The sequence below is a fragment of the Hemiscyllium ocellatum genome, chromosome 7 (genome assembly GCF_020745735.1).
Source record: "Hemiscyllium ocellatum isolate sHemOce1 chromosome 7, sHemOce1.pat.X.cur, whole genome shotgun sequence".
In the NCBI taxonomy this organism is placed as follows: domain Eukaryota; kingdom Metazoa; phylum Chordata; class Chondrichthyes; order Orectolobiformes; family Hemiscylliidae; genus Hemiscyllium; species Hemiscyllium ocellatum.
Window position 1 is genome coordinate 106465676 of NC_083407.1, and position 144179 is coordinate 106609854.

The window sequence follows — 144179 nt, forward strand, 5'->3', positions numbered from 1 at the left end:
GTGCCGGAATAATGTGGGTGATGATGCAGCAAGTTTAGAATTCTCACCTTGTGTTCAAATCCATGCATAGCTGTTTTAGGATGACATGGTGGCTCAGTGGTTAGCACTGGTGCCTCACGGGCCCAGGTTCAATTCCAGCCTCAGGTGATTATCTGTGTGCAGTTTGCACATTCTTCCTGTGTCAGCAGGGGTTTTCTGCTACAATCCAAAGATGAATTGGACATGCTAAATTCCTAGAGTGTTCAGGGATGTATAGGTTAGGAGTAAACGTAGAGTTTAGGGAATAGGTCTGGATGAGTTATCCTTTGGAGGGTCAGTGTGGACTTGTTGGGCCGAAGGGCCTGTTTTAAACTCTAGGGAATCTATGATTTTCCGTCTGTATTTTTGTAACTTGTTAAATCTCTGCACTCCTTCAATTCTGGCCTCTCCTGCATCTGCAATTTTTCATTGTATCATTATTTGTATTCATGCCTTCAACTAATGCACTGTCTTGATTAGGTATCTTAAACTTCTATGTGCTGTAAGGGGAGTGTAATTCTATGTAAAGCAAAAGTAGTGAGGCTAAATACATTACTCCAACACAGAATAGTTAGCCCAAGGCCCTAAGCTATGAAGTTTCCCCACTAAATCTCTTCTCTTCTTTTTCTCTGCTTTGAAGATACTTCTTGAAACCTACTTCTTTTACCAAGCTTTCTGTCACCTAGGAGAAAGTGAGGACTGCTGATGGCTGGAGATCGGAGTCAAGAGTGTGGTGCTGGAAAAGCACAGCCGGTCAGGCAGCATCTGAGGAGCAGGAGAATGTGTGTTTTGGGCATAAGCCCTTTATCAGAAATTTGCTGTCAATATCTCCTCTTAGTGTCAAGTTTTTTTCCACTAACATTTCTTGTTAAACACCTTGGGATGTTTTGACTTTGCAGTATGAATGTAAGTTGTTGATGTGTTTGTGTGAATGAGTTTGAGAAAGAAGCGTACATGTCCATGGTTCACATGTGCCAATTTTGAAAGGGAGGCAGAATCAAAAGGCTACTGAATGGGTTCTTGTGGCAAAGGTGGCAATTATAGAGGGTCCTCTACCATAGACAGTGTCTTCAAAGATCATAATGCTGGACCATGGTTTCCTGAACAAATCAACTCCCACAGCTCCAACTCATGTACACATATTCTCTTTCAGCCAGTTTACGTTAAATGAATGAAGTCAACTTCAAATGACTGAGACTTTGACCATCCACTTCACCCATTATATGAATAACCTGACTTTAGGGATCCAACAGCAGAGGTTTACAATTTTATTAGTCTATGGTACCTGTTGCTGGGTCTCCAGTTAAAACTTCTATCCTTTTCAGAATGGTACTGGAATGAAAGGTGAAAAGGCAGATTACACCACTAATAACATTAATCTTTAAACGTGGACATAAATGAAGCCTGTGTTCCAAAAAAAAGTAAAGGAATTCTATCTATCATTGCCATTAAAACTTCAGCGAGACAATCTGTCCATTATCTGTGGAATCGATGATCCAAGTGGCTTGCTTCCACACCGTACGCATTCTATGATTATCTCATTGCTGTTTGTGGCACCTTGCTGTGCACTAATTGAGTTCTACATTTTCTATGTTGCAACAAAGACAATCTTTCAAAAATAGTTCATTAGCTATAATGTGTTTTGCAATATCCCGAGGCCCTGAAAGATGCTATATAAATGTAATTTTTTCTCTTGAAGCGCATCCTTTCAGGGAGCATTTCACGCCATTTCTGGGGATGGTGGGGCAGCAAAAGAGTTCTGTCAGCCCCGTGGGCTTTTATATTTTCTTTGAAGTCACTTGCCTGAGTCTTGTTATTTTCCCAGTTACCTGTGTGTCAAGAAGCCATTGTAAATAAATTGATAAGTGTCTACATTTATTTATAGGCACTTAGGTCTTGGGAGTTGAGGTGTTGGTCTGAAAGCATTTTAAAAAGCTCAATTCTTGAGTTTATTAGGACCCAGTAGGAGCTGCCTTTTAAACTGACATTCCAACATCTCTCTGTGGAATTTTCATGCTCCACATCTTATCCTGTGAACACAGACAATGCCTGTGCTAGCTCAAAGATAAGGGCTAGGTGGGGGATAAACCTTAGCACTAATACTGTCAATGCTTAGCCCAGCTTGCCCCAGTTAGCACAATGTTTCAGAAGAATGCATCCCTCAAATGCATTGTTGACTCACAGCAAGCCATCTTATGTGTGCATAGGTACATTGCATTTCACTATCAATGAGATGCAGTTTTAAACATACTTTAATCCAGTAGTATCAGGTTCTGTGTGCAGTCATGGGGTTGAATGATAGCATGAATAAGATAAAAAACACAAGTTCATAATGGTAACATATGAGTAGGTCATCCTAGGTACGTTCCCTGGACGTAAAAAAGAGCAGCAGCCAGAAGCTCACTGTGAGGCTACTTCATCATTCAATACAATCATGACTGATCTCTCAGCACTTCTCTCTGAAATTGATCCCGGTATACCTTGATTCATTTATATTTCCAAAATATCTATCTATCTCTATCTTGAATATTATCAGAGACTCTGTGAAGAAATTTCTCTTAGCCTCAGTGCTAAACAACCCACGTCTAGAGTTTAGAAGAGTCAGAGGTGACTTAATTGAAACATATGAGATCCTGAGGGGACTTGACCAGGTGAATGTTCAAGGGATGTTTCCTCTTGTGGGAGAGTCTAGAACTAGGGGTCATAGTTTAAAATAAGGGCATGGGAAAGTAGGAATATTAATGGGGGGGGGGAGGCAGGGAGGAGTGGGGAATGCTCAGGGGAGCTTCATTCATTTCAGACACCTGAAGGTCCTGAAACATGCATGACTGTTTTTGTCATTTCTACTCGAGCGCTGGCTGGCTTGACACATCGGCCAATGTCTTCATGTGTAACAACGATGTAAGCCTGACATTGTGATGAAAACAATGGAGGTGTTTGCTGTGAGAAATTCATAACGTGACAATTAAAGTTACAGAGTCATAGAGATGTACAGCATGGAAACAGACCCTTCGGTCCAACCCGTCCATGCCGATCAGATATCCTAACCCAATCTAGATCCACCTGCCAGCGTCCGGCCCATATCCCTCCAAACCCTTCCTATTCATATACCCATCCAAATGCCTCTTAAATGTTGCAATTGTACCAGCCTCCACCACTTCCTCTGGCAGCTCATTCCATACACGTACCATCCTCTGTGTGAAAACGTTGCCCCTTAGGTCTCTTTTATATCTTTCCCCTCTCACCCAAAACCTATGCCCTCTAGTTCTGGACTCCCTGACCCCAGGGAAAAGACTTTGTCTATTTATCCTATCCATACCCCTCATAATTTTGTAAACTTCTATAAGGTCACCCCTCAGCCTCCGACGCTCCAGGGAAAACAGTCCCAGCCTGTTCAGCCTCTCTCTGTAGCTCAGATCCTCCAACCCTGGCAACATCCTTGTAAATCTTTTCTGAACCCTTTCCAGTTTCACAACATCTTTCCGATAGGAAGGAGACCAGAATTGCACGCAATATTCCAACAGTGGCCTAACCAATGTCCTGTACAGCCGCAACATGACTTCCCAACTCCTGTACTCAATACTCTGACCAATAAAAGAAAGCATACCAAATGCCTTCTTCACTATCCTATCTACCTGTGACTCCACTTTCAAGGAGCTATGAACCTGCACTCCAAAGTCCCTTTGTTCAGCAACACTCCCTAGGACCTTACCATTAAGTGTATAAGTGTATAAGATTTGCTTTCCCAAAATGCAGCACCTCGCATTTATCTGAATTAAACTCCATTTGCCACTTCTCAGCCCATTGGCCCATCTGGTCAAGATCCTGTAGTAATCTGAGGTATCCCTCTTTGCTGTCCACTACACCTCCAATTTTGGTGTCATCTGCGAACTTACTAACTGTACCTCTTATGGTCGCATCCAAATCATTTATGTAAATGACAAAAAGTAGAGGGCCCAGGACCGATCCTTGTGGTACACCACTGGTCACAGACCTCCAGTCTGAAAAACAACCCTCCACCACCACCCTCTATCTTCTACCTTTGAGCCAGTTCTGTATCCAAGTCCCTGTATTCCATGAGATCTAACCTTGCTAATCAGTCTCCCATGGGGAACCTTGTCGGATGCCTTACTGAAGTCCATATAGATCACATCTACTGCTCTGCTGTCATCAATCTTCTTTGTTACTTCTTCAAAAAACTCAATCAAGTTTGTGAGACATGATTTCCCATGCACAAAGCCATGCTGACTACCCGAATCAGTCCTTGCCTTTCCAAATACATGTACATCCTGTCCCTCAGGATTCCCTCCAACAACTTGCCCACCACCGAGGTCAGGCTCACCAGTCTATAGTTCCCTGGCTTATCTTTACTGCCCTTCTTAAACAATGGCACCACGTTTGCCAACTTCTAGTCTTCCGGCACCTCACCTGTGACTATCGATGATACAAATATCTCAGGCAAGAGGCCCAGCGATCACTTCTCTAGCTTCCCACAGAGTTCTCGGGTACACCTGATCAGGTCCTGGGGATTTATCCACCTTTAACCGTTTCAAGACATCCAGCACTTCCTCCTCTGTAATCTGGACATTTTGCAAGATGTCACCATCTATTTTCCTACAGTCTATATCTTCCATATCCTTTTCCACTGTAAATACTGATACAAAATATTCATTTAGTATCTCCCCCATTTTCTGTGGCTCCACACAAAGGCTGCTTTGCTGATCTTTGAGGGGTCCTATTCTCTCCCTAGTTACCTTTTTGTCCTTAATGTATTTGTAAAACCCCTTTGGATTCTCCTTAATTCTATTTGCCAAAGCTATCTCATGTCCCCGTTTTGCCCTCCTGATTTCCCTCTTAAGTATACTCCTACTTTCTTTATACTCTTCTAAGGATTCACACGACCTAGCCTGTCTATACCTGACATATGCTTCCTTCTTTTTCTTAACCAAACCCTCAATTTCTTTAGTCATTCAGCATTCCCTATACCTACCAGCCTTCCCTTTCACCCTGACAGGAATATACTTTCCCTGGATTCTTGTTACCTCATTTCTGAAGGCTTCCCATTTTCCAGCCGTCCCTTTACCTGCGAACATCTGCCTCCAATCAGCTTTTGAAAGTTCTTGCCTAATACCATCAATATTGGCCTTTCTCCAATTTAGAACTTTAACTTTTAGATCTGGTCTATCCTTTTCCATCAATATTTTAAAACAAATAGAATTATGGTCGCTGGTCCCAAAGTGCTCTCCCACTGACACCTCAGTCACTTGCCCTGCCTTATTACCCAAGAGTAGGTCAGGTTTTGCACTTTCTCTAGTAGGTACATCCACATACTGAATCAGAAAATTGTCTTGTACACACTTAACAAATTCCTCTCCATCTAAACCTTTGGCACTATGGGCAGTCCCAGTCAGTGTTTGGAAAGTTAAAATCCCCTACCATAACTACCCTATTATTCTTACAGATAGCTGAGATCTCCTTGCAAGTCTGTTTCTCAATTTCCCTCTGACTATTGGGAGGTCTATAATACAGTCCCAATAAGGTGATCATCCCTTTCTTATTTCTCAGTTCCACCCAAATAACTTCCCTGGATGTATATCCGGGAATATCCTCCCTCAGCACAGCTGTAATGCTATCCCTTATCAAAAATGCCACTCCCCTTCCTCTCTTGCCTTCCTTTCTATCCTTCCTGTAGCATTTGTATCCTGGAACATTAAGCTGCCAGTCCTATCCATCCCTGAGCCATGTTTCTGTAATTGCTATGATACCCCAGTCCCATGTTCCTAACCATGCCCTGAGTTCATCTGCCTTCCCTGTTAGGCCCCTTGCATTGAAATAAATGCAGTTTAATTTATTAGTCCTACCTTGTCCCTGCCTGCCCTGACTGTTTGACTCACTTATGTTCTCAGCTGTACCCGTCTCAGATCGATCTCTTTCCTCACCATCTCCCTGGATTCCACATACTCCCCCCCCCCCCCCCCCCCCACCTTACTAGTTTACATCCTCCCAAGCAGTTCTAGCAAATTTCCCTGATAGTATATTAGTACCCTTCCAATTTAGGTGCGATCCGTCCTTCTTGTACAGGTCATTTCTACCCCGAAAGAAATTCCAATGATCCAAAAATGTGAATCCTTCTCCCATACACCAGCTCTTCAGCCATGGATTCATCTGCTCTATCCTCCTATTCCTGCCCTCACTAGCTCGTAGCACTGGGAGTAATCCAGATATTACTACCCTTGAGGACCTCCTTTTTAAATTTCTGCCTAACTCTCTGTAATCTCCCTTCAGAGTCTCAACCTTTGTCATTGGTTCCAATGTGGACAATGACCTCCTGCTGGCCCCTCTCCCCCGTGAGAACATTCTGCTCACTCTCTGAGACATCCTTGATCCTGGCACCAGGGAAACAACACACCATTCTGCTTTTTCTCTGCTGGACACAGAGACGTCCGTCTGTACCTCTCACTCTCACTCTCACTCTCACTCTCAATCTCTCGGAAGCCGACGTACCCCTCGTTGCATTAGAGCCAGTCCCAATACCAGAAACTTAGCTGTTTGTGCTACGTTCCCCTGAGAATCCATCACCCCTTACATTTTCCAAAACAGCATACCTGTTTGAAATGGGTATATCCACAAAAGATTCCTGCACTAGCTGCCTACCTCTCTTACCCTTCCTGGAGTTAACTCATCTACGTGACTGTATTGGAGACATTCCTCCCTTTCTGCCATCCATCACATAGTGTTACTGTTGCAAATTCCTCAACGTTTCTATGTCTCTCCAACCAATCCACTCAATCTGATAAGATTCACATTCAACAGCATTTAAGGCAGATATAATCCGCAGTAACCCTTAAACTCTCTTTAAACTCCCACATCTGACAAGAAGCACATATCACTGCAAAGGCCATTTTTGCTCCTTTACAATCTACAGACCCAGAAAATAACACCGTCTTATTCCTCTGCAAACACTGCCCCAGGTTAAATTAATAGCTATGGCTCATATTTTAAGTTTAATCAAGAGACTTATCTCCAAAAACATATAATCAAGAAAGGATCCACTGTACCCACTACTGCAGCCTTTCTCTTGGACAGACTTAAAACAACTCTGTGCTGTGAACTTTGCCCAACAGTTCCTCCAAGATTAGTTATGAATTTCACTGTTAGTTAATTTTCCCAGATGCACTCTGATGTCCAGCAATACACAAATTCAAACAGCAAAGGCAGTAACTGTGCAGGTTCTTTCTCTCTCTCTCTCCTGCACTGTCCTCACCATGTGCTTCCTTTGTCTGCTCTTCTCCCTTTTAAGCTACTGTTGTTTTGACTTTTTATCCCAAAGTTCCAAAACAATGCAACAGCGAATAAAACAGTAATTGCTGCTCCTGGAATTCGAGGAAATCACCTCCAACACCTAAAATACCTCAAAAAAAGGAGCAGCTCTTAAAGCCAGAAATGTTTCCTGTCCTCCACCTTGGACAGCAGGCCAGCCGAAGATATAAGGAAAGCAGACCAGTGACGTGTATGGGTTCACCAGTTTCACCCGACTCTGGGAAGCCATGCGATGGAAAGTAACCATTGAAAACAAGAAATTTGGACTTAAGTAGCATTTCCCATATCTTCACCCAACCACATACCCATGTCACCGCTTCCGCCCCCACCACCAGAAAAAAAACCACTTCACAGAAAATGAAGTACTTTTTTTTGGAAGTGCAGTTGTGAGATTGTAATATCATATGGTGGTGTCATGTCAGACTCCACCAGCAGCTTCATGCCTGGCAGAGTTTTTTCCAGACTTCCCTGGCTCACAGTGATATGTTGATAAACAATGCTGGTAACTGTGACAGGATCCTCTGCTGTATAGAATTGCAGCGAGGGCGTGGCAAAGATGAGAATCTCCACTCAACTGCTCCTGATTTCTTATTGAACCACTGCATAAAATCGCTTTCTGAGTTGTGGAGCAGTGGTAGGGTCCCTGCTCTGGAGCAAGAGGCCTGGGTTCAAAATCCCACTGTGGTTCATATGTAGAATGAAATGCCATCAGGAAGTGATAGATGCGGGTACATTCGGCAAGGTTTAAAAGACGTCTGGATAGGTACATGAATTGAAGATGTTTCGAGGGATATGGGGCAAACATAGGCATCTGAGACTGTTTTAGTTTGGGAAATCTAGTCGGCATGGATGGATTGGACCAAAGGGTCTGTTTCAGTGCTGTATGATTCTATGACTTGCTCCAGAGGCATGCAATAGCATTTCTGAATGGGTTGGTTAGAAAATATGTATAACGCCTTCATCTCCCAGTCCCAAATCCTTCCCACGAAATTCCCCCACTTGCTCCAAATTGACAACACGTAATTGTATTTCACACTGTAAGTAACAGGGCTGTGTGCTTTGACTTGGAACAAATAAATATGTTCATTGATGCCATGGAATTATCAGGCTGGGGAATGGATGTGGAGGTGCTGGTGTTGGACTGGGGTGGGCAAAGTTAAAAAGCTTGTCTTTCAAATAAATCTGTTGGACTGTAACCTGGTGATGTGTGGTTTTTAAGTTTGAAAGGATGGAGGGGCCAGAATTCAACAGTAACTTTCAAAAGGGATACAGATAAACAGCACAAAATGCAGAGCAATGGGGAAATAGCAGGGATATTGAACTAGTCAGATGGACAGGTTTTCTTAAATAGCTAACACTGGCAGAAGGGACTGAATTTCCGTCTGCTGCAAAGTCTGAGTCTCTGAATGGCACCAGATGGACAAAGGGTCCTGAGAGAGTTCAATTAGTCACTGAAAGTCGATACCAAGCTAATGGGCCCTGGCCAATAGTCTTTCCCTAAGTGCTCTACCACCTTGTCTTACACACTAATGGCACTGACACCAAGTACGTTTGGATATTGTAAAGCGGAAACAAATTAAATTATTTTGAGGCAATTGTCATCGTGGCTATGATCGTACATTACATAATATTGACAATTGATACCAAGGTAATAAGTGGAAGCATATTCAGATTTTGATTTTGAATGGGATTAATTATGAGGTGTCTTCTGCTATGATTGTCCATTTTGACATGGTTCTTGGAATGAGAGACAAGATGGCACCACATGCCGTGACCGAAACAATGTGATAGATGACTGAATGTGATAAACTTCCTTCAGAGTACCTCATTGACAAGCAAGTGGAAGTCACCGCCCCTTGCCCAGCTTGTGAGAAACTGCACTCTAGCTCTCTTTCAGAAGGTGGAGAGGTGTGAGGGTGAGCTGGTTCTTATCTGATTATCCAGAGATAAGGTCAACAAAGGAGGCTTCTTGTTCTCTCTCAGTGGGCAGCATGTGATAACAGCGGGCTGAGGGTATATTGTGACATTGTCTCATCACACCAGATTAAAGCCAGGATGCCTTCCAAACAGATCGTTTACAAAGCTTCTTTTGTTAAGAGGCTTTCTCCTTCATTATGCCTTGAAATAAAGTTCCTGTTTCAATCTACTTTACTCCAAACCACACCCCCTAGATAAATACAGATTCGGGTTTACTCTTGGTTTAGCTCAATGCACCTACAATGTAACTGAAAGGAGACAAAATTAGATTACTTTACAGAGTGGAAACAGGCCCTTCGGCGCAACAAGTCCACACCGACCCACAACCCACCCAGACCCTTACCTAACACTATAGGCAAAGTAGCATGGCCAATTCACCTGAACCGCACATCTTTGGACTGTGGGAGGAAACCGGAACACCCGGAGGAAACCCACGCAGACACGGGGAGAACGTGCGAACTCCACACAGTCAGTCGCCTGAGACGGGAATTGAACCCAGGTCTCTGGCGCTGTGAGGCAACAGTGCTAACCACTGTGCCGCTGCACCGGTACTATTAGTAATAGTTTAATCTTGCTGTTCCATTGCACTTCAAGCAGTTTGTCAGAATAGCCGTGAGCACCATCTCCTATCTCTTCAGTAGCTTGTATACCCAAAGGCTACAAATGATCCTTTGACCTCTCACAATAAGCCTTTTCCCATCCTGTAAAAGCTCTATGACTCTCAAACATTGCAGAAGTTCTGCTTTCACACAAACTATCCCATCCTTCCCTAATTTTAGACATGTGTGGCTTCTGGGGGAGCAGTTCCAAACCCAGTTCTAGTCCCATATTGATTAGATTTCATATAATGTGGCCCTTCAGCCCAACACGACCCTCCAAAGAGTAACCCACCCAGACCCATTTCCCTCTGATTAATGCTCATAACACTATGGACAATTTAACATGACCAATTCACCTGGCCTGCATATCTGTGGACTGTGGGAGGAAACGTGCAAACTCCACACAGACAGTCACCCGAGGCTGGAATCGAACTCGGGTCCCTGGCACTGTGAGGCAGCAATGCTAACCACTGAGCCACCATGCTGTCCCAATCCTTTGAAGAAAGGATTAGCCAAATCACCACTGTGGACAGAGATATTTGTCCTAACATTGACCAATGAGAGCATGCATAAGATGGAAGGACCATACTCAAGCATTCCTTATAGCCAGTTCGCATTCACAAATATCTTCCATCCTCTAGAATTCATGGTTTCAATTTGTATCCATGAAATGTGCCAAATTATGTCTTTTTGGTTCTGTGTTCCACTAGGTCATTGCTGAGCTCCACTTATGGAGAAGGAATGTCCCATTTCTGATTACCTGGGTTTGCCAAAAGCAACACTCTCACCCCAACACAAGTAGACCTTTCCAAAGCAAGGCCCCAAGATCCCATCCAGAGAATTGTCACATCTAATAGTCCACTAGGTATTAGCTTAGTAGGAGTTACATGGGTGGAACTGAGTAATAAGAAAGGAATGATCACCCTATTGGGGTTATACTGTAGTTAGCGAGATATTGAGACACAATTATGTGATATCTCAGATATCTATAAGAGTAACAGAGTTGCAATAGTAGGGGATTTTAACTTTCCAAACACAGACTGGGACTATCATAGTGTTAAGGGCTTGGATCGAGAGAAACTTGTTAAGTGTGTTCAAGAATTTTTTCTTATTCAGTCTCTGCTAGTACCTACAAGACTTGACCTTCTCTTGGGAAATAAGGCAGGACAAGTGATTGAGATATCAATGGGGACCACTTTAGGGCCAGTGATCATATTTCGTTAGTTTTAAAATCATTTTGAAAAAGGATAGACATGATCTAAAAATTAAAGTTTTAAACTGGATCAAGACCAATTTTGAATGTATTTGGCAAGAGGTTTCAAGAGTTGATTGAGAGAGGCTATTCAAGGTGAAGGGATGATTGGAAAGTGGAAGGCCTTTAAAATGAGATAACGAGAGTTCAGAGACAGTATGTTCCTGGTAGTGCGAAGGGCAAGGCTGCTGGTGTAGGGAATGCTGGGTAACTAGAGATATTGAAGTTCTGGTCAAGAAAAAGAAGGAGGCATATATTGAGTATGAACAGCTGGGATTCAGTAAATCCCTGAAGGAATATAATGGCAGTAGGAATATACTTAAGAGGGAAATCAAGAGGGCAGAAAGGGGCAATGAGATATTTTGGAAAATAGAGTTAAGGAGAATCCAAAGAAATTCTACAAATACATTAAAGTAAAAAGAGTAACTAGGGAAAGAATAGGGTCCCTTAAAGATCAACAAGGCCATCTATATATGGAACCACGGGAAATGGGTTAGATCCAACCAAATATTTTACATCATTATTTATTGTGGTGAAGGATATGGAAGTTAGAGAAATAGTGATATTTTGAAAGTGACCATCTTACAGAGGAGAAGCTGCTGGATTTCTTAAAAAGCGTAAAGGTGGATAAATGCCTGGCCCCTGATCAGGTGTATCCCAGACTCTTATGGGAAGCTGGAGAAGAGATTACTGGGCCCCTTGCTGAGATATTTGTATCATTGCTAGCCAAAGATAAGGTGCTGGAAGACCGGAGGGTAGCTAATGTGAGGCCATTATTTAAGAAAGGTGATGAGGAAAAGCTAGAGAATTATAAACCAGTGAGCCTGACATTGGAGATGGGTAAGTTACTGGCGGGGATTCTGAGGGACAGGATTTACATTCATTTGGAAAGGCAAGGACTGATTAGGGAGAGTAAACATGGGAAGTGTCTCATTAACTTGACTGAGTTTTTGGAAGAAGTCACAAAGAAGGTAGGTGAAGGCAGAGCAGTTGATGTTGTCTATATGGACTTCAACAAGGCATTGGTAAGGTTCTGCATGGTCGGCTGGTTAGCAAGGTGAGATAACATGGAATCCAGGGTAGATAGCCAATTGGAAATAAAATTAGCTTGAACGTAGAAGACAGAGGATGGTGGTGGAGGGTTGTTTTTCAGACTGGAGGCCTGTGACCAATGGTGTGCCGTAAAGATCGATGCTGGGTCCACTGCTGGTTGTCATTTATATAAATTATTTGGATATGAATACAGGAGGTTAATAAGTTTGCAGATGACACCAATATTGGTACAGTGGACAGTGAAGAAGGTTATCTCAGAGTACAATGGGACCTTGATCAGATGGGCAAATGAGCCAAGGAGTGACAGATGGAGTTTAATTTAGGTAAGTGTGAGGTGCTGCATTTTGGAAAGGCAAATCAGAGCAGGATTTATACGCTTCATGATACACTTGAAGTGCAGTGACCAACAATGGGATCTTGGGTTGCAGGTGCATAGTTCCTTCAAAATGGAATTGCAGGTAGATAGAGTAGTGAAAAAGGTGCTTGGTACGCTGGCCTTCATCGGTCAGTACATTAAGTATAGAAATTGGGACATCATGTTGCGGCTGTATGGGACATTCATTAGGACACTTTTAGAATATTGCATTCAATTCTGGTCTCTCTCTGCTACAGGAAATATGTTGTAAAACTTGAAAGGGTTCAGAAAAGATTTACAAAGGTTTTGCTGGATTTGGAGGGTTTGAGCTATTGGGAGAGGCTGAATAGGCTGGGGCTATTTTCCATGGAGCGTAGGAGCTGAGGGATGACCTTATAAAGGTTCATGAAATCATGAGGTACATGGATAGGATAAATAGGCAAGGTCTTTTGTCCTGGGGTAGGGGAGTCCAAAACTAGAGGGCATAGGTTTAAGTCGAGAGGGGAAAGATTTATAAAGGATCTGAGATGCACCTTTTTCACACAGAGGTGTGGAACAAGCTGCCAGAGGAAGTGGTGGAGACTGGTACATTTCCAGTATTTAAACGGCATCTGGATGGGGCTATGAATAGGAAGGGTTTAGAGGGATATTGGACAAATGCTGGCAAATGAGACTAGATTGATTTAGGATATCTGGTCAGCAAAGCTGAGTTGGACCGAAGGATTTGCTTCCATGCTGCATAACTTTATGATTCTGTGAGTCTATGACTGTAAAGGCACCCAGAAATATCTAAAAATAAATCTGCATTTCAACAGTGAGTTGAGGACACGCTTGAAACATTGTAAGTTAAGATGTACGGCAGCAAATATGCACACACCAATTTCCCATGAACAGTAACATGATAATGATCAGATCGTGTTTTTTATAATGTTGATCACAGAATAAATATACATCAGGACACCTAAGATAAATGAACAACAATACACTCAATAATTTGTATTTGTGTAACACCTTTAATGTACAAAATTTGAAACTGAGCCACACAAGGAGATATTCAGCAGCTGGCCAAAGGTTGGCCAAAGGCACAAGTTTTAAAAGCTGTTTTACACAAGGAAATAAGATGCCAAGGTGGAGAGGAGATATAGGGAGGGAATTTCAAAGCTAAGGCACTCAACAGCTTCAAGCAATTAAAATCCAGGATGTGCAAGAGGCAAGAGAGGGGCTGTTGTACCTGCTCCAGAGGTGTGTCATAACATCTCCAAATAATGTGTCGCCAATAATAGTTAAAAATACAAAAAGCAGATAATAGTTTAAAAAATACAGAAAAAAAACCATGGGTTTGGTGATGGGAAAAAGACGGTTTGGTTTTGTGTGATAGATAGCACTTCCAGATTTCAAAAAAATACAAGAGCCCAAGAATTAGATATCTTGGAGACTTGTACAACTGGAGGAGATTCCAGTGGAAGGGAGGGGCCGAGGTTTTGAAACTAGTGGAGAGTTTTAAAACTGAGGACCTGCTCAACTATGAGCTGTTGTAGGACAGCAAACACTGAAATAGTAGATTAGCATGACTTGGAGCAAGTTAGATTACAGGTGGGTTACAAAAACATAAGTTAGTTAATGGAATAGCCAGGTCCAGAGATAAGCATGAGAGTTTCAGACACACGTGGGCTGACGAGTCAATCTCAGTATTTAATATGGGGTGATAACAATTACTTTAACAGCCAAAAGAAGCTGATGATTGGAAGAACTAGGTTTTGTTATATTACTCTTCCTTCAATATATTGGCTGGCATGAAAATGGTTTTAGCTACTTTATGATGTTTATAAATCAATTGGAGCAATGCCCTCTGACTGTTTTGAAAGATTAAGGGACTGAATTCCACTCATTGGAGCTTCTAATGGTTCTTCCATATCAACGGACATAACACCATTCTTATCCGAGTCAAGGAAGTAGTATATTTTGGTACATCACAATGCTATGGAGTACAATCAGATGCATATCAAATCTTTCATCCTATTGGAATATGGACTAATATAATCTTTGTGTCCAAATTAACTGATACATCTCAATAACAGTATTTACCAGAGATTTTCTGTTATGGAAGGTATTAGAAATGTACAGCTAGCTTCTGTACTGGAATAGAGAGAAAATATCAATCCTTTTAGTTCACATGTTGGTGGGTTTTAAGCGTTTTCTGGTTTATCCTACATGAGTGTGAATGGGGAATGGTAAATCGTCTTCTGTATAAAGTGACGAGGTAACGTATGCTTCTGAGTGTTAATTTACTCAACTGTTTATGAAAATTACTTGCTGAAATATAATACGGGCCTGAAATTCTCAAAAAGGAAAGCAGATGATTAGCTTTTAATGTGTGTATATAAATGGTGATTGGTTTAAATAATTGAACACAAAAGCAGCAAGATATTTCAGTTATACAGGGCACTGGCGAGACCACATCTGGATTACTGTATACAGTACAGGTCACCTTATTTATGAAAGGGTGTAAATATAGTGGAAGCAGTTCAAGGAAGGTTTATCTGATGACTATCTGAAATGTGTGGTTGCCTTGTGATTTTTTTTCTCCATTGGACTTAATTGAAACACATAAGGTTCTGAGGGATCCTGATCTGATACATGCAGGAGGATTTAAACTATTTAAATACAGAGATGAGGTGGAATTTTTTCACTCAGAGGGTCTTTGGAACACTCTTGTTGAAAAGGAGCTGGAAACAGAGTTCTTGATTTTTTTAAAGACGGAAGTGAATAGAATATTGTTAGGGGTGGGGGGGAATGGGTGAATGCTTATCAGAGGTAGCAGGAATGTGGATTTGAGGTTACAATCAGATTAGCCATGAATTTATTAGATAGTAAAGAAGGCTTAAGAGGCAAAAGGGCCTACTCATACTTCCTGTTTCTATGGTGAATGTTTCCAATGGTAAAGGATGACTAGGGTTCAGTACAGGAGCCGAGAGTGCGGTGCTGGGAAAGCACAGCCGGTCAGGCAGCATCGGAGGAGCAGGAGAATCTACGTTTCGGGTTCAGTACAAGAGCAACAAGTGCTTTTAAATTCCTTCAGACACACCCGCAGCACCACCAACATCACTCATATGTATTGCCTCTTGCAGGATACCCTATTAAAAGACATGATGAGGACTGACTGCCACACCTCTCATGGTCCTCACACAATGAATAGCCATATTGGATGTGATTTGGCACCTGGGCACTTTAGTGTCCCAGTTCCTGTCATTGACTGCAGGAGATTACATAGCAGTAGGAGGGGGTGAAAGATTTTAAAATGGAGTCCTAAAATTGGCAGAAACTGGAGAGTTAGATGTCTTGCAAGTTCTATTATGATCACCATTGATCCTTATCTGAACAAGCAGCCTTTGGACATTACAGAACCTGTGAAAAAGTGATCCCAGCACATCACTTTTTAAATTACAGTTAATCAGTGGCATTATATCCTACTGCTTAAATCACAGCATTATATCATGGGTATTTTGCAGTATATTGTTATATCTCAGGTATATCATGGCTTCGTTTGACAGCTTTATCATACTGTTATATCACTAACACATCAGAGCCATACCATGGTTTTATATTATCGATATATCAATATTATATCACAGGTGTGTCACAGAGTAATATTACAGGTATTTCACAATGTTACATTACATGTATAATTGCAATATTGTATTGCTGGCATATCAGTGCTATATCCCAGATGTATCACAATGGTATATCACATGTATACCATTCTGGTATATCATGGGTACATCATAACGCTGTGGAGCTCAATCAGGTTCATATCAACTGACAGAACAGGCTCGAGGGGCTGAATTGCCTACTCTAATTCTTGTTACAATGTTCTATCCCAGCTAGATCATGGTGCTATATCAGGGATCCACGTGTAATGAATTGAGCTGTCCTGTTGATTCCGGGATTGTCACAGTACAGCAGTCATTTGGTACCCGATTACACAGAACCAATGCCTTGAAATAGCCTGTGTGTTTTTTTGTATAAATTTCCCAACGTCGATTAAACCGCCCTTACAGTAGTCGCCGCTCCCTGGCCACGGTCGGTGTTTTACTAGGGGGTGGTGTGCCTCGGTTATGCCACACGGTAGATTCTGAACACCGGTGCCCGGAGTGAGTGCTGGTGTGAAAGGGCTGTTCTGGTGAATCTTCCCATTTGAGCTGGCCAAGGGATAGACGGAAAGCGGGAGCCCCCTGTGAAACAGCAGTGCCAGGACTGGTTACTGCACCCGCAGCCTGCCTGTGGGGCTGCATTGTCAGCGAGAACACGAAGCAGCGGCTGAGACAGGGCTGAGACCCTGCACACCCATTCCCGCGGTCTCACCAACCTGTCCCTCTCCCTTTCTCCCCATCGTCCCAAAATCCTGTTGCGCACTCCAGGTCACGGCTTGAAGATGGCAGCGAGGTATCTACCACCGTTAACGGCAGCTTTCACCCGGCTCTCTCCGAGAGAAAATAGTATCCACGTGAAAAAAAATGTACAGGAATGTTGCCAGGGTTTGAGCTATAAGGAGAGGCTGAATAGGCTGGCATGGTGTTCCCTGGAGTGTCGGAGGTTGGGGGGAGAGAGTACAGAGGTTCATAAACACAGGTATGACACCCACACTGAGAGGGAGACTGGGGAAAAAGTGTGCTTGATTTAGTCATTTAGTTCCCAACGTTCCCTGCTAACAGCAGCACGGCGAGGATTTCAGCTCCTGAAATGACTGGTGAATGGGTTGAAAAATAAAAGGGAGCATTTCCCAGTCGGAGTATCCCCGGGCGTGAGACACCCTTCTGAGGGGAAGAGAGAGACAGACACAGAGAGAAAGAGTTATTATCTCTGAACATGACAGAGCTGCACTGACAGTTCCCTCAGAGCGTACTGCCTGCCTGAGACGGTGAGATAACTTTATCATAATGCTGGAGGCTGGAGAGGGGTGGTCGCGGTGGGTAGGGGGGAGAGAGAGAGAGAGAGCGAGAGAGAATTGAACATAGTTGTAAACACATACACACACACACCCAAAAACAAGTGTCGCGCTAAACGTCAGCGTTTCTTGATGGTTTGGGAGCCAAATGTGTCACAAATAGGGGTAGAGTGAGGGTCGGTTTTGGTGTGTGTGCGTGCGAGAGAGATAAGGGAATGTGTTGTGGGTGATGTTTGAGCTGGTTTTAAACGCGGCTCTGGAGGGCGTGTGTGTGTGTAATGTGAGAGGCTCCGTTTTTAATGCTTTCGACATTCTCAAGCGAGCAGTACAGCCCCAGAGAGAGAGAGAAAGAGGAGACACACACACACACACGGGCAGGAGACGACGCGCGCTGCATCTGAACAAACACACCAGAGGTGTTCCAGAGAGAGAGAGAGAGAGATAACAGCTCCCTCGCTCAACTTTGTGTCAGTTTGAAGTTTTTTTTGGTGGAGATTTCATGCGGATGAAAGTGGGCATTTTGTTAACCTCCTTCGCGGACGGCTGTATCTTTTTTTCTGACGGGAACAGCAAGGCAGACAGTTGGTGTGACACCGTTGAGTTCAGAGAGTCCTGCCTCTGTCTCTCTCTGTTAGTGGGAGGGTTTTCCGTGTTATCTTGGACAGCGTTCTGGCGTGAATTTGAGACCATCCCAGAGAGGATGTAACAGAGAGAGAGAGAAACATTCAAAACCGGCTACCGGGGAGGAAGTGACACCATCCGAGGTTTAAAAAGGTCATTTTTTCCCCCCTCTGTTCTGTAATTGTTTTTTATCTGGTTAGGGAGAAACTGGCGTTTATGAAAACGAGAGAGGAGCCGGAGAACAGAGTGTGTGCTCTGAGAGACGCGGAGAGAGGAATATCTGCGTAATCGGAATAACGGGACATCAAGGGTGATCGGGAGTGGAATTTATAAAAACAACACATCTACCCCTCTCTCTCTCCCACACACACACAAGAAAACGGCTTCTCCGGGAAAGAGACAGGATTTGGCGAGGATTGATGTTGGACAGAATGGAATCGCCGACAGCCCTGTGGGTCATTTGGTGTTTTTTATTCACGCTTGGAGCTGGAGAAAACGGTAGGAAAAACGATTTCACACACTCACACACACACAAAACTTTCCTCAGCCGCGGCCTGACTCCCGGCTCATGGAGTGAATGTTTCATTAATTCTCAGTGCGTGCGGTGTGAACGCGGAGCCAAGCTACCCTCTGGTTTGTCACCGTTTGGGATAAATTCTAGCGCATGGAAACGACCGGATCGTTTTCTGTTCACCCCCTCCCCACCTCCTTCCCACCCGAGTGGCTGATGCAGAATTTGGCGGGTGTTTAAAAACACATCTGGTTTAAATAAAAAACCAGGGGTTTTGTGCGTGTGTTTCAGTGAACAACAGATTTGCAAAGTAAGTGGGGATTGAGACGGGCCGTTTCACCTGGGTTGTCTCAATTCCACCAAAGAGGTTCCAGAACGGGCTCCCCTATCCCAGGCCTGTAGGAGACAGGAGGATACAGGTCTCCCTGGGAGAGGGAGCAATTCAACCGGGCTGGATTTTACATTGGGATTGGGGGTTCCTAGCCTCTGCTCTCTCAACCTGGCACTGTCCCTGTGCTCGACATCTCTCTCCGTCTCCCCCACACACAAACACACCGAGGTACAATCGGTGAATTCCAGATGGAAGTTAAGGAAGCAGAGGTGACTCCCACCACCCCCAGTTCCCAAGCCGGCTTCCCCCCACCCCGGCGGTCCGGACACCAGTCTGGGAGGTGTTTGCCGGGGAGGAGATGTGTGGGGATGGCTGCCACCTGGATCCCTGGCTCTTGCAAAGGGTTTCCTGCAGACATTGCCCTGTACTGCTGCCTGAGCCCGGCCACAGTTCCAACCTACCCTCCTCGGGAGGTTAGCGGTGGGACACTGAGCCCCTGTTCCTGCCCAGGACTGAGCCCCTGTTCCTGCCCAGGCACTGAGCTCCTGTTCCTGCCCAGGACTGAGCTCCTGTTCCTGCCCAGGACTGAGCTCCTGTTCCTGCCCAGGCACTGCCCCCCTGTTCCTGCCCAGGACTGCCCTCCTGTTCCTGCCCAGGACTGAGGTCCTGTTCCTGCCCAGGCACTGAGCCCCTGTTCCTGCCCAGGCACTGCCCCCCTGTTCCTGCCCAGGACTGAGCTCCTGTTCCTGCCCAGGCACTGAGCTCCTGTTCCTGCCCAGGCACTGAGCCCCTGTTCCTGCCCAGGCACTGCCCTCCTGTTCCTGCCCAGGCACTGAGCTCCTGTTCCTGCCCAGGCACTGCCCTCCTGTTCCTGCCCAGGCACTGATTAGATTAGATTAGACTTACAGTGTGGAAACAGGCCCTTCGGCCCAACAAGTCCACACCGACCCGCCGAAGCGCAACCCACCCATACCCCTTACCTAACACTACGGGCAATTTAGCCTGGCCAATTCACCTGACCCGCACATCTTTGTGACTGTGGGAGGAAACCGGAGCACCCGGAGGAAACCCACGCAGACACGGGGAGAACGTGCAAACTCCACACAGTCAGTCGCCTGAGTCGGGAATTGAACCCGGGTCTACAGGCTCTGTGAGGCAGCAGTGCTAACCACTGTGCCACCGTGCCCCCCTGTTCCTGCCCAGGCACTGCCCTCCTGTTCCTGCCCAGGACTGAGCCCCTGTTCCTGCCCAGGCACTGAGCCCCCTGTTCCTGCCCAGGCACTGATCCCCTGTTCCTGCCCAGGCACTGAGCTCCTGTTCCTGCCCAGGACTGAGCCCCTGTTCCTGCCCAGGCACTGAGCTCCTGTTCCTGCCCAGGACTGAGCCCCTGTTCCTGCCCAGGCACTGAGCCCCTGTTCCTGCCCAGGCACTGAGCTCCTGTTCCTGCCCAGGCTCCGAGCGCCTTCTCCCGGCGCCTTCCAGCCCGCACTGCTCTCAATCCTGGTGCAGCAGCGCCCCTTCCGAGTCCCCCCCCTCGCAGTCCTGCTGCACCGGGTCAGAATAACCCCCTGGCCTGTTTAACCGGGTCAGAATAACCCCCTGACCCGTTTAACTGGGTCAGAATAACCCCCTGGCCCGTTTAACCGGGTCAGAATAACCCCCTGGCCCGTTTAACCAGGACAAAGTAAACAACCTCCCCTCCCCGATCCGCTTAACCGGGACAGAGTGTTCCCCCCACCCCCCACGACTGGGTTAATGCTGACAGAATATCTCCCACCCCCCAGCCTCGGTTAGCGGGGATAGAGTAACCCCTCCATCCCCGACCCAGTTAACCGAGTCAGAGTCACCCCCACCCACCCCGTTTCGGTTAACCGGGGCAGAGTCACTCCCTAACCCGGTTAACCGGGACAGAGTAACTTCCTGACCCGGTTAACCAGGGACAGTGTACCCCCGATTCGGGTTTAACCGGGACTCAGTACTCGCCTGCCCCGGTTAATCGATACGGAGTAACTCCGGGTTAAATCGGGACCGTGAGTAACCCCCGATCCGGGTTTAACTGAATCCGGGGTTTAATATCTTTGATCCGGGTTTGACCGACACAGCGAGTACCCCCCGGTCCTGGTTTAACCGGAGCCCGGCTCGGCTTGCTGTGTTTGGGAATGTCCAGGGACATCCGTGGTCTCGCTCCGGGTCAGTTTGCAGTCCCCAGACCAAGCTGAACTGGTGCCTGTGTGGGTGTGCGTGACTCCTTACCGGCGTGCCCGGTACAACGAGGAGCTCCCCGCATTGAGCGAGGACCAACCTGTCACTTTCACCCACGTTTAACAGCCCGCCCATACACACCACCCCGTGCCTGAGCCGCTCGGAGGAATTTAGGAATAATCCTCGGCATAACATCGTGGGCTAAAGGGCCTGTTCTGTGCTGTACTTTTCTATGTTCTCCCACCCTCTGCCGGTCACAGCTCAGAACCCACTCGGTGTGACCTGTTTCAGGCTGCCCCACCGCATATTCCAAGCCCACCTTGAAAAAAAAACTGAATTCAATTCTTTGCAGAGAAACAGTAAACCTGCCCGTCACATGCAGAGTGGTGGCTTAAAAACTCCACGCCGTTCACTTGTAGGAGAAAGGAAATCTGTTGCCTGAAACCCGTGTGGTCTGCTAGTGTAGACATTGTAATCTGAGGGCGGTGGGTTCTGCGTGTATAGAGCTTAAGGAAGAGAGAAAGGGGGTGGTTAAAACGGGGGACCTGGAAACACCGTGAACAAAAGGAGCGTTGCTGAGTCCCACTCCTTCCAATGCCCTTTCCAGTAACAAGTCACTGGAGCTGAAACACCAGGTTTCCCTGTCCTGCTTGTAGGGTCACACCTCTGTCACAGTGGCAGAGTAACTCATCACCCTCCCATGATCTGCCCTGACACCTTCTGGTCAGCATAGCACAGTGACTTTGTGTCATAGTCACGGGGAGATTGGGGCAAGAGCTGTGCAGGCATCAGTGCAGGGGGGAAGCACAATGAGCATTTGAGCTGTGTGTGTGTGTGTGTGTAGGCTATCTTTTTGAATTACCAAAAATTTATGCATAATCCGCAAGGTGTTTTCTGTCAATGTATCTGGAAGCAGATAGCCCCTTTCTCATTTGCGAGGTCGCTGTTAATGCTCCCAATCCTTAAAATGAACACAAGTTCATTTGTGAAGTGTTCCTTCTTAACCTAGATCAAGAGATTTATATCTAGTTCTTGGTGACACTGTCCAGCCTTATGCATTTCATGTTGCATTTACACTTAAACAGTTGCAGAGTTCTCTCTCAGTTTGGAGTTCCCTCTCAGTTATGGAGTTCTCTCTTACTTATAGAGTTCTCTCCTACTTACGGGGTTCTCTCTTAGCTATGGAGTTCTCTCTCATAGCTATGGAGTTCTCTCTCATTAGTTGTCTCCCAGTCATGTAGCAATTGATTCAATTCTGATTACCCATGAAACATTAGGTGATGTGTTTTCCCTTCCAACTCCTTTCTATTTTTCCCTCTTTTTTTCCCTTATGCTATCTGTCGAAAGTGATCTTATTCCACCCTGCAGTGTTGCAATCAAGATTCACCTCACACAATTTTTCCTCTCCAAGATTTCAGGTTCACACTTGGCATTACCAGGCCTAACTGCTGCTTCCTGACTCATTCCATTTTCACACTTTTCAAACTCAGCTTTGTCCTCCACCCAGGACTACAGTTAGGTATAGCAGTGTAAGGAGAGAAGACTTGAATTTATATAGCATGCATTACACCAATTAGCTACTTCTAAAGTGTAATTACTGATGTGATACAGGAAACATGACAACCAAAACTGGGCATACAACAAGCCCCATCATCAGTACTGTCAGATAGTTAATTTTTAAATGTGTAAGTTTTGTTCAGGACACCAGAGAAGACTCTTCTTTGAATAATGTCATGGTGTCCTTCACCAGAGCAGATGGGTCTCTGTTTAATGACACATCGAGAGAGGTGGCATTTTGGGTAGTGTGAAACTCCCTAACATTGAAGTGTTAGCCTGGATAGTCGGCTCAAGTCTTAGTTTAAACACACGTACCAACAGATTCAAGAATGGTTCTCCCCCACTGTTATTAGACTCCTGAATGGACCTCTCAAATTTTGTGTTTAATGTTGGTCTTGCTCTTTGTGCACCTTCTCTGTCGCCATAACATTGTATTCTTCACTCTGTTCTATTACCCTAATGCACTTTGTAAGGTATGGTCTGCCTGTACTGCACCCAAAACAAAACTTTTCACTGTACCTAGGTTCATGTGACAATAATAAATCAAATCACATCAAAAACTCTACAGTTGGGACTCAAAATAAAATCTTCCGTCACCAGGCTGTTCCTAGGCAAGTTGATATCTGGGACTTTTTTCACTGGAGTGTAGGAGGTTAAGGACCTTATAGAAGTTTATAAAATAAAGAGGGTACAGACAGAATTAATGGTAGTCATCTTTTCCCTATGAGTGGAATTTGAAGACAAAGGGGCATGCTTTTAAGGTGAGAGGAGAGAGATTTGAATAAGATACGAGAGGCAATTTTTTTAATCAAAGAGTGGTTTGCGTGTATAATGTATGCCCTGAGGAACTGCTGGATGTGGATATAATTACAGTGTTCCAAAAACATTTAGGTAACTATATAAATAGGAAAGGTTTGGAGGGATTTGGACCAGGAGCAGGCGGTGGGACTAGTTTAGGTTGGCATTATGCTGGTATGACTGGTTGGACTGAAGGGTCTGTTTCTGTACTGTATGACTCTATGAGGTTTGTTGCCACTGTAGTCAGTACAGGGCAGATCTCCGTGACCACTTCCTATGCTTTGGGTGTGGTGGCCTATTGATGGAACATCAGTGGTGGTTTTTTCTGCCCCGTGTACCCTGACTGTGAGTAAATGCAAGTTGTGAACCAAGGGATTTTTTTTTCTAATTCCACATGCATGATGGAATGTTCTCCTGCCTTTTTTGGGCTGTGTTTAGTTTCTGAAGGAAATGCTTAAAGCCATGCAGGGATATTTTGGTGTGGAGCGAGTCATTAACTGGGAACTCTGCCTAAGTGAGTGGATTCATGGCATGGAACCAGTGTCTCCCTGTCAAAATGAGACAGCCATTTCCCAACCAGTGTCAGCACCGAATTCCCTTGGATGTGTTACAGCTCAGGACATACCCAGATTATAGATTGTTCTGCCTGCCACAAGAACAATGAAGAAAGGCAGATTTGAATTCATATGTAACTTTCATTATATCAGGGCATCCTAAAGAGCTTTGGGTGGCGCAATGGTTAGCACTGCTGCCTCACAGTCCCAGGGACTTGGGTTCTATCCCAGCCTCAGGTGACTGCCTCTTTGGAGTTTGCACATTCTCCCTGTGACAGTGTGGGTTTCCTCCCAGTCCAAAGATGTATAGCTTAGGTGAATTGCCCATGCTAAATTGTCTAGGGATGTGTAGGTTAGTCATGGTAATGTGGAGTTACAGGGATTGGGTGGGTTGCTCTTCAGAGACCCGGTTCAGTGTCAATGGCCGAATGCCCTCTATCTGTTATGAGCATTACAATCTATGAAGTACATTGAACTGTGGTCATTGTAGGAAATGCAGCAACCGATTTGAATATTGCCACAAAATGCATTTTGATCATGGCCATAGAATCTGATTTCGTGTGCAGTTAGTTTTAGGATAATGTGAATCCATGTGTAAATGGTACATTCTCCTGCTGTTTGGTTGGAAGTGCTAAATATTTAATCTAGTGGCAACAAAAGATGAGTGATATGAAGCAAAGTCGGAATGTTGCTTGTTCTGGAAGGTGACAGTATTGTCAAATACATGCTGTCCCCTGTACCTCTGGGTGGTAGTGTTTGTGGGATTTGCCAAACTTTTGAGTTGTTATATCTTATAAGTCTTGCACACTGCAGACATGTTATGCAGTGATCAGTGTTGGGGCAGTGACTGTTTAGATGTTTTTAATCAACCTTTGGAGCAGGCAGACTTGAACAACTGCTGATCCAGCTCAAAGATAGGCAAACTATCAACTACACCACAAGATGGCACGGTGGCACAGTGGTTAGCACTGCTGTCTCACAGTGCCTGAGACCCGGGTTCAATTCCCACCTCAGGCGACTGACTGTGTGGAGTTTGCACGTTCTCCCCGTGTCTGCGTGGGTTTCCTCCAGGTGCTCCGGTTTCTTCCCACAGTCCAAAGATGTGCGGGTCAGGTGAATTGGCCATGCTAAATTGCCCGCAGTGTTAGGTAAGGGGTAAATGTAGGGGTAGGTGGGTTGCGCTTCGGCTGGTCGGTGTGGACTTATTGGGCCAAAGGGCCTGTTTCCACACTCTAAGTAATCTAATCAAGACCCCCAAGGTAAAGTTGGCATAGTCCGAGAGGACCATATGGCTACTTTCTCATTAGAGAGAGAGAGAGAGAGAGATAGAGAGAACTGATGACAGTTTAACACTGAGGGTCATCACGCCTCAGGCAAGGGGAGAGGTGAGGCAGCAGAGTCCTTCACGGTAACCTTAGCTGGTGCAGGAATTGAACCCACACTTTTGGTGTCTCTCTGCATTGCAAACCAGCTGAATGAGCTAACTGACCCCGGGGAGCCCAGTGTGTGAATAATCTGTCTTTTAGGTGTTTGCTGTAGGATTTGTGAGAAATTTGGTCAAAGGATGGTGTTATCAGCTTATATTTGGAATAATTAATTATACAAAGTAGGTTCAGCGTATTACAAAGCAAACTCTAGTCAGTTACATGTTAACTCTGCATTTGGAGCGAAGGTAAAAATAAGGACTGCAGATGCTGGAAATCAGATTCTAGATTAGAGTGGTGCTGGAAAAGCACAGCAGTTCAGGCAGCATCCGAGGAACAGGAAAATCAACGTTTCGGGCAAAAGCCCTTCATCAGGAATACAGGCAGAGTGCCTGCAGGGTGGAGAGATAAATGAGAGGAGGGTGGGGGTGGGGAGAAATTGGCATAGAGTACAATAGGTGAATGGGGATGGGGGTGGAGGTGATTGGTCAGGGAGGAGGTTGGGGGAAGGTAGCAAAAAGTACAATGGGTGAATGGGGGTGGAGATGAAGGTGATATGTCAGAGAAGGAGGGTGGTGTGGATAGGTGGAAAAGAAGATAGGCAGGTAGGACAAGTCATGGGGACAGGGCTGAGCTGGAAGTTTGGAACTGGGGTGAGGTGGGGGAAGGGGAAATGAGAAAACTGGTGAAGTCCACATTGATGCCCTGGGGTTGAAGTGTTCCGATGCGGAAGAGGAGTCGTTCTTTCTCCAGGCATTGGATGGTGAGGGAGCAGTGGTGAAGGAGGCCCAGGACTTCCATGTCCTCGGCTGAGTGGGAGGGGGAGTTGAAATGTTGGGTCACAGGCTGGTGTGGTTGATTGGTGCGAGTGTCCCAAAGATGTTCCCTAAAGTGCTCTGCTAGGAGGCGTCCAGTCTCCCCAATGTAGAGGAGACTGCATCGGGAGCAACGGATACAATAAATGATATTGGTGGATGTGCAGGTAAAACTTTGATGGATGTGGAAAGCTCCTTTGGGGTCTTAGATGGAGGTGAGGGAGGAGGTGTGGGCACAGGTTTTGCAATTCTTGATGTGGCGGGGGAAGGTGGGTTGTTGGGGGGCGTGGACCTGACCAGATAGTCACGGTCAGGTCCAGGGGGCGAACCCCATAATTAAGTTAATGCTTTTTCCTTTCAAGGAAATAAAATAATAGCCTGAATATAGGAACACCCCTAAGAAAAACAGATGAGGATTATATATGAGTAAATATGGTATGCATAGACATTGAAGGCTCCACTCTTAACTTCATATGACTCAGAAATCTGGTTAATAACAGATCCTGAGCACATGAGCTGTAATCAGGATGGTATAAACTATTTGATTTCAGTTGTAGCAATCCTTCCTCTTCCTTTCCAACTCCCCCCCACAGACAAACAGCTGTCTTCAGGGCCTGTGCCTGATGGTCATTTGATAGTGTGCGAGACGAGTGTGACCGCTGGACAGATCAGAATCAGTAAGTTGTTAAAAACTTCAGCCGACCTGTCTGCAGTTCTGCGGATCTTACTGTGGCCACAGGACTCTTTGCCAGAGCCACATCCTCAGATCTCCCCAGTGCCAGACAAACATCTCCTATTTCTGTTTCCACACAAGAAACCACCAAAGCACCCCCTCCCCCACCCTCTGCAGCAGCAAACTAACCCTCCAGTACCTGTCTAACCGCGTGTGGTTCAACATTTTATAGCCACTGAAAAGCAAGGTTGTGATTTCATTGGCCCCCCCACTGGGGAATTTCACTTGGTATTGTCACCGCAGTACTATGTAAGTGCTGCATTGCCTAACAGTTATTGTACTGCTTTTTAGTGAACTGCGAACCCATTGGCCCTGTCTGCCCTTGCAGGTGGTATGCATTGGGCGCGAGGTTGAAAAAGAGACAGAGATGTTTTCCCCTAGTGTCCTGTCCATGCTTATCATGCCAACCTACATTAGGCTAAATGTGTGGCACTTCCAACCAAACAGTGAGTGATTGCATCATTAGCACATGGATTCAAAACCCACTAAAACAGATTCACGATCAGAATGGAAAATGGAACATCGACTCACTATGTCACCGTCTGTGGGAGCTAACTGAGCTGAATCTGGCTGTCGTGCTTATGACATGACGACATTTCTGAAGCACTCTTTGTTGCCTGGAATGGACGGTGCTTGTGAGAGTGGGTGTCTCAATGCCAGCCTTTCATTCCAAAGGCAGAAGGTTCAAGTTGCCAACAGTGTTTAGCAGGGTTTTCTGCTGCTGGGGACATGCTGCCTGATGCTAATCCAATTCAGTGCCTTTTAAAGAAGGCTGGTGCACCTGCTGTCTCTCAAAGCACTGTGGAGGCTGGGGCTGAGGTGGGGGGGCCAATGAAATTCCGAGTCTATGATAGATCCATTTTTTTGTTGTGGGGTGGTGGGGGATAAGAGTTGGTGGAAACATTAATGGATGTGGAGTTAAGTTGGAAAATTGGAACTGAGATACCTACCAGCCAGGAAGTATCTAAGTGGAGAGAATGTTGAAGGGGGGGGGGGGGTGCTGAATGGCCTTAAGGCTCGAATTCAATTAGCTACTCATTTTAAAAGATGAAATGGCCAAGAGTTCTGAAGGTGATTGACAATCAGCGACAATAAGAGAAATGTTATCTTTTGATTACAAACAATGGTGGTCATGGAAACAGGGCCAGTGTGTTGTTTGGGAGAGGGGTCTATACCAGGCCAAGGTTACGTGGAGCTGAAAATGTGTTGCTGGAAAAGCGCAGCAGGTCAGGCAGCATCCAAGGAACAGGAGAATCCTGAAAAAGGGCTCATGCCCGAAATGTTGATTCGCCTGCTCCTTGGATGCTGCCTGACCTGCTGCGCTTTTCCAGCAACACATTTTCAGCTCTGATCTCCAGCATCTGCAGTCGTCACTTTCTCCAAGGTTTCGTGGAGTCAAGTTCAATCCCAGATGTGGCTCTGGAGTTAGCTTATCATGTTTTCTTTCACACTATACATCTTGGAAAGAGCTGATGGGTCTCCTGCCAGAGGAGCAGGCAGTTGTCCTGCTGAATGTGCGAGTTTTGTGTTCTTAGCCTGGAGTCACATCCATCCAATAAGAAGTCCTTTTGTCCCAATCCAAAATAAATCTGCATAAATCCCTCTTCAGTTACTGCTTCAATGCAATTGGTTCAAGGAGCCGGACTGTCTTTCTTCCCTCCTTGACCTAGAGATTTCCCCACCTCAATAGAGACCAACTGCCCTCTAACAGCTGGGCACACTGCCACTCTTTAGTGACTGAATGTTTGAGGGTGAGAAGCAAACTGCCCCTGCCCTCCTCTGTTCCCCACCCAGCTTCACAGAATGGAGGCCCATTGCAGCAGCTTCTCCATCCGAACTGAAAACAGCCAGAGCCAGAACCAGTCCCTCCATGGTCCTGCTCCATCTCTTCTCTGGTAAGATCCTCCAATCCCACGATCTTTTTGACGATGATGTAGCCCTTCAGTTCAGGCTGCAGGTGTGCCTCCTATTTGGTGGCCAGGCCTTCCACTATCTAGGCCCAAGGCTTTGGAATACCTTCCACAAATCTCTCTATATCTCCTCTTTGCCCACATTAAAGCTGCCTCTGAGAACCTATTGCTTCGACCAAACTTTTGGTCATAACCTGACATCTTCTCGCGTGGCTGGGCACCAAAATCTGCTTAACCACATTCCACCTGCAAGCACCTTGGCTTGTGTTCCTACAATAAGGGCAATACATAAACGCAGGCTTGTTGTTGCAACTCAACCTTCCATTTCAATGAGCAGCGACAGTTTCGCCAATACATTAGCTGCTCTATATGGCACTGACCTGTACATATCCTCAAGGTCCCAGCCAAAGCCACGGTTTGTAATGAGCTAGATTAGATTAGATTCCCTACTCATTTGGCCCAACAAGTCTACACTGACCCTCTGAAGAGTCACCCACCCAGACCCATTTTTCCATCCGACTAATGAACCTAACACTATGGGGCAATACAGCATGGCCAATTCACCTGACCTGCACATCTTTGGATTGTGGGAGGAAACCAGAACACCCAGAGGAAACCCACGCAGACATGGGAACTCCAAACAGACAGTCGCCCCGAGGCTGGAGTCAAACCCGGGTCCCTGGTGCTGTGAGGCAGCAGTGCTCACCACTGAGTCACCATACCGCCCCTTCGAAGGGGCAAATGGACGAACTTGGCACAGCAAGGCCCCACAAAACACAACTGCAGTTCAGACCATAGAGCAGTTTTATGATGTTGGTGGAAGGATGTTGTGGTCTGGGACGCTATGGGGTGAACTCACCCACTTTCTTTCAAAATATATGCCGTAGGGTCTTGGAGGGCAGATGAATGGCAGGAGAGGCTCAATGGGCCGAATAGTCTTAGGCTCCTGCTTCTGATGTTCCTAGCATCTCATTCAAATCACAGCGCCCGCACCAGTGAAGCACTCCCCCAGTATTGCACTGAAACACATCAGCCAGGATTATGTACTTAAAAACTCTGGAGGGGGATTTGAACACACAACCTGTTGACACAGGGCCAGCTCTCCTCAAGATGGGAAGCCCTGTTCAGGTTAAGATTCACGACATGTCTCTAGGGACCCTTCTGCACCGACAAACCCCAACGTCTCACGCTGGGGTTGTCTTAAAATACCTTGAGCATGTCCAGGGCGAGGGGCGCAGCGCGGGGAGAGGCGATTCGGCCCGCTCTGTCGTTACCTGCTCTGGGATAATGAAACGATCCGGTCAGTTCCACCGTCCCACCCTTCCCCATGACCCTTCTGAGTATAGCTAGCGATTCCTTTTCTCACTCTCTCTCACCTCCACTGGCTGCAGGGGGAAGACACAGAGCGAGGGAGAGTCTGAGGGAAGTGAGCAGGAGGGGGAGGGAGGGAATGAGCGGTAAGGCTGGGGGAAAGCAAGGCGAGCCGACGTTAGATGGAGCTGGGAGCTGCCTACACGCTGGTCAGCAGCCAAACAGGTCTCCGTTCCTGAAGAAAACGTGTAAAAAAAAACCACGCTTCTTTCCAGCAGCTGCTGTAGTCTGTCTGCAGCTTGTGCGATGTCACTTGAGACTCAAGTTCGAAGCCTTTGCTTACCACCTGCCCGCTTGGAAAAGCATCCTGTTCAGTCTCATCCGGGCTCCCCTGGTTGTGTGACAAAGACCCGCAGCCTACAGGGATCAAGTCAGTGCTGGGTTCAGGATAAACCCCTCCCAACATCCAGTGACCAACCGATGGGACGGCCGTTCGGTTTGAGGGGTGGTGTGAAAATTCCTGCAACAGTCCCATAAGTCACCAACACGTTGCCCTTCTCCACTCCCAAGATCATGTGTCCCTTTGTAAACATGTACAGCACAGAAGCTTCATGTCCATGCTGGTCAGATGTCCCAACCTAATCTAGTCCCATTTGCCAGTACTTGGCCCATAGCCCTCTCAGGTCAAGTTCAGAGTGGTGCTGGAAAAGCACAGCAGGTCAGGCAGCATCCAAGGAGCAGGAGAATCGACGTTTCGGGCATGATCCCTTGATCAGGAATACCATATCCCTCTAAACCCTTCCTAATCTCGTGATCCTACCATTGTCTCTGTTTGTTGCCTCTGTCAGGAGATTATCCAAGTTGTGAGGGAAGGGTGGGAGTTTATGGTGGGGGGAAAGGGGTGTGGGAAATGGTCAGGAGCTCAGGAGGAGCAGGTCAAACCGACCTCAATTCGCCTTCACGTCCCCCTTCCTTTTTGTGACTTTGCCCGTGTTACACAGTAGTCAGAGAATCGGAAGGAGACCATCCTGTCTCATCAGCCCTTGCCCTCGAACACCAAATTACCTCCCGACTCCTTTTACAGTCTTTATCTTCCTATTCTCTCTCTTCAGAACAACTACTGAATCCATTCCCGGCAGAGCGTTCCGGGTCATGTCAGCTTACTGTATAATTCTCTATCCTCATCTCTCCGTCATTAATTATGATTGACTTGGAGCGCATTGGCGCTCGGACCTGCACCTTCTTAAATTGTAATCTCTGTGTTTTCTTTTCAATAAATTCCTCTCCGAAATGTTTTTATTTCCGTGTTCCCAAAGCAACGTCCTCTTCCTGACTGTAATGAATCTAGCAGCACAGGGAATGAACTTGCTGCTCGAGTGAGCAGGGACAGAAAAATCGTTTAAAAAAGAGGTTACTCGGTCTCATTCAGTCCAAAAGGTCCCCCCCTCCCCACACACACACACACAACCTCCTCTCCTCCGCCCTTATTTAGTTTGAGTTCGTGCAGTTGAAGCCTTTGACCTGGATGTGAAGCCATCGTGCAATGGGAAAGTTTCTTAAAATCTTGAAATGAAGAGTAATTGCTCAAACTGTAGGCGATGAAAATTAAATCTCATTGTCGCCAACTGCAAACCTTTCCTCTAGCGCCTTCTGTCGCTGTAGATTACATTCGATTCCCTACAGTGTGGAAACAGGCCCTTCAGCCCAACAAGTCCACACCGACCCTCCGAAGAGTAACCCACCCAGGCCCATTCCCCTAACCTATATTTACCTCTGACTAATGCCCCTAACTCGTTGGGTAAGTTAGCATGGCCGAATCACCTGATTCTGCACATCTTTGGACTGTGGGAGGAAATCAGAGCACCCGGAGGAAACCCACGCAGACACAGGGAGAATGTGCAAACTCCATACAGTCACCCGAGGCTGGAATCGAACCTGGGTCCCTGGCGCTATGAGGCAGCAGTGCTAACCACTGAGCCACTGTGCTGCCCCCTGTAGCACTGATGTCACTCCCTTCGGCAACTTGGGATGCCAAGCTCTGGAAGTCCATGCCCTTTCCTACCACTTTGGTCATTCATGCTAACTTCTCCTCCTTTGACCCAGTCTCAATGGTTTCGCCAAGTTGTGCTCTGGGCGAGCAGAGTGGGACAACTTGCCTGTTAAAGGTGCTGCATGCATCCCCGCCCTTTTGAACAGGCCTCTCTTACCAGCCTCAGTAACCTCCCGCACAATGATCCTCTTCTTCAGCCCAGGCCTGTGCAGAACACCCCTCAGGAGCTATCCAAGATCACTTCATAGAACCGGGGCCTCCTAGCTCAGAGATGGGGTTGGGCACTGCCACTTTGTCGAATCTTCCATCCCGGTCATTAGCAACAATGGCCGGACTGAGCCAAGGGAAAGTTGTGCAAACCTTTTACTGTGAGTACCTGGGGGAGTGAAGAATATGTGTGGGACGGGGCCTAACACAGCCGGCATTAGAGAAACAATCTAACCTCCACATATTTAGCAAGGCTGAGGAGGTTGGAGAGGGGTGAAGGGCATGGGGTGGTGGGGTGCCTGTACAAGATATTGATTGCTCTGCTTAGATACGTTTTAGAATTCACCGACATGCAGAAACTCTGCCCAGAACCCGAAAAGCAAGTTTAATCGCGTGTTCAAAACGACGAGGAAAGAGCTGTTTACTGACACAAGGGTTAGAAGAACTGACAGAGAGCTGGGGACTAGTGAGGGGTTTTTTGTTTACACAATGCATTGTGGCGATCTGGAGCACATTGTCTTGAGAGGGTGGTGGAAGCAACTTCATTTCTAACAGTAACGAGACAAAAACTCAGAAAGGAGACATGTCCACGTCAAAGGAAAAGAAACAGGGCTGTTGGAAGATTTAGGGGTCGCAATTTCGGAGAACCTAGCCAGAGCGGATGGGCTGAATGGCCTCACTTTGCAGTGAAGGCTGTCCCTCCCTCTCCGGGGACACCTCTTGTTTTCTCCCTTCTACGTTGAGAAGTGAGAGAGATGGAGTGATCGCAGAGCCGCTCATGTCTGTGCTGTGCTTGAGCTCTGAGCGGTAACTCCGGTACCTGATGTACTTTTTGTGAAACAGCAGGGGCCCTTTGAGGAGATTCTAAACAGATGAGATTTCCAGACGTGGAAAACTGCACGGTCGCATGACACCAATGTGATGCCTCGGAGTATATTTTTTTTTTAAAAAATGACGATTGACGTTCTGATGAATCTTAAATTCAACCCAATGATTTTGTTTGCAATATGCATATATAAACCATCATAAATCATTCTTAATGTGGCGCCAGCATCCTTGCTGTCATTCAGCTTAAGAACGCAGTTCCGAGGAAGAACCTCTCTTTCCCTTTACTGAGCGTGTGAGTAGGCGAACAGGAATGGGGGGAAAAAAGGAAGATTTGCATTTAGATGGCGCCTTTCCCAACTTCAGGGGGTCTCAGAGATGATTTGCAGCCACTTTTTGTTCTGTAGTGGGGTTAATGGGGGCTGTGGAATGCTGCTTGCTCCTCCTGCCATTGGGAGCTGGGGGGGGAACAGTCTCTTCCCTCCTGGTCCAGGTCTGAGGACCAGGAATTATTTCCTAGTACAAGGATTCAGACCTGGGAAGCAAATGCAGATTCCAATAAATTCAATTCCCAAGGTTCAATTTAGATCGTGTTTTATGGAAACGCCGTAAGTTGAGCCCGAGGAGAAACCGGTTCCGGGCAGGAACAGTGTGAGGCTGCCCCGAGGAGGCAGGGTCTCTGTAAGCAACACGGGGCTTCAGTGAGCTGCTGGGTGTCTGAACTTCAGTCCATCCTGGCACGCAGCGACAGGCCAAGTAATCTCTCCATCAAGGCAGCTCAATGAGGACAGGAGGCCTTTCAGTGCTTAAAAGACGCTGTTTAGCACATAAATGTTTCCTGTCATCACTGGGATAGCCTTATCTCTGAGGCCGATGCAAAGATAGCTGATTTGCATTCAACTAAAATACACAAGAATTATCAGCATCGTAAATAAAATGCTATCACGTCGATGCTGGAGATTAGGGAAACAATGCGTTTTTCAGCACGGCCTTTCTTGTGATTTTTTTTTATTTTTGCTTTTATTAGAGGTTTCTTTTGTGTGTGAGATATGGGTGTTACACATTTCCATCCTTCACACACACTGCCAACATCCGACACAGACCCAGGTTAACGGCTGGAATAAAAACCAGAAACTGTAGAGCGCCTACACTGAGGAAACAGGCTATTCGGCCCATCGAGTCTACACTGACGCTCCAAAGAGTATCCCGCCCCTTCCCCTGTGTTTCCCATGGCTAATCCAACTAACTTGCACATCTGTGTGACTTGGAAGGAAACAGAGTACCCAGAGAAAGCCCACACAGATACTGGGAAAACACACAAATTGTCACCTGAGAGTAGAATCGAACCCCAGGTCGCGGGTGTTATGAGGCAGTAGTGCTAACCATGGAGCCCCTGTGTCACCCCAGGTGTCATTGTACCTGACACACCTTCAGGATGGAAACATGCGATGCTATTAGAGGGTAAAAGGTGCTTCAAATTGATCATGTTTAATTTTAAACAAACCATGCTAGCAATTCAGGATATGGATGTAAAACTGTACTTGCATTTTGACTTTTGATCTTTTAAATGTTAGAGTTGGTGGTCAGTGGGCAGGCTGTTGTTGTCATTCCTCTTGTCTGAGACACTCGGAGTGATATGCCACTGTAGATTTGACAGCAAGAATAGCACCCAATCATAACTAAGTTCTTCAACCCAGTGAAGCAGCTTAATGAGAGCATATGTGTGTGTCCATCTGTGTCTATGTGTTGATATCCACACACACATATATTTGTGCATGTATGTGGATCTCCATCAATATGTCTCTGTCTGTCCATGTGAGTATGTCTGTTTGGGGATGTGTACGGGTATCCGTGTGTGTCATCCTATGTTTATTGTGTGTTTCTTGTGTGTCTATGTCTGTGGTCTCTGTGAGTCATTGTCTTTTCTGTCTGTGTCTCTGTCTACGTCTTTGTATACATGTGATTGTCTGTCTGTGTCTCTGTCTTCCTGTATGTATGAACATCCATCTATCTGTGCCTGTGTCCCTGTTAAATCTGTGTGTATGAGTGTCTGTTGATGTCTGTGTATGCAGGGTGGGGGGGGGGGGGGGGGGGGGGGGGGTAGGATTGGAATTTCCAAGAAGTGAAGATCCAGCTTACTGCTGGGAACAAACCCACAAATCGGACCTGCATGAATAATGTCTTTTTTCTATTTAGTTTAAGCACTTTTGTTTATCACCTTCAAAAATAATTGAACTGGGACAAACACTAACCAGCAAAGGGAAGCAGAAAGGCCTGTTGGCTTTCTGATTGGTGGATACAGGAGATGGACATCTGGGATACCCTCAACAGGAATGTGGAAGTAGACAGCTGAAGGTGGTCATCCGTGGTTATGTGATCGAAAGTTCAGGAATAGGACCAACCAGACCGGGTAGCTCCACCGAGTGTACCCCTACATTGTTAAGGATGTCAGGAAGAGGAAGTGCAGACAGCAAAGAGTGAGAGGTGGTTCTGCAGAGGAGAAGCAACCCTCACAAATGTATAGAGTCGAGGGACAAAATACTATTGGGTGGTGGACAATGGGGTGTTGGAGAGGAGGGCAAGGACAGTAAAATTCTAGAGAACACTATGAGGATGACTCCCCTGATGCAGTCCTTCCGGTGGACATTTTCCCAAGAGTCAGAAAGCCCCTTGCGTATCTGAGACTGTCAGCTGGAATCACAGCATTGTTAGTGCACAGTAAGAGGCCACTTGGCCCATCATGTTCACACCGGCTGTTTTGAGTAATTTTCTCCTCATGCCAATCCCTTTGCCATTTCCCCATATCCCCGCGTATTATTTCTGTTTAAATAAAAATCCAATGCCCTCCTGAATGCCTCAGTTGAACCTGCTTCCACCACATGTCCAGGCAGGACGTTCCACACCCCATAGATGGATGTTCATACATACAGGAAGACAGAGACACGGACAGACAATCACATGTATGCAATGATGTAGACAGAGATCTGGGTGAAAATGTATTTTTCTCACAGCGTCTGCACACCACTTTAAATCTGTGCCCTCTCATTCTTTGTTACAGAATCATCGAGTCATACAGCGTGGAAACAGACCTTTCGGTCCAACCACTCCATGCCGACCACAATCCCAAACTAAACTGGTCTCATCAGCCCGTGCTTGGTCTAGTTCCCTCCAAACATTTCTTATTCATGGACTTATCCAAATATCTTTTAAATGTTGTAACTGTACCTGCATCCACCACTTCCTCTGGGAGTTCATTCCACACGTGAACCACTCTCTGTCTAAAAGAGATGTCCCTTATGTATTTTTAAAATCTTTCTCCTCTCACCTTAAAAAAATGACTCGTGGTTTTGAAATCCCTCACCCGAGGGGAAACACATCTGCCATTCACTTTATCAATGCTCTTCCTAATTTTATAAGCCTCTCAACCCTCCTTCAGTCCAGTGAAAAAACTCCCAGCCTATCCAGCCTTTCCATATGCCTCAAGCCCTGCATTCCTGGCAAATGTCTTCTGAACTCTCTCCAGCTTCTCCCTATCTACCCCATTCACAATTTGGAAAACTTCTGTCAAATCTAAATGCTGGATCAGGATGAGAACCCACATGCCCAGCACATTAGCCTGGGTGTCTGGGCTCCTAGTCCACTGGCATTACCACTGCATCACCATCTTCTCATTGGCACTGCCAAAAGGTGCCCTATTATTGATTTGCCCCTACCATCCTCCCTCAATCAGCCACTTCTCTTGCTGGCTCCTGACCGCCTCCTCCTGGTGATGTTGGGTATTCTTTGGTTGGGGGAGGGGATGTTGAGAAGCGGGGTGATGGGGGTTGGTGCTAGGCTGGTTTGGAAGGTGAGGTTCCACCTCCCCCAACCAGCTCCAAAAAATAAAATCCTGGCGTTCGACCTCCCTACAACCACTCCCAACTTAGGGGACAATCCCACCCCAGGAGACAGGATGGGTGTTAAAATCTGTGCGGAGGGTGTTAAAATCTGTGAGAGGCGTCTTTTTAAATAGGAAATGGCTGGGCCTGTTCGCCCAGGCTGCAGCCCAAGTTGGGATAACGTGTCTGGTCACCCTGGTGGTTCAATCACATGCCTGCTCACCCAACTGCCAATATTCCCTCAGTGACTAAATGTAACTGCTCAAGATAAATAAACACAACACTCATCGTATTTTTTTTCTTAATGCACTTACAATTTGTCTCCTGGGTTTCTTCGTCCTCCAGATTAATCTCTAGTTTGCAGTCTCCGGGGCATGTTGTCAGATAGACTGGAAAACATCCAAAGATCAGATGCCCGATCTAGGCCATGTTCAGCTTATAAATAGCCCCCCGTCTGAATATCATCCAGCATCCTTGCTGCTGCTAGCCTATGCAAGAACCACAACATTAAGTGGCTGGAGGATGAGGAACCGTGAGGACAATGAGTGACCATGCAATCTCTTCCTTCAGGAATCCTGCTCCTCAGTCCTACTTAAAAAAAAATTCAAGGTTGTTTCTTTAGTGCTTTTTGCACATTGGAACGTTGCAAATTGCTTTACCATCACTTGGATGCAGTTGCTGTTATAGGAAACACAGCAAACATTTGCACAACAAATCCCACTAAAAGCAATGTCATCGTGACCAGGTAATCTGGTGACTTTTGTTGAGGGATAAATATTAGCCAGGACACATACGCGGGAAAAGTGACCCCTCCTTATTCTACTATATTGCAATCTGTTACATCACCAGAAAGATGAAAGGGGATCTCAGTTGAAAGACAGCTGCTCTGACAGTGCGGCACTGCCTCCATACTGCACTGAGGAATGTCAGCCTGATTATAAACTCAGCACTCTGGAGTGAGATTTCAGCACATGACCTTTTGATTCAGAGGTGAACCACGGCTGACATACCAAGATTTAGCAATGGCTAGCACTGCTGCCTCACAGTGCCAGGGATCTGGGTTCGATTCCAGCCTCAGACAACTGTCTGTGGGGAGTTTGTAAATTCTCCCTGTGTCTGTATGGGTTTCCTCCCACAGTCCAAAGGTGTGCAGGTTGGGTGAATTGGCCAAGTTAAATTGCCTACAGTGTCCAGGGATGTGTGGGCTAGTTAGGGGGAATATAGGGGAATGGGTCTGGGTGGAATACTCATCAGAGGATCAGTATGGAGTTGTTGGGCCAAATGACCTGTTTCCACACTGTAGGGATTCTATAATTCTTCCCAGAGGACTGTACATCAATATAGTGCGACACACCGACACATTCCTCCCTAGCTGCCCAGATTACTTATAGTAACTTAACCAGCATTGTCCAGGATCACACACCATTATCTCTAATTCACCATGTATGCAGACAAACCAGTGACCACTAACTGAGCATGATTGACACAAAAGGACAGCTCTTAGTAATCGGCAGCTGCAACACCATGCATTCATATAGCACTTGCCATTTTTTTCAAAACATCCCAAGGATTCATAATAACAGCGCCATCAGACAAACTTAGACACAAAAAGAAACATTGCAGCCAGTAATCGAGAAATCTATTCAGTGAGTTTGGTCTCAAGAAGTGTCTGAAAGGAGGGGCAATAGGAAAAGTGGCTTGAGGAGAGGATTCCAGAGTTTAGGAAGTTGAAGGCTGTCAACATTGGTCCTAGAACCATAGAGTCATACAGCACTAAAACAGACCCTTCGGCCCAACACATCCATGTCGACCAGGTTTCCCAAACCAAACTAGTCTCATTTGCCTGCATTTGGCCTTTTTAGTCCTCTAAACCTTTATGGAAATGTGAAATGGTCGGGGTAGGGGGCCACTTTAGTGGAATAAGGAGTTCTCTGAGGGGTGAAAGCGAAGATAATAAAAAATGGTTAATGCCATCATGCTGTTGAGCTTGTCACACCACTGTCCCTCTGTCTGTAAACTTGGCACAATGTCTTGTAAGACCGCTGTTGCTAAGACAACGAGCCCTTTAAGGAACACAGGAGGGTGACCTTTATGCAGGCTGCAGGAGGACTGCTAATGAATAATGAGGTGTTAACATTGACACAGGCAGAGACCCTGACTGCAAGGATTAACGTTTGCAAAAGGTGAACAGGAGGCCCTGTTCAGTTTGGGTTGCATTTTAAAAGGAAAATCTGTCAGTTTCTGAGAGAAGTCTTAGTGGAATTATTCAGTCCTGGCTCCTTATCCCTTCTGAGGTGGTTTTCAAGAAGAAATATGTTTTTTCTGTGTTCTTTGTTTCCGGGAAAAAGGACCCCACTCCCCTTTCTCAGTTTGTAGACAAGCCGTAGATGTCAGATTCCCTGTCAGTGCTGATAGCCTGGTTCCAATGACAGTGTGTGTGTGTTAGTTTCCTGCATTAGCCACCTGTCCATTGTGAAATCAGGGCACGAAAAGGGGCCTCTTGGCCAATTGTAGCTCCTTGAACAAGCTTTGCCCATTTCGCTACCCTTATCTTCCACGTCTTGAAATTATTTCCCGATCAATGGTGCAATCAATTAGTCTGACCTGTACAACAGACCCACCATTACAAACGTCCAAACACCAGGCCAAGTGAAGTACTTTTAAAGGGCCATCATATTAAAAAAACCCCTTTGGGCGCAATGTAGAGATGGCAGTTACTGGAGAGAGGGGAATTATGAACACCCAATTCTCCAACTCAGAGGTGAGGAAACACGAAACACTGAGCTACCGCCTGGCTGCTGTTGTTGTTGGAGCAGGAAAGGCTTTCAACATTCCCACCCAGATGCTACACTCCCCAACAGTAATATCTCTCTCGCAACGCGCCATATGCAACAACAATGCTGCCAGCTTGCCTTGTCTTTAATGTCACACTGATCTGAGGTTGTTGTTGCTCACGGTAAATCATGGGGTGGTTAAATCCATGGGCCAACGTCAGTATTTCTAGAGTCTTGTTTTAAGGCAAGCATGTCCTCCCCTCCAACAGTTATTGTTCTTTCTATTTCAGGAGAAGCGCAATGTGGGGAACGTTTAAACGCAGGAGAGGCGGGTTACATCACCTCGCCCGGATACCCACAGGACTACATGGCACACCAGACGTGTGAATGGGTCATCTATGCACCTGAGAGCCACCAGAAGATCCTGCTGAACTTTAACCCGCATTTTGAGCTTGAAAAACATGACTGCAGGTAGGAGTACACAAACGTAACCATTGTAGAGAGTGTGCGTGTGTATGTGGGTATGTGTGATTCTATCACATCATGGCTGGTCTGCCCCAGACCTCGGCCCCCCATAGCTCTCAATCCCTCAATATTTCAAAAATCTATCTTATCTCCTCTTTCAGTTGTCTAGTCTCTATAACCCTCGGCTACAGAATTGCAACCATTCACTACACTCTGAAAGCAGAAAATTCCTTTGGATCTCGGGTTTCAGTGAGAGGCCCCTCATTCCGTCACTAGTCTGAGATTCTCACGCCAGTGGAAACATTTTCTCAACAGCTACCCTCCTCATAATCATCAATAAAATCATCCCTTGTTCTTCTAAACTGTAATGAGTAAAGGCCTAACCATTCTTGTTAAGTCGTCCCAGGAATCAGCTTGGTGAATCTCCATTGCAAATATGTCTTTTCTTAGATACAGGGATCAAGACTCCAGGTGCAGCCTTAACAACACTCTGCATCGTTTTAATGAAGCTTCCATATTTTAAAATGCCAAATGTCTAGCCAGAATTTCATTTGCCTTCTTAATTACTTGCTGCACCTGCATGCTAACCTTTCATGTCTCATGCATAAGAAAATCTAGACCCTTCTACACCATACTTTTTTTGGAGTCCTTTTCCAAACATTTATAAGAGTCATACAGCCAGAGAGTCGTAGAGTCATGCAGCACAGAAACAGGCCCTTCGCCCCAACTTGTCTGTGTTGACCAGGTTTCCTAAATTGAACCTGTCCCATTTGCCTGTGTTTGGCCCATATCCCTCTAGACCTTTCCTGTCCATGTACCATCCAAATGTCTTTTAAATATTGCAATTGTATCTACCTCCACTACCTCCTCTGGCAGCTCATTCCATACAGGTGTGAAAATGTTACCCCTCAGGTCCCTTTTGAATCTTTCCCCCCTCACCTTAAACCTACACCCTCTAGTCATTCATAATATGGTCAAGCAGAGTCAGTGGGGCTCCATAAAGAGAAAATCATACCTGACAAATTTACTAGAAGTTTTGAGGAGATAACAAGCAGGATAGGCAAAAGGGAAATAGTAGATGTAATACATTTGGATTTCAATAAGGTTCCACATATTTGGCTACTTAATAAGAAAGAGCCATTGGTATAGTCTTAGTATATTATCATGGATAGAGGATCAGCTAACTAATGGTAGACAGAGAGTTGGGAGAAAAGGGGCATTTTTCAGGATGGCAACCTGGAGTTCCACAGGGATCATTGCTGGGGCCACAGTTATTTACGAGATGTATTAATGATTTGGATAAGGGATGTGAATGTACCATTGCTAAGTTTGTGAGTGAGATAAAAATAGATGGGAAGCAAGCAGTGATGATGACAGAAAGAGTCTGCAGAGGGATATAGACAGGTGAGGAGTGCAGGCAAAATACCTTAAAGGTATATTCCCTTAAATGTATTGATCTCATTCACCTCCTGTTTCTCATTGCTCTGTAAGTAAACATCCTTTGGTATCTTGTTTTCGTGTGTCAGAAGTTACAGCTCAACAAAACCCAGGCGTGGTATCTTAGCCACATATTGGGCATATTTTTGCCTTAATGAGATATACTTCAAGATTTTGCAGTATATGCTTTCAGTCGAGTTTTCCTTCAACAAAATTCAAATTTCTCTCATCAGGTTGCCTTCACAGTAGCTTTAGTGTAGTCTGAAAGGGCTTCACAAGACTGATTCTGAAACAAAATTTGAGATTGAGTTATCTGAGGAGGTAACAGGGCAGATGATCAAGCAGTTTGGCCAAAGTCTTGAAAGAGTGTTGTGCAGATAGATAGAGAGAGGCGGAGAGGTTTAGGGATGGAATTCTGCAGCTTAACGGCCTGGTAGCTGAAGGCTCAGTTGCCAACCTGACAGCAATTAAAATCAGGAAAGCATAAGGAGCTAGAATCAGAGGAGTGCAGAAATCCCAGGGTTGCGGCTTTGGGTGGCCAGTGGAGATTACAGAGGTATACCTGGATGAGAACATGGAGGCATTTGAAAGCATCAGTGAAAGTGGCTATGGTTGAGTTGGTAACATACTGTAACCATGAGATCCTGCTTTCAAATCCCTCTCCAGAGTTGTAGAGTCAGACAACACAGTTACAGACGCTTTAGTCCAACCAGTTCACACTAACTACATTCCCAGATTCGTCCTATTTGCCAGTGTTTGGCCCACATCACTCTAAACCCTTCCTATTCATGGATCTGTGTAAATGTCTTTTAAAAGTTGTAACTGTACCTGCATCCACCACTTCCTCTGGCAGCTCATTCCCCACATACAAACCTCACAGATCAGTTTTGGGCCACGATTATTTATGATATGTACTAATGGCTTTGATGAAAGGGTCATCATTGTATTTTCAGCAAATTTGGGTACAAAGATAGGTGTAAAAGGAATAAGCTGAGAGAAGAAGTCGGCAGAGGGACACAAATAACTTATAGTTAGGGAGAAGAGATAGTGGCATTATCACTGGACTATTAATCCCGAGAATTGGGTTCAAATCCTGTCACGGGGGACTATAAATTCAGTAAAGGTTTCAGATTAAGATTCCAACACTTACCATGAAATCATTGTTGATTGTCAGGAAGAACCCATCTAGTTCATGCTTACCTGGTCTTTTTTATTTATTCATTTTGTGATATGTGGGTGTCGCTGGCCTACATGTGACTCCAGACCCAGAGCATGAATGTTTGATGCTCCAGTGTATTGATGACGGAGTGCTGCACTGTTGGAGGTGCCTACTTTACAATGAGATGTTAGACCGAGGCTCCATCTACCTGTTCAGGTGAATGTTAGCAAGCCCATGGCACTGAAGAGCAGGGACGTTATTCCTGGGCTCCTGACTAATATCTATCCCTCGAGGAGAAAGTGAGGTCTGCAGATGCTGGAGATCAGGCAGCATCCAAGGAACAGGAGATTCAACGTTTTGGGCTTAAGCCCTTCTTCAGATTCCTGTCGAATCTCCTGTTCCTTGGATGCTGCCTGACCTGCTGCGCTTTTCCAGCAACACATTTTCAGCTAATATCTATCCCTCAGCTGACATCACACAAAATAAAACTGATCTCCTGGTCATTCCCAAATTGTTCAGCACATCCATAACACTCTCACTTTAAACCTATGCCCACTAGTTTTGGACTCTCCCAACCCTGGGGAAAAGACCTTGTCTGTTTACCCTTTCCAAGCCCCTCATGATTTTATAAACCTCTGTAAGGTTACCACATAGCCACTGGTGAAACTCTCCAGTCCTGGCAGCATCCTTGTAAATCTTTGCTGCACCTTCTCAAAACATCCTTCCGAAGGAAGGGCGACCAGAATTACAGGCAGTATTGTCAAAGTGGCCTCACCAATTTTTGCTGGGTATGGTGACAAGTTTTTAAATCCCAGTTCTGCTGTGTAGTGAGATTTACACCAGGACACGGTCTACTTTTCAGTGTGGCTAATTCAGGCAAAGCTCTGTCATTCCTACCCCAACTCGCAACCCCGGCCCCATCCATACAATCTTTCTACACCAGCCGGAGAACTGGTGTTTGATGTGGAGGAGCCGGTGTTGGACTGGGGTGGATAAAGTTAGAAATCACCCAACACCGGTCCAACAGATACGTTTGGAAACACTAGATTTCAGAGCGCGGCTCCTTCGTCAAGTAGCTGGGGAGCAGTTCCATAAGACACAGAATTTACAGCAAAAAAGTACAGTTTCATGTTCAATATAGTTTGTTTGATATATTATTTCAGTTGCATTACAGTGTAATCTTTTGCTATAAATACTGTGTATTAAGGTCCTGCTCCACAGCTAACTGATGAGGGAGCAGTGCTACGAAAGCTTGTGCATACATAAACCTGTTGGACTATAACCTGGTGTATAATTTCTGAAGTGCAATGGCTGGATGGTGCTGTGATGATGGTGAAAGAAAGGTGCCAGATGAAATGGGTCTTGCTTGTTAAGGAGTGAGAAATGAGGCTAAGTTTGATCTTTGAAGTTCAGTGGGATTTTCGATACCTATCAGACAGCACAAGATCCTATGTTTTAGAATCATTTCATGGAAAGACAGCACCTCCGGCAGTGCAGCCCTCCCTTGGTTCTGCACTGGAAGTGACACCCAAAACTTTTGTGCTCACATCCTTTTAGCGTGCCTTGAGTCCACAATCCTACAGCTCAGGGGCAAGTGCTGCAACTGAACCAACACCAACAGTGCAGGTGACTGGGTTACGAGAAAAGCACACAATCGGTGTCAAAACTAGATGAGCAATGCGATCAGCCACGGTGACCATCCTCAATCCATCTCCACGCCGCTGACTTGAGAGTGGTGATCTGTCAAGAGAGGAAATCAGACGTAGCCTAGAGTAGTGCGTGCACTTATACCAACCTGTGCCCCAAAATAAGCAGTAGGTCAGTTCGGGATTGAAAGAAAGTAGATTGAAAGGAGAGAAATGCTATTGAGTTTGCTCATCACTTAGAACCAGCTGATGTGTATGACTAGGAGAAGCAGCACGGTGGCTCAGTGGTTAGCACTGCTGCCTCACAGCGCCAGGGACCAGGGTTTGATTCCAGCCTTGGGTGACTGTCTGTGTGGGGTTTGCACATTCTCACCATGTCTGCGTGGGTTTCCTCCCACAGTCCAAAGATGTGCAGGCTGGGTGGATTGGCCATGTGCAATGTAGGGTTACGGTGTAGGGGATGGGTCTGGGTATCTGCTGTTTGGAGGGTTGGTGTGGACTCGATAGGCCAAATGGCCTGTTTCACACTCTAGGGGTTCTATGAATCTAAGTATTTCTCTCTATGCTCAGATATGTTGTATCCACACAGGGTTAAAGCTTGATGTTAAGTCAAAATCCAAGTGACCAACAGTGAAGTCACTGTGTTGGTTTTGCTGCCCCCTGCTGGCAGGAGTAGAGAATTGCACCTCAGGTTCCCTATGGATCCCAGGGCCAGGGAACAACAGACTTCATTGCCCTGGCAATTGCCATCCTCAGTATGAAAGGAAGCAAATTGTGTTTTCACAGCATCTTTCACGACCCTTGGCTCGACAAGTACTTTTTTTGAAGTGCAGTCATTGTCTTCGTGTAGGAAACTACGGCAGTCAATTAGCAGCCAGTCCCCACAAACAACAATGTTGATAATGACTAGGTAATTGAAGTCACTGGGTGGCTTGGGGATAGTTATTGGCTGGAATGTTGGGGAGGACTCCCCTCCTCATCCTCAAAATAGTGCCATTGAATGTTTTAATGTGTGCTTCTGAGAGTAGTCGAGGCCTCTGAGGTCTCATAAAAAAGATAGCACCTCTGACAATGCAGCACCCCCTCAGTGTGAACTGATGCCCCATTTTGTAAATCTGTTTCCTTTACATTGCCCTATCCCTTATTACTGTTTAAAATGCCATAAAAGTATTGCTGTTTTTACGAACAGCCATCAGGGACACAGCCCCATATGTGAAGAAGCTTTACCTGGATTTGCTTTTTAAGAGGATTATCTTAATTCTACAGTTGCTTTCCCTTTTGCGGGAGACTCCTATGAGAGGAGCGAACAGTTCCCCTATCTGCCCTGTCAACTCTTATATACAGCTAAGAATTCGTTTGAAGTGCCCTCCTGCCTCTTAAGTAAACAGGCAGTGAACTGTTCACCCGTGTCGTATTCACTTAATGGTTTTTTTCCAAGAGAAGAGAGGCTGAAATGTTGCTTAATAGAAGTCTCAAATGGAAGGGTTCAATAGGCTGGATGTTGAGAAAGTGTTTCCATTTGTGGGGGAATCTAAAAATAAGGCCATAAATATGAGATAGTCTGGTTTCTCCCTGCTATAGGAAAGATGTTGTTAAACTTAAAAGGGTGCAGAAAAGATTTACAAGGATGTCACCAGAGTTGGAGGGTTTGAGCTATAGGGAGAGGCTGAATAGACTGGGGCTATTTTCTCTGGAGCGTGGGAGGCTGAGCCTTATAGAAGTTTATAAAATCATGGGGGTGCATGGATAGGGTGAATGGCCAAAGTCTTTTTTCCCAGTGTAAGGGAGTCCAAAACCAAAGGGTTGAGGTTTAAGGTGAGAGGAGAAAGATATAAAAGGGACCTAGGGGGCAACCTCTTCATGCAGAGGGTGGTGAATGTATGGAATGAGCTGCCAGACGAAGTGGTGGAGGCTGGTACAATTACAGCATTTAAAAGACCTCTGGATGGGAATGTGAAAAGGAAGGGTTTAAGGGATATGGGCCAAATGCTGGCAAATAGAACTGGATTAATTTAGGATATCTGGTCAACATGGATGAGCTGGACTAAAGGGTCTGTTCTCCTGCTTACATCACTATGCCTCTATAACTAATAAATCAATTGCAGAAAAAGCTTATTCATGTAGAGTTTATTTAAAATTGGAACTCATTGTCACACGGAGTAGTTGCTGTGGATAGTGTAGATGCTTTTAAAGGGAAACTAGCTAAATATTTTTTCTATTCTTCCATGGGGCACAGACATCTCTGACTTGGCCAGTTTTTTACAGCCCTTCCCACAATACCCTTGAGAACGTGGTGGTGAACCACTTTCTCGAACTGCTACACTCCTTGGGGTTTTAAGGTTTTGACTGACTGATAATGAAGCAAGGGTGCTGTAGTTTCAGGATAGTGAGTGGCTTGGAGGGAAAGATGCAGGTGATATTCCCATGTACCTGCTGCCCTCATCATAGAGGTTGCGGGTTTAGTAGGCACCATTGAAGGTGCCTTGATGAATTTCTGCAGTGAATCTTGTCGATGGTACAAACGGCAGCTACTGAGCATGGGTGCTGAAGGGAGGGAATATTGAAGGTGATAGATCAGTTACCAGTTAAGTGGGTGGCTTTGTTTCAGATTGTGTCAAGCTTCCTGACTATAGTTAGAACTGTTAGAACACATCCAGGCAAGAGGAGAGTATTCCATTACACTCCACCTTTTTCCCAGGGAGTACAAAACCTATGCCGTCGGGTTTTGTACTCCCCTACCCTGGGAAGAAGACCTTGGCTATTCGCCCTATCCTTGCCCTTCATGATGTCATAAACCTCTATAGGTGGCTCAGTGGTTAGCACTGCTGCCTCGCAGCACCATGGACCCAGGTTCAATTCCAGCCTTGGGTGACGGTCTATGTGGAGTTTGCACATTCTCCATGTGTCTGTGTGGGTTTCCTCCCACAATCCAGAAATGTTCAGGTTAGGTTAGTTGGGCATGCTAAATTACCCAGAATGTATTCAAGGATATCTAGGTTAGGTGCATTACTTGGGATAAATGTACAGTAGTCGGATAGGGGAATGGGTTTGGGTGGGTTACTCTTCGGAGAGTCAGTGTGAACTTGTTGGGCCAAATGGCCTGTTTCCACATTGTAGGGATTCTATGAGATGGTCAACCCTGAGCCTCCAACACTGCAGGGAAAACAGCCCCAGATTATTAAGCCTCTCCCTATAGCTCATACCCTCCAGCCCTGGCAACAACCTTGTAAATCTTTTCTGCAACCTTTCAAGTTCAGTACCTGGAGTTGCACCATTTTGAACATTGTGCAATCATCATCAAACATTCTCACTTTGGAGGTTACAAGGGATCTGCTCGTATAAAGAGATCTGCTCGTATGGTGGGATAAATTAATTTGGAAACAAGCTTATAAGAACATAAGAACTAGGAGCAGGAGTAGACAATTCAGCCTCTTGAGTCCGCCATTTAATATGATCTTAGTTGAAGTCATCTTGGTCTCGACTCTACTTTCCTGCCTGCTCACCATTACCCTTCAACCCATTACTGGTTAAACATCTGACTATCTTCTCCTTAAGTTTACTCAGTGTCCTGGGCATCCACCGCATTCTGAAGTAGCGAATTCCACAAATTCTCAACCCTTTGAGAGAAGTGATTTCTTCTCAACTCTGTTTTAAATCTGTTAAATCATGTACAGCGTAAACAGAAGACAGAAGTGCTTGTCTGTATATCCTGTTACTGTGCTGCAAATGCGATGACTTGAATCGATATTGGGTGACTAACCTTGTGGGGAACGCCCACGAGAGTGGGTGGAATATTCAAAGCAGACTGCAGCTTTGGGGCCTTGTGATTCAGGCTTCCTGTTCCTGAACGTATTTGAGGATGTTGTTAATTATATTCCGAGTTTATCCTGATCCGCCACTTCAGTCTTTAAGTATGACTGTTCAGAATCATCCAGAATGTGGAGATGGGAGGGTGGAATAGCTGGTGGGGTTCGATGACATCAATGGGTCTACTCTTTTGGAAAATAAGGGGATCTTAAGGGACAGCATAGTGGCTCAGTGGTTAACACTGCTGCCTCACAGCACCAGGGGACCAAGGTTTGATTCCACACCTCGGGTGACTGTCTGTGTGGAGTTTGCACATTCTGCCCTGTGGGTTTCCTCTAGATGCTGTGGGTTTCTTTCCACAGTTCAAAGGTGTGCAGGTTAGGTGGGTTGGCTGTGCTAAATTGTCCACAGTGTGCAGGCTAGGTGGATTACCCATGGAAAATACAGGGTTTCAGGGATGGGCTGAGTCGTATGCTCATTGGGGGGGTCAGTGTGGATTCAATGGGCTGAATGGCCTGCTTCCACACTATAGGGATTCTTTATTGAGTGAGAGGATAGTCAGCAACTCTGGTGGCATAACAGGGTTGGTGTGATATATCTGTTCTTAAAAGTAGATGTTGCCCACAAGAGTGGGTGGAATATTAAAAGCACACTGCAGCTTTGGGGCCTTGTGATTCAGGCTTCCTGTTCCTGAATGTGTTCGAGGATGTTGTTAATTATGTTCCGAGTTTATATTGTATTGTAATGCCTTTACTATAGATGTATGCCACGAGCCATTTAGAGAAACATTGGGTCAGGTTTAGGAGAGGAGCATTTTGCAGCCGTCACCCCTCAGAAGCGGAACACACGATTGCTGTTCAAGGGAAGGAAATCAGAGATGAGCAAGGGCTTAGAATTGCAGACAAGGAGCACTCTAGGGCTGTAGGGGATTATAGGGAGGAGAGAATCCAAGGCTGGGCAAGAAAGGGAGTAAGGCCTGACTCTGAAATAAAACACATTTACCAGGTAGCGCTGATAGGATACCCTGACAAGTGTTTGTGGGGAGGCGATGGCCTGGTGGCATTAACGTTGGACTGTTAATCTCAAGATCCAGTTAATGTTCTGAGGTCCTAGGTTCAAATCCTGTCATGGCAGATGATTGGAATTTGAGTTCCATAATTTTTTTAAAAATGTGGAATGAAGAGACGAATGCTGATTATCAGGAAAAACACGTATTGTTCGCTAGTGTCATTCAGGGAAGGAAATCTGTCATCCTTATCCAGTCTGATCTGTGTGTGAATCTAGACCCACAGCAGTATGACTGATTCGTAATAATTAGGGATGGGCAATAAATGCTGACTTCACCAACGATGCCTACATCTCCCTGAATGAATAAAGGAATCAGTTTATCAAACATGGGCTGTCGGTGTGCATCAGTGGAAAAGGAACATTAATATTACCCAGGTTTATCCTTATCCCCGTCCCTTTCACAAAGTTGCTGACTCCTAACTGGAGATTTGTTGCCATGGGAATTGCCGCCCAAGCATTCCCCATATGGGAGAAAGTAAGGTGAAACAAGTCTCGTGTCCCTATTGCCCCTTACGTGGTCTCAGGATGTCACAAAGCTCTTGACATCTCATGAAAGAATGTTGAAATGTAACCACTGTCATCAAATTGGAGAAGTGGTAGCCAATTTTTGTACAGGAAGTGCCTACAATCAACAATGTGACAGTGACCAGATGGTCGAATCCTTGTGATGCTGGTTGAGGGGTAAGTATTGGTGAGGACACTCAGAGAACTCTCCCATGCTTCTCGGGAAGAGCACCACTGGATCCTTTATGTCTATTTGATGGCTTTGTCCTGAACAGCTTCTGAACAGATTCAAAAACAACTTCTTCCCCACTGTTATCAGACTTATGAACAAATGTCTTGTCTATTAGAGTTGATCTTTCTCTGCACCTTCTCTGTAGCTGTTACACTCTACCCTGCGTTCTGTTCTATTGGCCTGGCATAATTATGTAAGGTGTAATTTTTCGGGTTAGCATGCAATACAATATCTTTCACTGTATCGCAGTACATATGACAATAGTAAGTCAAATCAAATAAACATTGCCTGTGCAGCAAGATATTTTCAGCCCGGATTCTCCGCTCCAGTCTCTGAAACAGGAGTTGAGCCTGCAACTTTCTGTTTCAGAAGTAAGGCCGTTACCCACTGTGCCACACCAGATACATGATCTGTGGCAACATTGCTAAGGTGCTCCACAATGGAGGCCGTTACTGTTGCCAGGCCCAAACTTGTCTTGCTCTGACAATCCACATGTGAACTTTTCAGGAGGGATCAGGGGTAGCTGTTGGAGGCTGAGAATTGGAAATAGTAACCAGAACAGGCCATTCAGCCTGTTCAAGCCCCCCCCCCCCCCCGCTATACAGTACCATCATGACTGATTGATCCATCACATTCCTGAAACTCAGGTAGCCAGAAATCTATCAATATCAATATTAAGAGCTAAGAGCAGCGAGAAGGGGACATGAAAAGTCCTTAGTTGGTAGGATTAGGGAAAACCCAAAGGCTTTCTATAGGTATGTCAGGAATAAAAGGATGACTAGGGTAGGTATCGGTCCAGTCAAGGATAGTAGTGGGAAGTTGTGCGTGGAGGTGGAGGAGATTGGAGAGACACTAAATCAATACTTTTTGTCAGTATTTACTCAGGAACAGGACACTATTGCTGATATGAATATTGAGTCACAAGTGATTAGAATGGATGGCCTTGAGGTATGTAGGGAAGAGGTCTGGGGAATACTGGAAAGGATGAAAATAGATAAGTCCCCTGGGCCTGATGGCATTTATCCTAGGATCATCTGGGAAGCTAGGGAGGAGATAGCAGAGCCATTGGCCTTGATTTTTATGTCGTCATTGTCTACGGGAATAGTGCCAGAAGACTGGAGGATAGAGAATGTGGTCCCCTTGTTCAAGAAGGGGAGTAAGGATAGCCCGAGTAACTATAGGCCAGTGAGTCTCACTTTTGTTGTGGACAAAGTCTTAGAGAGAATTGTAAGGGATAGGATTTATGAACATCTGGATAGGAATAATGTGATCAAGGATAGTCAGCATGGATTTGTGAAGGGCAGGTCATGCCTCACAAACCTTATTGAGTTCTTTGAGAAGGTGACTAAAGAGGTGGACGAGGGTAAAGCAGTAGATGTGGTGTATATGGATTTTAGCAAGGCGTTCGATAAGGTACCCCATGGTAGGCTAATGCAAGAACTACGGAGGTATGACATTGAGGGTGCATTAGAGGTTTGGATTAGGAATTGGCTGGCTGGAAGGAGACAGAGGGTAGTAGTTGATGGAATAGGTTCATCTTGGAGTGCAGTTACTAGCGGTGTTCCACAAGGGTCTGTTTTGGGACCATTGCTGTTTGTCATCTTTATAAATGATCTAGAGGAGGGGCTTGAAAGCTGGGTGAGCAAGTTTGCAGATGACACGAAAGTCGGTGGAGTTGTGGACAGCGAAGAAGGATGCGGCAGGTTACAGCGGGATATAGATAAGTTGCAGAGCTGGGCAGAAAGGTGGCAAATGGAGTTCAATGTAGCTAAGTGTGAAGTCATTCACTTTGGTAGGAGTAACAAGAAGATGGATTACTGGGCTAATGGTAGGCTACTTGGTAGTGTGGATGAGCAGAGGGATCTTGGTGTCCATGTACACAGATCTCTGAAAGTTGCCACCCAGGTAAATAGTGCTGTGAAGAAGGCATATGGTGTACTGGGCTTTATTGGTAGAGGAATTGAGTTCCAGAGTCCTGAGGTCATGTTGCAGTTGTATAAGACTCTGGTGCGGCCTCATCGGGAGTATTGTGTGCAGTTTTGGTCGCCATACTATAGGAAGGATGTGGAGGCCTTGGAACGGGTGCAGAAGAGGTTTACCAGGATGTTGCCTGGCATGGTAGGAAGATCGTATGAGGAAAGGCTGAGGCACTTGGGGCTGTTCTCATTGGAGAAAAGAAGGTTTAGGGGAGATTTGATAGAGGTGTACAAGATGATTAGGGGTTTAGATAGGGTAGACACTGAGAACCTTTTTCTGTTAATGGAGTCAGCTGTTACTAGGGGGCACAGCTTTAAATTAAGGGGTGGTAGGTATAGGACAGATGTTAGGGGTAGATTCTTTACTCAGCGGGTTGTGAGTTCATGGAATGCCCTGCCAGTAGCAGTGGTGAACTCTCCCTCTTTATGGTCATTTAAGCGGGCATTGGATAAGCATATGGAGGTTATTGGGCTAGTGTAGGTTAGGTAGACTTTGGTCGGCGCAACATCGAGGGCCGAAGGGCCTGTACTGCGCTGTATTTTTCTATGTTCTATCTACCACGAGGTTGAGATTCCAAAATTCCCTGGGTCGAGGATTGCAAGGATTGTCTGCCCCCCTGAGTTAAAAAAACATTCCCCTCATCCTGCTCCTAAGTGGCATCACCTTTGCTTTTAGATTGTGCCATCTGCACCAGGGAAACACCTTGCCTGTGTTTGCCCCTATCTAGCCTTCTAGATATTTTGTGATTTGCAGCGAGATCACCTCTCATTCTTTGAAACTGTCGAGAGTGCCATCCCAGTTTGTCCAATCTCTCTTCATAGGGCAGTCCCCTTGCCCATAAATAATTGGCTGGCTAAGCCATTTCAGGGACCTGTTAAGGGTCAACCGGACCAGGGAAGGGTGGCAGATTCTTTTTCCTAAAAGGGATCATACTAGTGTGGTTTCACAGTGATTGACAGTGGCTTTTTGTCACCATTAATTTTTAATTCCATTTATAGAGGTGGGCAGCACAGAAACAGAGGCTTCGGCCAAACTCATCCATGCCAACCAGATATCCTAATCTAATCTAATCCCATTTGCCAGCACTTGGCCCATATTCCTCTAAACCCTTCCTATTCATAAACCCATACAGATGTCTTTAAAATGTTGTAATTGTACTAGCCTCCACCACTTCCTCTGGCAGCTCATTCCATATGAGCACCACCCTCTGTGTGAAAAAGTTGCCCTGCAGGTCCCTTCTATATCTTTCCCCTCTCACCCTAAACCTATGCCCTCTAGTTCTGGACTCCCCCATCCCAAGGAAAAGACCTTGTCTATTTATCCTATCCATGCCCCTCACAATTTTAAACTTTTTATTAAGAAAAGTCGATTGAGTTTTTAAATTCTACCTACAGCCCAGTGAGCCTTGAACTTGCTTCCACTGAGCATTTGGGGCGGCACGGTGGCTCAGAGATTAGCACTGCTGCCACACAGCACCAGGATCCCAGGTTCAATTCCAGCCTCGGATGACTGTCTGTGTGGAGTTTGCACATTCTCACCATGTCTGCGTGGGTTTCCTCTGGGTACTCCGGTTTCCTCCCACAGCCCAAAGATGTGCAGATCAAGTGAATTGGCCATGGTAAATGCCCATAGAATTAGATGCATTAGTCAGAGGTAAATGGGTCTGGGTGGGTTACTCTTCGGAGGGTCGGTGTGGACTTGTTGGGCCGAAGGGCCTGTTTTCACACTGTAGGAAATCTAATCTTGGCCTCTTGATTGCAAGTGACATTACTAGTATAACCTTTGGCTTGCTATTTTTTCCAACTTGACTTAGTATGCCTTCCTTGACTTTTCTCAGGTATGACTACATTGAAATTCGTGATGGAGATGCGGAGAGCGCAGATCTGCTGGGTAAACACTGCGGGAACATCGCTCCGTCATCCATTATCTCCTCGGGTTCTTCACTTTACATCAAATTTGTGTCGGACTATGCGCACCAAGGAGCAGGATTCTCGCTACGTTATGAGATCTACAGGACAGGTTAGTCTTTCAGGTTACTCTGTCGAGTATGGAATAAAAGCGAGATTATCGTATATGAACATTCCTGTAAAGTTTTGCATTTGTTCTGCCTATACCTATGCCCAGAAGCACTCTATGACGGCTATCATTTTTAGGAAGAAAAATTCTAATGGTAAGAAGTGCAGTAGAGATCCCAAAGACAGTATAATTTTAGTTTGTACCATTCATTAATAGGATGTGGGTGCTGCTGGCTAGGCCCAGAATTTATTGCCCATCCCTAATTGCCCACAGGGCTGTTCAGAGCCAATCACATTGCTGTGGGTAATGAGGATAAGGAGAACAGGATTCCTTCCCTAACGGGCATGAGCGAAACACAATTTTGTTTTACCATATTTGATAGTAGTTACATGGTAACCAACAGGCTTGCTTCATTTCCAGCTTTTTTCTAAAAGAAACTTGAATTTAAATTTCACCATTAACCATAGTAGTTCTGGAACCCACATCCCCATCTCATTTAGCTTGGAGGTCTGGTTTTGTAGCCCAGTGTCAGATGCACACATACATGCTGTCATCCATTTAATAGCATGAATCACAAAGGCCTGGGTTCAGGATCCTATCCTGGATATAAAGTCAAGGTTGACGCTGCCGTGCAGTATTGAGAGAACTGGAGGTCTTTCGGGTGAGCTGTTAAACTGAGTCCACTGTGTTACTTTAGAAAAGAGGATGGTGGTTCTCCCCATGTCCTGAACAGTACCAAGCCATTAATTAACATCACAGTAAACTACTCGTTATCACATCACTCTTTGTGGGAGTTTGTTGTGCACATGTTGGTGACGTTACAGCAGTGACTAGACTACAAACGTACTTTATTGGCTGTGAAGTACTTTGAGGTGATCATGCAAAGCTTTATTTGAAGGCAAGACTTTCCAGCCTTTAAAATGGGGCAGGAAGAGCTTCCTCTGTGATGGTCATAGAGAAATGGCAAATGACGCAAATGACACTTGCATAAGCCTTAAAAAAAATGCTCACCACCAGGAACATGATGTCCTTTGTGGGGACTGTACCATCAGGTTGGCAGGTCTGATTTGGTACATTCCTGGCGATGTCACCACATGACTGCTACCTTTGAACCCCCATCAAACCCTGTTATTGGTCCAGCTTTTGAACAATCTGCCGCCCGCAGCCAATGGGAAAGGAAGCAGGCTTCTCATTACCCAATTGGAATGACCATGACTTTCCCTGTGCACCAACTGCCTCTCCCGAAGCAGCTGCACCATTTTCACATTAACAAATCATTATGTCAAGGTGGAATGAAGGAAAAGCAGATCTTTTGTGGCACATGACTTGCGTGCCGGGAGATTACTCTTCAGTTCTGTTGTGGACAATCCCAAAGGTTCTCAACCTGACTGTGGGAGACAGGAGTGAAGGGAGGTGGGGTGTGGTGGTTGTTGAAGACAGTTTTGGAACAGGGGGAGGAGAAGAATTGGGGCTTTTGGGGAGATAATCAGCCAAGTGGACCTTTGGAACACTCAGTTTATTTTTCTCTTGTTGAGAGAGGCAAAAACAAATTGAAGTGGCCTTGAGGTTTTACAGAGTTCTGGACTGTACTGGGTTGGTTTGTTTAATGTTTGATCAGAAGCCAAGAATTAAGCTGCTGTTTATTTAGCAATGGAGCTGAGATCTTATGAGGCGGATGATTCGTCAGCCATCCCACCTCATGTGTTTTCCTCTTGTAGCTTCTTGTGTTTACACTCTGCACACAGCCTGCTTCCAGGAGCCACAAATTACTGTCTGTTTTCTAAACGCTCTCCTGCACTATGTTCAGTGCTAAAAGACCCAAAAGAATGAAGCTTGAGAGTGAGGGAGAGATGGTGACTGGGAGATGGAAAAGCAGGTAGAGTGCGAAAAAAGCATTGGGAGGGGAGACAAAGAGACTGCAACAGGTATATATGGAGTCAAAGATGTGAGAAAGACTGAGTTAGTGCAATAGAGGCAGAAAGACAGACAGATTTACATTGAGGTATATGTCGGAAAAGGCAGTGGAGCAAGAGAGAGGTAGAGATGGATTTGGAGAGGCACTGAGACAGGCTGGGGAGAGATCAAACTCAATCCTGAGACGCCTTGAATGGTGTTTGCACATTTCAAGCATGATCCTTGTTTCAATTTATTTCAATTTATTATAAGGAATGATCATGCTCTATCTCTCAATCTTCTTTGCTTGTCACTTGAGGATGCTGCTACTAACTGGGGGGCTCATTATGACAGGCATGCTATGAGTCCAAAGGCCTTGGTAATGTTTTGGGGACCAGGCGAACACCATAGAGCATGAGCCTGCCATGGCAGATTGCACATTTTAAATTCAATAAATAAGTAGATTTAGGAATCTAATGATGACCATGAATCCTTTGTCGATTGAAGGAAAAATCCACCTGGTTCACTAATGTTCTTTAGGGAAGGAAACTGCCATCTTTACCTGGTCTGCATGTGACACTAGACCTATGACAATGTGGTTGACGCTGAGCAATTAGGGATGGACAATAAATGCTGACCTAGCCAGTGACACCCACATCCCGTGAATGATTTACACAAACAAACAGATATATACATAAAATCTCTGCAGTGTAGAAACTGGCCATTCACTCCCTCTAAAGAGCATCCTCCCCAATCACTGTAACTCGGCATTTCCATGGCTAATCCACCTAGCCTGCACTTCCCTGGACACTGTGGGGCAACTTAACATGGCCAATCCACCTCCCTGCACGCCTTTGGACTGTGGGTGGAAACCGAAGCACCCAGACACTGGGAGAATGTGCAAACTCCTCATAACCAGTTGTCTGAGGGTAGAATTGAACCTTGATCCCTGGTACTGTGAGCCAGCAGCGCTAACCACTGTCCCATTGTGCCACTATCTGCAAACAATGTAAATGTGCAACAAGTCAGAGCCAAGGCTTGACTCACATCAAATCCTGCTCATTCAGCCCCCTTGGGCTCGCTGAATAATATCCCAGTCTGGTATATGTCTCAAATTTAAGGCTCCAACAAAACTCCTTTATCTTTCTGTCATCTCCCCCGAGATCTCTGTGTTCCTCAAAATCTGGCACATAGAACATAAAACATTACATGCGCATTCTTAATTTCTAATGCTCTACCAGTGGTTGTCATGCCCATCCTAAACTCTTGAATTCCATCCCCATGACTTCTCGTTAGGGCTATACATTTCTCTCCACCTCTAAGACCTCCTTTAAGCTTAACCCTCCAAACAAGATTATTATCATCTGTTCCAATACCTCCTTTATGTAAGTCAGTATCAAATTGGCCTGAAAACACTCTTCTGAAGAGCTTTGTGCTATTTATTGTATTAAAGGTGCCACATAAATTCCTGACCTGGTCCTCATCCAGGACAAACACGCTTCCCATTAAGGGACAGTGGAAGTGAATCAGTAGCAGGAACGCTGACTGATTTTGTTTTGATGCCACTCCCTACCATCCTCCTACAAACCCCTGGATTCAGGGGAGGTGATGCTATGGTGGTGCTGTCACTGGACTAGTCATCCAGAAGACCAGGCGAACACCCTACAGCATGAGCCTGAATCACAGCAGGGCAAATGGTGAAGTTTGAACTCAATACAAAAAAAAATCTGGTCTTCAAAAGCTAGCCAAATGATAACCATGTAACCAGCATTTTAAAAACCTATTTGATTCGATCATGTCCTTTAGGGAAGGAAATCAGCCTCCTTATCTGGTCTGGCCTACATGTAAAATATCACTGTAGACTTTATCCACTTCAGTGACACAATGCTATTGCACAATAAATCAACCAGGGTAGCCATGCTTGTGGGCCTAGAAACCAAGCTAATAGTTGTTGAGAAAACTGTTAAATGTTCTTCATGCTCAGTGGCAATTCAACCTCATATGAGGAAGGGGACATTTACTAAAGCTGGTGGGAGAAGAGACGGGTACAGTGCCATCTGGCCTGGTTGCCTCATTGCCTTCCCTTCTTTGCAGGGTCTGACGATTGCTCCAAGAACTTTACCGCCCCCAGTGGCACGATTGAGTCTCCCAGTTTCCCGGACAAGTACCCACACAATCTGTACTGCACTTACATCATTCAGGCGCCCCCCAGGTCAGAGGTGATCCTCACCATGCTGACCTTCGACCTGGAATATGACCCCCTGCAGATAGCACCAACAGACTGCAGATACGACCGTCTCGACGTCTGGGATGGTCTTCCGGAAGGTAAGGATTGCCGTGGCGATTTGCAAAGTCAACCGGCCGTTTGGAGCTATTGTGTTCCTTATCCAAACTGTCTTTGGCATCTTCTCTGAAGTATTTCACTTTTAAGTCTTTGTGCTGGCAAGATTTGACCTAATAACCCCAGCGTTAATTTTTCAACTGAATGCTTTTCCAAGATTTAACTTGGAGATTGGATTGGACAGGCGTTTATGCCACTTGTCAAGGAAATGAAAATATACCTAGCTGTAAGGCATCCAGTGTCTTTGGAAGTGGATATGAAGATGTGATGCAGAGCGAGTGTGCCTACTGGTATCTTGGTACAGATGCTGTCTCTTTGTCCAGTGGGTTTCCCAGCAATGAAACATTGGAGCAACCAATCCCTCACAAAACTATTGTAGTGCAGAGGGGTTGGAGGGCAAGTTGTGGACCTTCTTATAGGTCTTGCTATGGATCTGTCCAAGGTGACCCATAGGTGAGAGGAGTAGACAACAAGAAATTTTGCTGCCGGTCTCTCTCCCAAAGTCTTCCATGCATTATGGTGGCTCAGGGACACATGAGACTTGCCCCGATGGACATATAGACCCTGCAGGGTATCACAGAAATCAAGGACTGTGCTATAACTTAATTTTATTTGGTTTTCTTGTGAGAAAGCTCTTTATTGGTTGTTGCCATTTAAAAAAAAGAACATACTGCTTTGTTTCTTTCGTGGATGGTACTGGGCAACCTTGTGTTTTCTCGCTGTTTTTTTTTCAGATAAAGGTAACAAACTTTTTGAGTGAGTTAAATGCGTGACACCCAGAGAGACCCAGTCAGTGCAGGGAATAACCAAGGAAACCAAACAGATAGTAGAAACATGGTTACTTTAACTCTTTGGCAAAAGGTATCCATGGAATAACTCAAGTTCAAGTCGAAACTCCAATGACAGATTAATGCCAAGATTGAATTCTCCGGGAGGATTCCACCTGTAATGTTCAGTTTAAGCTTCAGTATATCTTTGACGCATGTTACTTTTTAGTGAAAGTTTCAAAGTGGAGGGAAAATGTCTCACAGTAACAGCTCCAACTTCAAGCTCCTCTGTCTGTTTTCTCGTTGGTCCCCAGTGAGCCCACTGATTGGACGCTACTGTGGTTCCAAGATCCCAGCGGTGATCCGTTCTGATACTGGGATCATGTCGCTCACCTTCCACACAGATATGGCCGTGGCTAAAGATGGATTCTCTGCTGTGTACAACATTACAACGAAAGACACCGCAGACTGTAAGTAGCGAATCAGAAGCTGTTCGGGGAAGGGGTTAGCCCTTTGGGTTTTCAGGGTTGACCTTTCACCTTTAGGAATTAAATCAAATTCAGACAAAGTGAATGATCGGGACCCCTTTGCAAAATCGGCATCTTATAGGATTCCAATCAGGTCCAACCCAATGATGGTCCCATCAACCTAACCGGTCTAGAATGGGAACTTAGTTAATGCCTCAGTTAAGTCATCATATCCCTTAATACCTTAGTAAACAACAGCCACAGGTTGAGAACTGACAATTGATCTGGCATCAGCTGCCATTCTCTTCTCTTTGAAGAGAATTCCAAAGCTCTGCCATGCTTTTCAGTCTCATGAAGGGTAGCTCTAACCTTTACGCCTTGCCTCCTCATCCTGCTCTCTAAATCAGATGTTGTTGTATTCACCCTACTCAATTTGTTCTTCTTGAATGTCTTAAAAAGGTTAATCAAATTGCCCTTAAAGCATGTAAATTCCAGGGAATACAGCTATAATTGGTGTATTCTCGCCATGTAATTTTAACCCTTGGCATCTTGGTAACATTCTGATGTGGAATTGGCTAATGGAGCTGCACTCTGGTACACATGCATCCTTATCAATCCATCTCTTTCCTTCCATACAACTGTCAACTATCTGTAATTAATCAATAGCCCTTTTCTATTCTTTGGGAATTTTCAGCTGCCCAGTAAAGGCCAACTTCAACCACGCAACAGGTCAAAGGTTACACCATATTAACGTGTTCCCTTGTATTTCTAGCCTATCAGTGCAATAGTCCACTGGGAATGGAGTCTGGCCAGATAAGCAACATGCAGATCACTGCTTCATCCTCCTATACCTTCGGAAACTGGGATGCAACCCAAGGGCGGCTCAATTATCAAGTCAATGGTTGGACACCAAATGAGGACACTGTCAGGGAATGGATCCAGGTACGTCAAGAGTTTGAAACTAGGGTATGGGGAAAAAGCAGGAAAGTGGAGGCAGAGAATGATGCTCATTTGAAGAGGCAGTGCAGATGTGACAGTCCAAAACAGCCTTCCTCAGCAGCCCCTGTCAACCTCCTTGTGTTTCTCTCAAGCTAGAAGTTGAGAAGTTGTGCAGATCGTGAGATGTTCCTGTTCAGATATAGGGGCAGCAAATACTCTCCGCCATGTTCAGATCAGATATCGCCCGTGAGGGTTAGTGAGGCTGTGCCTCAGCAGCTTTTGGAGGTTTACTACTGGTGGTGCAATGCTGCCGTAGCTGTTCTGATGGAACCAAATGCAGAACTAGTCATTTCAGACCTCATCAAAATGGACAGAAACACAAAGATGGACTTAGACAGTCAAAGGTTCATAGCTTGTTATTTTGAGGCCAGATTCTCCATTTAAGTCTGTTGAACAATAACATAGCATTACCAGCACAGAAAAAGGCCATTCAGCCCATCGGTCCGTGATATTATTTTTGTGTCAGGTCTCCCTCCCCAGTTGATCCAACCCTCTCAATATATCTTTCACTTCCTTTCTCAGTGCTCCCTCAGCCCTAAACATTAATCGACCCTCTCAGCAATTCTCTCCTGAATTTCTGTGTGGCTGAAAGGGGAATATCTGGGATTGCGGAATGTTTGATCAATTACTTGGCTCCTGAATTAACATTGATCCACTTTCATTAGTCAGTGGTGCTCAGAGATGTTGGGCAGTGGCTCCTGAACTATCTGGCAATGGGTTAACAGCAGCTTTTAACCTGGTTTAGATGAATATGGCGTTGTATTGATTTTACTGTCACTGCAATCTCCATGGGCAAGCTGAGGCATTGAACCTGGTAGAGAGGATGGATCCCACTTTTCTCTGCTCTGTCTTTCGTCTCTAGAGTTGCCAATTCTGCAACTCTAATTGTCCTGAAGAGCATGGAATTTAACCATTTAGACACTGGCTCAAGTGAACGAGGAGAAACATGAGGAGCATTAAAATACTGTAATCAAAAATCTTTGAGCAGATAACAAAGAGTCGGGCTGTTATCAAATTGGCCTGTGAGGGTGGACTCCTGATTGATGAAGCCTCCTGGAATAATATCTAACTAGAACTGGAAACTCTACTCCTCCATAAGTCTCTAATGCCCTTGCCTATTGAGGACTACCTTGTCTTTGTGGCTGGGGGGAAATGCTGGAGGTTTACACTGAGCAACGATGCCCACTCTGCGGGCTAGCATGGGGCATGATGGGACAAATGGTCACCTTTTGCATCATAACCATTCTGTGATTCTGTGAAAACTGGTGGTCTCCCTAACCGTGTAGGCATGGGCAGCAGGTGTATGGAAACATCAGCAAACATCCACATCCTTCCACAGTCAGACATTATCCTGACCTGCAAATATATTGCGAAAAATGCTGAAACTCCCTCCCTGACTGCACTGTGTGTGTGGGCATGTGTATGTATATATGTGCATGTGTGTGTATGTGTATGTGTGTGTGTGTGTGTGTGTATGTGTGTGTGTCTGACCATCAAGGTGTGTGAATCCTGGGGAGATGCGTATGTATGTCGATATATGTGTGCATACCTGTATATATGTGTGTGTGTGTGTGTGCATGTGCACACACGATGCATATGTTTTTGTATGCATGTGTGCACATGTGTATCTGTGTGTGCATGTGTGTGTATTTGTGTGTACATACTCGGCACGTGTTTGCATATGTGGCATGTGTTTGTGTGAACGTGTGCACATTTGTGTGTGTACGTGTGTATTTGTGTGTGCATGTTTATTGTGTGTGTATATATACCTAAGCCATGTGGATGAGTCAAGCTCACCAGCTTAACAATTAGGGATGGGGACCTAACATCAATGACATCCATGTATCCAGAATGAGTTTTTAAAATGGTGAGAGGAAGTCACACCTTAATAATCAGGAGGTGATTCAAGGCAGCAATTGGTTACAGCTCTTGGGAAAGGCCAAATTGGCTGGTGTTCTGCTTTTCTAGTAAAGAGCAGGCAGAGGGGTGACGTGATAGAGGACTTTAAGATTCTGTAAAGGTTTGCTCTGGCAGAAAGTTCTAATGCAGGAAGAATTGAAAACCAAGGAGCATGTGTATAATACAGACCCAATAAATCCATCAAGAAATTGAGGAGAGAACTCTTCAGGCAGAGAGGATGAGTCTGTGTGAATGATCACAGAGAATACCATTGATGTGTTTGAGGAGAAACCAGTTCATTCATGTGGGAGAGAGGAAGGAATGGGAGATTATGGTGACAGGATGAGATGAAGTAAATAGGAAAAGGTTATTGTAGAACATATAAACTGCCACAGATCTGCATGTTTTAATACAGTACCCTGCAAACTGGAGGCAGACTGTTGAATTTAGTTGTGGTTTTACCCTGGTTACAGTTGCTGATTAATTATGACTGACATTGAGACCTGGATTATTAAGTCACTCTGCAGTTTTCTGAAGAGCTTGAGTCCTCAGGTTTTTGGGACCTGAGGTTTTTGGTTTATCTTGAAGGAATAACTTTAAGGTTTCAAAGCCGGTTGCCTTGTTTTATTGAGGGGTAGGTATATAAAAGGATTCAGCATGTAAGTGCAGCCATTGAAAATATCATCCTTCCCTCTCTGAATTTTGAGCACCAACCCAACCTGACAATGTCAATTACCTTTGAAGAACAAAGTGCCAAAATTAATTTGATTTGTCTGAAAATGTGTGTGGTTTCTTTTGGGGAGTGTAATGTCTCAACCTTCTCTTCTTGTTCCAGGTGGATCTCGGGATATTGAAAATTGTGACTGGCGTTGCCACCCAGGGGGCTATCTCTGTAGATACAGCCAAGACTTATTTTGTTAGCACCTACAAGCTGGAAGTGAGCTCCAATGGAGAAGACTGGATGGTCTATCGACAAGGGAAGAACCACAAGGTAATGGCAGACTGATTCATATTCAGCCGAACCGAACCTAGGCAGTTAAAAGAGGTCAGGATGCTGATCAGCCGTGATTTGATACATCCAATTCCAGCCTTGGGCAACTGTCTGTGTGGAGTTTGCACACTCTCCCCGTGTCTGCGTGTGTTTCCTCTGGGTGTTGCGGTTTCCCCTCACAGTCCGTAGATGTGTAGGTTAGTTGGATTGGCCATGGGAAATGCAGGGTTACAGGGATAGAGGTGGGTCTGCTTGGGATGCTGTTTGGAGGGTCAGAGTGGACTCAATGGGATGAATAGCCTGCTTCTGCACTGTGGGGATTCTACATTCTTCCCCCAAAATAGCTGTGAATGGTATGGAGCGTGTTAAAAGGTTATGCAGTTATGAAACTGGGACTGAGGTGGACAGCAATATTTAGAGATTCTCAGGATTCCCTATTCTGCTGTGAACATTGAACAAAATGGATCAAGATGGGCGCTATTATCAGCCAATACCAGGAAGAGTGATGTTGTTTCAAGTCAAGGTGGTTAGCAACTCAGAGGGAAGTTGATGGTGTTCCTATGTACCTGCTGCCCTTGTCCTTTTCAGTGGTGTTTGGAAGATTCTGACAACAGAGCTTTGATGAGTGGCTACAGTCTATCTTGTAGATACAGTTGCTACTGTGCATCAGTGGTGGAGTGGTTAATATGGTAGATGTGGTGCCAATCAAACAGGCTGCTTTGACTTGGATGGTGTTGAGTGTAGTGGGAGCTGCACTCATCTAGACAAGAGGGGGGAATGTTCCATCACACTCCTGACTTGTGTCTTGTCGATGGTGGGTAGACTTTGGGGAGTCAGGAGGGGAGTTACTTCCCAAAGAATTCCCAGACTCTGACTTCCTCTTGGAGCCACAGTATTTATATGGCAATTGCAGTTAAGTTACTAGTAAGCCCCCACAATGTCAAAGGATTCGACAATGCTATTAAATATCAAAGAGAGATGGTTAAGTTTTCCCTTGTTGGAGGTAATCATTGCCTAGCATGTTTGTGGTGTGAATGTCATTTGCCTGTTATCAGTCTTGTTCTATTATGAGTCGAGAGTGTGGTGCTGGAAAAAGCACAGCAGGTTAGGCAGCATCTGAGGAGCGGGAGAATTGACGTTTTGAGCATAAGGAATCAGTAGTAAGTTGCTGGTTGTGAAGGTTTTCCCTGATGAAGGGCTTATGCCTGAAACATTGATTCTCCTGCTCCTCGGATGCTGCCTGACCTGCTGTGCTTTTCCAGCACCACACTCTCGATTCTAATCTCCAGCATCTGCAGTCTGCGCTTTCTCCTAGTTCAATTATGACCAAATCAGTGAAAATACGTCATGGATCAAGAAATAACTTTATAAAATCAAACAGTAAGCAGAAGTGAGAAGTTTGCGAAAAGGCCTTCCTAACCATCTTTGAGTAAAATGCTGGTGACAGGACTTTCCCTTGGGTCTGAAGGATCCCAGATTATATTGCAAACATCAAAACCTAGCAGCAACGAAGGAATTAGAAACAAGAGCAGCTGATCTTTTGTCTAGACAAGGTGGATTTCCTTGTACAAATATAACTCAGTAAATAGTTTGAGGAATGTGAACCTTAGCACTTGCTTTGCTCTGTCTCACACATTCCCACTTAAGGCATTAATCCTGTCAACATGTCAGTCACTTGTTTAGTTCTCCCTACTACTTTCTGGGAGGCGCACGGCTCAGCTCAGTGTCACTGTGCTTGAGGGAATTCAGCAGTTGGTTGGGAGGTTGCGAGAGTCAATATTGATTGAGGTGGGCAGCGGAGCATGGGATGCCGATTGAAGTGGTGAGAGGGGATAGAGGGGGAGGGGTGGACGGTGCAAGGAAGTACCTTCCCCAGAACGTTGTTCACTGACAGTCTCTGATCAGGTAGTGGCAGCTGGGTGCTTAACGTCAGCGTTTGCTTCTTGCGGGTTCCTAAGGGAAGCCTGTGGTTATGCCATTGTCAGCTGGAGACACAACATTGTGACAAGTGAAGCTTCTGCAGGAGGGAAACAGCAACCTCCAGGTGACGGGAAAGGAGAGTTTCCGCGTTTATAGAGTCTTTCATGCCCTCGGTGTTGCTAAGCAATATTCAGCCAAATGAGTCTCTTTGTGATGTTGGGAAATATGGTGGCTAAGCTTGTGCTCCTGGAGACAGCAATGATCTGACAATCTGATCCATTGATGAAGGGGATACATTCACAAGAGCGTACCAGATAGGAGTAGCAACAGACCATCGGATGTTTGAAATTGCTCTGCTTTTCAAAGATATGGCTGATGATCCACCCTGCTGTCCTGTTCCATATCACTTGATTCCCATCATTTCCAAGAGTTTATTGCTCTCTGTCTTGAATATAATCAATGACTGAGCATTCCACAGCCTTCTGGGATAGAGAATTCTAAAGTTTCAAAAACTCTTTGTATGAAGCCATTTCTCCATTTCTCAAGTCAAACCCTTTAACTTGAGACTCCATTTACTTGGCTTCTCAATGAGGGGAAACAGACTCACAGTGCCCAGCCTCTCAAACTCCTGAAGAACTTCATACATTTGAATGCAGTCAGCTCTAATATTCTTTCCTAATTTCTGGGGGATATGGGACTGACCACTCTACTCAAGCTCTCTTCGTAGGATATTCCCCACATCCTAGGAATCCTTGTGAACCTTCATTGCATCCCTTCTAAGGCAATTGTTTCCTCTCTTGAGGAAAGAGACCCAAACTGGACACAGTACTCCAGGTGTAGTCACATTGGTTGATGTAAAAGCTCTTCACTCTTCTATTCCAATCCCTTTGTAAAAATGAAGGCGTGCATACCAATTGTTCCCCTTATTGTTCACTGTCCCTTTGTGTTAACTTACTGGATTCCTTAACAGGAAACCCTCTGAAGACCAACATTTCTAGACTCTCACCTTCCAAATAATATTCTACTCCTCTGTTTTCTCCTAATAGAGCCGATAATGTAGCACTTCCCCATGTTGTACTCCATTGGCCACATTCACTCAACCCCCTGTCTGTATTTCTCTGCAACCTCTTGGTGCCCTTATTATAGCTTCCATTCCCTCTAAATAGGTAGTGTTATTACACTTGATCCCCTCATCCAGGTAATTGATATCCCTGCTCCAGAGAGTTGAGATCAAGCTATTGAATGTTTTCAGGATGCAGTTGAGTATAGTTCTTAGGACTAAAGAGATCCAAGAGTGTGGAGAGAAAGCAGGAACAGAGTATTGAATGATCAGCCATGGATGTATTGAATGGCGAAGCAGGTGTCAAAGGGCTGAATGGCCTAGTCCTGCTCCTATTTTCCATGTTTCTATGTTTCCAGGGTGTAAGTAACTCAGATACCTGACTATAGTCTGCTAGCCTGAAACAGTCTACCCACCTTTCCTATCCATTAACAAAGCTTTGTTCCATGCTTTTTGATCCATGCTAACATATTACTTCTCCTGAGTGGGGGATAAAGGTTCCTGAATCTTCTGCAGGGTCTCCCATCAGCTTATCACTGCTCCAGCAATATGTAGCCACAGAAACTCCCTAGGACCCTAACAACCCAAGTGAGAACCAGTAATATCGATTGCTGGCACCTTATCATGAGTCGGGCCACATTGCATCCATAGATTTCCTGCATCCAGCTTGCTCAGAATCTTTCCGTGAACCTGTCCCTTTTACAAATCCGTGCTGACTCTGCCCAATTATATTGTGATTATCTCACTATTCCCTCACCATTGTCAGTAATACACAGCAGTGAGCTCCCTGCAGCTGTTAACTAAAGCGCTGGCTAGAATTGTCACGGCCGTTACATCCCAATATCAGCAATAAGGCAGATTTTTGATCATTGAAGCGAAGGAGAGTGAAAGAACAAGAGGATAGAAAGCTGAAGGTAAAGAAGGTGAATGAAAGAAGAAACTAAGGCCCTATCGTCCTTGTGGCAATAACTAGAGACATTCCTTCCTCAACCGTGACTCCCAAAGCTGATAGACTGCTCATTCATCTCATTGCTGTTTATGAGATGGCGCTGACACAGGGTAAGCATTTGGCTATCCAGAGACACTCAGTGCAATAGCCTTTGATGTGTTTCACATGCATTTAGGGGTTATTAAAACAGAAATGTTATCTTACTTACTCATCCGAAGCAATCCACAGGAGTTAATTTAATGTCTGGTTGGGAGAGATACGGGAATGTTGTTGAGTGAGGAGACTGCTGTACAAGTAGGAATGGAAAGCACTTTCTGCAGTAACCTAACTGGAAAGCAGCCAAATGTATTGGTGTCAATAGGAGAGGGCTTTTGAATTTGATGGATGCTCCCAGTTTGTCGGGTTTCTGTTCTGCTTTTCTCCATAAAGCAAAACCACTTGCTCCCCGCTCCCCTCTCTTCCCCCCCATGCTCATGTATTTGGTAATGCACATTTCTGATCAGTGAGATCCTATCACCCAGTTTATATTACTCAAGCTTTGTTAAGCCTTGCTGGCTGTGACTTACTCAAGTAACCATTACCTGTGTGTACGTCCTGACAGGGAGTGTTGCTAAAGTATTCCTCTGTGTGGGAGGAGGAATGCTGTGACCAAAACTGTCTCTGATATTGGTTTGGACTTAAAGCACGGAAACAGACCCTTTGCTCCAACCAGTCCACGCTGACCATAATCCCAAACTAAACAAGTCTCACCTGCCTGGACTTCACCCCTATCCCTCCAAACCTTTCCTATTCATGTACTTATCCAAATGTCTTTTAAATGTTGTAATTGAACGCACAGCCACCACTTTCTCAAAAGGTTCATTCCACATGCAAACCATCCTCTGTAGAAAACAAATTGCCTCTTATGTCTTTTTTTAAATCTCTCTCCTCTCACCTTAAAAAGTGTGCCGTTTAGTCTTGAAATCCCCCGCCCGAGGGAAAAGATTAGATTAGATTACTTACGGCGTGGAAACAGGCCCTTCGGCCCAACAAGTCCACACCGACCCGCCGAAGCGCACCCACCCAGACCCATTCCCCTACATTTACCCCTTCACCTCACACTACGGGCAATTTAGCATGGCCAATTCACCTAACCTGCACATTTTTGGACTGTTGGAGGAAACCGGAACAAACCCACACAGACACAGGGAGCATGTGCAAACTCCACACAGTCAGTCACCCGAGGTGGGAATTGAACCTGGGTCTCTGGCGCTGTGAGGCAGCAGTGCTAACCACTGTGCCACCCCTACCGTTAACTCTCTCCATACATCTCATTATTTTATAAACTTCTATCAGGTCACCTATCAACCTCCTAAGCTCCAGTGAAAACAGTCCTAGCATACCCAGCCTTTCTTTATAACTCAAACCATCCATACCCGGCAACATCCTGCTCAATCACTTCTGAACCCTCTCCAGCTTAATAATATTCTTCCCATAACTGGACAACCAGAACTGGACATAGTATTCCAGAAGAGGCCTCACCAATGTTCTATGCAATCTCAACATGACTTCCCAATTCCTATACTCAAAGGACTATCTTATGAAAGCAAATGTGCTAAATGCATTTTTAACCACCCTGTCCAAATGTGACACAAACTTCAAAGAATTATGTGATTGAACCCTCAGGTCCTTCTGTTCCACAATACTACCCAAGGCCCTCCCTTATTGTATAATTGTATAAGCCCTACCGTTGTTTGTTAACCAATATGCAATACCTTGCATTTATCCAGATTGAACTCCATCTGCCATTTTTCGGCCCATTGACCCATTTTATCAAGATTCCTTTGTAATCTTAGAAAAACTTGTTCACTGTCCAGTATGCCACCAATTTTCGTGTCGTCCACAAACTTACTAACCACACCTACTACACTCTCATCCAAATATTTATATAAATGACGAACAAAACAGGACTCAGAACCGATCTTGTGCTGTGTCTGGCAATAGCCACAGGGCAGCGACAAGAACTCTACAAGACTCTTGAAACCCAAACAGTAATATTGATCACTGCAACACCCACTCTAGATATCAGCTGACTCAACCCTGAGCCCTCTCTGCTCTGGATGACCCAGGAGTGGTGATGAAGGGGAAGTCGGGGTGTACGTGTGAGGCAGATGAAGGTGGAGGAAGGTGCGAGGAAAGCTGGACAAAGCAGGAAGGTCACCCCTTCTGTGACAGAATGAATCAATCAAAGTTAATTCCACTCTCTTCCACTTGCATCTGTTACTCTGCAGGGTGGGAGAGGAAGTGGCTCTAATTTCTAAATCGTCTTGAGGCTTGTTAATTCTTTATTTACACTGACTTGAGTATAAAATTCCAATGTGCTGCTGTATTTTAAAGGAGACGTTAAGATGTATTGGTAAGGCAATTTTTCATTCATTACAATTAAATTGAATGGAGAGAGCTGCAGTCCTTTCAGTAAATGGAAAAATATAGAATCATAAACGATTCTAAGTGAACTATCGAACCCTTAAATAAAAGGCAGGGAAATGGATTTTAGACCACAATCACATCAGCCTTCAAATAGTGAAGCAGGCTCGTGGTGTCAAATTGCCTATTCTTTCCCCTGTTTCTGATGACCTTAAGATCTTATGACCTCTAGCAACCAGATGGATGCACAGTTGCTGCTGGTTAGACAGAATGCTCCCAAAGATCTAGCTGGTGGTGGTGTTGGCAGGACCTGATGTGTCCTGACAGACAGTCTCATACCCCTTCCTGCAAGTTCAGCTGGTCTCTCAAGACTCTATGAACCCGGTGTAACAACAGTGGGTTGCCAACTCCAGATGGGTGTATTTCTGGAGGACTTTTCACTTGGCGTCTCCCACCTCAAAGTGGCCCCCAGCCCTTACCCCTCCACCCACCCAATGCTGCTGCGATTGGACTGTGCGCTCCAGTGCACCCTTGCCCTTAGCTAAATGGAAACATACATGGGAATGTAGAAAATAGGAAAAGAAGTGAACTATTGGGCCCATTGAAATGTTATGTCAATCAATATGGTCAGAGCTGATCCAAAAAAGGGGACAGGCATTGCGATGCTGATTGGACTGACATTCAAACGGGTGCCTTTTCCCTCAATCTTGAACATTTTGCTTACTATGACTTCAAGGTAATGGAAAGTATGTTTTGCAGTCCCTCTGATTTACCTGCTGGATTTTTCCACATGACAGCATCAGGGCCATTCATTTTCAACTCCTGGAAACTCCACGGTAATCCTGAAAGCATTGGCAAGTGCTATTCTTGCAAAATGGCTGTGGGTGTTTACTTACCTTTACCGCAATCCCCTCAAGAATCACTTGAGAGAGGGAGCACATCCAAAGTGTTTTGTAAATATCAATGTTTCCTGTTGTTAACGTCGGAATGTTTGGTTTGGGGCCTGGCATCTTCTCCAAGTCCCATACATTTCTCAGTCCACAGGGAAATATTGCTCAAAGAAATTAAGTAATATTTGGAAACAAACATTGTTATCCTCCATTTTGAAGGATACAGGACGTTTTGGAGCAGTATATACCATTTGTTTCTTTCCTTCTTGGAAAACCTTTGAAAGAAATCAGCTTATTATGATCAGTGGGCACAAACCAATTTAGACTGCACTAACTGGGATAAAATTGGAAGGGAGAGACCCAGAGGTTGCTAAAGAAATTGAGTGAAAATTAAATTGGATTGAGACTGGTCAGTGAGCTAGCGGTGGGGAGGCTACAGGCGGTCTTTTTGTGAAAAACAAAGGCGTCTTTTCAGGAATAAGATCTGTACACAATCTCTTGAAACATGACTTTGAACCAAATGACAAAGAAAGAATCAGGCCAGGTGCCAAGTCAACTTTCCGGCCCGTGACTTGTGATGTTTTATGAAAGTAACTGGAGCAGCAAGGGACCTTCATGCATGAGGCTGGAAGGTTTCCTAAAGGACAAAGTTTTCACTGACACCTCTTGGCTATAGCAGGTGCTCTTGAAAAATAGGTCCCTGTGGAAGACATAATCCTTCAATGCAATGGAGCCAATTTAATAGCATATACGCTATATTAAACAGGCCCGGGATAGACAAGCAGGAGAGGGGCATTAAAATATTATGTGATTTAGCAGGATTGTCATCACTTTGCAAGTTCTTACCTTGCAGATTTTAAATTCAGAAGTGCAAACAGAACATATGTACAGTTTCCAAGCGTGAAATATTCCGCCCTTTGTCCTTTCATGGATCACAATAGGACTGTACCATAGTGTTCAATGAATTGGGGTCTGGATAATGAGATCAAGCCCTTTGAATGATGATAAGATTGTCCCTTTCAAATTGGACTGCTGATGGAGAGATCAACTCACCAAGACCCAACAAGTGGAACTTCCATTGTAATATGGGTCTCAATGATGACTGGGACTGCTATTGGAAATCCACCTCCTTTCTTTAGGTAGACTTCCCTGTTATGGCACTTTATCCCAGCCCATCACACCCAAATCTATTTAAATTCTTAATTGATCACCACCCCCCTTCTGAGATGCTTGTGGAGTTTAGACTCGAGTGGCACCAGAAACCAAACAGGTAAAGACAATGACTGCAGATGCTGGAAACCAGATTCTGGATTAGTGGTGCTGGAAGAGCACAGCAGTTCAGGCAGCATCAAACACCCAGCACGGAAGCGATAGAAAGCACAAAAGAATTTTCCAGCAGCTTTTGGAGTTGGGGGAGGGGAGGTGTGGGGCAGTCAAAAAACAGGCCAAAGACAAGGACCTGAACAAGACTGTTGTGCAAATACATGAAGAGCAAATACATACACATGCTCCCTCAATGGAAAATTCTGGAATGTCGACTTCTGGTTACATTTTAAACAGAAAAGAAGCCAGTAAATCTCCTCACACTGAACCCATGCTGCCTGGGTAACTGTAGCTTTGTTCCAGCTTAAAAAAGACTAATGTTCCACCAGATTTCCTCAAATTCATTTCATCCCAGAGGTACTGTGTTGGAAAGGTTAAGAGTTGTAAGTAAAATTCATCAGTTCCAGCAGCGCTCAAATGCATAATTAGCCCATTTATATTCACCTTGTCTGCTCAGATCCAGCCTAAATTAACTGCTCCTTCAAAGCAGAGTGGGTTTTTTTTTTACTTTTATACCAGAACCTTGGGCTGCAGATTTCTTGCTTCTCTCTTACATTCGAATGAGACTGGAGCTGCCCATTACACCAAATACTGCTGCTTTGACCTTCAGATGGGGAGCTGGTGATGTATCCAACAGTGTTTAACGATCAGCAGTGGATTTTCAAATTACTGCTTATAAGTTGACCACCTCCACACATCCCAAACTGCATGCCATCCCAAAGCCCTAGTTTCTCAATGGGGAAGTGGGATGTTGGGGAAGAGCCAGGGCTGGGGACTGGGTAAAAATTGTCACTCTGCCCAGCTTGATCTCTCAACTTGCACCTTCCATGAACTCATCATTGACAACAAGCCAACTCACCTGGTCTAGCGGTGTTGGTCTTGAACTGCCTTCATTTGGACTTTTTAGGAGCTAAACTGTTGTTTGCCAATGTAACTCAGAGGGACAGAAATCGGGTCCTCATGACCTGTCCCTGCAGCTTGGCTGGTTGTTCACTCGGGGGTGAAGAAAATGAGGGGTAGTGGGGAGTGGAGTGTAAATGAAGCCCCATTACTAAGGGGCTGTGAATACCTCAAGACACATTCAAGTAAAGGATGCAACATCCATCAACCAAAAGACAGCTGAATATCATAAGAGCCATTCGGTCACTTTTTTGCATTTAATTGCTGATTGCAAGTTTCAGCTCCTGGCTTCATTTCTGAGGCCAGTGCAAAGGACCTACCCAGTTTTCAGTGTGTTGAACTTAACAGGAGGGAATTCCATTAATCTCTCAGGATTTCCAAACACTGGGCCATTTTCCTTCCTACATTCCATGCCAAATATCCAGGTGCTGAGGGGATGGATTCCTGCTTACAAGTCACATAGAGGTCCGCGTGACCAAACCATTGGACTCACATGCAGGCAGGTAGATACATATGTCTGCTGGCAGCTATGGACAGATAGACAAACAGATACATATACATTTAGAGAGGTATGCACACAGATACAGACAATACACACACACAGATTTGACCTTAGAGGTGCACACATACAAATAGATTAAAATATAATGGCCCATATTTTATGATGAATCATAGAATCCTTACAGGCCATTCGGTCCATTGGGTTCACATCAACCCTCTGAAGAGCATCTTACCCTGTCCCTGTAACCCTGCGTTTCCCATAGCCAGTCCATCTAACCTGCACATCTTTCGATTGTCGGTGGAAACACATGCAGATGTGGGGTGAATGCACAAATTCTACACAGACAGTAACCCAAAGGTGGAATTGAACTAAAGTCCCTGATGCTGTGAGGCAACTACTAAGCTATCATGCCATTCCAAGGAAGGAGTTACACTCTCTGTTATCTGAGTCAGCAGACATCCTGCAGAACAATTGGTGGGAATTAGGGTGGACTCTTGCGACTAGTGGGTGTCTGCTCCAATGCAGCGCCCTCTGAGGGGACCTATGTGAACAGCAAGGGCATCAGCCAAACTTTTTATTCCTCATCCATTCAAGTTGGAGAATCCTCACTGAGATGCGCAGAGCCTAAGCCAGGAAGCATAAAGCAAGAAATATAAATCAAATTTCAATCATGTACAGAAAGTGAAATAAGCTATTAAAAGAGAAAGAAGAAAAAAATGGAAAGAAAGTTATAGAGAAAGGGAAAATTGTCCAAGTGTCAAGAACTGCAACATGTGAAATCATTCCATAAAGTCGCTTATGTCAATGTTCTCTTTAATTTATCTGTTACCAACTAAGTCTGAAATTGGGTATGGAGCGTTCCCGAATAAAATGTGAAAGATCAGCTCCCGATCACTTTGAAATGGTTACTTTTGTCTTCATGTATTCTTTCTCTCTCTTTGAGTAACAGCAGAGCACTTTACAATGGGAGAGGAATTGAGACGTAACTCCAGAGGATTGTGGTCCCTTGTTAACTTGTACTGATGCACTCGTTCCTTCCCTAGTTGTTTCCCGCCAACACAGATGGAAATGAGGTGGTCTTGAACACACTGACACCGCCCGTCCTGGCTCGTTTTGTTCGCATCCGGCCTCAGATTTGGAAAAATGGAATTTCAATACGTTTCGAGCTCTACGGTTGCCAGATTACAAGTAGGTCTCCGTCTCTCATCTCCCGTCTCTGTCTCCGTCTCTCATCTCCCGTCTCTGTCTCCCGTCTCTCATCTCCCGTCTCTGTCTCCCGTCTCTCATTTCCTGTCTCTGTCTCCTGTCTCTGTCTCCCGTCTCTGTCTCCCGTCTCTGTCTCCGTCTCTCATCTCCCGTCTCTGTCACCTGTCTCTGTCTCCCGTCTATGTCTCCCGTCTCTGTCTCCGTCTCTCATCTCCTGTCTCTGTGTCCCGTCTTTCATCTCCCATCTCTGTCTCCCATCTCTCATCTCCCGTCTCTGTTTCCCGTCTCTGTCTCCCATCTCTGTCTCCCATTTCTCATCTCCCGTCTCTGTCTCCCGTCTCTTTCTCCATCTCTCATCTCCCGTCTCCATCTCTCATCTCCCGTCTCTCATCTCCCATCTCTGTCTCCCATCTCCCTTCCAAACATCTGATCATTGACCACACTTTGCTTCCCTGCCAACTAAGAAAGCCGGGATTGGTGAATGGCCTTCGCAGTGTCTGTTAACTCATCACTGATTGGAAGGTGAACATGCCAGTTGAGGTAGTAAAGAAGCCTTGGGTTTTTGCACTAATCCTCTCCTATTTCGTAAGTTTTGTGATCATAGGTTTGGCAACATGTGTAATCGCAGCAGGAGTAGGCCTTTGTGTCTGCTTCTCCATTCATGGCTGATGTTCTACCTCAGAAGGCATTTTCCCCAGATCCCTTATTGTTCTTATTACCTTGAACTCTTTATTAATCTCTGTCTGAATGACTGAGTTCTTTGCTTCTGGCGTAATGAATTCCATCGCCTTTACACTGATGTACACCTCCTCATCTCAGTCCCAAATGGCCTTCCTCCTTATCTGAAACTGTGTCCCGGGTTCTAGATCCACCCAAGTCTGGGCAAATATCCTACCTGTATTGAGCCTGTTGAACCCTGTAAGAATTGTGTATGTCTCTAGATGTTCTAAGGAGGAGAAAGAAGGGGTGAGAGCCAGAAAAATACAGGAGGTTACATTTTCTTCATTTAGCCATATTTATCCAGGGTGGGCATCACTGGCTGAGGCAGTATTTATTGCCCATCGCCGAATGGCTTGAGAAGGTTCAGGTGAACCATCATCTGAGTGGTTTGCTCGGTCATTCATTAGGCTACAGAAGGACCTGGACATGAATCGCATGAAGTTAGGACACAGATACAGCAAGTGCAAGGCAAATGGAATGTTGTTGTTTAATCCAGTTGGAATGGACTATAAATGTAAGGAGGTTTTACTGCAATGATGCAGTGATTGGTGAGATCACATTCGGAGAGAGTATCCAGTTGTGGCCTCCTTATTTCCTCAAAGATATAGTAGCTTTAGAGGCAGTTCTGAGAAGGTTCACTCGAATCACTGCCGGGGTGAAAGTTTATGTTCTGTAGAAAGGGTAGGCCTATATCCACTGGGGTTTTGAAAAATGAGAATTGATTGTATTGAAACACTGGATAGGCTGGATACTCCAGAGGATTTTTACTGGTGAGAGGAAGACTAAAATAAGAGGAAATATTTTAAAGAATTAAAGCCCTCTCCCACTTATGACAGAGACTCAAAGCGTCACTAGAATGTGGAGCTTTCCTCTTTGGAAGGTAATGGAGGCAGGGTCTTTGAATTTGCTCAAAGTTCAGTACAACTTTTATAAACAGGAGAATCAAGGGCAAAGGGGAACAGACAGGAAACCACAACGAGGTAAGCCACGATCTTATTGAATGATGAAGCAGGCTGAAAGGGGCAAATTGGCCGACTCCTGCTCTTACATCCTACTTCAGAGACAAGTCAACTCTGTTATCTCTGAATCAGGAGCCGCAGCTCCACTGGATCAAGAAAGGACGGCCATTTTCCTTCTTTGAAGGACTTTAGTGACAATCCAGTTGTTTCATGACCTCTATTATTGATTTGAAATCACATCTGAGGAGTTACTAGTCCAGTACCTTAACCACTTTGCTGCTGGTATCTAATCACAGAGCTCAGGACCACATTGTTTGGAAGTATGGGCCACTAATACAGAATGAAAGCAATTGTGAATTGTTCAAGAGGCCAGAGCACCGAGATCCTGCAGGGTCACAGGGTTGGTATGTGGGTAAGGAATAGTAAAGACAGTAGGATATTATTAGAAGCAACTTAGAGTTGTAGATTGGTTGAATAGCCAACACTCTGTCTCTTTTAACAGATGCACCGTGCTCTGATATGCTGGGAATGCTATCTGGCATCATCCCTGACTCCCAGATCACAGCCTCCTCTACCCGGGACTACCACTGGTCGCCAGGCAGTGCTCGGCTCATCGCCAGCCGATCCGGTTGGTACCCACAGCAACCTCACCCTCCGCCCGGCACGGAGTGGCTCCAGGTGGCCTTGCCCACGCCGAAGACCGTCAGTGCCATCATCATCCAGGGGGCGCGCGGAGCGTCGGTCATGGATGGTGGGACAGGAGGGGAGAACAAGGCTTTTGTACGGAAGTTTAAGTTGGCGTACAGCATGAATGGAGCCAACTGGACATTTGTGAAGGAATCTGGAGGATCACGGCATAAGGTGTGGCCCTCAATTTCTTCGATTTCTTTTTGCAAAGCGTATGTGCCTAACAAGGTTGACCACTGTGTACTAAAGGTAGCACAGGAACCAGTCAGAACAGAGGTGACTGGGTCATTCCCCCATCAATGGGAGCTAGACCTCCTGAATGGAATTTATTTATCAAGTATGATGTATACATCTATCCTCCAATTCCTGCATTAAATAATCCTGCTATTAACAAGAGACTTTGCTGTGGTTTAAGTTATGCGTTCTCTTTGCTGTCATTGAGATAGACACTCTTTATATTTCAGAATAGGTTTAGGCTGAGAGGGGAAAGATATAAAAGAGACCTTACGGGCAACCTTTTCACACAGAGGGTGGTACTGGTATGGAATGAGCTGCCAGAGAATGTGGTGGAGGCTGGTACAATTGCAACATTTAAAAGGCATCTAGATGGGTGTATGAATGGGAAGGGTTTGGAGGGATATGGGCCAGGTGCTGGCAGGTGGGAATAGATTGGGTTGGGATATCTGGTCGGCATGGACGGGTTGGACCGAAGGGTCTGTTTCCATGCTGTACATCTCTATGACTCAATGGCTCTAAGAGCAGTCACTGCACTCAGTATGTTAACTCAACTCTGTCTGCACACATACTGCCAGACCTGCTGAGCTTTTTCCAGCAATTTCTGTTCTTGTTCCTGATTCCCAGCACCCACACCGGGTTTTTCTCTTCACCCTCTTTGCAGCACAGTGGACTTTCCAAAATCCTGTCGTAAATCCCATCTCCTCTCCCAGCTTATTGGTTGACACTGGGGTGTCAACACTTAGCTTTTGAAAAAAAGATAACCACAATCACCTTTGTTCTCTTGAAGGTGGGAACACACTGACTGAGGGAAGTTGGGGAAGACGGGAGGAGAGGAGACCAAGTTTTGTAGACACCACCTGTGTTCCAACCGCTACACAACTGTGTCATCTAATGTTGTCTAAATGATAAGATTTGGTGGACGGTGGGCTACTACAAGTTGTCACATCTACACACCTTCATCAACGATCCCACACACATATGAGCCAATTAGAAATTCGAGAGTGGGCTCTTTACTTTGTCCAGACCGTTGAGTCCAGCTAGGTTAAAGTAATTGAATTAATTTCATATAATTTGAATGCTGAGTGGAAAAGTGACTTGGAATCTTAACCTACGCAATCTGCCTCCTTTCTGATAATGGAAACAATATGCCAGGTTTTGTAACCTGTGTGCGGGAAGAGGAGACAGTGACAGCTGTCCTTGGGATCTCAAAGAGTGTTTTCGAGGTGCTTGTGCTTGTACTGTTAAGCACTGAAGTGGGGCCTCTACATCTGGAAGTCTGTTGAGGCCTTAAGGGAGGGCAGAGAGAATGTTTACCAGAATAGTAATACTCAAAGTAAAAGTGGGAATGTGCCACTTCCTCCAGGCTCACATGATGTCAGTCCGTGCCTGTCTCTCTTAAGGAGACAGCATTGCTAAAAGCTTATTGAGTTCGCCTCACAGATTGGGATGAATTGTTGCTGGCAGTTTGGGGTACCCCTTTCTTACTGGTGTTCACTATCAGTAAAACTGATGCTGACTAAGGACATTAACTTCTGTTGGTGACTGACAAGCTGTCAGGGACAGTCAGACCTGCGCTGTCACATGCACTCCCATTCCTAACACCTTGTAGGTTAGCAGCAAGCGATGCAGTGGATCTCGAATGCTGTGCCTGGGTGAGCGGTGGAAGCAAATCCAATATTGACTTGCAGCAAGGGGAAATCACTGCAAGGCAATGGGAAAGTAATAGGACCCAGCCTCTTTCAGAGAGGGTAGCAGTTCCAGACTGGGCCAAATGGCCTCTTTTTTGCACTGTTTTACGTTTCCCATTCTGTGACTGGAGTAGTAAGACTCTGAGACAAGAACGGAATCAGAGGGGAGAAAAGGAAATGGGAAGAATAAATCAAGCACTCTTTAGATATTAGAAAACATAGTTTCTCATTATCAGAGAAGGAGAGAGACAGAAACAAAAACATATTGCCAGTCAAGTTTTTTTTCAGCAATTAACAATTTATTGCATTTGTTTTCAGCTGACTTAATTTACAACTTCTAGCTCAGGGCGACATGACAAATGAAATATTCAGAGCGGTTTGTAACATTTGCATCTTCACTGCATGCCAAGAGGAAAACAAGGGAAGGCAGAGCATCTTTTTATGTCTGCAGCCTCTCTCGTGTTCTCAACTGCTGTTATAACATATGAGGCATGACTGCCAGTGTGTGCACAGCAAGGTCCCACAGACAGACCTGTGATAATAACCAGGCCTATTCCATTATTTACTGATGATAGTTGAGGCGATAAGCATCAGCCTAGAGAAAACCCGTATTCCACCTAGTCACTCTCTCAGGCTGATCATTATCCATTCCTTTGTCTTTATCCTTGTCTCTCCTCCTATTTTTTACTCCTTAGCCCCTCCCCCAACTCTACCTTCAGCATTAAAGAAAACAACTTTTTCCCCAGCTACCATCAGCTTGGAAGAAAGGTGACTGGACCCGAAACGTTAACTCTGATTTCACTCCACAGATGCTGCCGGACCTGCTGAGCTTTCCCAGCAATTCCCGTTTTTGTTTCCAATGTACGGCATCCGCAGTTCTTTTGGTTTTTATCCCAGTTCCCGTGATTTGTTCCAGGCTGACATTGCCATGGTGTTCTGAGGTGTGCATTTCGAGTGCACCATCTCTCATGTGAGACTTCAGCCTCACTTGCCCTCTTTGGGTGCATCTTAAAACGGTCCATGCCTCTGTTTTGAAGATGAGCAGGCATGAGCTCCCCAGACATGATGATCTACTGGTACTATCACTGGGCTAGTAATCCAGACACCACAACCTCCAACAGCCCTCTCCTCACCAATGTTCCCAACCCAGGCTAATGTTCTGGAAACATGGGCTCATATCCCACCATAGCAGCTGATGAAATAAAAACGTCAGTCTCATGCCTTCAGCCCTCAATGTTGTGCCAACCTTTTATCCTACTCTAAGATCAAACTAATCTACGTACCCTAAGTTTTACTATCATCCAACGTCCCTAATGTATCTGACTCTACTACCGCTGCTGGCAATGCATTCCATGCACCCACCACCATCTGTACGTTCACTAATGTCCTGTAATGAAGGGAAGGAAATCTGGTGTCTCTAACTGGTCTGGACTACATGTAACTCCAGACCCACAGCAATGTGGTTGTCTCCTATGGGTGGTCGTAAACGCTGGCCCAGCCAGAGATGCTGACATGCCATTAACAAATTTTTAAAAAGATCCTGGCTGGCATTAATTACTAAAACAGACTACATCAGCCTTTGTTTTAATGTTCCTGTTGAAGCTTGTTTTGTGCAGATTGGCTGCACTGCTTCCTACTTTATAACAGAGACGACACTGCTAAGGTGGAGGAAGTTGTTAAAGAAATGCAAGTCTGTGGTGGTCAACTGGTCAGGTTTACTCGATCTGTCTCTCTCCGTTATTCTCAGATGTTTGAAGGGAACATGAACTACGACACTCCTGAGATCCGCCGCTTTGATCCTGTTCCTGCACGCTTTGTCCGAGTATACCCAGAGAGATGGTCCCCTGCTGGAATTGGGATGCGCTTTGAGCTGCAGGGCTGTGATTTAATGGGTAGGTGTATTTCCAAAAGTTTGTGTGCATGTGTGTCTCTACATGTTCCAGTGTCTCAGTCTATCTGTGTGTGTGTGTGTGTGTGTGTGTGTGTGTGTGTGTGTGTCTCTGTGTGTGTGCGTGTATGTCTGTTTCAGGGTGTGTGTGTATCTGTATGTGTGTGCGCATATCTGTGAGTGGCAGTGTGTGTGCCTGTGTGTGCATGTCTGTGCACGTGTGTGTGTGCATGTCTGTGTGTGTCAGTGCCTGTGTATGTTTATTTGTTGTGTGAATGCTTGAGTGTGCAAGTGTGTGTGCGCGTCTGTGTGTGTGTCAGTGTCTGTGTGCATGTGTCAGAGTGTGTGTGTGTGTGTGTGTGTGTGTGCATGTGTGTGCGCGTGTGTCACAGAGTGTATGTCTGTCTGTGTGTGTCTCTTTTGTCTTTACCAAAGCAACGGATCATTGTAATTTCCTAGTGGAGTAGCACTGCCAAGATATTTAGCCCCAGATTCCGTTTCGCAACTTTGACAGATTACATCTATGTGAGGTCTTGATTGATATCAGTCATGCATTCACAAACTTCCACTGACATTCATGTATTCTGACTCATTCATAGACTTGTTTACATTCACTCTCACCCACGCACGTCAATATTTTCACATGCACAATCTTCAGATGCACAATCTCACTCGCTCACTACAGTATTTGGAATCAAGTCATACCCATTCATTCCAGTGCTCAAACTAGTACACAATCTCCACACAATTTCACTCACCTGAGATTCACACTTGCGCACAATCACATTTGGTGACCAATTTGCACACTCCACCCTCAGTCTCTCAAGAACCACAGTTCTGTGCACAGAAAATGCTTGGAATTTATCAGGCCCGACAACTTGCTGACATGGAGCTGGCACTGAGTACTTCCAGCATCCTCTAGCCTATTTTTTTTAAAGATATCCGGCCTCAGTGCTAACACCAACAACTTTGCATTTGTATAGCACCTTCAAGTGCAGCAAACCAACGCAAGGCGTTACACGGGAGTGTTTCCAAACAAAGCTTGATGCCAAGCTGCGCAAAGTGATCTCTAAACATCTAACTAATGCTTCATCAAAGAGCTAGGGCTTGAGGAAATAGAGATAGAGAGATCTCAGTTGCTGGTTGACTTGCTGGTGCCTCCATGTGTGACCCCATGAACACACACACACACACACACACACACACACACACACACACACACACACACACACACACACACACACACACACACACACACACACACACACACACACACACACACACACACACACATGCAATAGTTCGGTCATACTTATGCCAAGAAATGTTGTGAAAAAATACTTTAAATTGTTAAATGATCCTGAACGAATAACCCAGATGTGGAGTTCAGCTTTTTGAAAAATGTAGAGACATCTCAAAGGGATTGTGTGAAACTAATCTCTTGACAGTTATATGGCGGAGATGGACTCGCAGAGCCAGAGTGTGTCTCGGGCTCTGCAATTTGTGTTTGCAGTTCAGCCGCCCCCTTATGAATTGGTAATTGTGATTTTCCTTTTCTTGAAATAAAGGCAGTTAATGCCTGGAGCTGTTCGCCAGATGTTTGGGAGGCATGGGGAAGTGCTTACTGAAACCACATCTCAAATGCTCAGCGTCTTTAGATGCTGATGCAGGAAGTTGTCAAGTGAGAGGATCTGTTCCCAATCAGCCTTGGAGGGTTAGAGTTAGATACTTCACAAACCAACCTCTCTCACTGCTATCCTGGCCACCACAGCCTGCTAGTTGGAATAGTACCATGAGTAGGCAAGGTTCCCCACAAGGACACTGCAATGGAGGGGGATCTTGTTCACTCGTTTACCGGGATGTCATAAGTCACCACAAGCAATGCAGGATGGTCTTGTGCTCTTGTTAAATTAGCCTTCAGTGTGAAAGGCCCAGACATCTGCTGGTGATTACAGTGCCCAATGCCTTTTGAGATTCCCAATGATAACTCTTCAGATCCTGGAATAATCTCTGCCTCCTCCAGCTTTCCCATTTTCATACTTTTTTGGTCTCTCATTAGTTCATATCTGCCGGCCTCCTCTCTCTTCCCTGCTTCCTTCCACCATCGCCCCCCCCCCCCCATCCCAAAGCCATCATCATGATTCCTCCAGTAATCAGCAAAGTATAGCTCTCCAGCCTCCTCCACATGGTGCTGATTAAGACGTAGATGGCAAGCTTTGTGGTGGAAAAATATCTCACTGGGTTTTTTTTTGTCCTCTCTATAATCATGATTGGACCTAAACTGAGACACTCCTCTCTGCTCTACAAAGAAGCACTGATGGAAGTATAATAACAGATTGCCAAGAATGTGACCAGAATGGAGAGTGCAATTATCGTACAAGATGGAAAAGGCTGGGTGCTCTTTTTTCTGATGCAAGGCTTTTGATGACTAGGTAGAGCGGTTCAAAATTATGAAGGGGTTTGATTGGGTTGACTTGGAGAAGACCTTTCCATTTATGAAGGAGACCAGTATGAGGATCACAATATCGTGTGGTTAGAGTGGCGTTGGAATATGGAATCCACTGCCATGGGAGATGATGAAATGGGAAACCTCAGAGCCTTTAAAACATACTTGGACGCACACTTGTAACATTCAGTGCTATGGCCCTGCTGTGGGTGAAGTGGGACTAGCTGGATTGCAGTGTATGTGTGGCGGTACAGACTTGATAGGCCAAAGAAACTCTTCTGTCGTGTTGCTTCTAAAAATAGGAGAAAGTGAGGACTGCAGATGCTGGAGATCAGAGTCGAGAGCATGGCACTGGAAAAGCACAGCAGGTCAGGCAGCATCTGAGGAGCAGGAGAATCAACATTCCTGGCATAAGCCCTTCATCAGGAAGCCCTGCATTCCTGATGAAGGGCGTATGCCTGAAATGTCGATTCTCCTGCTCCACGGATGCTGCCTGACCTGCTGTGTTTTTCCTGCGCCACACTCTAGATGGATGTGCAATCTACTGTCACAACAAACTATGAAAACCACTTCCACGGGGAGTTGAGTTTGAGGTGAAGCTAGATGATCACATGAGGGAGATGAGAATAAAGGGATTTGCCAATGGTGTGATGTGGAGAGAGAAAGGTCAATGCTCATGTGGGGAATAGACACTGACAAGGGCCTGTTGAGCTATTTCTGACTTGTACGTTCCAGGCATTTCCTCTGTCTGAAGTCCCCACGTTGGTGCCAATTACTGACAATACAACTGTGAGGTGACAAGTGACATGCTACCTTCCAATGCATTCAGCTACACATGTCTCCTCATCTCTACTTCCTGTTGATCAGGGTGATGGGTTTCCATGGTATTTAAAGAGAGACCAGCATTTAAAGATGTTTCAGAATCTCAGACATCCCAAAGCACGCTACAAACAAGAGACTACTTTGTGTCGTGCACTGGTTGTTCTAATTTGGAACCTGTTGCCAGTTGTCCTGTTGAGATACAGACCCTTTGTCTCTTGAGAGTTTAAGCTGTACATTCCAGCACAGCTTCTCAGGGCTCAGCAAGCCAACCAGAAACTGGGGAAAAAAATACTCGCAATCATTTTGTTTTAATTAATTTGTTAGTCAGGACCTTGACTATTCACAATGGATGCTGTCAATCAGCTTAATGCAGAAGCTGAACTCCAGCAGTGGGTTATGGGGCTATGCTTTGGTTAAAATATGGGGACTTAATTAGTGTCAACAGCATTACGGACTATTGAACAAAGAGCTATTCCCTATGTTTCTTAAATGTGCTTCACTCATGGAAATACAAGGCATTATTTCTTACTGTTCAGGACAATGTCCAATTTATAATTTGAGTTCATATCTTGTGTTCCGTAAATTCAGAAGGAAGTTTAGTTTCTTTTGAGTGCCCCTACGTTTTGGCACTGAAAAGTCTCGAGGTGGCTGTTGGGCATACACATTTTGATGAGGATTTAAACCTTTGAGGTGAACAGTTCAGTGCATTAAGAAAAAAAGGGAGAGGAATTAATCATGCTTCTGCTTAGTGACAGGGGTCCAATGACATAAGAGAGAGGCAGAACAATCCAAAAGATCAGTCGGTTTGGGTGTGTTGTATGCCAGAGTGTGAAAGGTTGTAGATATATTGGATTGAATGAACTCATGTGGTTGCTCAAAAGTTAATATTACTATGAGTTTAGTTTGTAGTTTGATTTAAGCGTTTTGGAAGAGATTCTAGCAGAAGGTAGAAAGCATCTTGTGACTGCACAGAAGTTTTCTAAAAGGAAACTGAAAGCAGCTGTACCAGTCTGAATCTGAGCAAGGAGCCGTGCTGAGGAGATAGTGGTAACTCTTCACTGAAGTTGGATGTTTGCTGGGATGCAAGATGTAGTGTGAATTTGATATCTGTTGATCTCTCTTCTTCTGATATCTGTAATGAAATCTTTCCAACTTCATTTTGTCTCGTGTAATGTTGTTCCTGTTTATCTGGTGTAATAAATGCTTTATTCTTTGCATTAAAAGTACAATGATGGACGCATGTGAATGCATTCAGCAACTTACCACCATGGTTCTAAAAAAAACGTCAAGTTAAGATCTAACAATGAGGTTTCATTCTAAGATCTGGTGTTAGCAGAGGGTGGGATCATAAGACTCACCACTTTCGAAACCACACAATAGCCTAAAATGTTTCATGGGCAATTGAGCAATGTTTGAAGCATAACAGAGACAATTCACCAACCAATCTGTGCTTGGTAAGATCCCAATAAGATAAGGGCCAGATTATCTGTGGTGGCGATGTCGGTTGAGGGATGTATATTGGCCAGGACATTAACGAAGAGCTCTCCTGTTTTTGGTATTATGATGTGGAATCTTTCACACCAGCCTGAGAAAGTTGGCATATGCCTCATTTTCCTGGCTCACCTCCTGAAAACGCAGCAATCCCTCAGTACTGCATCAAAGCGTCAGCCTGGATTATGTCCTCTTTCAATCAACTAGTGCTTTCTGCTTTCTGTCCCATTACTTTATTAGGAGGTGCAATGTGTGTTACTGAACCCAGATCAATTGGATCAGATATTCTGGGAAACTGGCAGGAGATTGCTTTTAGCGGTGATTTAATGCAAAGCCTTTGAGGAATTTTAAAAAGCTATTGTGATCAAGAAATGATTTGTTATAGTCAAGTTTTGAAAGTGTGCCAAGTTGGATCAAGAAAGAAAGAGATTCATTCATTTTTTATAATAACTTGGTTCCAATGTAGAACAGTAAACATTATCCAGAGTACTAATTGATCTGTTTATTCTGCCTTCCCTTCATGCCTTGAAGTAGAAATTCAGGCCAGACACCATTTTTGAAAAAAATAAATTCTTTAGATATTTTTACAGTGCTCATTGTATTTTAAATTGGTCACAGATTTCAGTGTATTTGTTTGTGTATATGTGTATGTGTGCATTTGGAGTAATTGCTTCCTAATAACATTTACAATTATGAAGGTCTATTTTCATAACTGGCAAATTTGTATGGAGCAGATTTGCACTAATCTCGCTCAGTTGCAAAGGGAAGATAATTTGTCAATCTGTCGGGGAGTAGTTTATAATGTAATTAATTATAAGATCCAGGCAAGGTTTATGTAAAATGCATTCGCAGAAAGGTTAATCAAAATGAGAAATCCTGGACTGAGTTGTCAAGCAGTGATGCATTGAAGTACATATTCTTCCAATTACATAATCTCCTCCAGTGTTACAACCCTCTGAGATCTCTCTAGCCCATCTCCTACTTCCATAGCCCCAACATTCATAGGCGTGTCTTGAAGTGCCGAGGCCCCAAAGTTCTAGACTTCCTTTCCAAAACCCCTCTTTTCTCCAGTAAGAAGCCCCATAACACCTACCTGTTTGATCAAGCTTTTTGCCTGTCTGGATATCTTATGTTCAGTCTCAAACTTTGTCTGGTAACACACCTGTGAAATGGCTTGAGATATTCTGCTCCATCAAAGGTGTTACAGAAATGCAAGTTGGTGTGGAATTGCAGACTGTACTTCCATTCCCGGTCACTCACTTCACCTCGTATCCTTTCGTTATCCAATTTTCAGCAAGACTAATTCACTGGGTGTGAACCACAGTGAGGACATGATGAGCCTTTATTGTACTGCAATTTCTAACCCTCTTCTCGAGCACATCGCATGTCCTCAGTACACGCTGTCTCATCAGGTTTTGCGCTTTGAAAAGTGATATAATTCTAAATTACCAACTTGTTCTGCAACCTCACCTGAACTGCTTTGTTCTTCCAGCAACCACCACATCTGCTGCAACTGTTGCCTCAACACAGTGGGTCGGAGAGAATGTCACAGAGGCTCCGTGCGCCAGTGGGGGTGACCCATCCTGCGTGACAATTGGTAAGTTCATGAGAATGCAGCAGTAATATCACCCCTGCCCCTCATTTGTTACAGATTTAATGATTTTTCAGCCATTCTCAAGAGAGGCAGGAATGAATAAAGGAAATAAATCGAGGGATGTAGTTCTCTCACGGTTAAATTGTTTTTTTCCTGCTGCAGTCTACAGAAATGGGTTTTTTTTTAAGTTAGAGTGGACCAATAATGCAGAGAAACACTGGATAGATAATACAGAGAAACACTGGCCAAAAGTTGAGTGAAACTTTGGATTGTAATTGAGAGAAAGATGGTCAGGAATCAAGAGAAACATTGGCCACTAAACCAGAGAAAACTGGGTCAATAATGCAGTGGAACACTGGGCCAGAGGAATATGACCCCAAAATGCCAGCAAATCCAAATAGCCCTTGGGGCAGTAATGTAGCAAATGTAGAAGAATTTTTGTTCAAAAATATTGCCAATGAAAAAAATGATTAAAGATCCAGAAATACTCTTGCATCAAAGTACACAAACATAGTCTCCATAGTTCAATTTGGAGAATTAAAGACCCAAGCACATCATTCATTTTTACATCCCGAATAAGACTTAGGTGCAGGATTTAATCACATTTGGAAAAGAAAGGGCCTATAGTCAGCATAGCTTTATGCGGGGGAGGTCTTGTCTCACAAATTTGATTGAGTTTTTTTGAGGACGTGACAAAGAGGCTTTTAGATAGACCCACAAATAGGCAAAGATTAGAGGGATACTGGCTACGTGCAGGCAGATAGCATTGTTTAGAATGGCATCATGGTCAGCATAAACATGATGGGCTGATGGTCCTGGTTTCTGAACTGTACTTTACTAGATACTCAAGTCAAGTGATCTCATGCCAAATGCGAGTTTGCATTTTTCTGCATGGCAACCTTGAACTCAGCAGATGGCCTTTGCTTAGAATACCAGAATCACCAGTTTTAAATCAAGTAACTAAAAACTAAGATAGTATGTTCTGACTGGTTATCAAATAAATCCCAGTGGTCAGTGTCCAAAAGACCAGCTTTGACCTTCTTCAGAATTGCACCTGGTTGTATAACAGTAAAAGCCCACTTGGAAGTAGACAGGACAATCAAGCTTGTAGATTCAAATAAAAGCATCAAAAGTCCTTTCCCCACTCACCTGAGAAAATCTGGAGTTTTCGATTAGAAATGAATTCCCCTGAAGTTGTGAGGAGCACCCTTGCTCTCAAGAGTAATGCACTTTCTGGCCACTGAGGGCAGTGTTTCATCTCTGTGCATGAGGTAGGGATAGGGGACGTCTGTACCTTCTCAACCCCTCCCCCCAACAAGGAAGCTGGGGCATTGGGTGGGGGGGCGGGGAGGTTTTGCCTGAGGTAAATTTTACTGTTGGGAGGTGGGGTAGGGTAGGGTTGGGTTGGACTGTGAGATTATGGCTCGCTGGGGGGAATGGGAAAATGCAACCCTCCTGCTTTTGGCCCCACACAAAATGCTAGAAAACCAATTACCGGCAGTAACCACACCTCTCATCTCATCTTCCCGCAATCTCTTCCACACAGCCCTGGGCCTTAAGCTTACTGAAAGCCACCTACTTCTGGGTTAATTGCGATAAGTTTTGTGTCAGCCTGCTCTGGATAGGTGGGTCACCACGTACAACAGGTGATTGAGGGTTGGAACCTCAGATTTTAATGGCTAATTGAATTTAATAGCTCAGGGACCGCAGTAGCTGGCTTTGCCATGTGAACACTAGTCAGCTGAGCTGCAAACAGAGTGAAACAAGGTTAGTCAGGTCTTGCTATTAAGGTTGTCCAATGCCCTGTAATCATGGCATTCCTGGGGTTGTCATCACCCAGATACTATCGCCTGTTCCCTTCCCACCTGCTGCAAATCCCAGGGCCAGGGTCCCTGAGGATCCGTAACAAATGCCTGTACAAGTAAAATGGTTCTCCAAAAGAAGATATGTGCGGTTCTGGTTGCTTTGCTTTGGAAAGGATATTATTAAGTTGGAGAAGGTTCAGAAAAGATTTACCAGGACATTGCCAGGATGCAGAGTTTGAATTATAAATAGGCTGGGGCTTTTTTCATTGGCGCATAGGAGGTTGAAGAGTGACCTCATAGAGGTTTATTAAATCATGAAGGGCATAGATTAGACAAATAGGAAATGTTTCTTTTTCCCTAAAGTGGGGGAATTCAAAACTGGGAGGGCATATTTTAAAGGCGAGAGGAGAAAGGTATAAAAAGGACATGAGGGCAACATTTTTACACAAGAGAGTGGTTTGTGTGAGGAATGAGGTGCCAGAGGAAGTGATGGATGCAGGATTAAAAGATATTTGGAAAATACATAAATAGAAAGAGTTTCGAGGGATATGCGCCAAACACAGGCAAGTGAGACTAATTTGGTTTGGGAACGGTTAGACCAAAGGGTCTGTTTCCGTGTTGTGTGACTTTACAACTGGATGACTAAGAGTAGTGGTGTGGAAGAGAAAAAAAAATTACAGAGTTAGGAAGCAGGTTGGGTTGTTTGATCAATTAAAAATAAATCCAAAAAACACTGTGTGTGGTGAAGGTGCAATAGTCCCATTCCCTCAGAGAGAGGCAGCTGGTGATGGTGTCGGTTTAATCTGAGAGTCATCACACCTCAGGTGAGGGTGGAGATTAAGAAAGAAAGTTTTTGATGGTAACTTCAGCCAGTGCAGGAACGGAACCCACATTGTTAGCATCACTCTGTGTTACAGACTGGCCACCCAGCCAACTGACCTAAACACTCCTTTAGTGCACGGCCCCTGCACATTCCATCATGAGCAAGTCTTAGTATGAATGTTTGCCTGTCACGTTTTATTCTGGCTAGTTGTCAGAGCTAGAGGTGCCCTCCACTGCAAAGTTGTTGGTTCATCTCCTTCGAGGCATTTTGTTTCCCTCTGCGCCAACTCCATTTCTTGCCACTCCCCCAGCTCGAGATCACTCAAGTCCAGCATCTCCTACCTCCACGCCCTTTCTGTCCCCCACTTCATCTTCTACCTCAGTGTCACCTGGACTCTCTCTCTCTCTTTGGTCACACATTTCTGTGAGAATTGTTTCTCAATTTTACTATGTATCTATCTCACCTCCCTTCTCCCAATCTTCATTGATTTCTCCCTGTTCTCCCCCTCTCCTCTCCGTGCAAGTGGCTAGGAAGTATTTTATTGGCTTGTGTGCAATGCATCATCTTGGGCCCTGTTTTTTGTAAGTCAGACCTGTACGTGAGACTTAAAATAACTCTTGATCATTGACTGCACATTTAAGTCAAATCATAAAATTGCAGGAAAAGTATTTGAAAATAGGCAGGCAATGCACATATTAAAGCTATTAAGAAAGAAACGTTGACTGAACGGATGCACTTATATTTGAAAAAAATAAATTTCACTTGAACTCTGTTTTACAGCTTTAACCACGAAGAGATTATATTTGTTTTTCCTAAGTGTCTTTGCAAGGTTTTGTACTTGATTAGGGGACCTTAAGACATTTTGCTGAGCACACGATTCTGTGTGACAAGGTCTAATTCATTCCCATTTTATTTCGGAATTAATCATCAAACCATGAGTAGTTAATCCGTGAGGAAGGGGATGGTTATTATCAACTGCTTGCATGTTTCTTGTCACAGCTAATTGTGAGGTGACTATTTTCCTAATCTTGGCCATGTGGTTCTGAAAGAGCGGGATATGGCCACAGCCACTGCACTCCCACTGCAAAGAAACCCCATAAATGTGGCGGGTGTGAAAATGCTTTTTGTCTGTGCCTAGAGCTAAGATGCATAGTTAGATTGGTAGATTGAGCTTTAAATCTCCAGTTGGCTGCATTCTATCTGACCTGAGAATGCTTCAAATAGACACTGGAGACCAAACCTGTGTCTCCAGGGTGAGCCATCTCCCTGTGCGACAGATCCACCTAGCCTGGAAGGGACCTGTTTCACCCAGTTTTGTGATCCCAGAAAGAAATTCTGGGTGGTCACAGGGGGCAGGTGTGTACCAAGGTGCCCTGGTTAGGAAGTCTGTGTAGGTTATTTGCTGTTTCACCTACATCTCCCCCTGCCATTTCCCTACCATCTCATGCAGCCCCCATCATTCTCCATTCCAATTTGTGCCATACCCACACCATCACCATCACCCATACATCCAATGCTACCTCCATAGCCAGTAGCTGCATGGGCAGATCTCAGAAGCCGTGATGTGATGGAAAAAAACACTTTTCACAATCTAACAGAGTCCGCACGACGATACACTTAATAGGGGGAGGAACAAAACTCCTATTTATGTCAACCATTCAAGCTTTTCAATCCCCTGAGGTGGTTAATCTCTTATAAAGATAAACACACTCTATTCAGACCTCACATCAAAAACAGCTAATTCTTTAATGCCTTATTAAATTCTCAATCAAACTGTGAATCTAGAATCTCCTGCTGTGATAATTATAGCATTTGAAACTCAGCCAAGCATTTGTAATGACAATAATAATAATAATAATAATCACCCTTGTTGAATTGAAACCCAGAGCACTTTTGAAACTGAACAACTAGATGGCAGTGTAGTTCCTAACCTACACAGCTAGTGTGTCAACCCCATCAGTCTGTAAGATGTCTTTTTTACTCTCACTGACCGTTTCAACCTATTTTTCTGCAATATTTAGAATTGACACATTTAAGAGAGTTCAAATGTTCTAAATAGATGGATGTTACCCTTCAAAGTGCATCAATTCATGACACCAGTGTCATAGGTATAACCAAAATCAGTTACATTTGAACTCATCGCTAAGTTCCAATGGCCCTGGTCAGTTCCCATCTGTCTGAGTCCATTCCCCTGCAACAAAGTGACACACATGCTCGTATACACGCACACGCACACACATACACACACACACACACACACACACACACACACACACACACACACATCTCCTCCTGCAGAGACCCCAAAATGCTGCCCCCACATTTTATGAAAAATGGTCTGCATGTTGCAGTTAATGTCATGTACACGTGCACAGAATGTCCATCACAGAAACATGCCACCCAGTCCTACTATTTATGCTCTACAAAAGAGACTCCTCCCACTCTACTTCATCTTGCCTTATCATAATCACACCTAACCTGCTTCTTGTATTTATCTCCCATAAATAGACACCAATGCTAGTCACCTTATAGAGTTGTTGAGTCATACAGCATGGAAACAAACCTTCCAGTCCAAACAGTCTATGCCAATCGTAATCCCAAACTAAACTAGTCCCACCTGCATGCGCTTGGTCCATATCCCTCCAAACCTTTCCTGTTCATGCACTTATCCCAATGTCGTTTAAACATTGTAACTGTACCTGCATCCACCACTTCTTCTGGAAGTTCATTCCACATGTGAACCCCTCTCTGTGTAAAAAGGCTACCCTTGTGCCTTTCTTAAATCTTTCTCCTCTCACCTTAAAAATATGTTCTCAATCTTGAAATGCCCCACCTTAAGGGAAAGACACCTGCCAATCACCTTATCTATCCCCCTCAATATTTTATAAACCTCTCTAAGGTCACCTTTCAGCCTCCTACACTCCAGTGAAACATGTCGCAGCCTATCCATCCTTTCTTTATAACTCAAACCTTCCTATGCTGGCAAGATCCTGGTAACTCTCTTCTGAAACCTCTCCAGCTTAATAATATCCTTCCTATAACTGGGTGACCAGAACTGGACACAGTACTCCAGAACAGGCCTCACCAATGTCCTAGACAACATTAACATAATGTCTCAACTCCTGTGCTCAAAGGTCTGAGCAATGAAGGCAAGTGCGCTAAACACCTTCTTAACCACTCTGTCTATATCTGACGCAAACTTCAAAGAACTATGTGCCTGAACCCTCAGATCTACAACAGTGCCCAAGGTCCTTCTAGCTTCTGTAGTTCTGTGTTTTGCCTTGTTGTACACTTTGTGAGAGAGGGGTGAGGCCGTTTGGTCTCCTGGTTATCAATAAGATTGTCTGCCATGGATGTCTCGCTTGTCTGACTGCAATGTGGTGGAAGAAGAGAGGGACAGAAATGAGACAGAATGAATGACTGAGCATGTCCCCACTTGGGAAATTTGTTCCTGGCTTTCTAGAAATCCCGACCAGCATCGAAGGCTTCAACTGCAGTTTCGGGGACTCACGTGACAACGAGCTCTGCGGATGGACACATGACCCGTCAGCTGCGTTCAGGTGGACGGTCCATTCTGGCAGCTCCAAGTTTGAAGATGTCGGACAGAACCAGGACCACAACACAGGTCAGCCAATGTAGGGTGACGTAAAATTGAGGTGTTGGCAATCTTCCCCTGCAGTTCCAGTCTTCTGCCTGTAGGAGGCACAGCTCAGTTCAGTTTTCTGTTTGTGGACACTTGCCCTCCGACCTCACCTGAGGTTGACATTCTTAAAGTTAGTGCTGATTAAAGATACACTGGAAGTCTGTCTGAATTATTCTCCCCCCCCCCCCCACCAACAAGTCTAAAGGTGCTGAGCCCAATCTCCATGCTCCTACCCCGACTCAATCACAGGCCGACTGACATGTTGAACCTGGGGCTGGAGAACTGTTTTCAAATCCCATCGTCCACTTACTCCCCACCACCTCATTAACTCGCCAAGACTACTGTGCTGCTCCAGTTCTGGGCCCTGATGTTTGTGGCCACAGATTGACAGCTATGGCTTAATCAGCCTGGGCTGAAATTCTGGAATTGCCTCCCTAAACCTCCCCACCTCTCTTAACATCCTACTTAAAACCTGCCTCCTTGACCGAGCTTCTGGTCACATGTCCTTATCCCTCTTTATGTCATTTGGTGTCAAAATTTGCTTTGATTACACTCCTGTGAAGTGTCTTGGTATATCTTGGGTGGTTCAGAGGTTAGCACTGCTCTCTCACAGCGCCAGGAGCCTGTGTTCAATTCCAGCCTTGGGCAACAGTCTGTGTGGAGTTTGCGAGTTCTCCCCGTGTCTGCATGGGTTTCCTCCCACAGTCCAAAGCTGTGCAGGTTATGTGGATTGGCCATGCTAAATTGCCCATAATATCCAGGGATGTGCAAGCTGGGTTGGTTAGCCATGGGAAATGCAAGGTTACAGGGAGAGGGTGGAACGTTCTTCAGAGGGCAGGTGTGAACTCAGTGGGCCGAATGGCCTCTTTCCACACTGTCGTGTTTCTATGATGATGATCCCACAAAACAGAAGGCACGAGGTGGCCAGAAGTTGTTGCTGAGTCTCACAACTTGAACAAAACAGTGATACTTCCCTTTCTAGGGACAGCTAGGACTTAAACCAGAAGGTGTCAATATCCACCATATCTCACACTTCAAGTCTCCCAACTGGCATCAGGGGCGAAGCTATCAAACAAAGGTTAAGCACCTCTGTCGAGGGACGGAGAAGAGTTTTATGAATCAGACAGCCAATGTCTCCTGTGGCTGTCGTGAGCAGTTCACTTATGGCTGGTGGCTTTTTCAGTAATGACACAGAGCAGCTCCTGACACTCCAGGGAGCACAATAGGAAGAAGCTAAAAACAGATTTGTTTAATATGTACACAAAATACACACATGCAAATGCTAAGGGCATAAAACTATATTGCATAAACTGTGCAAGTGAGCCTCAGTCATACAGTCTCCATCACTCTCCGTTTGTCTGGGAAAGTGGGATGCCATGACAAACTATAAGCTAGGAGTGCCTGAGTGAGCAGGACACTTACAGGCCTGTAACTGAAGTTCCAGAAATATGCCTAACCAGAGTTGGCACCCCTTGGACAAATTGGCTCACTTTGCTGGTGTACTTTCTATCATCTGATTGGTTGACCAACACAGCTTTATGTTTCTGGAGGTTTGAGAGAGAGAGAGCGCATTGGGGCCAAATGACATTGGTCAGAGTCAACCTGGGAGAGAGTCTCCATTCTCAGGAACTTTTTTTGTCTCTCTTTTTCCTTAGGTAAATGGAATTACCTGCACTTTGAAGCCACCAAGATGGCTGAAGGACAGCGTGCCAGGCTGCTTAGTCCCATGGTGCCACCCATTAACAGCCACCGTTGCATGGTGTTCTGGTACCGGATGCGTGGTGCTAATGTTGGCACCTTACGGGTGCTGCTGAGGAAGAAGACCAATGATGTGATGCTGTGGTCATTAAGGGGAGATCAGGGGGACAAGTGGAAAGAGGGCAAGATCATCCTACCAGGATACAACGATGATTATCAGGTAACTCGCCACCTATGTCGCAGCTACAGAACGACAGCAGTTGCTTTCTGCTTCGAGACTCTGTGTGTTTTCCTCTCTCTCTCTCTCTCCCGCTCTCTGATGCAGCATTCTCCTCTCTACCCCTCTGTGCTTAGGTCATAATCGAAGGCATCGCAGGAAGTGATGCGAGTGAGGACCTGGCGGTTGATGATATCGCCATAGCATCACACATGTCTCTTGACCAATGTATACGTAAGTACCACACCCTTGATGTTAGCAGGAGTTTGGTGGAATGTGGTGGAATCAGATGTGGAGTTAGGTTGAGGAGAAGCCAAGAAAACAGTTGCAAGATTTCGAAGAGTATGAGCTGCAAGCTAACTTGTTCCTCTATTCAGGTTATGTATGACCCAGGACTAACACATTCTTCATCACGCTCCCTGTCCTTGTCTCATCTGCACTAGCTTCTGAGATCATTCTCAGGAGCCCGACATCATCGAATCAAATTGGCAGCTGTCTCACACACCACCTTTTGCCTTCTCTTCATCTCCATGCTAGGTGATCAAGTGTGACCTTTGGGAAGAGGGTGACATAACATTGCAGGCGTCTGGGTGGTGCTGTGTTGACCTGAATGGCATTAGATGTATGTAGGGCAGAGGATAGATTGCAGGGTCTCCTACATGGATGACATGGTGGCTCAGCAGTTAGCACTGCTGCCTCACGGGACCTGGGTTCAATTCCACCCTTGGGTAACTGTCTGCATGGAGTTTGCATGTTCTCCCCATGTCTATGTGGGATTCCTTCAGATGCGCTTGTTTCCTCTCACAGTCCAAAGATGGGTGGGTTGGCTATGGGAAATGTGGGTTATGGTGATAGGGTGGAATGCTGTTCAGAGGCTTAATGGGCCAAATGGCCTCTCTCTGCACTGTAGGGATTCGACAATTGCCTCTCCAAGCTGCATATCATCCTGACTTGAATTATTTTGACCATTTTTTTCACTGTTACTGGGGAAAATGCCCTAGGTTTTCTTATGGCACTCTGGATGTAACTCCACCTCCCCACACTCCCACAACACGCCCCCACCCATGGATCCTGAGTGGTTCAAGCTAGCTTCAGTTAAGGACAAGCAATAAATACATGCTGAGCTGACGATGAACATATCCCGTACAGTCGGTATTTCAAGTAGAAGAACGAGAGAGTGACTTCAAGATATCTGAAGTGCTTTACATCTATTCAAATGGGTTTGTGTAAATTCACAGATTTGTGTTGCAAGAAACAGAGCAATCCTTCAGGCACAGCAAGCTTCCACAAAGAGCACAATTCCCACACGGTCTATTTTTGCGTCGATATTGGTTGCAGGGTGAAGATTGTCAGGGAAACTAGTTGATGACAACAGTATTCTTCTCCAAAATCAGTCCATGGGATCTTTTAGACCCACCTGTGAGGGCAGTTTTAACATCTCAACTGCAAGTTGGCACCTCCAACAGTGCAGTACTCCCTCACTACTGACCCTCCAACAGTGCAGTACTCCCTCAGTACTGACCCTCCAACAGTACACCACTCTCTCAGTACTGACCCTCCGACAGTGCACCACTCTTCAGTAATGATCCTCCAACAGTGCAGTACTCCCTCAGTACTGACCCTCCAACAGTACACCACTCTCTCAGTACTGACCCTCCAACAGTGCACCACTCTTCAGTAATGATCCTCCAACAGTGCAGTACTCCCTCAGTACTGACCCTCTGACAGTACTGCATTCCCTCACTACTGACCCTCCCACAGTGCAGTACTCCCTCAGTACTGACCCTCCAACAGTACACCACTCTCTCAGTACTGACCCTCCGACAGTGCACCACTCTTCAGTAATGATCCTCCAACAGTGCAGCACTCCCTCAGTACTGACCCTTTGACATTGCAGCACTCCTGCAATACTGCATCAGCCTAGATTTTGTATCCAGGTTGAAATAACTGGAAAGACACAGGTGTCTTTAAATGTATATAATTCCTGAAAATCTGTTGCTTTAACCAAGACCTACTAATCTCTAATTGGCCCACTGTCAAATTTTACCTGATGACATTCCTGTGAAGCCTTGTTATGTTTTACTGCTGTCAAAATGCTGTATAAATGCAAGTTATTCTTGTATAGACTAAGGACCTGTAGCAAGGTGCTGCCATGTATGTTTAATAGTTGGTCCATTTTATTTGCAGAACCCATCAGTGCCTTTCCAGGGATCCACCCTACTGATATACCAACAAGTGAGTTAATTGTATCGTACATGTGGCTCTAGACATTTGTTTGAGCAACGGGTATTTAGAGATGCAGGACTACATGGAAATATGTAAGGTTTAAAGGGATTTTCTCTGTCACTGAATCTGAGCTCTCTTAATCGTCAGTCTTGTTGAAATCTGATTATACTGGCACAATTCGGTGAATCAGCACAGCCTATTACAGAGCCAAGACGATTTCAGGTTAAAGTGGACTGAATTAATTAAGCTCCAAAAACACTGATGGAATCTTGAAAATAAAAATTTCTTCACTGTGAGCGATTTATGTCCATGGTCTCCGTGAGTGTGCAGTCTGCATCAGCTGGTTCGTGTGTGTCCAGTCTTGGAACAAAACCAAGAGGGCAAAAAAGCAGTTTGGAACTCTGAGGGCCCAGAACAGTACTCTATAGATTGAGCACGGTGTGTAGGTCGGGAATACCTCTCCTCACTTCCTTTTACAGATGAATTAACCTCTTGGTTTGCCAACAGGTTAACACCTCTGCTAAAAGAGCAGAGAGAGGCAGTTCATGAACACTGTCACAGCACAGTCTCAGCACTTCAGAGTTTCCTTTACTATGCCGGGACCAAACCAATCGCCCTATTGCAGTGAATTTAATCTCCTAAAGTGATCTCAAAATAGGCTGCCTTTAGTTTGCTGGCGTAGCCTTGTTTTTGTTTGGAATAAAATGTCAGTCGCCACACCGCACCATTGCAAAGAAAGTAAAGCCACTGTGCATCATGGAATCCTGCTTGTCCCCCAGCTCCTCATGTTTGCACATGGTGGATTCTGGGATGGTTCCCCTGCCCTGACTACACTCTCCGCCGTGGGAAACTAGACTGGGGTGGCCATTTTGGATGGTCAGATTGGCCGGCCGGATAGTGTCATGTTGCCATTGGGGATGTCGTCTGGGGTGACAGGACGTCCTGGATTTGAACCAGTCGGTGTTCTCTACAGCAGACAGGTGGGATTGAGGGGCTGGGTGCCCCTTTTCCAACCACAGCTATGCGCTCCCACCATTGCCCAATCCCAGCTCCTCCATATACACCCCCTTCCTCCTTGCCCCAAGACATTAAGGTCCTCATGGTGAAATATCCCTTACAGCCCAGAGTTGGCTGCTCTGGCATTTCCAAGCGCAGTCTGCCCACCAGTCACATGTTGCCACAGATTGAAGGGAATTCTCCCTTCAGAATCTCTGCCCCCAATTCCATCATGATGTAAGGGGGGGTGGAGGTGGGGAGAGAAAGAGACAGGCATCCACCTGGTGGCCATAGCGTGTTCCCATGATGCACCCTGCGCACTGAGCATGCTCTTAATCAATCATTGAGATTAGTTCCCAGCGCTATTTTGTGTCTCTTCACCAGGGGGACGCCCTGCGGGGAGCGAACCCACAGTGGAGTCTGTGTCAGCGCAGCCCATCCCCAGTTATTGGTATTACATAATGGCCGGAGGAGGTGCTCTGATAGTTCTGCTCTGTATCACTCTGGGCATGGTGCTGTATCGCCAACGGTACGGATTTGCAGCAAAGAAAAGCCTTCACTCGGTCAATTTCCAAAGCGTCCGCTTCCCCAACAGCTATGTCACGGGAGTGGAGCCTGGGCTCACTATAAAAATTGGAAGAGAAGATTACACCTCAAACTGAGAGATCGCACGGCTAGTTAACAAAAAAAATCACAAAACATTGAATTGTATCGCTGGCTCTACTTGCACTCTTCACTACAATCGCCATGGGAACGCCTGGTTTTTCTATTCTCTCCACTCAACATCGCACCTGTGGATTATAAATAGAGAAGGAAAGAGTGATGATCTCACACGCATCGTGTTATCTTTCGATTTGATTTTTTTCTTTTCCCCCCCCCCACCTTCTGAGAGAATTGGTTGTGCAAGATCACCTTGTGGAGTTGTACAGGGGCAGACTGAAGGAATGGCTAAGGAGGGAGAGACCTTCTACATTTCTCTGAGAAGTCAGCGGCTCATGAAGATTGTTTATTTGTCAACATTTCACATCATTCTGGTTGGAAAACAAATTGACAGTTCATACCTACGACACACGTACAAAGGAAAATATTTTTAACAAAAAGAAAACACGAGGAAGTGTGTTGCGGTTCCCAGTAAAGTCTTTCCCTTGAGGCCAGACTTAAATTTCATTTTAATGACATTCAGGGAATGCGGTTGCTTTAATGTGGAATATTTTTAGGCAGTACAATGCTGGCTTCCATGTTTGTCTTGGTTTGTTCTCTCTTTCTGTCTTAATTTTGTTCTGCAGCCTTTATGAATTAACCTGCCCGGGCTTTATGTCATTAGCAGTCGAAAACATTCTTCCAACTGGAAAAGAGCAAAGGACCTCACTGCGGTCCTTTGTTATCTCTCAATCTCCTCCTCAGTGTGCCTGCCATATCCCAGTTAGAACAAGTCAACTGATGGGTCATCCTGCTCTATTTGTGGAATCATGCTGTCCACCAACTTGGCCATCCAATTCCCCTGCAGTCCAAAGCAATTCATTCTACCCAAGCACTGACATGTTTCAGAGAACTGCGGGGTGGGGCAGGTGGTGCGGGCTTGAGGGGCAGTAAGGGGGATGTTGGTGGTGGGGCAGGAAATTGTGCCTCTATGTGTATGCCTCTCTGTTTCTGAAAGTGCAAAGGAGTAGCACTGCAACAATTTGTAAAAAGCTCAAGCGATTTGAGATCCAAATCCTATTGCAGCCTGGAATTGTCAGGGTGGCCATTTTGGAATTGGGCATTCAGGTTTCTGAGGCAACCCATCACACAATTTAGTGAAACAGCCTGTTAAAAGTCATTAGGAACTGATTTCTCAGGCTTTGTCTGCGAAGTGAAATCCAAGTATGTACAGGTTAGGTGCTAGAGGGAAAGAGACAGAGCGAGAGATGGGGGAAGAAAAATTGGATTGATAAATGAAAATACTGTACCCGTCTCCCAGTTGCAAGGGGCATTTCAATGCAATCTTCTCACTGTGAAAAAGATAGCAAAAACTGAGACCGTTGCGGGGGACAGGAATTCATGCGTAATTGCTGTGAATGTGAAAAGATCTCTTCCAATTTTCGAAAATGGGTCCGTCTCACTTTTTATTATGCCGAAAATTACATCTTTGAAAGGCAAATCAAACTGAATTGTGCACTAATTGAGAAGCCAAATGAACACACCTGCCACAACTCTCTCTGCCTTCTAGAACATTCCTAAAATAGGACAAACGACATTTTTCAGTGTGTATTTGTTTTTTGCATGTGATGCTGAGAGAAAGTGCCCCTTCCACCACCTGTAGCATGCCTTCATGATTTTGAAAAAAAAAACTCCCCGTATGTTAGCAAGGCATGTAAGGACAAAATCCACTCGCCCACTGAATGAGCCTCCAGCTTTCCAATCCTCCCTTTAATACTCATCCACTGAAGCTCCAGAAGGGATCCTCATCCAAAACATAAATCAGGGCAAAATTCCATCTGTCCATCGAACTTTAATATGGAGCAAAATCCATTGAAGGTCTTAGGAATTGTTTGACTCCCCCTTTCAAAGTTCAGTAGCTGCCACCTTCCCAGTGAATTGGCCACTTTCCTTTTGAGAGAGGTCACTTCCCTGGTGTCGTCACTTCAAAGAACATCTTGCATCTCCTGGGTGACTTCCCTGTGGAATATTGCCCAGGGTGTGAAATAAGGCAACAGTGGCTGCCTGGAGAGAGAGATAGGCTGAGGGCTAGAAACCTTGGCCCAGCTTTTAAGGAGCACAGGAGAAAGTAGGGAAAGAGGTGGAGATGTTTAGGAAGGGAATCCCCACAGCTACGGAATACACTGCATTCCACCGTATACTGTACACTGCAGTAGACAGTACACTGTATCCCACGGTATACTGTAATGTTAGCTACAACACATTGCATTGCACAGTGCACTGCCTTCCACTATACACTGTACAGATCAATCGTGATCTAAATGAGTGGCAGACTAGGCTTGAGGACTTGAGGGCTTGAATAGCTTCCTCCCATTTCCTCGGTTCCATAAGAAAATAAGTTTGGCCTAAGCAGAAGCATCTCAACGTTACAGTGTCTTCTGCACCTCATACCATCTTGCAGTGAAGATTGTGTGTTCAAGTCCCAGTCCAATGGCATGAACACAAAAATCTCAGCTGACATTTCCAATGCAGTACCGACTGAATGTTGCGCTGGCAGAGGTATTGTCTTTCAGATGAGGCACTAGGCTGAGGCCGTCTCTGGGCGAAAGTGGGTATTGCAGAACCTGGAGATTAGAGTCGATGTTTCGGGCCGGAGCCCTTCATCAGGAATGCTGATGAAGGGCTCCTGCCCGAAACGTCGATTTTCCTGCTCCTCGGATGCTGCCTGACCTGCTGTGCTTTTCCAGCACCACTCTAGTCTTGAGGCCTTCTCTGTCATATCAGATTGGATTAAAAGGTTCCTGGGCATTGTTCTAAAGAAGACTGGAGGAGTTATCCCTGGTGTCCTAGCCAATGAATATTTGAAATAATTCCCCCAATTAGCATTCCGAAAACACATGAATTGGTCCTGATCATGTTGCTGTTTGAGGAAGCTTGCTGTGTACAAGTTAATTGGTATGTTTACTATATTACAATAGTGACCATAATTATACAGTACATCATTGAGTTAAAGCCTTTGGAACGTCTATGGTTGTGATGGGCACTATATAAATGCAAGTCTTTTCTTCTCTCTCTGAATCAAGTGCACTTGAAACTGTGATACCTTGTCCCTTAAATCAGAAAGAGTTTTAATTCCTAGCTTTGACATTCCCTACCTTGATGAGCCTATAGGCAAACATATATACAGACAGTCATGTACACACATACACAGACAGACATGTTCACATATAGGTACACAGGCATACATACCTAGCCACAAACACATGCACGTTAAGACACATGTACCACATGTAGACAGTCAGGTACACACATATACAGACAAGCATGTTCACATCTATAAGACAGTCACATACACACATAAACAGACAGGCAGCTACACACAAGAACACACAGGTATGCTCACACAAAGTCACAGTGAGACGTGCACATATACAGTCATCTATACACGCATGCACATAGACACACACACATACACACACACAACACACACATATGTAAAAGTTTCCTCTTAAAGTGGTTATTCTCTGTATGCTTTGGCGACATTGTTTTAGTAGCCTTTGTCACCCGATGATGATGTCACGCTGATTGCCACTTCTTCCTAGAAATAGATGTCAACAAGATGATGGTCTTTGGAAAGATTTGATTGAAACAGGATTTTGCTGGTGATTAGCCAGCAAAGGAGTTTGCTGTGTGCTAATGGTAATCACATACACCAGGGGGAAGAGAAGAAAGAAAAGAACTTAAAATGCTCGCAGCTCCTCGTTTTCCGTGTAATTTGAGTCTACAGCGAGCAGCATGACATCGCCATCCAGTGACAAAAGGCTGTTAATGATTCTGCCGAGCAATCAGTCATCACTCTCAGTAAGTAGATGATCCTTCACTCCGAGACACGCTTTCTGAAGCAGTCTTAATCCAAATGTCACATTTATTCATATTCCCAGCACTTAATATTCGGCGTACAATTGTCATCAAATCGCCAGCACTTGAAAAGGAAGATATTTCAGCCAATTTGAACTAAGCCCATGTGTCAGCCATGCTTCAATGGCCAACTCTCAGGCCCTCTGAGTCAAAAGGTTGTAGGATCCACGGTACATGGGATCAGTATCTCAATAGAGACATGACAGCCAAGTCTGACCTGATAACTCAGTGCAGTTGAGTACTGAACTCTTCAGAGGAATAATATAGAATAAAGACTAGAGGATTCCTTCCCACTGTCCTCTCCCATATCTGTCCTTCGCCCACATCAGTGAGAAACAGATTGCCTAGTACTTCTTGTGGGGCCTTACTTTGTGCAAATTGAGTGTTGTCCTTCCCCAGATGACAACAGAGGTGGTACTTGAATGCAGTTGGCTGTAAAGCACTTTGAGATATCCTGAGGCTGTGGGAGGTGCTATTTCATCGCAATTCTTTTGTTGTGCCTTTGTTCCAGTGAACGTGATCGATGAACATGACTGTTGCAGTTACTGCTGTTCCTTATTTCTGAAAGGGCGCGGGCTTTTCAAAAAAGATGTTTGCTAAGCCTATTTTTCTCTAATGTTTTGGCAAAATCCATCTCTCCATTCCTGATTCATCCCTAGCGAGCACCAATAAATGCATGTCAGGGCATATTTATTTCCTTTTGAAACTGCTTTGTAAAGGTAGTATTTTGTATAGAGTGCCCTTGCTGTTGGATTTCTCCTGTGATATCCAAAAAAAAGCCTTCAGTGACATTACTGGGGGGGCTTTGAACAGCAGGGTGACTGCAGAGGAGGAGTGTTGCACTAATCCAGGAGCAGGTAGTTCAAAAACCAGGGGGCGCAATTTTAAGGTGAGAGGAGAAAGTTTTAAAAAGGACGCAAGGGGTAATGTTTTTACACGGAGAGTGGTTCGTATGTGGAATGATCTGCCAGAGGAAGTGGTGGACGCAGGTACAGTCACACCATTTCGAAGACATTTGGATAAGAACATGAGAGGGAAAGGTTTGGAGGGATAAGGGCCAAATGCAAGCAGGTGGGACCAGTTTAGTTTGGGAAAATGGTCGACATGGACGAGTTGGACCGAAACCTCTGTTTCCCTGCTTTATAAATCTATCACTGCCTCTGACATGCAGTTGTTCCCAGCCTAGCGGCACGGTGGCACAGTGGTTAGCACTGCTGTCTCACAGCGCCAGAGACCCGGGTTCAGTTCCTGCCTCAGGCGACTGACTGTGTGGAGTTTGCACGTTCTCCCCCTGTCTGTGTGGGTTTCCTCCGGGTGCTCCAGTTTCCTCCCACAGTCCAAAGTCCAAAGATGTGCGGGCCAGGTGAATTGGCCATGCTAAATTGCCCCTCGTGTTAGGTAAGGGGTAAACGTAGGGGTATGGGTGGGTTGTGCTTCGGCGGGTCGGTGTGGACTTGTTGGGCCGAAGGGCCTGTTTCCACACTGTAAGTAATCTAATCTAGCCAGGAAATTCCCAAAGCAAGGCTGCATTGTATGGATCAACTAGGAGAAAGTGAGGACTGCAGAAGGGCTTATGCCCAAAACGTCGATTCTCCTGTTCCTTTGATGCTGCCTGACCTGCTGCGCTTTTCCAGCAACACATTTTTCAGCTCTGCATTGTGTAGATGCCCTGCTCCAACAACCTCCCGGAGCTGACGAGAATTGTTTGATGCAAAAAGACACTGGTACAGTTTGTATTTTCTTCCTCATCCTCTCCTTCCCTCATGTCAGCTCTTCACCAGGTGAGGCAACCGATCTTCCTACAACTTGCAAGGGAGGGCCTCATTGCTGGAGAGCTTTATGAAACCTAATTTCCCAAGTCACCTGTTCCTCCCACGCCAGCTATTATCGCATGTCACATCTCAAATTATTCGTACACTGTTTCCCAAAACGTTTTCTGAAAGAAATCCTATTTAATTTGCATCTGAATGAATCGACGCTAACTGCTTGTACCGTCTCCCTAGAAACCTGGTGCCACACATTGACCACTCACCTGCAGAAACAACACTTCCACAGATCTATTCTGTATTTTTCTCCCAATAATTTGGTGGAGGCGGCTTCCTCTGTTCTTAAAAGGTAATGTGAGGGGCAATGTTTTTACACAGAGAGTGGTTCATGTGTGGAATGAAGTGATGCCAGTACAGTTGCAATGTTTAAAAGACACTTGGATAAGTACTTGAATGAGAAATGCTTGAAGGGATATGGGCCAAGTGCAGGCAGGTGGGACAAGTCTAGTTTGGGATTATGGTCAGCATGGACTGGTTGGACTGAAGGGTCGGTTTTCATGCTATATGACTTTATGACTCTATTATCTTGTCCCTTTCCAATCCTAGAAATCATCATTGCCCCTCCACCTTCACAAGTGGTGAACTGCTGAGATGCACAGAGTTCTTGCACAGTGCTAAAAGGGTGTCAAATCTTAAGAAAAGGAATTTCTGTTATTTGGTGCTTGGTGGAAAGAATGAATTGAGACACTCAGAGTGATGAACTGTTTCACAGTTAGTAGGCACCTATTGAAAGGTCAGTCCTTTATGTGCTGGGGAAGTGTCCTCTCTGTAATATGTTTCCCTGTAGGTGACATCTTTCCCATCTTCCACTGGAAGGCAGGTTGTTCATTGTTCTTTTACACCTTTTACCCCTCTAGCAATTATGCAAGAATCCACCAGCCCTTCCTCTTACTCCATGATCTACCTCAATATTGCCATCATTGGTTGGCTGTTATCCTGACTTGACCTCTAAGCTGGTCAAATGTGTTGTGTTCTTGTTATTACCTTCACAGCTCAGGTATTTTATTAACTGGCAAGCAGAACTTTTCAAAGGCTTGGTTTTACACAGAACGGACCTTTGCTTGATGGTTTTTCTTCACTCCTGCCAGTACCCTGGAGGTTGATTGTGAATAACTGGATGTTCCAGGGCGTCGGGTGGCACGGTGGCTCAGTGTCAGCACTGCTGCCACACAGTGCTCAGAACCCAGGTATGATTCCAGCCTCGGGTGACTGTGCGGAGTTTGCACTTTCTCCCTGTGTCTGTGTGAGTTTCCTCCAGGTGCTCTAGTTTCCTATCATGATCCAAGCATGTACAGGTTAGGTGGATTAGCCGTGCTAAATTGCCCGTAGTATCCAGGGGTGTGTAGGTTAGGTGGATTAGCCATGGTGAATGCAGGGATAAGGTGGGTTTGGGTGCAATGCTCTTTAGGGGGTTGGTGTAGACTTAATGGGGTGAATGGCCTATTTCCACACTGTTGAGATTCTCCTATTATTTCAATCTGGAATTAGAAAGTGTGCAATTCTTAACAAAACAGTGCATGTTACATCCGAGTTTTCTCAGAATAAATATTCAATGTAGTTTGCTTTGGTTCAGGCATAATTTGCATGAATGAGTAATATGCATGAATAAGTGTGAACACAAACTGACTGGAGGAAAGTATTTGTGAACACTTCGCATTGCAGAGAGTGTTGAGAATTTACTGTGCAGGAGCAAAGGTAGAGAAGAAGGATAGGCAGTTCATGAAATGTCTCCTGGGTGAAAAAGTAAAAGAAAGACTTGTACTTATCTAGTGCCTTTGGAATGTCCCAAAGCACTTTGCAATTAATTATGTACTTTTTGAAGTAAAAATGTTGGAAACACACAGTAGGTCTGGCAATGTCTGCAGAGAGAGAAAAATAGTTAACACTTCAGGTTGTGATCTTTCACCCTGAAATGTTGGCGGTACGGCCAGTTTTTAAGCAACTCTGGAGTCAGGGTCATGGTGGGGAGGGCCAAAGCACAGATCTGTGCTAAAATGGAAGATGGAAAAGATGAAATAACAAAACAGATGTTGGTGTAAGGCAAAAGGAATAGTAATGGCATAAGTAAAGATACAAAAGATGGGATGGAGGAGGTGTGAATGGTAGTGATAGAGTCATTATCGTAAGCCCCTGTCTGAAAAATTGGCGCTTATGGTCTGAAATAATTGTTGTTTGCTGAAGATGGTGAAGTGCCTAATTTATGTTTCCATCGAGCTTCATTGGAATAATGCAGCAAGCCAAGGACAGAGAGATCATGTAGGGGATCAGATGGAGAATTAAGACGATAGGTCAGGGTCATGCTTGTGTGGAAAAAGGGATCCCCCTCTCTGTATTTGGCTACCCCAATGTGAAGAAAATACCATCTAATAGCAGAATAAAGCTGGCATAAGAGCAAGATTATCTCTGTGGAAGATGTATTGGGGATGTTGGATAGTGAGCATGGAGGAGGATAAAGGACAGGAATGTGGGAAATAAATTGGATACAGCCAACCACAGCATGTGGAAGCCCTCAATAGAGGAAAGCATTTATCGAAAGTAACGCCATTGGGAAAGATGCAACAAAGCTGAAGGAGCTGGCAGATTGGAACAGTATCCATACAGGAAGTGAGATGCAAGTAACTGGAGCCAAGGTAACTGCGGGAGTCAGTGAACTTACGGTGGACAGTCATGAATAACCTATTCCGAGGAAAGCTGCAGGAAGGGAAAGGTCAAGGATGGGCCTGCTGAAGGTGGAGGAAGGATCAAAAGTGAAGTAACATTGGTGAAATATTCAGCGTGAAACAGGGAAGCTGAGGAGACCTGGAACAAAGAATGTTTCGCACCTCTCAGAGAAAGGCAGGCAGAGCCAGAACTGGGACAGCTTGCTTTTGAAGTATGGTCAACTTACACAGAGCAAATTCCCACAAGCAGGTCATGTCCAAACAAAGTGCCTTTAATGACATTGATTGAGGAATTAATGTCGGCTGAGAGAAATCTCCTGCTGTCGTTTGAATGGTGCCATGAGATCTTTCACACCCACCTGAGGGGGCAGACAAGGTCACGGCTGAACGTCCGCAAAGCAGGGTCTCTGACAGCACAGCACTGAAGCGAGTGCTCAGATTTTACATTCAACTTCCCTGCAGGTGGACTTGAACCCACAACCTTTAACCTGCTGAACGACAACCGCTGACAGTCTGTGAACAAATTGAAGGTCAGTTACAAACCACTGAGCAGATCAATGCAGCTAGATAGGTAAGGCCGTCTAACTGGGAGAAGAGTGTGATTTCTAGAAAAGGTTTTATGCTGGAATGGGAGACCTGTGTTAATTAAAGATTGGATTCAAATGCCAGGCTGCAGTGTTCGATCTGGCAGGGGTTTCGGTTGGAATGAAGAAGCAGAGTTTTGATTGAATCACCACAGGAGTGCAGAAAGCCCTCATTAATTCTGAGATTCCTAATTCCAAAATGAGAGCTATTCGAAGCATTGCAGGTAGCCTGGAATTTGCTTTCAATCTTCCCAGTGAGTGCAGTGTATCACATTGGTGTGACCCTCCTCTTGCTGTTATTTTAATATAGCCTTTAAGCCATTTGGTTAAACTCTGCTAAAAGGGGAGGTGGAAGTATGTGCAAAACACCTATCCAAACAGTAATTTCCTTCACTTCATTGTCTCACGGGCAGCTCTCTGTCCCTTCCCTTGAAGATTGAAGGGTTAAATGGTGAAGATTTTTTTGCTTATCGTTTACATATTTGGAAAATTAAGGGATGATCGGATGGTTGAAGATAATTAGAAGGGCTAAAATGAAAAGATTTGTGGAAGTGGAGGAGAGTATACCAAGGCAGCACCACCATAAAGTTAGTACTGGGCTGATCAGCAGTGCTTTCCGCAAGCATTCCTTCATTCAGAGGGGGGTGGGAATCAGAAACTCTCTCACAGAAAAGCCATTGAGTCTGGGATTCAATTGAAAAATTGAAATCTGAGGTTGACAGATCTTTGCGTTAAATTCCAGATTAGGCATGATCAAATTGACTGACAGAACTAGTTTGAGGGGCTGAATGGCCTGCTCCCATTTCAATGCTCTACCTCTGTACTGTAACGCAATTTTTCATGATGATCATTAATTCTGCTTGAAAAGATAAGGCCACAGTCCAATCTCATTGCTGGTTAAAATGTCAAACTCTTTCACCATGAATATCACAGCTCTCGAAGGGCAGTAACAGTAACATTTAGCATCGATTTTGGGGCAAACAGTTCTCCCCATTGACAGTTAAAATGTAAATGGGGGTTCATGAGGGTTTTTAAATCGGGGAGTTTAATTCTCCTTCATTCTGCGGCTTCCACGATCTCAAGATGTCAGCTGTGTAAAGAACGTATAAGTTGGCAGCAGGAGCCAAAGCCTGTTGGCCAAATACACAAACATCTGGGATGTTTGCTTCACCTGATACCACTCCCAACTCAACCGCGAGTAATCATCTATCTTCCTTCACCATCTCCCCTCCCCTCCCCCAACCTGCTTTCTGTCTGGTGCAGAGTCATAGAGTTGTACAGCATAGAAACAGACCTTTCAGTCCAGTTTGACCAGACATCCCAATCTGACCTAATCCCATTTGCCAGCACTTGGCCCATATCCCTCTAAACCCTTCCTATTCGTGTACCCATCCAGATGCCTTTTAAATGTTGTAACTGTACCAGCCTTCACCACTTCCTCTGGCAGCTCGTTCTGTACATGCACCACCCTCTGCATGAAAAAGTTACTCCCTAGGTCCTTTTTAAACCTTTCCCCTCTCACTTTAAACCTATGTCCTCTAGTTTTGGACCCCCCCCCCCTTGGAAATAAATACATTGGCCAGTCAATCTATCCATCCTGCTCACAATTTTACAAACCTCCACAAGGTTACCCCTCATCCTCTGACTCTCCAGGGAATAAAAGCCTCAAACCCTTCAATCACAGCAACATCCTTGTCAATCTTTTCTGAACCTGTTCATAATTCCCCAACATCTTTCCTCCAGGCAGGACATGAATAAGGGATAGTAGGGAGTAACACAAGGGGCTCTGTGAGCAGGAGTCTGCGGAGAGACATTTGTTTGTGCTTTTATCAAGTGATAATTACACAGGTACGGTAGACAAAGATCACACCCCCCAAACCTCCAACTCTGGTGTCTTGCATTTTTTTCGGATGCACAGCTCTTGTATTCAGTCTGCATGGAAGACATTCCCTGACCGAATTTGTAAACATTCGCTCACGGGAAAGTGGCGGTGATCTGCCTTCCCAAATCAGGGTGGGCAATTAATGCTGGCCCAGATGGTGATGGTCGCACCCCATGAGCGAAAGGACAGCACGTGTCTTCCACGTCATTCTCGATGGACTGGGTTCTCACCCTGGGTGTGACGAGGTGGCACAAAGCCAAGTCGTTTGCCGCATGGAACAGTCTTGCCCTTTAACTTGGGTTTATTCTGGAATGCAGTCACTGTTGCAATGTAGGGGGAACACAACAGCCAATTTGCATACAGCCAGCTTCCACAAGCAGCAGTGTGTGATGACCAGCCGATCTGCTTTATTGGTGATTGGGGAGGATGTGTCTGCCCTCATCTGCCTTTCTCTATCACTGGAGGGGACGGTCAGATGATGGCTGCCATCTTTTCCTCCAATGGGGGCCGCGGGATTGAACTCCCATGTCTCCAGAGTGGGACTTGAACCCTGACCCTTCTCGTTGGCCAGGAGACCAGACATGAGGTACGGCTGACCAGTGCTGGTGTCCGCTGTCTTCCTTGTCTGAGCACTTCAGTCATCAACACCTAGGGTTGTTGCTTCTCTGCCTGCAGGAAGGGGGATAATGGATAGGCCCCAGATATTGAGTATCCGGGAGTGGGAGGCATTGGGAAAACCAGGATGCTAAATGCCCTTTTAACATGGACCTTGGCTGTTTGGGATACTGATTGTGCCGCGGAATGTGATCAGCATGCCTACTCCCCTCCCCTCTCCCTCTCCCCCTCCCAAACCCTCACTGCATCCATCCTCCCCATTCCCTTCCACCCCTGAAACCCTCTGTCCTTTGAAAGCATTGGTCTTGCGTGGTTTGATGGTTAACGTGGTTGTAAAATGTGAATGTACCGGCGGCGTGGTCTGTAAACCGCACCGTGGCTTGTGATGTGCTTGGACTTAGCTGACAACTGCCGAGGGAGCTGTCTGCTTCTTGCATTCTGAATGTAACCGCCCTGGAGATGTACCTGTCTGGAATGGAATAAAGATGCTATTTTTTTATACAGGAGAGGTGCTGTGTGAAATCTCTTTGCAGATGCGGGACGGTTGTTGGTAAATCTTCCTTCAATATTGTGTTCCTGAAGATAGATCCAGGCATCAGTACAGGCTAAGTCATACCACTTAGCCCTTACTAATCAATAGCTTACTAATCAGTACCAACGAATTTGACAGAAATCCTGACTACTTATGGAATTGCCCAGTACCATTCCCAATGCAGCGCAACTTTGATCCGGGTGTGGAGTTGTTTGCTAAGCCATTTCCGCAAACTTCCCCTGGTCATTGCCCTTTCAACAGGAGGAACTGCTGTTTCCTAACTCTGCCTAAAGTCAGCACACCTTCCAACAGGATCCATCTGGAATAACATCACGTGTGCAGGAAACGCAGTTGTCCTCTTCCTGCCAAACTTTGCCCTCGCACCTCCTTGCCTGCCAACTCGAAAGCCACAGGGCTGCACTTCTTAGGCTGTGCTCAGTCTCACGAATCTTGGTCCCGTCGTTTAATCGGCCATTTTATAGTCAAATTATTTTGCCTTTTTACCCCGGTGTCCAGAGTCTTTTAAATGGGATGAATGAATTGTTTTTGAACATGAGATAAATGTGCAGAATTACAAGTGCTTGCCCATGATCTTAAATCTGTTTCCAGCAGAAATAGTTTCTCCTTTTCCACGCCCAGTTTTGAAGCTCCCTGTATCTTAACGCTGCTCTAATTAGAAGAATCCGAGCTTCTCCAGTTAACCCATTCCACTGGGAGGTGTGAGGCCCTGGCTCCAAAGGGCCATGACTGATTTGTGATGTCCAACATTGAACACAATGCTCTGGCTGTGGCCAGAGTTACTGGGTTATGAGCTCCTTTCACCTCTTCCCTTACGGTGCCTCTTTTAACATGTACTACTCTCACTCCTGATGGTGGCCTGAACCTAGGATCACATCAGTGTACCTCAACATTGTTCACAAGAAATACACCCTGCCAGTTTACTGCCTTCTCAGGGAACTGACAGCTCTCTGCCAGGTATTGAAACTCAAAGGGACTGAATCTGTATCTATTTCCATTTGGGGACGTGAGAGGTGAAGAAAAGTGAGAATCATCTTTACAAAAGGTGTACAAAAACTAGTCTAACATGTGACATTGTATTAAGATACCAGTTTTCAACATAATGAATTTTAGAGGGAGCTTGTCCCCATGTCAGGATCAATAGAGCCACTGTTGGTAAGGTTATCTTTTATTAACCACTATGTATTTGCAGGGTAAGACTTAGCACGATGTTTAATACATCTCTCTCTCTAGGGTCCAGTGTTATATGATCTCTTACCTCACTGGTGGTGTACATTATTAATACATTTAGCATTAACCTTTTACACTGCATTCAGTACTCCTTGTGTTGGAGGCTGCTCATGTGCTCAGTATGTGGTTATCGTGTGGTTATTTGTTCATGAACTGACGATATATTATGTTGGCTATTCAGGTACTAAAGACTCCTCCCAGCACTGAATTGCTTGAACGCACATTGACACACAAGACCCTATGAATACAACTGACAAATGTAGTAATTTGCATATGTTTGTGTTTCCGAATCACAACTATGTTGACAAGGGCCGCCATGAAAGACACCAGAGAGACTGCACAGGGTGTTGGATAGAGATTGGAGAAAGAGACACTCTAAGGCACATGCCTGGGTCTTATACTAATCAATGTATGGACAATGCAAATTGGCTTATGTAGTCAGGCATTAAAGATTGAGGAATCAAAGATCATCCCAAAATTTCAGGCACAATCAAGCAGATGGACCAAAAAATAGTGGATATTGAGGATAAACACGATTGCAGCAAAACAGAAAGCTATTCCGGTGTCCATTAGCAAAAAAGCAAAATGGATGATCATCTGTGTGTGGTCAGTTAGTGAAGAGTTCCAGTCAAACAGAAAATTCTAAACCAGATCCCTGGGGTGATTGTTCAAGTGTATTTGACCGCCCATAGGTATAGTCTAATTCTGACATGCCAAGACCATGTGGTACACAGTGTGCTACCTTCAGAACGATATCAGTCCATTGGAAAAAGAACTGGGTTGACAGAGGATTGCATAACTTAGCAATGGGATTCATGAGAATCCACCCCAGTTTGGACAGTTAACCAAGGCCAGTAAAATGAGTTTAAGATATAGACTCACCATGATTAGATTACTTACAATGTGGAAACCGGCCCTTCGGTCCAACAATCCACACCGACCCTCCGAAGAGCAACCCACCCAGACCCATTCCCCTCTTCACCTAACACTACAGGCAATTTAGCATGGCCAATTCACCTAGCCTGCACATCTTTGGACTGTGGGAGGAAACCGGAGCCCCCGGAGGAAACCTACGCAGACACGGGGAGAATGTGCAAACTCCACACAGACAGTTGCCTGAGACGGGAATTGAACCCCGATCTCTGGCACTGTGAGGCAGCAGTGCTAACCACTGTGCCACCCCTAGCTGATCTAGTTGAAAAACAGAGTGGCGTCTATTTGTATCCTCACAGAGTTAAACATCCCTTTTATGAGGGAGCAGATCACGTTAAGGCCTTAGAAAATTCTAAGAGTCAGGCTAATTTTCACTTGCACACTTCCTTTATAACGTAGGGTATTAGTGCTCGATCAGTTAGTTAACATTATGTCGTCAAATTGACCAGGATTTACAAGACAAATGGAATAAGAGTCTCACCCTTTGCAGATATTTAAGAGTCTGCCATTGTAATATTGTTCTTGCCTGTTTCTGTTACAGGGAGAGAAATGATCTCCCACGCTGATGAAGGAGTGCAATTCGAGCCCTTTGGGGAAGCTGACAACTATATTTATGGCAGAGGTAAAATGGATTTGAGATCCACCTGTTTTAACTTGTCCAAATAGCAGTTGGGTAACACATTGAGTGGGATTTTCGATACGCTCTATTGGACAATGTCTGAAAAAGCTTTTATAGCCCAATCAGATATTTTTGAAGTGTTGCAATGCAGGATACCTGACCACTAATGTAGCTATAGCAAGCTCCCACAAACAACATTGAAATGACCAGAGCAGCTATTATAGTGATAGTTGAGGGATAGATATTGACTAGGAGACTGGGGAGAGCTCTCCCTGGAATTGGGAGCTAGCCTCTCATCCAAAAGTCAGCACCTCACTGTTTGCAGAGTATTTTAGACATTATCTTCATCAGCTTTTCCTAGACATGTTCAGTCTGAAGGATGAGTGAGTTAGAACCTAATATTTTATTCACCTTTAAAGGGCAGTCTTCTCCAACCATTTTGGCCTCTCCTTCCCCATGAATCAATTGCAGAACTGTTCCCATCTAAACATATTCAAAGGGATCACACATACCGAGTCAAAACAGCAACGTAAAGGAGGAGAAATATGCAGTTTAAAAAAAAACGAAATGAACATCCTGGAGCTCCGTACAAGATGTATCACTCCAGGGTGTCCGATTCGCCAGTTTTGCAGTTCCTCCTATTCTGAGAACTGTTGTGGTCGAGCTGCAGAGAGCTGCAAGACAGTAAGTAGAAGGGAAGCCTATTACCCCAATCCTTTGGGGAATAAGTGTTGGGTTTGGCTCTGACTCTTCAAAGCACTCTTTAAAATTGCCAACTGAGCCATATTTCAGTCAAAAAATGTGGAGAAGTAAAGGTCCATGGGAGATCATTGAAGACCACATTGTCCTACCCACTCTTGGTTAAGACAGCTGTCTGTAAGCCCCATAAGGCCTTGTCCCTTACCATCTTCAGTGGCCAATTTCAACCAGGTGAAGACACTCTTTCAGTATGTTACTTCTTAATGCTTTTTCAAACATTTCATCTATTTTGGTGTCATATGAAGAGTTGAAACGGTTTAAGGAATTGTTTAAGGAACTCTGTTTAAGTATCAGTTCAGGATCACTTCGCTAGCACAGACGAAGTTTATAGGGACCCATGGTCACTGGCTAACTGAGAGGCACTCACTCAGCACAGGCCAGGAATTGATCCTCTAACTTTCCTGACTGTACATTAACCTGGATAAACTAAGGCATTTGCCTGCTGAGGCACTGAGACAATGCAGAACCACTTCTTACATTCCGACGTTTAACTGGGTTTTCTCAGGCTCACTCGGGCTATCTACAGCCCACAGGAACCTGCTCTCACACCAAGTTGAAACCAAAATACCAGAGATCTGAAATAAAAGTAGAAAACGCTGGAGAAACTCAGCAGGTCTGGCATTCCCTGTGGAGAAAGAAAACCGAGTTTATGTATCGAGTCTAGTACAACACTGCTTTAGAATAGGAAGTGTTAATTCTGTTTCTGTCTCTGCAAATGCTGCCAGTCCTGCTGAGTTTCTCCAGCACTTCAACTCTTCTCACCCTACTTCATCTCATCCTATCTGCAGTTCCTCTACTCCTGAATCCCTTCTGTGTTTATCTAACTTTGAAGTTGGCTCAGGAAGTAGGTAGCACAGTGGCTGAGGTAGCACGACTGCCTCACAGTACTAGGGACCGGGGTTCGATTCCAGGCTTGGGTGACTGTCTGTGTGGAGTTTGCACATTCTCCTTGTCTCTGTGTGGGTTACCTCTGGGTGCTCTGGTTTCCTCCCACAATCCAAAGATGTGCAGGTTAGGTGAATAGGTCATGCTAAATTATCCAGTGATGCGTAGATTAGGTGCATTAGTCAAGGGTAAATGTAAAGTAGTAGGGTAGGGGAATGGGTCTGGGAGGGTTAATCTTTGGAGAGTCAGTGGGGACACGTTGGGCCAAATGGCTTGTTTCCACACTATAGGGATTCTATGATTCTCCATGTGGTAGAGTTGCACATTCTAACCACTACTTGACTATCTTCTGTTGATTACCCTGAGTCCTGGTCCTGACTGTAAATGGAAACATCTTCTCTACAAAGACCTTTTTCTGGTCCTCTCTCAATCTTTTGTTTTACTGGCCTTTCTTGACAAGTATCACCTTTCAGTTCTGGGATATATCACGTGAGTCAGTTTTGTAACTTGTCCAGTGCCTCGGTGTTCCTTTAGTGATGTGGAGACCAGAAATGTTGATGGTGCTCCGAGTGTGTTCTACTCAAGGTGATGCATAACTCCATTGTATCAAAGAAATCTCACCCTTTGGATAATATTTTGAAAACCCTGTACTCATTCTTGAGATTTGGGCATCACTGGCTAGGTCAGGTTTTGTTGTCCAGTCCATGGATTGAAGGTACTCACACAGCACAGTTGACAGGTGATAGTGACAGTGACGAATGGCAATACAGATCAGCAGAGAGACACTGCCAGAGTGGTATTATCGCTGGATTGTTAATCTTGAGATTCAGGTAATGTTATGAGGAACTGGGTTCAAATCCTGCCATGGCAGCTGGTGCAAGTCAATAAAAATTTGGAGTTAAGAGTCTAATGGTGACTACAAAACCAACTGTTGGAAAAACCCATCTGGATCACGAATGTCCTTGAGGGAAGGAGGCTGCTGGCCTTATTCCGGACCCATGGCAATGTGGTTGACTCTCAACTGTCCTCTGGGCAATTAGGGATGAGCAATGAATGCTGGGCCTAGCCAGTGGATGAATAAAAGAAAAACATTTTTAAGAAGTAGGCACAGTGAATGACTTGGAAAGCACTTGCAAGTGATGCTGTTCCCGTGTATCCAGAAAATCGTATGATATAGGAGCAGAAATATTCAGCCCATTGAGTTTTCTTTGTCATTCAATGAGATCATGGTCTTTCTAGATAGAGGCCATGAACTTGGAGGTGCTGCCAATGAAGACTTACCAAGTTGCTCCAGTGCATCTTGTAAATCCACTCATACATGATACACACAACCAAATAGGATCATGCTCATACAAAGATTGGATATGTGCTCAGGTATAAAAATGTCACAATTTGACAGTTACTTTTGTTGCTTTGCAGATGTGGGATCTGACTTGAATGCTTGGAGGGACCGAGATTCGAGTACAGTGCTGCCAGCCGACGGGATGTCAGTCACCCCAACATCTGGGAAGGACAAGAACTGGCTCTACTCCCTAGACCCCATTCTGGTCACTATCATTGTCATGAGCTCAGTGGGGGTCCTCCTTGGAGCAGTTTGCGCTGGGCTCTTGCTGTACTGCACTTGCTCCTATGCCGGTCTATCAAGTCGGAGCTCCACCACCCTGGAGAACTACAACTTTGAGCTCTATGATGGGATCAAGCACAAAGTGAAAATGAACCAGCAGAAATGCTGCTCAGAAGCATGATCACAAATGGGAGCAGACATTTCTTTGACAAAAAAAGCCTTTGTTATTATCAATAACGTGGCAGTAACAAACAGGAGGATGCAGTAAGTAAGGAATTACCTTTGAGTCTTAACCATTTTCATTCCAAGCGAGCTACACATTGCCTTCCACCCAGTTAAATGAGGGGCAAAATTCAGAACCTCTTAAAGTCAGCACTATAAAGCCTTAACTTGACTATTTTCCCAAGGATATGAGCCATCATTACTCCTCTGACTGTGAACTTTGGGGTGAAGTAAAAGCAGGCTGACCGATTGCGGCCTGATCCTGGCATTACTATCCGGAAATCATGCCGAGGTTTATTCTGTTCCGTGCTGTGAAGGAAGTATTCAAACTGCTGTGCTGTGTAGCTTTCTGGTGTTTACTTTCTGTCTTTCGAATTGCTGACCCAGTGGTCGGGGGCCGACAACAGTGCAGCGTTTCCGAAACCGAGAGAGAATTCTGAGCCCACACCTCAAACTTATCTTTCAGGAGTCGTTGGTCCGATTCAAAAAAGCTGGGGCCCTCAACATTTACCATTTTATGGTGAGAAGCAGGATTCAACCGTCTAAGCAGAGCTTAAAAGAAATTATGGACTATATGCAGAGTGCCTTTTGGACAAGTGTGATCTATTAGTTATGGCAGATTAGTATTCATACATCTCCTGTCTGTGACAGGAGAGTGTTTTATTGGGCGCTGTCTTGAGGCCTATACAGTGTCTGTTGATGTCAGAGGACTTTTATCTATTATTATTTAATACACAGTGTGTTGACTTTTCTGAAACAGTGTTTTTGCCTGTCTTGGAACGGGGGAAGGAATGAGGGCAAAGATATGTTTTGCTTTCTAGGGGAGTGGCATAAGGGTGATGGCAAACCCTAAACGATGCTAAAGGCATTCGTTGGAGGATGATTGGGAGGTTTTGAAATATCTTGGCCAGAGTTACGCGGAAGGATTTCTTGAGTGTCACTCTGAAGGTGGGAAAAGCTGCTCAAACCACCCCATCTGTCACCAGCAGCAAATCCATAAAGACCAGCAAGGCTGAATCAGCAAGTAAGGTTTACCATACAGTGATTAAAGAATAAACGCTGACCTTTTGAACACAGGCTTTGCAATGGTGTTACTTGGCAGTGGTTCAACTGATGCTATTCTGAACTGACAGAGTTTTTTTAATGTTATTGAATGTGAATTGGCACCAGATGATCCAGTATCAGCCCTATTTCTGTTCTTACAATATGTTATTCCTTTTTGACCTTTCTTTCAGTGTAATGCCATCCGGTGTACCTGAAATCTGGCTCTTGTCATCTCTCATGGTCCACCATAAAATGGGGTGAGGATATCAAGCAGTCACTCATTTCCACCAGGCACCAGCAGCTCTTTGCTGCACTCACCACCTTCATCGGTGAGATCTGGAATGCTAAGGTCCACACACTGGGCTCTCTTTGTGGATATATTCTGGGGATATGAGCATTGTTTACAAGGTGAGTGTGTATTGCCCAATCCCAATTGCCCTTGAGAAAGTAGTGATGGCCCACCTTCTTGATTCACTGCAGTCCATGTGATGAAGCTGCTCCCATTGTGGTGTTGCGGAGGGAGTTCTGGGTCTCTGGCTCAGTGTCCATGGACGAGTGGAGGTGGATGTGCCAACTCTTGATGGGGAGCTTGGTTGTGGTGGGGAGGTCGGCATTCCCCTACACCTCCTGCCCTGTTCTTCTAAGTGCCAAAGGTCACAGGTTCAGGAGGTGTTCCCAACACCAGGTACAGGAGCCTGGGACCAGGTTACATCCCCTCCCCGGTGTCAGTTGGAGAGTTTGCCTGACCCCTTATAACCAGTGTTTTAACAATTCTGTTTGCAGTCGACCAAGGAATGAACTTAACCCATTAGAGGGGTGGATAGTGCCAAAATTATGTTGCGTACCATAAGAATTCCTTCCAGGAATGCAGGCTGGTTTGGAACCCAAGTCCCAGAAGTAAAAGATCAATGTACCAACAAATTCCTGTTTAACAGTTTAATGTCATAGAACAGGACATGCAGAAGGCAAGTTTCCTCTTTACTTGAGATAGAGTTCAGTTGAGGAAGTTTTTGAACATAGCTTTTCAAGTTTTTTGGGTTCGTAGTTCAAGGCCAGTGGGAGGAGATACACCTGTGGGTGCACTTCTTTCTCTGGAATACACATTGTATTATATAATGTACATCTCATATACATACGCATATATATGTTATTATGACGTATATTTGAATGTCTGTGGCGCACTTGCACATCCGTGGTGACCAGCTCTTATCTAGGAAGCTCCATTTCTACCCAAAGTAGGCGTTCCACATCTATCATGCAGGTAATGGGAAAGTGGTGACCATAACCATATCTTGTGGTGCACACTGTATAGTTGGTGCACATGTGGTCTGTGGCGTTTTCTTTCAACCTCAGCCTGAGTGATGATCCAGTCATAGTGGAGGTCAATTGAGATGCGCTTGGTTTAGATGTCACTTCCCTGTTCGCCAAGTGGGAAGTCATGGGTACCATCTTTTGGAGTGGGTGGGATTGGTATAATATTTGCCTTAAGGAGAAGATGGGCCAACACATGAGGCAGAAAGGAACAGAAGGACACGGGAATAGTCTGAGATGGATCAGGGCAGCAGGAGATTTGTGTGGAGCACAAACACTTGGTCCAAGTGGCCTATTTCTGAGCTGTACGTTGCGTGTTATTCTACAACTTCCTGTATGCGTTAGCCGTATGTATTTTTTGTGATGCTATTTTACATACATGTGCTCACCAGCGGAAAACATCCACACATAAAGATTCCTGTGAGCGTCATATGGTTGTGCGTTCGTTTTTGAGGTAAATTATTTAGTCCAAACAGTGATGAGGGCAGTGCCTTACCCGTGGCCCTGTGAGTGATGTGAGGTTGGAGGATTGTGTGGTGTGAGAGTCACTGTATTTACCTATTCTTTGAGTGAATTATTACTACTGACCCACATCTCCTGGGGGATGCTCTGGGGCCTTGGTCAGAGAGTTTTGTTTGGAGAGCCTCCTCTGACTTACAGTTGTCGACTGGTTTTTATGACTTTGTGGGGCATAATGTCAGAGACTCGTAATGTGTGCTGGAGGCACAATAATGGCCTCGCCTCCCCGTGAGGACAAAATGATTGTTTTCCTTGTAGATTTGAAATACTGTCTTAATAAAGTCATTGTTAAAGGAACACTGTAGACTCCAGAATACGTTACTGAAGAACTATTTCTATATGATGAATGCCTCAAATGTAAAAAAATTCGTAAAAATGTAGCAATGCGAAGATATGCACTCCAGCACATTTTGATTTTTATTGTGTGAACAATTAAGAACTTGGGATAGCGCCAATCTGCATTTCTCATTTACATGCCACACACTGGTCTCTGTATCTGTAGCTCTGCAGTGATACACTTTAATTGTCAGCCTTGGATCAGTCATTACAAACTTGACTCAGAGTCAGAAGGGCATGGGTTCAAGCTCCATATCCAGAGACACAAATCTGAGGCTGATACTCCCAGTGCGGTATAGCAGGAGGCGCTGCACATTGGGAGATGCCAACTTGACAATGAGGCATTAAGTTGAGACGTCTTCTGCCTGCTCAAGTGATTTTGAAACATCCCATTTTCCAAAGAAGAGCCTTGGGGATTTCCCCAGGGTTCTGGCCAGTAATAATCCCTTGCCTCACAGTAGGTGATCAGTCATTATCACATTGTTGCTATTGGGAACCTAAGTACAAACCAGCTGCAGCATTGCCGATGTACAATTGAGACTGCACTTGCAAATCTGTAATTCATTGGCTGTAACACGCATCTGGGAGACTAACTCAATTGCCTACGTGAAGCAAATACCAGAAATGCAAATTAACAAAGAAGACAGGAAGCCCTGCACTTCTGTAGTACCTGTCATGACCACCAACCAAAGAAGCTTATTGGTCAGAGCATTGAGTATAGCAGTTGGAAGGGGTTAAAGTCATGTTGCAGCTGTTATTTTGGAATACTGCATTCACTTCTGGTCTCCCTTCTATAGCAAAGATGTTGTGAAACTTGAAAGGGATCAGAAAAGATTTATAAGTGTGTTGCCAGGATTGGAGGGTTTGAGCTATAGGGAGAGACTGAATAGGCTGGGTCTTATTTTCTCTGGAGTGTCGGAGGCTGAGGGTTGACCTTTTAGAGGTGTATAAAATCATGAGGGGCATGGATAGGGTGAATAGCCAAGGTATATTTTTTTCCCAGGGTAGGGGAGTCCAAAACTAGGGGGCATAGGATTAAGGTGAGAGGGGAAAGATTTAAAAGGGACCTAAGGAGCATCCTTTTCATGCAGAGGGTGGTGTGTATATGGAAAATGCTGGCAGAGGAAATGGTGGAAGCTGGTGCAATTACAACATTTAAAAGCCATCTAGATGGATACATAGATAGGAAGGGTCTATTGTCTATTGTCTATTGTTCAGAGAGATATGGGCCAAGTGCAGGCAAATGGGGCTAGATTAGGTTAGGATATTTGGTCAGCATGGATGAATTGGACCAAAGGATCTTTTTCCGTGCTGTCCATCTCTATGGCCATATCACTCTAAGTGCTTTCAAAGTGCTCTCACCGTTGCGAAATGGGATTGACAAAAAGGATCAACAAAAGAATTATTGGCAAGGGAATCGGCTTCCCTGAGGTCCTCCTGTAGGGGCAAAGTCAGTTTGCTACCGGTCACCTCCAATTGGAACAATCCTCCCAACACCTTGAGCTTGAACAAAGCACTGGGGCAAAACACATGGTGGAGGCCTGAGGAACCAAAAACAGCGGTGAGATTGGAGGATGAAAATGTATAAGTGTGAAAATGATTGGGGGTGGGGGGTGGGAGAGATGGTAATGAGTTTGTCTCATCAAAGAACAGAGGACCCAGTTTCAGCTTGTGTTCTTTTTCAACACATCCTCTGAGCTCCTCCAGTTCTAACCTCTCGTGCAACTCTGGTGATCATTGTTCCACATTGACAGCTGTCAAAGTTCATATACCCTAGACACCAAATTACCCAAAACATCTCTTTGTTAAACTGAACCTCAAAACCTAAACCCAACTTAAAGCCACGGTAGCAATGCGAGCTGTTAAAGACGAGCAGCGGAGCAAAAGGGATGTGCGAAGTAGGAGAATTTTCAATAATCCCAAAGAAAAGGCTTAGTTTTATCAGTTTTATTTGGCCAGTAATCTCCCTTTGAATGAGCAGAAAACAATGTGAATTAAAATCTGTGCTGTTGCACCTCGAGGGGTGGAGGATGTGTGGGATCTAATGGGGGAGAAAGATAAGGTCTCAGTTAGAAATTAGAAAAAAAAGCAAGCAAGGATTGTTATTTGGAGGATGTATCTAGCATGTTTGATTCACTATTATAGGAGGGACATACTTTCTATAAGCCAATCTTTGCTCTATTCATTAAAGAGGTCATTCTCTTTGGTCTAATTGGAACTACACCGCGTTGCACGCTAGAGAAATCAATTTAAGAATTTCCCAGAGGAATTTCATTTGTAAACCAGCATTAAGGCGGGTATGAAAGCCAAACAGTTGGGAGAATCTGGAATTTAGAATTGGTCTGATTCACTGCTAATTAAAGACACAGAGCAGTAATTGGGAAAGTGCCTGCATTTCACATTTAACTGTTTGAGTCATAACCAGAAGAGACATCAGCATCACATGTGCTGATGTAAATTGGGGTAAAGCATATAGTACCTCAACACAGCACCTCAAGATCAGATACAAGATGGGCTAAACATGGGACAACACTATTGGTACAACTGGTCACGCTAGTATAGGAAGGATGGTATTAAATTGGAGACAGTGCAGAAAATATTTACCAGGATGTTATTTACCAGAGTATGATTGGAGGGTCTGAGTTATAAGGAAAGGCTTATATGTTGACACTTTTTTCACTGGACCACTTAAAGAGGTTTATAAAGTCACGGTGGGCATGAATAAGGTGAATAGCTAAGGTCTTTTCTCTAGGGTAGGGCAGTTCAAAACTAGAGAGCATAAGTTTAAGGTGAAAGGAGAAAGATTTAAAAGAGAAATCAGTAAGAACTGGAAATCAGAAACAAAAAACAGAAAATATCTGGGAAAGCTCAGCAGGTCTGGCAGCAGCTGTGGAGAGAAATCTGAGAAAGGGTCGGTCACCAGACCGGAAACGTTAATGCAAGATTTAACAGGGACCTGAGGGGCAACTTTTTCACACAGAGGGTGGGTCTAATGTGGAATTAATTGCCAGAGGAAATGGTAGATGCAGGTACAGTTATAACATTTAAGAGACAATTGGAAGGGTATGTGAATAGGAAAGGTTTAGAAGGATTTTTGAAGTGTAGGCAAATGGGATTAAGTTAGTTTGGGCATGGACGAGTTGGACCAAAGGCTCTGTTTTCATGCTGTATGGCTTTATGACTCTAGTCAGGTGTCCACAGATCATTTCCAGATGCATCATTCAGGCAGCAGCTCCCAATTTGCACATCAACCACCTCCTGTTACTTCTCAAGAATTGTACAACAATTTGACTCCTGTCGAGTTTGGAGCGAGCTTCTGCAGGCTCAGGCGTCTGGACTGAGTTTTTTTTCTCAGACTGACTGAGACAAGAGGTGGGCTTCCACCTGCGATGCCAGCTGCACTGGTCTCAGGTGAGACTAAATTCCCACGCCAGCCCCTCTTCTTGCTTTGGTTTTAGGGATTGCAGGTTTCCGGCATTGTGCAATTACTAGCAGAATCCCTGAGGAATTTTCACCCGCTTGTCCTAACCATATTGTTCTCATGTTTTGAACGTGTGCCCAGCAGCGCAATAAAGTGGCTACATGTTTCCCTATTGTAACAAAACACACAGGTTTTCAGAAACATTTTAATTATTTCAAAACTATATTCATAAAAATATCTGTCTACAAAAATAGATACTAAAGCAGTTCAGTTCTGTACAGTAGCATATCAAGAAACAAACAAACATTGGAGTTTGATTCCATCCAACCAACAAGCCAAAGGCATTTTGTACATGTGCAAGGTTATATTTATTTGAGGCATCGGGAGGATCTGATAACTGTACAGATCCTCATTTAACTTCAGCAGAGATACCTCAGAGAGTGGCCTTTCCCCACTGCACTTTGGCAGCAGCTGCTTCAAGCTTTAGTGTGTCTCTCAGCACATAGTCCTGGACCTTGGAATGTGCCAGTGTACAACACTCGGTCGACGTCAACTCCGTGTTCTGGAAGATCAGTAAGCTTCAGGCAGACCAGAGAGTGTCTTTCACCAAGTTGATGGTCTTCCAGGCACTCGCAGTCGATGTATGTCTTGGAGACGTTCACAGGAACAGAAGGGTTATCTCATTTTGAATGCCAACTCCCTTCCCTCCCCGTCTCACCCTGCTCTCAAAACAGAAAAAAAAACTCTGCCATTCATTGAATTTCCTGCAGCTCTTGATGCTGGTTTTGGGCCAGGATGGTGAAGATAGTAATCAGACTGGGACCATATTCAAAGCAAGAGCTACAGGAAATTCACTAAAATGGTGGCCAGTTGTTTCCCTTAGGTACTGTTATCCAGGCTTCTTTTTTAAAAAAAATACTATAATCTGTTTACTATCACACAACAACATATTCTTAAAACTAATACCAAAACTGTAATCCAGAATTAGGATTGTGTTCCTTGTTAGTCCCACATGAGCACATATCCACCCACACACACACCCTCCACACACACAAACACACACACCACAAGCACAACACATATACCACCAACACACACATCCACCCACACACATCCTCCTCACACTCAAACAAGATAAACACACACACCACCAACACGCACATCCACCCACACACACATCCTCCTCACACACAAACACACACCACAAGCACAACACACACACCACCAACACACACATCCACCTGCACACACACCCTCCTCACAAACAAACACACACACCACAAGCACAACACACACCACCAATACACACATCCACCCACACACACCCCCTCCACACACACAAACACACACACCATAAGCACAACACATGCACCACCAACACACACATCCACCCACACACATCCTCCTCACACACAAACAACACAAATACACACATCACCACCAACACACACATCCACCTACAAACACAAACACACACACCACAAGCACAACACACACACCAACATCACACACATCCACCTGCATGCACACGCTCCTCACACACAAATACACACACAAGCAACACAAACACACACACCACCACCATCACGCACATCCACTCACACATACCCCCTCCACACACACAAACAACACAAACACACACACTACACCATCACGCACATCCACCCACACACACCCCTCCACACACACAAACAACACAAACACACACCACAAGCACAACACACACCACCAACACACATCCAACTGTACACACACCCTCCTCCACACACACAAACACACACACCACACCATCACGCACATCCACCCACACACCCCCTCCACACACACAAACACACACACACACACACACACCACCATCACGCATATCCACCCACACACATATCCCTTTCATAGACAAAAACAACACAAACACACAAACCACAAGCACAACACACACACCACCATCACACACATCCACCTGCACACACCCTCCTCACACACAAACAACACAAACACACACACCACACCATCACACACATCCACCCACACACACCCCCTCCAGACATACAAACAACCCAAACACATACACCACATGATCACTTACATCCACCCACACACACACCCTCCACACACACAAACACACACACCATATGCACAACACACACACCACCATCACACGCATCCACCCACACACACACCCTCCACACACACAAACAACACAAACACACACACACCACGCCATCACGCACATCCACTCACACACACTCTCCACACACAAAACAACACAAACACACACACCACAAGCACAATACACACCACCAACACACATCCAACTGTACACACACCCTCCTCCACACACACAAACACACACACACCACACCATCACGCACATCCACCCACACACACCCCCTCCACACACACAAACACACACACACACCACCATCATGCACATCCACCCACACACATATCCCCTTCATAGACAAAAACAACACAAACACACAAACCACAAGCACAACACACACACTACCAATACACACATCCACCTGCACACACCCTCCTCACACACAAACAACACAAACACACACACCACACCATCACACACATCCACCCACACACACCCCCTCCAGACATACAAACAACCCAAACACATACACCACATGATCACTTACATCCACCCACACACACACACACACCCTCCACACACACAAACACACACACCATAAGCACAACACACACACCACCATCACACGCATCCACCCACACACACACCCTCCACACACACAAACAACACAAACACACACACCACCACCATCACGCACATCCACACACACACACACCCTCCACACACACAAACAACACAAACACACACACCACACCAACGCACACATCTATCTGCACACACACCCTCTACACACACAAACAACACAAACACACACACCACAAACACACACACCACAAGCACAACACACACATCCACCCACACACACCCCCTCCACACACACAAACAACACAAACACCACACACCACCATCACACACACACCCTCCACATATACAAACACACACACAAACAACACAAACACACACACCACAAGCACAACACATACACTAACACACACATCCACCCACACACACTACCCTCCACACACACAAACACACATACCACAGGCACAACACACACACCAACACACACAACCACACACACACACCCTCTACACACACAAACAATACAAACACACACACCACACCATCACGCACATCCACCCACACACACCCCCCTCCACACACACAAACAACACAAACACACACACCACACCATCACACACATCCACCCACACATACCCCCTCCACACACACAAACACACACACCACAGGCACAACACACACACCACCATCACACACATCCACCCACACACACCCCCTCCACACACACAAACAACACAAACACCCACACCACACCATCACGCACATCCACCCACACACACCCCCCTCCACACACAAACAACACAAACACACACACCACAAGCACAACACATACACCAACACACACATCCACCATCACACACCCCCTCCACACACACAAACAACACAAACACACACACCACAAACACACACACCACAAGCACAACACACACATCCACCCACACACACCCCCTCCACACAAACAAACAACACAAACACCACACACCACCATCACACACACAGCCTCCACACATACAAACGCATACACCAACACACACATCCACCCACACACACTACCCTCCACACACACAAACACACATACCACAGGCACAACACACACACCAACACACACAACCACACACACACACACCTCTACACACACAAACAATACAAACACACACACAAACAAGCACAACACACACACCACAAGTACGACACATACACTAACACACACATCCACCTGCACACGCCCTCCACACACACAAACAACACAAACACACACACCACAAGCACAACACATACACCAACACACACATCCACCCACACACACCCCCTCCACACACACAAACACACATACCACAGGCACAACACACACACCAACACACACATCCACCCACACACACCCTCTACACACACAAACAATACAAACACACACACCACACCAGTACACACACAAACAACACAAACACACACACCACACCATCACACGCATCCACCCACACATACCCCCTCCACACACACAAGCACACACACCACAGGCACAACACATACACCAACACACACATCCACCCACACACACCCCCTCCACACACACAAACACACATACCACAGGCACAACACACACACCAACACACACATCCACCCACACACACCCTCTACACACACAAACAATACAAACACACACACCACACCAGTACACACACAAACAACACAAACACACACACCACCATCACACACATCCACCCACACACACCCCCCTCCACACACACAAACAACACAAACACACACACCACAAGCACAACACATACACCAACACACACATCCACCATCACACACATCCACCATCACACACCCACTCCACACACACAAACACACACGCCACCATCACACACGTCCACCCACACACACCCCTTCCACACACACAAACAACACAAACACACACACCACAAGCACAACATATACACCAACACACACATCCACCATCACCCACCCCCTCCACACACACAAACACCATCACGCACATCCACCCACACACACCCCCTCCATCCACACACACACACCACAAGCACAGCACATGCATCATCGTCACACACACACAAACACACACACACCACCATCACACACAGCTACCCACATACACAAACAACACAAACACACACACCACAGGCACCACACACACAACACCAACACACACATCCGCCTACACACACCCCCTCCACACACACAAACAACACAAACACACACATCACACCATCACGCACATCCACCCACACACACCCCCTCCACAGACACAAACAACACAAACACACACACCACAAGCACAACACATACACCAACACACACATCCACCCACACACACCCCCTCCACACACACAAACACACATACCACAGGCACAACACACAAACCAACACACACATCCACCCACACACACCCCCTCCACACACACAAACACACATACCACAGGCACAACACACAAACCAACACACACATCCACCCACACACACCCTCTATACACACAAACAATACAAACACACACACCACACCATCACGCACATTCACCCACACACACCCCCTGCACACACACAAACAACACAAACACACACACCACACCATCACACATATCCACCCACACATACCCCCTCCACACACACAAACACACACACCACAGGCACAACACACACACCACCATCACACACATCCATCCACACACACACCCCTCCACACACACAAACAACACAAACACACACACCACAAGCACAACACAATACACCAACACACACATCCACCATCACACACATCCACCATCACACACCCCCTCCATACACACAAACACACACACCACAGGCACAACACACACACCACCATCACACACGTCCACCCACACACACCCCCTCCACACACACAAACAACACACACACTACACCATCACGCATATCCACCCACACACACCCCCCTCCACACACACAAACAATACAAACACACACACCACAAGCACAACACATACACCAACACACACATCCACCATCACACACCCCCTCCATACACACAAACACCATCACGCACATCCACCCAGACACACACCCTCCACCCACACACACACGACAAGCACAGCACATACATCATTGTCACACACACACAAACACACTCACACCACCATCACACACAGCCACCCACATACACAAACAACACACACACACACACCACAGGCACCACACACACACACACCACCAACACACACATCCGCCTACACACACCCCTCCACACACACAAACAACACAAACACACACCACAAGCACAACACACACATCCACCCACACACACACATCCACCCGCACACACCCTCCTCACACACAAACACACACCAGAAGCACAACACACACACCCCTCACACACACAAACACACTCACACCACCATCACACACAGCCACCCACATACACAAACAACACACACACACACACCACAGGCACCACACACACACACACCACCAACACACACATCCGCCTACACACACCCCTCCACACACACAAACAACACAAACACACACCACAAGCACAACACACACATCCACCCACACACACACATCCACCCGCACACACCCTCCTCACACACAAACACACACCAGAAGCACAACACACACACCCCTCACACACACAAACACACACACTGCATGCACACACATCCATCCACACACACACACACACCACAAACATAACACACACACCCACACACACACACACACAGAGCAAAAGCAATTCTGCAGTGATGATATTTAAAAGGGGAAACCAGATTTTTTGACCAAAGGCCTGTGAATCAAAAAGGTAGAGATTGATGAATTCAAATGGTCCACAGAGCTTCTCATCCACAAAATCGAATCACAGACATCTGTATACCAATGGGGGATCTTCTAAACAAGGCTTCAGTTGAATGAAAGATAACGCTGGATCCAAATCTTTGGATATTGGTCACAGTTCAGCTCTTAAGGGTTTGCAAGGTGTTCAAAATACAGAGATGTTGACGTTTATCAAGTTTCTATGCTTGAAGCAAAAGGATGAGAAGGAGACCTAGCAGCGTTATTGTTCCTTACTGCAGCGCCTCCTTCTACCTTCTTTCCTTTCCAGCTCCCCCTGGTGTTTGAAGCACAAGTCAAATCCAACCCATAAGTACTTCTCAACATGCCTCCACCTTTCAAGAAAGGAAACCATACCTCTAAATGTATTTCGTTACACTGTTGATATGAAAATATACACAATATATTAGTACATATGTAGATTTACATTTATTCATCCCCATTCACTCATTTTACAAAATCTATACAGGTAATTTTGTGTCATCATATTAATAAGTAAATGATTCCAATATAATTGCACTCTTGACCGTGCATCATATTATCCTTCAAAATGATAAGTAATATGCTATAAAGTTGAATGAGCAAACTGCCCCATAGCAATCTAGCATTTTATTCTTAACCTTTTCTACAAAGGCAAAGGGATTATGTTCAGCGTATATAAATGATTCTTTGTGGTTGTGACAAACATGAATTTTGAAAAGTTTAAGAGCCAATAGTAATACTGTCCTTATGTACTGTAGAGTACTCCTTTTGATGGGGATTTAGATTTTCAGAGATGTAACCAATTGGCCTTTTTATGCCTATCTTCTTGAGACAAAATTGCACCAGCCCTCAAGTCACATCAATTGGCACTTTGAAATGCTTAGTAAAATCTGGGGTAAATATCATTGGTAACATTGTTGGAATTGCCTTCAGGTTCTCAGAAGCTGCTTTGCATTCTGTTAACCAACAGGTCGTTGCAATTTTGCAATAAATTTGTTAAAGAAGGAACCATTTTGTTAAATATGACAGATTTTTCATGTAAACCGCACTTCCCAAAATATCTCATAATTTCCCAACTGGTGTTAAGGATGGAAGATTCCATCAACATGTTTACTTTTATTGTCATAGAGTCATAGAGATGTACAGCATGGAAACAGACCCCTCAGTCCAACCCGTCCATGCCGACCAGATATCCCAACCCAATCTAGTCCCATCTGCCAGCACCCAGCCCATATCCCTCCAAACCCTTCCAATTCATATAGCCATCCAAATACCTTTTAAATGTTGAAATGTGCAGCTCATTCCTTACATGTACCATCCTCTATGTGAAAAAGTTGCCCCTTAGGTCTCTTTTATATCTTTCCCCTCTCACCCTAAAGCTATGCCCTCTAGTCCTGGACTCCCTGACCCGAGGGAAAAGACTTTGTCTATTTACCCTATCCATGCCCCTCATAAAGGTCTTTGGCAAAACTTGCCTTTGCCCTTATGATGTGTCTCAGGCCAGTTAGATGTGGAATGAGTTGCCAGAGGAAGTGATGGAGGCTGGTACAATTACAGTATTTAAAAGGCATCTGAATGGATATAAGAATAGGAAGGGTTTAGAAGGATATGGGCCAAGTTTTGGCGAATGGAACTAGATTGGGTTGGGATATCTGGTCAGCATGGACCGAACGGTCTGTTTCCATGCTGTACATCTCTATGACTGTATGACTCCATATGTCCTCGTGAACTCACTCTTGGTAAGATTTATCACTAAGTCAGCTAACTGGAACTGTTTAAGTAAGTCGTCCAACTGTCTTACATGTTTTTTTCCCAGGAGTTACTACGTATCAATACACCATCCAAATAAACCACATAATTCAAAACACAAGTTGAAAAGCTGCGGGAGTGTTTCGAAACTGAACTTTTCCACCATTACTTTAGTTGTAATTGTCATCAAAGAAATGGTCTCCAAAAAGATTGTTGTCCTTTTCATCATAGTAAGGATACACTGGTGTTCTGCATTTGGTTTTGATAGTGGTCCTACTCAGACTTCCAACACCCGACTAAATGGGGATTAAATGTGCCAGGTTGATTCTATGCTGAGCTTCTCCCATCACTTGGCATGTGTGGCATGTTTTATAATGCTACAGTAGGAAGCCCTGGCCCCGAAAAATCCCAATTCATTAATACTTTAGTTTTTCATATTCCTACATTCCTGTGGGGTTTTTACCCATCCCAAATGGCCCCAAGGTTGGTTAAGAATGTAGGCTGCACCAAGTAAGGTTAGCAGATGTCCTTCTCTAAAGGATGTTAATGAACCAGAGGGGTATCTTTTCCCCCTAACAATCGACAATGGATTCATGGTCAATGTCAGACTCTTAATTCCAGACTTTAGAACATAAAACATAGAACAATACAGCACAGAACAGGCCCTTCGGCCCACGATGTTGTGCCGAACATTTGTCCTAGCTTAAGCACCTATCCATGTCCCTATCCAATTGCCGCTTAAAGGTCACCAATGATTCTGACTCTGCAACTCACACAGGCAGCGCATTCCATGCCCCCACCACTCTCTGGGTAAAGAACATACCCTGACATCCCCCCATATCTTCCACCCTTCACCTTAAATTTATGTCCCCTTGTAACACTCTGTTGTACCCGGGGAAAAAGTCTCTGACTGTCTACTCTATCTATTCCCCTGATCATCTTATAAACCTCTATCAAGTCACCCCTCATCCTTCGCTGTTCCAATGAGAAAAGGCCTAGCACTCTCAACCTATTCTCGTACGACCTATTCTCCATTCCAGGCAACAGCCTGGTAAATCTCCTCTGCACCCTCTCCAAAGCTTCCACATCTTTCCTAAACTGAGGTGACCAGAACTGTACAGGACCTTGCATTACCAAGGTAATGCAAGGCCTTCTTACAAGCTCTATCCACCTGAGTGGCAACTTTCAAAGAGCTATGTACATAGACCCAAGATCCCTCTGCTCCTCCACCATACTAAGAACCCTACCGTTAACCCTGTATTCCGCATTCTTATTTGTCCTTCCAAAATGGATAACCTCACACTTGACAGGGTTGAATTCCATCTGCCACTCCTCAGCCCAGCTCTGCATCATATCTAAGTCCCTTTGCAGCCGACAACAGCCCTCCTCACTATCCACAACTCCACCTATCTTCGTATCGACTGCAAATTTATTGACCCACCCCTCGACTCCCTCTTCCAAGTCATTAATAAAAATTACAAACAGCAGAAGACCCAGAATTGATCCATGCGGAACTCCACTTGTATCTGTGCTCCAGGCTGAATATTTACCATCTACCACCACTCTCTGACTTCGACCAGTTAGCCAGTTCTCTATCCAACTGGCCAAATTTCCCACTATCCCATGCCTCCTGACTTTCCGCATAAGCCTACCATGGGGAACCTTATCAAATGCCTTATTAAAATCCATGTACACTACATCCACTGCTCTACCCTCAACCACATGCTTGGTCACCTCCTCAAAGAATTCAATAAGACTTGTAAGGCAAGACCTACCCCTCACAAATCCATGCTGCCTGTCCCTAATCAAGCAGTGTCTTTCCAGATATTCATAAATCCTATCCCTCAGTACCCTTTCCATTACTTTGCCTACCACCGAAGTAAGACTAACTGGCCTATAATTCCCGGGGTTATCCCTATTCCCTTTTTTGAACAGGGACACAACATTTGCCACTCTCCAGTCCTCTGGTACCACCCCCGTTGACAGTGAAGACGAAAAGATCATTGCCAACAACTCTGCAATTTCCTCCCTTGCTTCCCACATAATCCTAGGATATATCCCGTCAGGCCCGGGGGACTTGTCTATCCTCAAGTTTTTCAAAATGCCCAACACATCTTCCTTCCTAACAAGTATCTCCTCTAGCTTACCAGTCCGTTTCATACTCTCCTCTTCAACAATATGGTCCCTCTCATTTGTAAATACTGAAGAAAAGTACTCATTCAAGACCTCTCCTATCTCTTCCGACTCAATACACAGTCTCCCACTACTGTCCTTGATTGGACCTACCCTCGTTCTCGTCATTCTCATGTTTCTCACATATGCATAAAAGGCCTTGGGGTTATCCTTGATCCTACCCGCCAAAGATTTTTCACGCCCTCTCTTAGCTCTCCTAATCCCTTTCTTCAGCTCCCTCCTGGCTATCCTGTATCCCTCCAATGCTCTGTCTGAACCTTGTTTCCTCAATCTTATGTAAGCCTCCTTCTTCCTCTTTACTAGACATTCAACCTCCCTCGTCAACCAAGGCTCCCTCACACGACCATCTCTTTCCTGCCTGACACATACATACATATCAAGGACATGTCGTATCTGTTCCTTGAAAAAGTTCCACATTTCAATGGCATCCTTCCCTGACAGCCACCTTATGCTCCTCAGATCCTGTCTTGCAGCATTGTATTTACCCTTCCCCTAATTGTAAAACCTACCCTGTTGCACGCACCTATCTCTCTCCATAACCCAAAGTGAAAGTCACAGAATTGTGGTCACCATCACCAAAATGCTCACCCACTAACAAGCCCATCACTTGTCCCGGTTCGTTACCGAGTACCAAATCCAATATGGCCTCCCCTCTGGTCGGACAATCAACATACTGAGTTAGAAAAGCTTCCTGGACACACTGCACAAACACCGTCCCATCCAATCTACTTGATCGAAAGAGCTTCCAATCAATATTTGGGAAGTTGAAGTCGCCCATGACTACGACCCTGTGGCTTCTGCACCTTTTCAAAATCTGTTTCCCAATCTGTTTCTCCACATCTCTGCTGCTATTGGGGGGCCTATAGTAAATACCCAATAAGATGACTTCAGCCCATACTACCTCCAAAGGCAGATCCCCCTCGAACTGCCTTTCTGCAGCCATTATACCATTTCTAATTAGCAAGGCCACATCCCCTCCTTTTTTACCACCCTCCCACCACTTTGTTTTGTTGGATTCAATTTCCATCATCTGCCCCGGTGAGATTCAAACCCAGATGCCCAGAACATTACCGAAGTGGCTGGATTAATAGTCCAGTGATAATATCATGAGGCCTTCCCCTCCCCTGTTGCAGTGCCATGGCGGCTCAGTAGTTAGCATCGCTGCCTCACAGAAACCTGGGACTTGGGCTCGATTCCAATCTCAGGTGACTGTGTGGAGTTTGCACATTCTCCCCGTGTCTCTGCAGGGTTCCTCTGGATGGTTTGGTTTCCTCCCACAGTCCAGTTAGGTGGATTGGCCATGCTTAAATCATCCTGTAGTGTGTAGGGATGTGCAGGTTTGGTGGGTTAACCATGGTAACTGCTGGCCTACAGGAATGGAGTGGGGGTCCAGGTTTTGGATGGGATATTGTTCAGAGTGTCAGTGCAGCCTTGATGGAGTGAATGGCCTCTTTCCACACTGTAGGGATTCTACAATTATAATTGTCTTAGTCTCACCTTCAGTGCAGACTGATTGAACTAACATTCTTAAATCTGAGCTGCTTGTTAATGCGCAGTTAAAGAAGACTTACTAAACACTTCTGATGGATTACCCACATCTTTAATGAATGTTTCAGCAACTCTAACATCTGCTTATGGTATCACTTTGACCCAGGATGGCAGATTTTGTTTAGTTATTGCTCTGGGCACCACATGCTCCAAGTAAAAATATTCAGCATTTGTTATCGTAATTGTTTCGTCTTTTTAACATCACTTGGACTTTTTGGATTCTGGGCAAAGTTACAACTTTTGCTCATGTTTTATGGATATATAGAGATATTCCCAAGAGTCAGTTTGTTTATCTGTCGTTTTTATCTTGGTAAGATGTTTGCTTTCTTCCTCAGATTTTCTCTTCCTGAAGATGGTACATTGGTCATCTTGTTCTTTGAGGTGACCTTTTCCTGCCCACCAACTCTCACTCTGACAATCAGAACAGGAAGGTCTTTGTCCAATGGCAGATATAGCTGAGATGATTGGAGACCAGACTCTGCTGGATGTGGTCTAACACACCCATGCACAGACATACATATGCGCGCACACACACACACACACACACACACACACACACACACACATCGCCCCTAAGCAAACCTCATCCTAAGAGCCCACAGTTTGCTTATGTGTTGACATAAGAATCAGGAAAGGCTAGCTCTGCCATATCAACAGGCTGCATGCTTCACGAATAGTCTATCAGATCCTCCCCACTCTACAGTTGCCACCTTTAGGCTTAGGCATTGAAATCCAAGCTCTGAGATCCCCTTCCTTCCCCTTGCTTTATCCTTTCTGAGTAAATTCACAATATTCTTGCCTCTAGTGAAGATATCAAGTACTCATTTAATGATCCAGCCTCCACAAAAAGACTTACGATCTCCACGCTGGTCCCTAAATCCTTAGATTGCCAACAGGTATAGGCACAACAATCTAATTGACAGTAGGGCTGCTCTCTCGTTAGAGAGAGAGAGGCAGCTGATGGTGGTTTAACCTGAGGGTCACCATGCCTCAGGCGAGCAGAGGCGTTATAAGAAGGAGAGTTCTTCATGGTAACCTCAGCCAGTGTGGGAATTGAACCCACCCTGTTAGCATCACTCTGCATCACAAATCAGCTATCCAGCCAACTGATCAACCAAACCTCTTCTCACTTTTACTATTTATATTTAAATAGAAGCCTTATGAGCTCGCCTTTATCACAGCTGCCAGTATGCTTTCTTTATTCAAGCCTGGTTTCTACACCTTACAGTTATCTGTGTTTTCTGTTTCAATTTAACCTCTGAAGCATCAGTTTTCCAGACTGCTTTAGCCATGGGTCCCTTTCTTCTCCTCTGTTCCTATTCTGATCCTGAATCATCTCCTGTGGTTTGATTCTGATCTATCAGATTCCTTTTAGGAACCAGATCGCTTTCAGATTAATGAAATTAGTCATTATTTAATTGTGTACTCTGAAGATTGAGCATTCCTTGTTCCATCACTTAACTGATATTATGTTATTGTTGCGAACACTTCCCCAAATGCCCCCCTATTACATTTCAGATGTTGTGAAGATAAATATTTATTGTTTCTTCTGATTTCCAGGAAAGACAAGAAAACCTGTTTTTGAAAGTAACAGCACTTAAAATGGTTAATCTCTTTCTCAAAAATACATCTTGTAGTGATCAATTGAGAGATAAGAAAAGGGGGAGAACTTTCCCACATGTCTTTTCCTCCATAGAATGTTTGCCATTGTCATTATTCTGTAATTCTTACATCTTTCTGAAACCTGCCTGAAAATGAACTCTTACGTCTCACTATTTGACGACCTCCTGGATATACCCAGCAACCTAAAATCTTCTTGTTTCTTCTTAATGCTTACAAAATAGATTCTGTCTTTGACTCCTTTACTACATCATGCCTTTCCCATATGTTAATCGGCATTTTTTGGTATAATACTCTCAAACCTTGCCTCCTTTTTCTCCTGCCCTATCTGACCTGCCTAGCTCACAACCAATGAATCCCTTCTGGTGAAGTTAAAAATCACACAACACCAGGTTATAGTCCAACAGGTTTAATTGGAAGCGCACTAGCTTTCGGAGTGACACTCCTTCATCAGATGATAGTGGAGGGCTCAATCCTAACACAGAATTTATAGCAAAAATTTACAGTGTGATGTTATCTGGTGAATGTTATCTGATGTTGGTAGGCACTGTTTCATGTTGCTCTTCAAGTCAACCACTCCTAACCCAATTAAAGTTTGGCATTGTCTTAAATACCTCTATTTAGTCACTCTTATTGGCAAACATGTGAAAAGAGTGTTGGAATGGTACAGTGTAGGAGGACGAGGTATTTAAAAGCGGGATTGCTATCAATCTTACTGGGTTACGTAAGATTCTGCCTTTTCTATCTCAGGGCACTGAATAGAAATACCCACTGTTAGTCAGATTAGTGCATGCCTTTTCGGACATTGTCACGGACACACGAGGTATGTCCGCAGAGTGGTCAGTGAACTATGAATTTGTATGGCTCATTTAGTTTTGTGATTTGATTTGATTTATGATTGTCACATATACCGAGATACAGTGAAAAGTATTGATTTGTGTGCAGGAGAGATGAATCATACCTTGCATAAGTACATCAGGGTAATCGAACAGAATGCAGGATACAGTGTTACAGCTGCAGAGAAAGTGCAGAGAAAGATCAACTCTAATATATGAGAGTCGAGAGTGTGGTGCTGGAAAAGCACAGCAGGTCAGGCAACATCCGAGCAGCAGGAAAACTGGCATTTCAGGCATAAACGCTTCATCAGGAATTCCTTATTGAGATGCAAACAAGATCAGTCTGTTACTAGCGTAGGTTGGATTGCTTTGAAGACTTCTAGGGGGAATGGTTAAAAACTTGGAATGTCACTGTGGGGAAATCTTGGAATTTTCTCCCTTATGGCATTGTGGGTTCACAGCACATCATAGAGAGTCACAGAGATGTGCTGCAAGGAAACAAACCCTTTGGTCCAACTCGTCCATGCCGAACAAATATCCTAACCTAACCTAGTCCCATTTGCCAGCCCCTGGCCCATATCCTCTAAATCCTTCCTATTCATATACCCATCCAGATGTCTTTTACATGCTGTAATTGTACCAGCTTCCACCACTTCCTCTGGCAGCGCATTACATACATGCACCACCCTCTGTGTTAAGAAGTTGCCCCTTCGGTCCCTTTTATATCTTTCCCCTCTCCCCCTAAATCTATGCCTCTAGTTCTGGACTCCCCTACCCCAGGGAAAAGACCTTGTCTATTCATCCTATCCATGCCCTCATGATTTTATAAACCTCTATAAGGTCACCCCTCAGCCTCCGACCTCCAGGGATAGCAGCCCCAGCCTATTCAACCTCTCCCTATAGCTCAAACCCTCCAACCCTGACACATCCTTGTAAATCTTTTCGGAACCCTTTAAAGTTTCACAACGTCCTTCTGATAGGAAGGAGACCAGAATTGCACGCAATACTCCAAAAGTGGCCTAACCAACGTCCTGTACAGCCGCAACATGACCTCCAAGTTCCTATACTCAGTGCTCTGACCCTTAAAGTAAAGTATACCCAAATGCCTTCTTCACTAATCTATCTAACAGCAACTCTATTTTCAAGGAACTATGAACCTGCACTCCATGGTCTCTTTGTTCAGCAGCACTCCCTCGGACCTTACCATTGAGTGTATAAGTCCTGCTCTGATTTCCTTTTCCAAAATACAGCACCTTGCATTTATCTAAATTAAACTCCATCTGCCACTCCTCAGCCCATTGGCCCATCTGATCAAGATCTCATTGTACTCTGAGGTAACCTTCGTCGCTGTCCGCTACACCTCCAATTTTGGTGTCATCTGCAAACTTAATAACTATGTTCACATCCAAATCATTTATATAAATGACGAAAAGTAGAGAGAACCCAGCATTGATCCTTGTGGCACTCCACTGGTCACAGGCTTCCAATCTGAAAAGCAACCCTCCACCACCACCCTCTGACTTCTACCTTTGAGCCAGTTCTGTATCCAAATGGCTAGTTCTCCCTGTATTCCATGAGATCTAACCTTGCTAATCAGTCTCCCATGGGGAATCTTGTTGAACGCTTTACTGAAGTCCATATATACAACATCTATTACTCTGCCTTTATCAATCCTCTTTGCTGCTTCTTCAAAAAATTCATTCAAGTTTGCGAGATATGAATTCCCATGCACAAAGCCATGCTGATTATCCTTGATCAGTCCTTGCCTTTCTAAATACATGTTAATCTTGTCCCTCAGGATTCCCTCCAACAACTTGCCCACCACCGATGTCAGGTTCACCGGTCGATAGTTCCCTGGCTTGCCCTTACTACCCTTCTTAAATACGGGCACCATGTTTGCCAACCTCCAGTCCTCTGGCACCTCACCTGTGACTATCGATGATACAAATATCTCAGCAAGGGGCTCAGCAATCACTTCCCTAGCTTCCCACAGAGTTTTAGGGTACAGGTCCTAGTGTTTATCCACTTTTATGTATTTCAAGACATCCAGCTCTGCCTCCTCTGTAATATGGACATTTTTCAAGATTTCACCATCTATTTCCCTACAGTCTATATCTTCCATGTCCTTCTTCACAGTAAACACTGATGCAAAATATTCATTTAGTATCTCCCCCATCTCCTGCGTCTCCACATATAGACTGTTTTGCTGATCTTTGAGGGGCCCTATTCTCTCCCTAGTTACCCTTAATGTATTTATAAAATATCTTTGGATTCTCCTTAACCTTATTTGCCAAAGCTATCTAATGGCCCCTTTTTCCTCTGCTGATTTCCCTCTTAAGTATACTCCTACTGCCTTCATAGTCTTCTAAGGATTCACCCGATCTCGCCTGTCTATACCTTACATATGTTTTCTTCTTTTTCTTAACCAAACCCTCAATTTCTTTAGTCATCCAGTATTCCCTACACCTACTTGCCTTTCAATCTAACAGGAACATATTGCCTCTGGACTCTCATTATCTCATTTCTGAGGGCTTCCCATTTTCCAGCCGTCCCTTTAACTGTGAACATTTGCCCCCACCCAGCTTTTGAAAGTTCTTATCGAATACTGTCAAAATTAGCCTTCCTCCAACTTAGAACTTCAACCTTTAGATCTGGTCTATCCATTTTCATCACTATTTTAGACTAATAAAATAATGGTCACTGGCCCCAAAGTGTTCCCCCATTGACACCTCAGTCACCTGCCCTGCCTTATTTCTCAAGAGAAGGTCAAGTTTTGTAACTTCTGCAATAGGTATGTTGACATGCTGAATCAGAACATTTTCTTGTACACACTTAACGAATTCCTCTCCATCTAAACCCTTAACACTATGCCAGTCCAAGGCTATGTTTGGAAAGTTAAAATCCCCTACTATAACCACCATATTATTCTTACAGATAACTGAGATCTCCTTACAAATTTGTTTTTCAATTTCCCACTGACTATCAGTGGGTCTATAGTGCAATCCCAATAAGGTTATCATCCCTTTCTTATTTCACAGTTCCACCCAAATAACTTCCCTGCATGTATTCCCAAGAATACCTTCCCCAAGTTCAGCTGTAATGTTATCCCTTATCAAAAATGCCACTCCCCCCATCTCTCTTTCTCCCCCCACCTTCTATCCTTCCTATAGCATTGTATCCTGAAACATTAAGCTGCCAGTCCTGTCCGTCCCTGAGTGGATTGCAATGGTTCAGAAAGGCAGCTCTCCACCACCTTCTCAAGGGCAACTAGGGAAGGACAATAAATACTAGTGACGTACATGTTCTACACGTGTATAAACAAATGTGAGAACGCAGCTGCTGTGATGCCTTATTTTGCATATGGGCAATGCAGTTTGTGGCACCTGACAGCTTAGTCATGTTCAGCAGAATTTTGGCTGGTTTGCCTCCCTCTGTCTCCTATGGAGGTCCCTCTCCGGGACCTCGTCCATGGTCCAAAGCTATTCATTGCCTTTCAGTCACAGTAATTACCTTTTAGCTGAGCTATTGGTTTAAATGACTCTGTTTGGTTGTGGTATGCTAGAAAGAGCTGTCCACACCTCAACGGATCCATTACCAAGGAGTTTCTGACTATCTCTGGAAATGTTCATTGTTACTGGTCAGTGCATTGAGTACAGGAGTTGGGATGTCACATTGCTGCTGTACAGGAAATTGGTCAGGCCGCTTTTGGAATATTGCATTCAATTGTGGTCTTTTTGCTTTAGGAAAGAGGTTGCAAAACTTGAAAGGGTGCAGAAAAGATTGACAAGGATGTTGCCAGGGTTGGAGGGTTTGAGCTAGAGGGAGAGGGTGAATAGGCTGGGGCTGTTTTCTCTGGAGCGTCAGAGGCTGAGGGGTGACCTTATACAGGTTTATAAAATCATGAGAGGCATGGATGGGATAAATAGACAAGGTCTTTTTCCCAGAGTAGGGGAGTCCAAAACTAGAGGGCATAGGTATAAGGTGAGAGGGGAGATATTTAAAAGGGGCAACTTTTTAATACAGAGGGTGGTGCGTGTATGGAATGAACTGCCAAAGGAAGCGATGGCGGCGTTTTTATTTACAACATTTAAAAGGCATTTGGATGGGTCCATGAAAAAGAAGGTTCAAAGTTTGTGAGAAGATTTGTAGCTCGGGTGCTCGTTGTTGTGGTTCCGTTCGCCGAGCTGGGAGTTTTTCTTGCAGTTTTTCTTACTGAAGATGTCACCTAGAAAGGGGACGAAACATTTGCAAGAAAAACTCCCAGCTCGGCGAACAGAACCACAACAATGAAAAAGAAGGGTTTAGAGGGAGATGGGCCAAATGTTGGCAAATGGGAGTAGATTCATTTAGGATATCTGATCGGCGTGGTTTAGTTTCCATGCTGTACATCTCTGACTCTGTGAATGCCAAGAAGTTCTTCCTGAGGTAAATTCAGTCGTCCCAGTACCCTACTCAATCACAAAAGAGAGCTATGTGATTTCTGGTAGCAATGTGTGTCCAATTTAAAGATAGTTTAATCTCCTTTACAAAATACATAACATCTCCAGCAGAGTTTGACAAGTACCCTGTAGTAGATTGTGTAGTAAAATTCAGGAAAATTGCACTGTGGACAAAGGAGATGGTTACAGCAAGAGGCGAGAGAAACCCAGTGCATTTAGCAGATGCATAAGATTATGGGGAAGTGCTCACATTTAATACAGAATAAACAAGGATAGGTTTTTTTGTACTGGTCAATAAATTATTAACTGAAGGGCATTCATTGGAGATTAGTACCAGAACATAAGGGAAACGTTAGAGGAGTATCTGCAGGTTTCTTAAGATGTGGAATTCATTACTATAAGTGGTGATTAAAACTGATTTAATCAGAAAGAGCTAGGTAAACACTTGAGGAAAGTAAAATGAAAGGTCATGGGAAAAGAAGCAGAAGATGGGCTTTGAGAAAACATTTCTACTTGTCTGATCAAAGATGATCATGTTGTTGGTGGGGTTAGTGTAGGGCTCCTAATTCATCTACTGGTCTCTGCTGAGAAAAATAACAGGGTGAGTTAAAAAAAAGGATCATATTTCATTTCAATTGAAGCTTTTCATTTGGCAGCTGTTCTAAAGATTGGAGAAAAGGCTGTCTAACTCCCTCATAACATTTCAGAAGCATTTAGATTTACACTTGAGATGCTAAAGCATACAGGGGTATGGGCACAAGTGATGAAAAATAGGATTAGAATAGTTAGGTGCTTTTTTTTTGACTGGCACAGACTTAATGGGCTGAAGGGTCTTATCTGTGCTGTTGACCTCTCAACTCTATGACTGGCTGGGGTAGTTGAAGGTGAGAGGTCACTGGATCGAACCAATCTTAGTTAATGGTCTTGCCCTCTTGCTAAGATGCCAACAGTTATGCTTTCTGTGCGACAAAACTCGCTTAATACTAGACTTGTTAAATATTGT

The 144179-nt window shown here is 45.0% G+C and overlaps 1 protein-coding gene across 4 annotated transcripts; it reads left to right on the forward strand.

Moving 5' to 3' along the window:
* The first annotated feature begins 16998 nt into the window (after positions 1–16998).
* Positions 16999–120841, forward strand: LOC132817260 (neuropilin-2-like). 4 transcript variants are annotated; one of them, XM_060827631.1, is made up of 18 exons: positions 16999–17017; positions 18341–18638; positions 40311–40491; positions 54153–54334; positions 58319–58549; positions 59647–59802; positions 60572–60741; positions 63533–63688; positions 74682–74826; positions 77026–77384; positions 80883–81027; positions 87275–87379; positions 93468–93629; positions 95303–95565; positions 95700–95796; positions 97750–97797; positions 114163–114243; positions 117304–120841. In XM_060827631.1, exons 2-18 carry the CDS (start codon positions 18560–18562, stop codon positions 117627–117629), a joined length of 2886 nt encoding a protein of 961 aa, XP_060683614.1. In that variant the 5' UTR covers positions 16999–17017; positions 18341–18559; the 3' UTR covers positions 117630–120841. The 4 variants fall into 4 exon arrangements, with proteins under 4 accessions (XP_060683614.1, XP_060683613.1, XP_060683612.1 ...); XM_060827630.1 differs by lacking the exon at positions 16999–17017 and adding an exon at positions 17405–17492; XM_060827629.1 differs by lacking the exon at positions 16999–17017 and having other exon boundaries at positions 17848–18638.
* Positions 120842–144179: the final 23338 nt, after the last annotated feature.

What these genes read in the sequence shown, in the direction of transcription:
- LOC132817260 (XM_060827631.1), top strand. Translation starts at nt 18,560, where the DNA reads ATGTTGGACAGAATGGAATCGCCGACAGCCCTGTGGGTCATTTGGTGT. An exon ending in AACGAAAGACACCGCAGACT is followed by an intron (nt 59,803 to 60,571) that starts GTAAGTAGCGAA and finishes TTGTATTTCTAG; the next exon opens with CCTATCAGTGCAATAGTCCA. An exon ending in GATACAACGATGATTATCAG is followed by an intron (nt 95,566 to 95,699) that starts GTAACTCGCCAC and finishes CTCTGTGCTTAG; the next exon opens with GTCATAATCGAAGGCATCGC.